At 41.8% G+C, this 143,625-nt stretch overlaps 7 protein-coding genes, 3 non-coding genes and 1 pseudogene across 15 annotated transcripts; 4 read left to right on the forward strand and 7 right to left on the reverse strand.

Moving 5' to 3' along the window:
- The first annotated feature begins 25,174 nt into the window (after positions 1-25,174).
- On the forward strand, positions 25,175-27,579 carry LOC117028801 (lysozyme C, milk isozyme-like). The gene is given in 4 exon segments (XM_033117668.1): positions 25,175-25,313; positions 26,361-26,522; positions 27,086-27,164; positions 27,513-27,579. Coding segments are annotated over 4 exon segments (447 nt in total).
- A 7,553-nt stretch (positions 27,580-35,132) lies between these two features.
- KANSL2 (KAT8 regulatory NSL complex subunit 2) lies at positions 35,133-53,941 on the reverse strand. Of its 3 annotated transcripts, none has more exons than XM_033116221.1 (10): positions 53,860-53,941; positions 53,047-53,305; positions 52,082-52,260; positions 51,480-51,594; positions 46,202-46,365; positions 45,807-45,973; positions 44,720-44,816; positions 40,975-41,126; positions 36,573-36,692; positions 35,133-35,855 (listed from the first exon to the last, which is right to left on the reverse strand). In XM_033116221.1, exons 2-10 carry the CDS (start codon positions 53,295-53,297, stop codon positions 35,724-35,726), a joined length of 1,377 nt encoding a protein of 458 aa, XP_032972112.1. In that variant the 5' UTR covers positions 53,298-53,305; positions 53,860-53,941; the 3' UTR covers positions 35,133-35,723. The 3 variants fall into 3 exon arrangements, with proteins under 3 accessions (XP_032972112.1, XP_032972111.1, XP_032972113.1); XM_033116220.1 differs by having other exon boundaries at positions 40,873-41,126; XM_033116222.1 differs by having other exon boundaries at positions 40,873-41,126; positions 53,047-53,392; positions 53,860-53,921.
- Positions 36,075-36,211, reverse strand: LOC117029487 (small nucleolar RNA SNORA2/SNORA34 family). Its single transcript, XR_004424226.1, has one exon. It is a non-coding gene; the product is annotated as a small nucleolar RNA SNORA2/SNORA34 family (small nucleolar RNA).
- LOC117029486 (small nucleolar RNA SNORA2/SNORA34 family) lies at positions 37,481-37,614 on the reverse strand. Its single transcript, XR_004424225.1, has one exon. It is a non-coding gene; the product is annotated as a small nucleolar RNA SNORA2/SNORA34 family (small nucleolar RNA).
- On the reverse strand, positions 44,493-44,629 carry LOC117029485 (small nucleolar RNA SNORA2/SNORA34 family). Its single transcript, XR_004424224.1, has one exon. It is a non-coding gene; the product is annotated as a small nucleolar RNA SNORA2/SNORA34 family (small nucleolar RNA).
- LOC117028076 (40S ribosomal protein S29-like) lies at positions 51,001-51,382 on the reverse strand. The gene has a single exon (XM_033116223.1). It carries the CDS (start codon positions 51,253-51,255, stop codon positions 51,043-51,045), a length of 213 nt encoding a protein of 70 aa, XP_032972114.1. The 5' UTR covers positions 51,256-51,382; the 3' UTR covers positions 51,001-51,042.
- An 8,583-nt stretch (positions 53,942-62,524) lies between the features above and the next one.
- Positions 62,525-93,727, reverse strand: CCNT1 (cyclin T1). 2 transcript variants are annotated; one of them, XM_033116219.1, is made up of 9 exons: positions 93,363-93,727; positions 89,349-89,430; positions 83,123-83,251; positions 80,992-81,052; positions 78,907-78,969; positions 76,689-76,734; positions 75,556-75,719; positions 75,323-75,393; positions 62,525-64,445 (listed from the first exon to the last, which is right to left on the reverse strand). In XM_033116219.1, the coding sequence occupies exons 1-9, from the start codon at positions 93,515-93,517 to the stop codon at positions 63,039-63,041; spliced, it is 2,178 nt and encodes a 725-aa protein (XP_032972110.1). In that variant the 5' UTR covers positions 93,518-93,727; the 3' UTR covers positions 62,525-63,038. The 2 variants fall into 2 exon arrangements, 1 of the variants encoding a protein (XP_032972110.1); XR_004424063.1 differs by lacking the exon at positions 75,556-75,719 and having other exon boundaries at positions 64,308-64,445.
- LOC117028075 (cytosolic 5'-nucleotidase 3A-like) lies at positions 90,311-91,417 on the forward strand (annotated as a pseudogene).
- A 5,036-nt stretch (positions 93,728-98,763) lies between the features above and the next one.
- Positions 98,764-122,073, forward strand: TEX49 (testis expressed 49). Its single transcript, XM_033116695.1, has 4 exons — positions 98,764-98,883; positions 119,035-119,157; positions 121,283-121,427; positions 121,890-122,073. Exons 1-4 carry the CDS (start codon positions 98,805-98,807, stop codon positions 121,936-121,938), a joined length of 396 nt encoding a protein of 131 aa, XP_032972586.1. The 5' UTR covers positions 98,764-98,804; the 3' UTR covers positions 121,939-122,073.
- Positions 110,442-111,024, forward strand: LOC117028304 (U1 small nuclear ribonucleoprotein C-like). Its single transcript, XM_033116694.1, has one exon. It carries the CDS (start codon positions 110,454-110,456, stop codon positions 110,913-110,915), a length of 462 nt encoding a protein of 153 aa, XP_032972585.1. The 5' UTR covers positions 110,442-110,453; the 3' UTR covers positions 110,916-111,024.
- A 375-nt stretch (positions 122,074-122,448) lies between the features above and the next one.
- On the reverse strand, positions 122,449-142,121 carry ADCY6 (adenylate cyclase 6). 3 transcript variants are annotated; one of them, XM_033116692.1, is made up of 23 exons: positions 139,764-140,435; positions 138,898-138,994; positions 136,881-137,736; positions 133,278-133,427; positions 132,753-132,874; positions 132,549-132,660; positions 132,251-132,378; positions 131,623-131,781; positions 131,406-131,547; positions 131,163-131,291; positions 130,878-130,903; positions 130,497-130,644; positions 130,167-130,264; positions 129,898-129,985; positions 129,627-129,743; positions 129,203-129,361; positions 128,726-128,904; positions 127,804-127,839; positions 127,587-127,716; positions 127,038-127,301; positions 126,017-126,221; positions 125,103-125,227; positions 122,449-124,910 (listed from the first exon to the last, which is right to left on the reverse strand). In XM_033116692.1, the coding sequence occupies exons 3-23, from the start codon at positions 137,733-137,735 to the stop codon at positions 124,785-124,787; spliced, it is 3,498 nt and encodes a 1,165-aa protein (XP_032972583.1). In that variant the 5' UTR covers position 137,736; positions 138,898-138,994; positions 139,764-140,435; the 3' UTR covers positions 122,449-124,784. The 3 variants fall into 3 exon arrangements, with proteins under 3 accessions (XP_032972583.1, XP_032972584.1, XP_032972582.1); XM_033116693.1 differs by lacking the exons at positions 138,898-138,994; positions 139,764-140,435 and adding an exon at positions 142,099-142,121; XM_033116691.1 differs by lacking the exon at positions 138,898-138,994 and having other exon boundaries at positions 139,764-140,434.
- Positions 142,122-143,625: the final 1,504 nt, after the last annotated feature.

Below are 143,625 nucleotides of genomic sequence, written 5' to 3' on the forward strand. Positions count from 1 at the left end.
GACTTTTTATTTTGTTAATTATTTCTTTTGCTGTGCAGAAGCTTTTTAGTTTGATATCAATTCACTTGTTTATTTTTGCTTTGCTTGTGCTTTTGGTGTCATATCCAAAAAATCATTGACAAGATCAAAGTCAAGAAGCTTTTTCCATTTTCTTCTAGGTGTTTTAACATTTCAGGTCTTACATTTACATCCTTAATCTATTTTGAGTTAATACTTGTGACTGGTATAAGATAGGAGTGCAATTCACATTCTTTTGCATACATCTCATTTTCCTAACACATTATTGAAGAGACAATCCTTTTCCCATTGAGTATTCTGATGCTCTTGTCAAAGATTAGTTGACTGTATATGCATAGGTTTATATCTGGGTTCTCTATTCTGTCCCACTTTTCTATGTGTCTGTTTTATGCCAGTACCATACCATTTTGATTACTATAGCTTTGTAATATAGTTTGAATAAGGATGTGTGATGCCTCTAGCTTTGTTCTTTCTCAGGATTGATTGCTTTGGCTATTCAAAGTGTTTTGTTGTTCCATGCAAATCTGAGCATCATTTTTTTCTATTTCTGTGAAAAATGCCATTGGATTATTGATAGAGATTGCATTGAATGTGTAGATAACTTTATGTAGCATGGATATTTTTAACAATATCAATTTTTCCAATACATAAACATGGGATATCTTTCCATTTATTTGTGTCTCCAATTTCTTTCATCAATGTCTTATAATTTTCAGTGTACAGATCTTTCATCTATTTGGTTAAATTAATTCCTAAGTATGGTATTGTTTTTGATGCTATTGTAAATGGGATTGTTTTCTTATTCCTTTTTAGATAATTTGTTGTTAGTGTGTAGAAACACATTGATTTTTGTATGTTGATTTTATCCTGCAACTTTACTGAATTCATTTATTAATTCTAACAACCTTTTGGTGGAGACTTGAAGATTTTCCAAATATACGAGTAAGATTATACCATCTGCAAACAGAGACAATTTTACGTCATTGTTTTCTATTTAAATGCCTTTTTTTTTCCTCTTGCCTAATTGCTCTCACTAGGACTTCCAGTAGTATGTTGAATAAAAGTGGTGAGAGTAGGTACTCTTGTCTTTGTCCCTGATCTTAGAGGAAAAATTTTCAACCTTTCATCATGGAGTATAATATTAGCTATGTTTTGTCATATATGGCCTTTATTATGTGAGGTATGCTCCTTCTATAGGCTATATATTCTTATTGTACTATTCTTCTTTTTCAAAATATGCTGACATATTCCAATTTATTTTTTCACACACAGTTTAATATATTTTATCTAATTTCCACCAAAAACCTGTTAACATTCAAATTAGAATTACATATGATATACATAATGATTTTTAGAAAAGTAATTTTTGTGATATTAAATCATTAATCTCCGGATATATGTATTTTTCTTCGGCTTAGATCTTATTTTACATACTTCAGTTAGACTTTATAGTGCTCTTCATATGGATACCATGCTTTTTTTTAATTAAATGTATTCCTAAGTATATGACATTCTTGTTGTTAATGTGAATGAGATATTTTCCTCCTTCAATTTCTAGCTATTTATAAATAGTGCAGAGAAAAGGCACTTTTTTGTAATTATGTCTTCTGCATGGCCATTTCACAAACTATCTTATAAATTTTAGTATTTTTTTCAGTAATGTTTCACAGTTTCTAAGTATATAATCCTATTATCTCCAAAGTGATGGGTAAGTTCTCTTTTAGTTCTTTGGCTTCTAGCAAAGAGAAACTACCAGGAAAGTTATCTGCCTCTGCCATGGCTGAAGGCATAACATGATTAACAATAACAACAATAATAATGTTCTCTCATGAGAATATGAAGCCATTGGCTTGTTCTCACTCAGGTCTGAAGTCATGTTGACATATCTACATCCAGTCGAGGACAGACTATAGTAGATAATATGGTGCACAGACCAGACTTTCTCCACCCCTTACAAAATGAAAGCACTCATTTCCCCAGCTGCTAAGAGGGCTATCTGCAGATAGCATTAAGCTGAATCCCTCTCTGAAAATTACTCTCAGAGGAAGAGAACCCCTTTTCCTCAAGGGACCACTCTGTAGGGCCATCTCAGCTCCAATTTCCTATGAGGTTGGCTGAGCACTTTGTTGTGACTGAATCACAGGTTCAACTTGTCCTTCTGACCAATACTACTTTCTTCAGCTTCCCATCCCCCCACACACACATACATACACATACACATGTGTTGACTCCAAAAGCATCCTATAACACGCTTTTTGCATACCAATCTCCATCTCAAAATCTGTTTCCTAGGGAATCTGACCTATAACAAAAGATAATAATAACAATGTATAGTTTGTAGGGTTAGATATTCAAAACTAAAATTATTGAAAATAGGAGCATATAAATCAGGCAGTATTTAGAGTACAAGTTTCCTAAGGCCTTCTATTCTATAGGAGAATGGCTATGACATTAATTAACTTTATTTAAAATGTATTAGTAAAATTTTCAGATGTACTAATAAAAGAAGAGAAATTTAATATATAAATTCCAAAAAGAATGAAACAGAATAAGAAAATAAAATACAAGCAAAAAAATTAGAACTAAAATGTCATAGCAGAGTCAAACTAAAAAACAATAATAGAAACGTATATGGAAAATCCCCCCAAATACTTTGAAATTAAAGAACACACTGCTAAATAACCAACTGATCAAAGAAGATATCTTAAGGAAAATTGAAAAATATTTTGAACTAAATAAAAACATTAAAATTCGTAAGATTCAGCTAAAGCAGTGCTTAGAAGATAATTTATGCAGTAAATTCTTATATTAGAAGGAATAAAAGAATCAAATCCGTAATTTAAGTTTCTACATACCTTTGAATTTCTTTGGCATCTTTGTAAAAAAATCAATCAAACATTTATGTGTTCATCTTATACTCTTACTTTGTGTCATATATAACATACCCTATGTCAGTACCACATTATTTCGATTACTATAGCTTGCTAACATCTTTGATTACTCTAGCCCTTTAAAAAGAATATGGGAAATACCCACCCAGTCATTCATGGCAGTTTTGTAAAGAATAAAAAACAAACAGTAATATGTAATACCCTCACTCATGTTAACCTTTATTCTGATCCCTGTGGAAAGGGGGAAGAGTCTGGAAATTCCAGGCTAGGGTCATCAGAGAAGTAAATCAGGAACTATGAAGTTGGAAATGGTGGAGAACAGCACCTGGACCTGAGAACTAACTTCCAAAAGCACAGCTATAGAGGAATGTAAGATAAAACTACCACCTTCCAACTCTATTCAAGAAGAAACTAACCCTTGAAAGTGGATGGGGAGAACAGGTGGGGAGAACAGTGGGTGGGGAAACTTTCTTCAGTGTTTCTTGTAGGGCAGGTCTACTGATAATGAATTCATTCAGTTTTGTTTATCTGGGAAAGTCATAACTTCTTCATTTTTGAAGGACAGTTTTGCTGGATATAGTCTTTCTCCCTCTATCCTTCAAGGTTTCTGCTGAGAATTTTGCTGATAATCTAATAGGCGCTCCCTTATACATGACAAATCACTTTTCTCTTGCTGCTTTCAGAATTCTCTCTTTGTGTGTGACTTCTGACAGGTTGATTATGATGTGTCTTAATGTGGGTCTCTTTAGATTGAACTTAGTTCAAGTTATTTGAACTATTAAAATTGTATGTCTATTTCTATCCTCAGATTTGGGGAGTTTCCAGCCATTATTTCTTCAAACAGGCTCTCTGCCACTTTCTCTCTTTTTCCTCTTCTGTGACTCCCATAATGTATATGTTGTTCTTCATGATGGTGTCCCTTAAGTTCCTTAGGCTATCTTCATTTTTCTTCTTTCTTTTTGCTTTTAATTACTCTGCCTCAGTAATTTCAAAATTCTTGTCTTGAAGTTTGCTCATTCTTTCTTCTGCCTGGTCAAGTCTGTTGTTGAGTCTCTGTAGTGTGTTCTTCCATTCAGTTATTGTGTTATTTCACTTCCAGAATTTATGTTTGGTTCTTTTTCATAATTTCTATCTCTTTGTTGATATTCTTTCTCATTTTGTGCATGCATCATTTTCCTGATTTCATTTAGTTGTCCATCTGTGTTCTCTTTTTATTCACTGAGCATCCTTATGATGGTTATTTTCAATTCTTTGGTAATTCACATATCATCATTTCTTTAGGGTTGGTTTCTGGACATTTAATTTGATCCTTTGAATAGGCCATGTTTTCCTGTTTCTTTGTGTGTTGTGTTATTTCCTGTTGGAACTTCAGCATTTGAAAACTCAGCTAACTCTACCAGTCTTTGCAGTCTGATTTCATACAGGGAGGACTTTTGCTAATCAGCCCAGCTATCTGGAGACCTCTCAAGCCATTATCTGGGGATGCATCTTCTCTGGGTTTGCACATATAATCTCCTATTAAAAAGGTGTGCCAGTTTCTACTCAAGATCTTCTTGTGTCTATCTGCATTACTTCAGTCGCTGTGGTGTTGTAGAAAGTTGTGGTACTGGAGTTCCACCTACTGTCGTTCTGTGGTACTGCAGACTCTGGTGCTAGACCTGGCCACATTGATTGCCTTTGTTCTCAAAAGCCCCCCAACCTGACAGCCCATTCCTGTCAGTACTTAGGTTCAGTCAAGACAGAAATCAGTGCTTTGGCAGCACCCCAAAAAGTCAGAACATTGGATATACATTCCAGTCCTTCCCTTTCCAAGGAAGAAGTCAGACGTTGAGTGTCTGACTTCTCGTTGAGTGTCTGATTTCCTCTCAATCATGTCATGCCATTCCTTGCCGAGGGGAAGGTCTCTGGTGAGTGAATGCCAAAAATTCTCCTGCTGGGCTTCAGTGGGGTTGTCTTCATGCTTGTACAACCTTAAACCAATAAAAAAAATTATATACAAAATAGCCTTCATCACTTTTAGGCCAAAAATATAAATATTTATTTTCTGTTTATCCATGTTTGCAGTCTGCTGGCTTCAAAAGATTAGACTGTTCGTACCCGTTTCCAGGAATACACCTAAACAACATAAGCTTTCAAATCTGAGGTGCTCACTTTCACAAAACCACAACTTGATTTACCCCAACAAAAATCCATCATTCTTCTTCTGATATAAGAAATGGAAACTGTAACCATTTGGAAAGCAGGTTGGTGTCACTGTTCTCAGGCTCAGGACAGCTATCTCCATCTAGTATGGAAGAAGCTGCAGGCTAGTCTAACGGAGTCACCAGCAGGAGAGTTGAAGCAGGATATTTCAGTCACTCACTGAACCTGAGAGTAGCAGGGTCTCCAGTCCCATTGGGTCTTGCCAAATTTTAATGAAGTAAAGAACTAGACTTTCCCTGTTTACATTGTTTCAGATTTGTCATTTTATTGAGTGGTGAAGAGGGCAGCCAGTTAGTAGCTGAAGCAGAAGAAAGAACCTAAAATCCCAAAATCTAACAGGAAGATCTCAATCCAGGAATCTCTTCACTGGTTTCTGGATTTCTCACTAAGGCAGTTGGTTCATATATTATTGTAAATCTTGTCTCTATGCGGGAAGGAGTGTCTGAGCTTTCCTATTCTGCCATCTTGCTGGTGTCCTTTATTGCCTCATTTTTCTCTGCCTAGTGGACACATTTCTCTGTTTCTTTGCATTTCTATTAATTGTTTTATTAGCTTCTGGACATTATGGATGTTCTGTTGTTGTGTCTGAATTTTGTTGTCTTCCTTAAAGGAGTTTCGGCTTTGTAATGGTAAGCAAGATACTTGAGGCTCCATTTAATCTTTTCAAGCCTTTTTTCAAGCTTTGTTAGAGCAGGTCTAGATTAGCCTTTATTCTTGGACAAATTTAATACTGTTCCTAAAGTGTAGCTTTTCTGAGACATCTATTGAAGGCTCCCAGTTTTCAATGAGATTTCTCCACTCTGGTGGACTGGAACTCAAATACCTCCCACTCTGAATGAATTCTAGTAGTTACTCAATTTATAGCACTTAGTAATATTCAGCTAAAGTCTTGTAGGGATCCATATACAGGTTTCTGGAATTCTTTCTCTGCATCCCTCCCACTTGTTCTGTCCCACAAATTCAAACAACGTCTGCCTCCCCAAACTCTGATCTCAGTCTCCTCAACTCAGTAAGATAACCATGCTCTGTCCCTCCTAGATACCAAATCTCAAACATGTGCCAAGGCAAAAAGCTGAAGTGATGGTAGGACTTGCCTTAATTGTGTCCCTTCTTTCAGGGATTACAGTCCTGTACTGTATGTTTTCCAATAGCTCAAAACAGATATTTCATACAGTTTATCCATTATGTAGTTGTTTACATCAGGTGTTGTTTAATATCTGGTACCAGTTACTCCTTCATATGTGGAAGCTGAAGACACTCACCCTCATTTTTAAGTTTCTAAAAGAAAAAAAACTTTGCTACCCTTTAAATTCTAGTTCATATTTCACTCTCTCCATTAATTTCCCCTACCCCCTTCTCTGTCATTTCAAACTGTAGCTCTTTTATGGCAGTTCTTACATTACATATTGTATCATAGTTATCTTCAGGAAGATCTTATGTCTTTACCATCCAATAATACCTAACATGGGGTTCAAAAACACAGATTTGTTGAATTAATGATACCCAAAAATATATTGTCTTATCATCAGTGGAAATATATAAGAAAAGGATAAATGACCCTCCCACTTAGTGGAAGGATAGAATATATAGTCATTTCCCACTTAACAATAGGGACAGGTCTGAGAAACGCATTGTTAGGTAACTTCGTCATTGTGTGAAGATCACAGACCGCACCTATACAAACCTAGATGATGATATCACCTGCTACTGTAATTGTATGCGCTATACTTTTATACAATTTGCAGCACAGTAGGTTTGTTTATATCAGATCAGCATCGCTACAAACACGTGAGTAATGCGTGTGCTGACATTATGATGGCTATAACATCACTAGGTGATAGGAATTTTCAGCTGCATTATAATCTTATGTTACCACCATTGTATATGTGGTCCATCATTAACCAAAACTCATTGTAGTACATGACTGTATAAGAGCTAGGGTCTCTCCCAACTCAAAGTTTCAATGGAAAAATGGTTAGGCAAATTGTGCTACATCTACATAATGAATATTATATGATTATCTTGAATGGAGGGATATATAAAATGCTTATAATAAAATTTAGGTAAAATAGCAGGAGTAAAATTGTATATAATAATTATAACTATAAAAATGCACACAAAAAACCTGAAGGACATATATTTTTAAATAATGGAGTGATTTTAATGAGTATGTGGTATTCACATGTTTTCATGGCCATGATCTAAAAATTAGTCTTGAAAGACAATTGCCCTGGCTATCTGATTACATTCAGGAAGAATGATTTAGGATGATTAGTTATTCCGAAAGCCAAACTATTTTTATTAAATATGCTCCAACATCTTACTAGATTTAACAGCCTTAATGAGTATATTAATTCATTTGGTTATCTGCAAGCGCTTTTGTAACAGGTTTATCCTGCCGGGTTCACCAGGAAGTTTTACTGCTCACAGTGAGAAATTATAATCTGATTATGAGTGTTTTATTGTTAATGACTGAGGCCATTGTTTGATAACATCCACTTCATATTTTTTCCAGGATGAAACTTTGAGAATCAAACAATGACAAGTTAGGGCATATTTTATGTACGTCTGCACACCTGTGTGTCCGTTCCACAATATTTAGGAGGTAGCAAGCATCTGAAGACAGTTTTTATGGGCCAACTTAATCATATGTACAGAAAAGCCCGTTGGAGTTTTCTTCTTTTTCTTAACAGTTTCTATTTACCCTTCTCTTTATTAGCCAAAGGCAAAATTGTGTGGAATGTCAGATTAGAATTCTGATTCCACCAGGTTTTTTTTCTGACTCTGCCACTTAATAACTGTATGAACCTGGAAAATGTATTTGACCTTTCTGTGCTGTAGTTCCTGATGTATATATAAATTGTAGATTATGAAAACAACTACCTCCTAGGATTCTGGTGAGGCTTCAGTGACATAATTTTGTAAAACTCTTGTCAGAGTGCCTGGCACATAACAACTATTCAATAAATGGTCTCTTAGTATCATTATTTTGCTATCTTGGTTTTACCATAACCTCTTCTTGATAGTCTCTCCATTAATTCTTGATGCTTATTTATATCAGTGAGTTAGGATGAGGGATACAAGAAGCTAGTCTTACTCAGATGAAGGTGAATTTTTCCCCAGGCAGGATTTTTGCATTCAAGAAAGCCGGCTCTAGATGAAGGGGCTGTTTGATCAGGGTAATATGGGCCCATCATCGAGATATGAGTAACTGAAAATAGTAAATAGATAACTCTATTAACCAAATTTTATTTTGTTCACTACTATATAGAGAGTCTAGAACAGTGTCTGCCAGGTCATAAATACTCAAAAAATATTTCTTGAATTAATTAAGGTAATGACACTTTTCATACAAAAACATAATCTAATGCCTATGAAACAGTACTAGATCTTTCATTTCTACTTTAAATTCACAGATAATACCTCACAAAAAGAGCTGAAATTAAAACTAACTTTTAAGCACAAGTTGGATATTTTTATTACTAATATCATAAACTCAAGGTAAATAAACACTAGGTTTTCTTTCTACCTAGAAAAAAAACTCGTATTTTTCTCTTTCTCACTTGGCATCTCCCTCAGGCTCTTTACACAACTCCCTCAAAGAAAATATGCTAATTACTTCCTTGCAGATCGTCATTTCCTCATCCAAGTTTTCCACTCTGCCTTTCACCTGTCCAGGTAAAACACTTGTCAATTTCTTCCAGGAAGGACCGTCCCAGTCTGCTACTAGAGAAACCCCTGCCGTGACCCTGTGCTGTCCTCTTCCTGGTCTAGATCTGTTCTCTCCTTTCATATGGAAGGAACTCAGTGCTATATTTCTGCAGCAGATTTCCTTCTTCGCATTTGTCAGTCAGCTGCATTTCACTATCTACCTTCACTATCTTGAAGAGGCCTGACCTGGTATTATGTTTAATCTGTGATGTTAAACTATCAAACTAAACAGAACAAATTATCTACAGAATTATACTACAGTTTTCTCCTGCCTCCTCCCTGCTAAGAGATTAAAGCAGGTCCCCAGCTCTTACCTCATGCCAGAGGAGAAAGACTGCTATTCTATTACTTAGAGGTCTCACTCTAGGTAATCGATCCGTACCAATGCTACAAGGACAAATCACAGTGTACTCCCATTCCACCGTGGGCTTCATTCTGAGCGTTGGATATGTATTCCATAAGCTAATAGTTCCTTTGTGAATTATAAAGTATTAGATAAATATTGGTTTTAATTGTGGCTATTCTTATGTCTTTTCAGTCTTTCCCTACCTCATAAGGAAGAGGTCATTGGATTTGAGTGGAACACCTAGCTGCAGTCCCTGGTGGACCAGAACATTCCCCTGGAACCAAAACATAGATGCAGCTGCTCCAGTTAGCTCCAAGCTCCATCTCCTCCCCAGGGAGGCTCTTCTTCAAGCCCCACAAGGGAAGGAGGTTGTCCTGGTCTAGAAAAAGCAATAGTGACCATAGCAGCACAAATAGAATAGGGACAACAACTTCTGTGGGCACCGTGAAGTGGGGAGAAGCCAGTAATATGGAGCTTCCATAGGAGAGCAGAAAGTCCACAGAGCTGTCATCTGGCAGAAGAATTTAGTCCAGGAGCAAGATGACCAGGACAGTAGGGCTTGACTCCAAGGCCAAAGCAAGTCAGGTCCCCTCTCCACTGACTCTGAGTATCTAGAGTTAATCTGGGCTGACACTAACCTCTGCCTACAGAGAGGACCACCTCTGACCCAACCTAAACAAATTCAGAAGAAAGGTTGCCATATATTTTAAATGTCTTGTGTTTGTTCCAGGAGGTTCCAATGAATGGGGCCCATATTTGCCAACAAACTTCTGGAGGCTCTAGGGAGAAACTTTATTTCCCCCACTCTCATCCTGTCAAGTGAGTTTCACCTTATTTTCATACCTCCAAATCCTGCTATATCCTAACAATAGTTAGCCCCATAAGAATCACCTCTATGAAACCAGCACAAGTAGGTAGGTACGAGTTTTCCATCACCAACCCCTTGGTCCTTGTTCTGCTGACTGAGCCTCTGTGGGCTAACTATAACCCCACTTCATAAGAATTCCTCCAATATTGAAAACAGCTATCATATTCTTCCATTAATTTATCTTTTCCAGATTAAACATTTCCTCATGCTTCATGTGTTCCTCATACTTTACAGTTCCCAAGTCCTAATTCATGATAATCAAAAAAATCTCAATCATTTTCACATAAATGGCTACTAAGTCATGTCTTACTGTATTTTTCCAACTGAAGGTTAAAACTGACATGTAGATATTAAATGTGCCCCTGTTAAGTTTCATTTGTCTTTAGTCTAGAATTCCAAGACATGATTATTTTGAATTGTAATTCTATCAACTATAATATTGGTTTCCCCTCTTTTTTTCATGTCATCTGAAGTTTGATGCATATTTGCTATGTCTACTGGTCACTGTTAAAATAGGTGAAGAAAACAAGATCTACAAAACCTTCTCCTTTTCACTAGATACCTTTCTCCACATTTTCAGAGAGTCATTAATGAATAATTTTGGTATACAGTAGCCAAACTAAGAATATTAACTTTAAGCTCACAGTCATCTTTTCTATGAAGCTTTACTGAAATTAATATGTCCTTTTCTTACTCCTTTCTCCTAATCTATTCAATTATTAATACTATAAATAAAGGACATTATATGAGGTTTCACACTGTAATTAGCATTACAGCGCTCCTGATGATGTTTCCTTATGAGACTTCCAAATGTTCTATACAACATCTGTTTAAAAATTTTACCAGGAACCAAGGTCAAATTCACTGGTTAGCAGGAGCAACAATAACTTTTTGATCGTAAGCATTAATTCAAAGTCCAGACTTGGAAAGTTTTGGGTTGGTTGACTGGTTGATTGGTTTGGTTAGTTTTACCTAGTTTCTTCCCTGGCTCCATCTCTCTGCTAAACCTGGGGTCCTAAGTCTCAATTTAAGTCTCTTCCCTGACTCTTTAAGAAGTCACTGGTATAGAGAAGACAAAATATTTTCAAATACATCTGAATATATTCTATTCACTCTTTGTCTATACCTCTCATGTGACCAAATGTCTATCTGCATACTGTAAGCCCAAAACCAGAGGGAAGGGGAAGGAACACAAAATCCTATGTTCTCACTACAATCTGCTAATGTTGAATGTCATCTTTCTCAGCTTCAAAAATGAGAAAACTATTTATCATGTTGGGCTTTCTGGTTTCTTCCCCCTATCACACACACACACACACACACACACACACACACACACACACTTCTTTGATTTCTATCTCCAATCTTAATCATGGTTCCATCGCAAGCACTGAATTGCAATATTCCAATATCCCCTCAGTTAGGGGAGAACCCAGTGTTTTCTTTTCTCTTTAAGTAATCATTTAAATGCCTCTTTCTCTAGCCCAAGATTAACTGTCAGATGCTGTAATTTTTCTATGGCAATTTCCTATTGGAAAATTATAATAACTAACTCATTTATTTGTTTATTCACTCATTCATTCCACAAGTACTTATCAAGGCCTTCCTGTGTGCTTGGTGTTAGGGTAGTACTGCAATAACTGAAAGAAAGAATCCTGTACCAGGGTAGAAATTGCTAAAGACTCCACAGTTAGGTAAGATAAGTTGAGCTTTTGACCTGTATGGGGAATATATAGCAAGAGAACCAAGAAAAAGAAAGTATTCCCAGCTTCCAATAAACTGCTCAGAGATTAAGCAAAGTTTGAAAATGGCTTTACCAATGGTCACCAGTCCACTTTTCCAAGGGAAAAGAGTGGCTTCCTGGGACAATGGGGTCTGAGTTAATTCAAATCTTTCTATATGGCCTCTTTCATAGAGTTAATAATATATATATTGCTTTTTGGGATTTCCAAGTCTCATTTTCTTAGAAAGGGAAAATAGTCTGAGATGAGTAGCTGCTTCAGGAATGTGCAAGAATTCAAAGTAGACCACCTCCCCAAGAGGTCATGGGTACTTCTCTCACCCTTCCAGAAGAATCCACCAGGTGTGGTTCTCCTGTTGATGACTGGAAGAGCCCTGTGCTGCTCTCTGATACTGACATTTCCATCATGGAAAGGATTTGGGCAAGCACCGTATGATAGTAGATACAGGAGTTTTGGAGTCAAGCAAACTTGGGTCCAAAACATAACTCCACTCCAATGACCTTGAATAACTGACTTAAACTCACTGGGTCTGTTTCTTTTCTATAAACAGGAGACAGGAAGGCCTGTCTCTAGTGCTTGCTGTGCTGAATAAATGAATAAGCGAAGCACAGCATGTGGTCATAATGGGATCTTGGTTAATATGACCTTCCTGTCTTCTCTTGGATCCAGATCTAGAAGAGGAAGCAGTCCAGTAGTAACAGTGAGAACCAGACCCGGGGCTGATCTTAGTGGGCTGTGGGGAGCTGCAACACCTGCGCTTCCTCCCCTTCACCTCTTCCTGGCCATCTATGTGATAACAGTTAGGGGGCAACACTCTCATCGTGCTGCCTGTGGCCTCCAGTTAGACTCTCCACACACCCATGTCCTTCTTCCTCTGCCACTTCTCCCTGCTCGATGTTGACTAGACCTCCAACGTCGTGCCTCCGCTGTTGCAGAGCTTCCTGGAACGGAGGGAAGCCATGTCGCTGGTCAGCTGTCGGCCCAATTCTACGTGTTTGCGTCACTGGCTGCAGCTGAGTGCCTCCTGCTCTCTGCCATGTTTTATAACTGTTACTTAGCCAGCTGCTGCCCCCGTCACTACCCTGCCGTGATGAACACCTGGTTGTGCGGCTACCTAGCCGCTGGAGCCTGGCTCAGTAGCTTCTCCTTCTCCACCTTCACTCTGCCCTTGGCAGGCCCTCTGACCCTCTGCCCTGGCAGCAGGGGGATCCCCACTACTTCTGTGACGTTCCTCCAGCTGTAAGACTGTTCTGTGAGGATGTAGGGGTCATGTCGGGAGCTGGAGTGAGCGTCTCAGGCTTCCTGACACTGGCCCCTTTCCTGCTGATTGTGACCTCCTATGCCTTCATCCTGAGAACTGCGCTGCCAATACCTTCGGCCACAGGGGGCAGAAAGCCTTCTCTCCCCATTCCTCCCACCTCAGTGTGGTCAAGGTGTTTCATGGCATCCTCACTGTGGTCTATGTAGCCCCAACAGACCACATGGTCCCGCTGTTCTGAAAGGCCTTCTCTGTCCTCTACACAGCTCACCGTTATAGCCAAACCCATAGTCTGCAGCCTCAAGAACCAAGAGGTAAAGGGGGACTTTCATAGGCTCTGGGGACAGCTCATCCCAGGACAGCTATTGACTTCTTCCTAGATTCCGGCTTAGCCCCTTCCTCAAAGTCTAAAGGACTCAAGACCACTGCGATGAAAAGATGGAGACTGGGATTGAAAATAGATGTCTAACAAAAGGAAGTAACTTCATTTTTCCAGTTGAAATGGAGGGTGGGGATCAAAAATCTCAAGCCTGGCATAGGGACTAAACACTATAGACATTCCAAAAATATTAGTTGGGAAAAACATGAATTAAGTAATTAATACTGAAAAGAATGTAAGAGGGAGCAGAGCCTAACACCAAGTGGGGAGAACTTGTACATTATTCATCTAAGGTGGCAAGGACTAAGGTTGGCAGAAAGAGAAAGGAGGGTTAGAGATATGGTAATAAGAAGCATTAAGAACTAAGACCTTATGACATGCTTCAAATGAAATCTCAGAAATAGAGAAACAAAATTCTCGGGGCTAAAGTCTGTAAAGTAGCGATGCAGGTAGTGACGGGATGAGAACCATTTCCACTGCATCCTGGCAGCTCCTCCTGGGGACATGAAGGGTCAGTGAGAGGCCAGGAAGGAGCTCTAGTCATGCCTGTAGCCCAGGAGGCCAATGAGGCCCCTGCTCTGGGAGTTCCCATAGTCCTCCTGTCATTGATGTTGGACAGATAAATAGTAGGGGAAAGGAAGAAGGCAACTAAATGAGAAACGAAGGAAATTAAACCCAGTGAGAGGATTCTCAAATTCTGCCTCTATCAGAGAATCTTTGAAGGCTTTTTAAAATGACACAAAACCATTTCTCTCTTTTTTTTTTAATACATCAACATGTTTCTCAAGGTATGGTATGTAGGCTGCCTATATCAGAATGCTCTGGAGTAACTGTTTACAAATGCAGATTTCTAGACTCCTCACCATACCTACAAAATCAGAATCTCCAGATATGGGGCCCAGGACTCTGCATTTAACAAATGCCACAACTGATTTTCAGTGTAGGGAGAGGGCATGGTTTCCAGGGGTGAGAGGAATGATATCAGGAAAACAGAGTAAGAAAAAAATAAAATATAATTACTCATAAATATAAAGAGATGTAACCCTGCATAGTGGAAATAAGACAGTCATACAGAAAGGGCCAGCGAAGGGATCTGGAAAAAAGTAAAAAAGTCTGTAATAGACAACTGTCCCGACTGGGACCATAGAACCAGAAAAAAGAGAAGAAAAGTTCCCTGTCTGGAATGTTGCTCAGGAAATGGTTAGGACCTAGGCTGTATCTGAGTTTTTAAACTGTCTCTATGATGTTTTTTCTTTTCATTAAAGTCAAAAGTGAAATCCTGTGTTGTGTGGGACAGTGTCCTGGACAGAGGACGAGGGTAGAGGGAACAGAAAGCACATCAGGTTCCCAAACCTTCAGGAAGCATGACTCACACCGTGCCCAGAAGACTCTGTTTACTCTCTGTGTGGGGGGCATTGAGAACACAGTCTAAAGATAAGTAGGGAATTGTCCAGGAGGCACTGGAGGTATGGGTCCCAAGCCCTGCACAAGGCATGTGGCTGCCTTTATCATATTTTTGCAAGGGTTTTGAGAAAGCTCCAAGCCCTGCCCCTCACCCCCACCACCACCTGACGCCCATAAGCAGTCCCCTGCCTACTCCCAAAACCAGAAAGTCCAACTTTAAATGTCTTTTTTTTTCATCATTGGTCAAAGGTACATGGTTTTGTAGTCTAGAGGAAAGAAGCAAACTTCTCTATGTTTTGATCCCTGTTCTGCCACATAATAGCTTGGGCAAATTAACCTCTTTGAGTCTCAGATTCCTCATCTGTATAATATGGAAGGAATAAAATGATAATAATAATACTTCAGAAGATTGTTGTAAAAATTAAATGAAAGACATATAATAAATCTATCTCTGTGCTTTGATTGGCTTATGACATATTTTAATAAATATTAGCTCTTCCCTCACCCTACCTCTCCTCAAGGAACATTGGGAGACACTCTGTCCCTTTGGTCACAGCATCACTGAATGCCAGCCCTTTCCTGCAGTGGAACCCTGATTGCATGTAACCACGTGGCACATCTGCTCCTTCCTGTTACCTGGCATTAAAGGACTGAGACAAGCCTGGGAGGGTGGCAGACCATCAGAAAATGGGACCTAAATAGAGGAGAAATCCTGGGGGAAAGAGTCAGAGAAGGAAAGCAAAAGGGAGCAAAGGGAAGAGAGGAAGGGGGACAGGGAACAGGAAAAGAAAAAGGGAAGCAGTGAGATAATGGAACGGAAAAGAAGAAACTAATAAATGGAAGAGATAAGAAAGGAAAGCAGTAGGAGAGGAAAAGAGAAAAGAAAGATTTGGGAAGCCTTTCCCAGATACCTCCACTTAGACCATGTATTTTCCTAGTGAAAAGGAAACTGGCTGGATTTTTAAAGGATTGCATTAAAATTTTTAGGTTATGAAAAGGAGTTCTGTTCAATATTGCTTTGAGATACCCTATAAGCCCATGCTTTGAGATACCCTATATATAGCAAGCACATACCAATAATTGAAAACATGCAAAAAGAGAATATCAAAAAGGCATACAGTAGTTCAAAAGCAAGATAAATATCTCCATGGGCCACAAATGTAAGAAAACTATTAATAAAATGTGAGTAGGGCTGAAGCTGAGGACTTGCAGGATTCCAGGTTTAAGCAGGTACAGGAAGCTATGCGTTCAGCTCCTGCAGGTTAAGAGACTAAAAGTTTTCCAACTTCAGCAAAACTAGAACTAGAGTCACTCTACAAATGAGGGTCTAGGATCCAGGCTTCTTTTTCGTTAAAGAGAAAAAAAAACAAAAACAAAAACTGCTGCCTGCCTTGTGTGAGGCAAAAACTTATACAGAGCATTTCTAGGGAGGCAAGAGAGTGCATAGCTTCAAAATCAGGAATTAAGAGAGGAAGGGAGGGAGGGAAAAAGAGAGAGAGACAAATAGAAAGCTCTCCCATTCAAAATAAGTCTGAGATCAAACATAAAATACTTGGAAAAAACCCTACTCTACGAAAGGTAGCCAAAAAATCAACAGTTGGAAGATAAATTTACAGTAGAAAAAACTGAAACACTGAAAGTCTGGAAATCCTTTAAAATAAATGTTTAAGATCCTTAAAAAGACAGTGAATAAATAATTTACATATAACACAGGGGAGAAAGTCATGAAACATACAGGCAAAATTTAAATGAGCCCACAAAGGAGAGATCCAAGATGGCGGAGTAGACACTGTGCCTGCGTCCTTCCCTGAACACATTAAATTATACATAAATTATAGAACAACCAACCTGGAGAACCATCTAAAGTCTAGCCGAACAGAAGTCCTGTTACTCAAAATATAAAGGAAAAGCCACGTCAACACGAGTACAAGGGGCAGAGACTCAGAACAAGCCCCAAACCTCCCTGTGGCTGTTAAAAATCAGGAGGGATATTTCGGCCGCGGAAGTTCCCCCTGAGGAGCAAGGGACCCCAGCCTCCCACACCAGGCTCCCCAGCCTGGAGTACTGGTGCCGGGAAGAGGAGCCCCCACAACATCTGACTGTGAAATACAGTGGGGATTCTGACCATTCAGGGGGGACAGAAGGCTGCGGAAAACCAAGATGTCCTCTTAAATGGCCCACGCACAGACTCACTCGCTCACAGGCACTCACCTTGGGCTCCGGCAGAGGGACAGTGACTCGGGGGGCCTCAGAGACATACAGGCAAAGACTGAGGTGTATGGCTTCGGGGGAAGGACTAGAGGACAGTTGGCCTTTTTCCAGTGAGGAGTCCTCCTCCCCTGTAGCCAGCAGGCGGGCGCCATCTTTCCTATGTTGAGCCCGCCCCACAGGCCAAACCTGAATCTGATTGGCCTGTGTGCTCCACTGCTCCTCCCTGCTGACTCAGCTGGGACCCCGCTGCACCAACTCATGCACCGCTGGAGGCACTTTCTCTGAGAGCAGCCAGCCCCTCCCCCATCACACTCTTTCTTGGAAAACAATCAGAGTCCATGGGCCCCAGGCAGGCTGTGACTGGCCTCCATGTGCTCTGAGACGTTTACTGAGTCACTCCAGACCCATCACTGGCACCAGAGTCTACATTAACCTGGGGACCACAACTCTTCCCACTTTAGTGATTCCTTGAGACCCTGCCTCATCCAACTCACATACCACATGAGACTATCAGTGGCTGAGCCTTAAGGGAGCTGGCAGGCGGCAGCAGGCCTCCAGGTGTCCTGGTTTTCTTGGAGTTACCTCAGGTCTGGTATTAGTGGCAGCTGTCCTCAGTTCACAGCATGGCCTCTCCCACATGCCTCCAGGTTTAGCACAGGCAACAAACAACCATGGATCACTTATTAGCTCCTACCAGGTAGCCCCCGGCCAGTCACAGGCAGTGGCTGACCTAGGCCCACACCAAAGGCGCTCCCAAGAGGCCCCAGAACCAACATACTTGGAGGTTGGCTTCAGATCATAGCAGAGCACCACCCAATTAGCCCCACAAGTGGCACACACGAAGGGTGGTCTCAACAGGTACCAGAGCCCACTGAGGCAAATCACACTCACTGGTGTAAGCCTCTTGCACAGCAGCCCATAAGCTGTGGATGTGGGCAAACCCCACAGCCAGTCAGCCTGAGGGTCTATCCCACCCCCTGACATGCCAATAGCAATCAAGGCTCAACTATAACAGGAGAGCACAGACAACCCACACAAGGGACACTCCTGGACCCAGCTCAGGTGACGAGGAAGACTGTGCCACTGGGCTCCACAGGACACCTACTACATAAGGCCACCCAGCCACGACTGGGAAACACAGCAAATCTACCTAGGATATAGAAACAAACACAGAAAGGCAGCCAAAATGAGGAAACAAAGAAATGTGTCCCAAATGAAAGACCAGGAGAAACATCCAGAAAAAGAACTAAACAAAATGGAGGCAAGCAACCTACCAGAGACAGTGTTCAAAACAATGGTTATAAGGATGCTCAAGAAAGTTAGGGAGAACTTCAACAAAGAGATTGCAAGCTGGGGCAGCCGGATGGCTCAGGTGGTTAGAATGCAAGCTCTGAACAACAGGGTTGCCAGTTCGATTCCCACATGGGCCAGTGAGCTGCGCCCTTCACAACTAGATTGAAGACAATGAGCTGCAGCTGAGCTGCCAGTGGGGTGGCCAGAGAGCTCAGTTGGTTACAGTGCAGTGTTCATAACACCAGGGTCACTGGTTCGATTCCCACGTGGGCCAGTGAGCTGTGCCCTCCACAACTAGATTGAAAACAACGATTTGACTTGGAGCTGATAGTTCGTGGAAAAACACACTGTTTCCCAATATTCCCCAATTTTAAAAAAAAATCTTTTTTTTTTTTAAAGTGTTGGGGGGGCGGCGAGTGAAGGGGAATAAGAGGTTCAAATTTCCAGGTATAAAACAAATAAGTCATGGGGATGTAATGTACAGCATAGGGAATACAGTCAATAATATTGTGATAGCATGGTACGGTGTCAGATGGGTGCTGGACTTATCATGGTGATCACTTCTTTAGGTATATAAATGTTGAATAATTACTGTGTACCCCTGAAACTAATATAATATTGTATGTTAGCTATATTTTTAATAAAACTCTTTTTTAAAAATCAGATTTTGTAGCAAACAAAGGAACAGAGAAAGTATGGAGGGAACGGAGAGCCAAAGGAAGATGCCTGAGCAAGGATGGATTTGAGGTAAGGAATCCAGAAAGTGGGTTTCCGCATCAAGGACAGTATACACATCCCAGAGTTGTTGGAGATTAATAAGCAGGAGCAGAGAGCTTTGTCTTCTGTGTTTGAGTGGGAAAGAGGTGGAAATATTTCCTTTAACCTCAAAAGGGAGGAGACAACATGGGAGCGGATGAGACGTGACATTGTGACATTGCCCGAGGGAGGAGGAGATAGAGGCAGATGCCCGGGTTATGAACAACTCTCTGACTTCCTTTCCCTCCCCACCCCCCAGCCCAAGGGTACCTGCTCTCTATCCCTTGAGATTCCAAGTGAGTCCTTTTTTCTTGGCTCAACTTCAGACAGTGTTGTTGTTGTTGTTGTTGTTTAGGTATTGAGGTTTTTGCCTAGAACAAATCATTCCCCCAGGAAGTAAAGGAACTCAGAAAGGGTGAGTGACAAAGGACAGCAGACCCCCCATGCTCAGGATATGCCCGTCAGTACTACATGGACTTCTCAGGACCTGAGGATTAAGCTCTTTACACCATCCTCCTACCAGCAGCTCTAGATTCCCTGTGGCATTTCCAGCAAGGTGATCAGTTTTCTAAGAAGACAGAATAATCTTTGTTCCAGGAAGTGGAGTTCTTGACTGATACATTATCTCCCAAAGAGTAATATACCTGGAAGTTGCTCCAAGCCTTAATCCCTGTACATAAAACCAATCACAAAATTAGACTAGCCTAGTTGTAAGGCCAAATAGGACTCAGGGAACAGAGAGCTATAAGTCAGAGCCAAGGCCAGAGACCGGGCAAGGTATAGAAACTGGACGCAAAGATGATGAGAAGTTAGACTTCTAGAGCTATGATGCGGGACAAAAATTGTACCATGAATAAAGGAGGCACTTCAAACAGATACTGGATGGATAACTATCCAACTTTCCTATGGGACAGGCACTAGATTCCCCCAACAGTGTTTTTATCCTAATCCTTTCCCTACCACCTGGCTTTAAGCCCTAGACTTTGAGATGGGTGGAAACACAGAGTGTGATCATGCCTCTGAAAAGTGAGAATAACTTCCTCATATCTCTTAAAGCTAACTAGCTGGTGCTAAGGGCTGAATGTGTCCTCCACAAATTCATATATTGAAATCCTAATCTCAGTGTGAATTTATTTGGAAATGGGGCCTCATGGAGGTCATTAGTGCTTAGGGTGGAGCTCTAGTGATGGGATTAACGCCCTTTCAAGAAGAGATACTGAAGCGCTCCCTCTCCCTCACCCTCTCACTCTCTCTCTCACACACATTAGATGAAGGAGGTGGCCACCTGCAAACCAAGAAGAGGGTCCTCACCAGGAACCCAATTGACTGGCACCGTAACCTGGGACTTCCCAACCTCTAGAACTGTGAGAAATACACCTCTGCTGTTTAAGTCGACAGTATGTTGTTATAGCAGCCCAAACTGACTAAGACAGATGGTGCACAGCACTAACGGGCCTCAGGTATTCCTGAGAAAATTAAAACAATCCATGAAATAATCCTCTAGGATAGCCTGACCACTGCAAAATTTTCTCTGGAACAGAGGTGGGAAGTTACGTGAGAGGGAATGATGAGAGCTTGTATTTGCTGTGTGCCTACTACGTATAGGCACTGTTCTCAGTGTTTTCTACTAACCCATTCAATACACTAATCCTATAAAGTATATACAATTATCTCCGGTTTTAGAAACAATGAAAGTGAGGCATAAAGACAGTGACTTCCACAAGGTCACATATTAACAAATGTCACAGCTCGGACTTAGACACCAAAGTCTGGCTCCAGAGTCTGTGCTTTCCACCGTTGCACTCTAGCCTGTTGCAAACAACAGTGTAACCCCCAGAATAGTAAATCTCACTCTGTGAGACCCGAGGTCCTATTTTAAATTCAAACATTTTATAGTTTCCTCTTTATTTTTCTGAAATGAAATTTGCGGATAACATGCCCTGGCTTCATAATTTCATAAAAGGCAACTTAATGTACCAAATGAAACATAAGAGAGAAATAAAAAAGGAAAATGATTATTATTAAAATCACATGTTTTCATAGAAATGTTTGGATACAACCACACCAGAAGACATAATAAAATAGTTGGATGTTAGACCCTCAAACACAGAGATACAGACATGTCACACTGGCAACTCAAGCATCATGAGCAGCATTACTCCTGATGACAGGATTTTCTGAAATCATAAGTATCCTTGTTAAAGTTCCAAACAAAACCAAATACAATGTCCCCTTGGTTTACACAATAACTGTATTCCCAGAAAATTCAGTGTATGTTCATTCCATGAAAAATATGCTTGTGTTTGTATATGAAATGAAGTTTGGCTTAATTAATTCTTAACAGGCTTTATACCTACATGAATGTCCACCAAAACATTTAAAAGTCAAGCAGGACACAGAAAAAGTCTTTAGAGGATCGTATTGTCCAGCACATTGACATATAGCTAGACCCCACTCCCTAAGTACTAGTAGCTCCCTCTAATCATTATGACAACCAAAAATGTCTCTACACATTCCCCAGTTGCCTCCTAACTTCAGTGAGTCTCCGTCCTTGCCCCATATCTCAAACCTTCATCCCAGATTCATGACCTCTGAGTTGCTAACCTGATTCCTTATTCCACTGAACCTTTATCATCTCCTGATCCCTTCATCATATCCCTTCCCTTATCTCCAATTCTATAAAGATACAATACAATATTTAAACATAACAACAGGAACTAAAGCCAATGAAGCTTTATGAAACGAGAACAGTTTGGTTTCATAAGACAGAGATCTTAAATCAGCCAGAGTATTCCAGGCGGAAGTGGGAAAAAGGGAAGGGAAAGAGAAAGGAGTGGAATGATGGCAGTAAGGGAAGGGACGGAGAGGGAAGAGAAAGGGCCTCCCTCTCTCCATCTCACCAGAACCCCCAGAGTTCCTAGAAGTGACGAGGCCCCACGGACAGAGACCACTCTCTAAGGATATGTCCAAAGGAAGGACAGTGGTAGTTTCAGGATGGATACAGAGCATTCCATCCAACAGCAACAGAATACACATTCTTCTCAAGTGCACATGAAACATTCTCCAGGATAGATCATGTTAGGCCACAAAGCAAGTCATGACAAATTTAAGGAGACTGATATCATATCAAGCATCTTTTCTGACTACAAGATATAAAACAAGAAATCAATACCAAGAAGAAAACTGGAAAAGTCACAAATAGGTAGAGATTAAACAACATGCTCATGAACAAACAATGGGTCAAGGAAGAAATCAAAAAGGGAGTCAAAAAATTAGAAAATTATCAGGAATCATAAAATATTTTGAGACAAAAAAATATTTTGAGGCAAACAAAATTGGAAACACAACATACCAAAACTTATGGAATATAGCAAAAGCAGTTCTTGAAGGAAGTTTTTAGTGCTAAATGACTATATTAAGAAAAAAGAAAAATCTCAAATAAATGATAACTTTACACCTCAAAGGATTAGAAAGAGAAGAATAAACAGAGCCCAAAATTAGTAGAAGAAAGGAAATAACAAAAAAAAAAAATAAAGCATACATAAATAAAATGGAGACTAAAAAGACAATAGAAAAGATCAACTAAACTAAAAGCTGGGTTTTTTTAAAGATAAAATTGACAAACATTTTGCTAGACTTAAAAAGAAGAAAAAGAGCGAAGACTGAAATAAATACAATTATAAATGAAAGAGAAGATATTATACTGACACCAAAGAAATACAAATGACCATGAGAGACTACAATGAATAATTATACACCAGCAAATTCGAAAATGAAGAAGAAATAAATTTCTAGAAACATACCAAACTACCAAGTCTGAATCATGAAAAAATAGAAAATCTGAACATACCAAGTAAGAAGGTTGAATCATTAATCAAAAACTTCCCAACAAAGAAAAGACCAGAACCAGATGTAGTATACCAATTGTTTAAAGATGAGTTGGTGAAACTCTTCCTAAATTGAAAAGAACACTCCCAATCTCTTTTTATGAGGCCAGCATTATCCTGATAACAGAGCCAGATAAGAATACGACAGATAAGAAATCTACAGGCCAATATTCTTAATAAATATAGATGTAAAAATGCTCAACAAATTACTGGCAAGACCAATTAAACAGCACGTTAAAAAGATCATGCACCATGATCAAGTCGGAATTATCCTTGGCGATAAAAGGATGGTTCAAGCTACTAAAACCCATCTTCCTATTATCACAAATTGTGGAATTTCTCCTTATATTTGCTAGCACCCACCTTGTTGGCCATTTAGCTGCACCTTCCCAGAATCATTTCAGATCTTCCTAAAATTTCTTCTACATTGGATTATTTCACTTTCTCCCCCAAAGTTCAAAATTATAAGGAATCATAAAGATTTTGACATATTTCTCACTTAGCTCTAGACCGTATATTTAAGTGTATTGACAATCTAGACTGGAAATGAGCAAGAGATGAAGAAACGCTTGTCAAACAAGAAATGGTGGCTAGAAATCAATACTCGGGGTGGAAGCATGTTGGTAATCTTTTAGGGACATGAAGATCGATGTTGTTGGAAGTACTCTGGAAAGTGACAAAAAGAGTGATCTCCAGACTCAGCCTTCTTTGGTTCAAATTCCAATTCCACCATTTATTTGCGGACCTACAGAAAGTTAATTAACTGCTTAGGAGTTTTAGTTCCTCACCCATAAATGTATACAACATATATAAAAACATACACCAGTTCCTCCTCATAGGTTTGGTATGTGGTTTAAAAAGAGGCAATGTGCTTAATACCTTATCTGACTCACAGTTGGTACTTAATAATTATGATTATGTAGAAGAGAAACTTGTGGCCTGAGCCTGGCAGAGAGAGGCTATGAACAGGTAGACTCTGGCTCAATATATGAAATGTTTTAACACCATACCTGACATTCAGTACATGCCCAATAAATATTGAAGGAATGGGCAAGAAAAATAATGAAGAGACATTTCAGAGAATGGAATGGTGGGTGGGCCTCAGGATGTCATACATTTCCTATCACTGCACCATCTCAACAGATGGGTGATGGTTCATTTTATGTGTAACTTGACTAGGCCATAGGGTGCCCAGATATTTGATTAAACATTATTTCTGGTTGTATCTCTAAGAGTGTTTCTGGGTGAGATTAACATTTGAATTAGTAGACGGAGGAAAGCAGATGGCCTGCCCCAATGTGGTTGGGCCTCATCCAATCCGTTGAAGGCCTGAATAGAATAAAAGGCTGAGTAAGAAAGAATTCTCTCTGTCTGACTGTCTTTGAGCTGGAACATTGGTCTTTAGACTCAGGCTCAGACTGAAACTTACACCATTAGCTCTCCTGGTTCTCAGACTCTGACTTGTACTAGAACTTACACCATTGGCTCTCCTGGGTCTGGACTTCTCAGCCTACATAATTGCAGGAGTCAATTACTTTTAAGAAGTAAATACAAACATATAAATATGTGTATCTGTGATAAATATACATATATGTATCAGTGATCACAGATAGTAGAGAGAATTCAAGTCTAGTTTGGGGTTTAGATCTGATTACTTCTTTTAGATGCAGAGATATTGTGAATTTAGTCTCTCTCACTAGTGGTCTCCTGTTCAACCAGCGATTTACTGATTGCAGACGCCAAAAGAGCCTCACTCTCTCCAAACCCAGTGATGCCCATCATGATCTCCCACTAGACTGAGCGGGAAAATACCTTCAGCCAAGCACAGATAATGAGCCAAAGTTTAGCAGAGCATACAAGGACAATCTGCTTTGGTGGACAGTCCAACAAAAGCACAAGCCTTGAAAATCATACTTCTTTCTCCTACCAACTCCTTTCTCTCCCATTTCTCCCACTCCGTGCATTTGCACAAGTCCAGAAATGCCCCCACCCACTGAGACTTTATTCCTGGTACCGTTCTCGGTTACATACCCTTCCCTGAAGTTCACACTGGCAGGACCAGTTTGGGGAATTAGCCTTGGGCAGCCACGTCCTTCTTCCTGGCACAAACGCCAGCATGACTGCCCATTCAGAGATGCCTGTGGCCAAAGGGTATAAGAGACAACAGTGTCCTGGACATACCAGTCTTGGGTTCCACTAGCTGCGGAAATGAGGTCAATTCTGATCATCCCCATCTTCAGCTGCTTCTTTGCAGCTTCCAATGCCAAAATCTTCTCCAAGTGTGAGCTGGCCCGCAAGCTGAAGGCCCAGGGAATGGATGGCTTCCATGGCTATAGCCTGGCAAGCTGTGAGTATGAACCATCATCGTCCTTTCTGTTTCTGCCCAAAGACGCCCTGTTCCCCAACCCAGAAATCTCTCCCTTTTTATTTCATGATTTCCTCTCTTGTCAGGGCTCTCTCACTCCCCTGCCTGCTCTTCTTGTCTCTGGCGCCTCCGCCCTGTAACTCCTAACTGGTTCTCCTTTTCTCTCTCCACTAGGGATTATCTTACCTGTAACAGATTTTCTTCTGCTTCTCCCCCACATCACCTTCCCACCCAATGGCCTGGGATTTCCTGGGACACACCCAAAGACTAACCTAACCACTTCGTTTTCCTGCCACACCTTTGCTTTCACCTGCATCCTTTTTAGTCCAGGTCTCTGCAACACAATAGGTGCTGCCTCCAACTTACTTCCTCCCTTACTCATTTGTCTGCCAAAAAAATAACCCACATCTACTAAGGCTGTCTCAATACTGTTCTACTAGTGTCACAAGGGAGTTAGATGGGGATGGTGAGAACAGAAGATGAGGCAATGACCAGGGTACAAGGGCTGAGTCACCCATCACATAGGGAAGCGCACACGGAACGATTTCAACTTCCCTTGAGTATCTTCACTTTTCTCCATGCCAAACCTTCTCTTTCTTGTTACTCACAAAGATGGTTTTTCTGGAATTCCTTCCGAGGATTCTCCTCCAACTACCTCTCTACCTCTTCTCTTGTATATACCTTGAGGTAGGGAGCAAAAGTGCAAATACAAGGCAGGAGTTGACTATTTGGCTAGGAGATGAAGCTGGAAAGGTAGACTGGGGAACAGACCGTGACTGGTCGATGGTTGGCCATTCCAACTGCTCTTACTTAACAAATTGTTATTGCACACTCACCATGGGCTAATTATTGCTTAGGCCTGGGAATACACAGGGATTCTAAACGACCTCCAACACTGAGGATCTCATAGTCTTTGCATTTCAGTCTCAGTGGACTTTCATGTCTGGTAGCTCTAGTACAGCACACGTCGTATCTCATTACGGAGCACGCTCCCTTTTGTATCCACACCTCTTGTTCTCTCTGACACAGGGGTCTGCGTGGCTCAGTATGAGAGTAACTTCAACACTCGGGCCTTTAATGGGAAAAATGGCAATGGCAGCAGTGACTATGGGATCTTCCAGCTGAACAACAAGTGGTGATGCAAAGACAACAAGTATCCCTCAGCGAATGCCTGCAAGATCATGTGCAACAGTAAGGACTCTATCCGCTCTCAGGCCTGGGCGGAGTGGGGGGCGGGTAAAATAGGTGCCAAATTGATGCACTACTCCGTAACAGCTGACCCTCGGCATGTGCTGGGGAAGCTGAGTATCCAGAATAAAAGGGCCCTAAGCAGTCCTCACACTAAAGCAAGACTCCCTAGAGGTTCTCCTTCCAAAAAGGATAGAGACACCCGACTCAGACTCACCTCCATAGACATGTTATCCTGTTCCTGGCACACATACCACTGCCTCACCATTCCACACACCCACACACAGCACTCAGGACACACCAAGCAGTTGCCTGAAGACAAAGGCTGTCTCCCTGGTCCATCCGGTCCTGGATGCCCTCTGGAGGGAACAGGGCTTAAAAACAAATTCTAAGCAAAGGCACGAAAACCCAGGCAAAATGAAAGGCAAACCCACGGTATGGGCTCCAGAGACAAAGCGTTCTAAATCACAAGGCTGTTTCCTCTGGGAATTCCCTTCAAAAAATGATTGGTTATTAGAACAGGAAAAGGGATGCTCCCCTCGCCGCTCAACCACTTTTCCTTTCAGAATTTCTGGATGATAGCATCGATGATGACATCCTCTGTGCCAAGAGGGTCGTGAAGGATCCCCGTGGAATGTCTGCATGGTAAGGGGACCGCGAAGGGCACAGATCAGCCCCTCTGCCAGGGGTGGGCCTGGACTGGAGCTCAGATGCTGATGTAAGCAGCCTCTATGCGGCAGGATTTTCCCTGGACTTTGTAGGGAGTCAAGACTGTTCTCAGGATGTGAAATGAGGCAGAATAATATTGCGACATTTTCACCGCAGCTGCACTACCACAGCCACCCACACGTGTCTTAGATGGGCCAGGCTTCCCTACGTGGGCCTCTCCCACAGCGTAAACAGACTCCAGCTGGCAGGCCCTACATTCCCTCTCAACCGAGCCCTTTACAGACTCCTGCCTGCCTCTGATCTGTTTCATTTCTCTATCCTTAGGGTGACGTGGGAAAATCACTGCAAAAACAAGGATTTGTCCAGATACCTGGCTGACTGTCAGCTATGAGACTGTCCTTGAGCACGGCTCCTAGAGAAACTGGCCCAGAAGGCAGGGAAATTCCTCAAGTTTCTTGGGAAGCTCTGAATCTTCCCCCATCTCTGCCTCCAAAATAAAAATTACTCAAATGCAGCTGTCCCAAGTAGCATGTTTAAAGGCTGGGTCATGATAGAGACTTGCTACTTGATATAAACAGTTAGAAATCCAGTTCTGTCCAAGCCCACCACTGAAGATTCACATATCACCTCTGGAAAGATGGTTTAAGGAAACTTTTCACCGGAGAACTTATGGGTTACCCAGTCTGGGCTAAAATTGATAGCTGAACACGGCATTCCTGATGCGGACTCTGATGAAACTCGTTTAGTAGAGGTGGTTAATATCATTCTCCATCACCAAGAAAGGAAGTTCAGGATGAAACAGAAGAAAATTATGGAAGAGACTTGGTTTAGATATGAGGAAGGACAGGATTGGCAGAATGTCAGGATGATTATGTTGGCTAGGGTACATGACTAAGCTGCTACAACAGCGTTCCCAAAATACGGTGCTCTCACAAAATAGTCCAAGATAGGTAGACAAGCTACTTTATCGCGCAGACATTCCGAAACCCAGATTCTTTCCATCATCCTCCACAGCTACTCAAAGTATGGTTCATGGACCAGCAGCATCAGCATCACTTGGGAGCTACAAAGGCAAATTCTTGGACCCACTGCAGACCTACTGAGCCCTTGTTGTAATCTCTGTTTTAACGAGCTCTATAGGTGATCCTTACGCACAGAAACATTTGAGAAGCCCTACCTTGGGGTATTGTCCTCCTCTACCTGGACAAAGCTGGACTGAAGGCACTCTATGCTCCTATTTGCAGGAAGGGGAATAAGTGTGAAGAAACACATATGCAATGTTTTAAGGCCCAGACATAGAAGAGGTACATGTCGCTTACATTTATACTCCAAATATAGAATTTAATCACATGCCATTCCTCGCTGCAAGGGGGCCTGGGAAATGTAGTACCTAGCTAGGCAGCTATGTGTCCTACTACAATATTATTTCCATGGCAAAAGGGGAGAAAAGATTTTAGTGGACAATTAGCAATTTCTACCACAGTAATTAACAAATCACTGAATAAAGTGAATCGTAATCGCATTCCAGTAGTGTAAATGTTTCATTGAACAAGTATGACTCATGGGATATAACCATGTAAGAGTATTTTTGTGTCCTACCATCCCTTTCTATTTATTCTGTGGAGTAGCTTCTCCTGACTTTGGATAAAAACTCAGACAAGTACCATGACTTTTATGGTCACCCCCAGGTAATGAAAGTACAACTGTCCAAGGAATCCTCCTCTCTTCTCTCCAGCTTTTTTCCTGACCTCTCCTACATCTTTTATAGACTAACAATGGAAGATCAACTAAAGATGCAAACATATTCCCACAATCTCCTTTTGTAAATATTTGTGGTCTTGCATTTCACTTTGAAATGTGGCATCTATTGTCTTGACACGTCCGGCTGAAACTAAAACAAAGTTTCCCATTTAACCTCCTGATACAATATCTTTTAACAGTTTACAAAGTACTTTCAGAGACTAGGTCTTATTCCACCACTCTCTATGTGTTACAGAAAGCAAAGCTCTGAAGTGTCACTCCCTGATTGCCACTATCACTGCCTTGCTGCTCCTCCAGCTGCCACCTTCCAGGTAGCTAGCTCTCTGAAGGGGTATCTTCATTCCTGCTGCTGCTCCTATAATTGCTGGCGGGACTCCTTTCCTTATCTGTTTGGCACTACCATAGCGGAGCCCCAGTGGAAGGTATCCAGGTAGGAGAAGAAAGGAATGGAGGGACAGGAGAGTAAAGTAAACAGGAGAGACCAGCTTGTATTCTGGCACCAGTATAACACAGCTCCTTATCAGGGCTAATTCTCCCCCAGTTTTTCTGGAACAAGTTCTCTGTACCTCCACATTCCAGGAAGTAACAAGATAAGCTCTCACAACTATCCAAGAACGCTGTCTCTTCCTGTGGTAGAGTGATTATTCCCAACTCCTATCCCCGTCCTCTGTCATGTGATCTTCCGAGCACTACAGTGGACGGGGTGTATTTCCCCACCACATGGATGTTGAGCTTGGCCATGTAACTTGCTTTGCCAATGGAATGTTAGCAGATGTGACGAAGTAGACACAAAAAATGTGCTTGCATGGTTTTGTTTGGCCTCTGGTGCTCCTGACTGCCAGAAGAGAGCATGCCCCAGGTATCTGCTACTCCCCCCACCCCACCTGGGCTCCAGAATGGAACACGTGGAACAGGTTTGAACCCAGCCCAAATCCTGGCTCCTAGAGTCGCCCTCTCCCTTCACTCCACTAACAATCCACCAGACCCAGGGGCAAGAAAAATAAATGCTGTTGTAAGCCACTGCGTTTTGGGGTGGTTTGTGACACAGCAAAATAAAACCTGGCTAATACTTTTCCTTCCTACTGTAATTTCTCAGAGTTGTCCCTTTCACTCTCCACCACAAACCCTACCTCCACGTTGATTATTAGCAAGACTAAAGACTCAAATTCTGTACAAATTCTGTACCCTTGATGGATTTACAATATATTTAGTTAAAATGTTTACTGAGCTCTTACTTTGTGATTAGTTGCCCGGGAAAGGGATTTAGATGGGCCTACCCTTTGTCATAGTACAATCCCAGGGAGGCAATCTAAAGACCCCACCCAGCATAATCCAATCAGTAACTAATACAAGTGGACCTTTAATAAACATCAAATGTAGCTTTTCTCTCTCCACATAAAACCAATGAGTGGATAATATTTTTTGTAAATACTAGTTCTGCATTTATGAGATAAAAAAGTTAATTTTTTTTTCCTTTGGAGCACTTCTTTGGACAGAACTTTGGATGCAGGATATTTTTATTCACCCCTGAAAATGCAACGTTGTTCTTTTTAATCCTTTTTAAATCAACTGAAGAGCCCAGGCAATGCAAAGAAAAACAAAACCCAAAGACTCACCCTGCTAGATATCAAGACATATTATAGGTACAGTCTATAGAAGTTAAGCTAATGTGGTATTGGTGTAAAGATAGGCAAACAGATTAGTGGGGCAGAATGGTAACTGTCACAAATATGGTCAATAGGACAAAGATAGCACTGTATTGCTGTAGGGAGATATTTTCAATAAATGGTGGCGAATCAACTGGCTATGCATATGGCTGCTTTTGTTATCCTTTATTCATCCCAGAGCTCTCGGTGGTATTGGAAGAGCAAGGAACAGACACACATCTATGATTAACCAGGTACGAAGTTTTAATAAACAAAAATTTAAAAACAGAAAGCAGGACACTGAAGTAGCTTACCTCAGAGCTGCTGAATCAAATAAAACATCTGTCCTAAAAATTAAAGTTGAGCTCCTTTTTTTTTGAAGGAAGAGTTGTGATAGTGATCAACTGGATGTGGGAGAAGAAGAGAGGGATAATGGCTAGGCTTCCAGTTTGGTCACTGGGTGGATGATACGCCATTCACTAAGCTGTGAAACAGAGATAGAATGTGTTGGAACCAAGCAGACTGGGTGTGAGAAAAGTTAGATACGCTCCTCAAATCCAACCATCCATGGGGGCTCAACAGTGAGGCCAGGTGGTACTGCCTGATGATACCAGGATGGTAACAGTCCTAGTGACCCGGCTGTAAAACCAGGGTGGCCAATTATTGCAGGCTGTGGGATGTAGGCAGCTGAGCCACTTGGGGACCCCAAAGGATTAAGAAAATGAAAGAAATTCACAAAATATTGTCACTACTAGAGGAAACTTTGAGCTAGATATCAAAGAAAACTGAGACTATGAGCTCTTGCCCATTACATTCTCTCTGGTTGCTGGAATCCGAAGGCATCAACCTCTCTTTACCCCAGCCACATACCGGTCACAAGTCTCCCTGAGAGAAAGAAAATCCTGTTTGCAATGACATGGATGGATCTTTGAGGGCATTATGCGAAGTGAAGTGAGTTAGAGAAAGACAAATACTGTATAATCTCACGTAGACACAGAATCTAAAAAAATACTAAACTCATAGAAAGAGAACAGATTGGTGGATGTCAGGGTGAAGGTAATCAAAAGGTGCAAACTTCCAGTTATATATTAGTAAGTTCTGGGGATATCATGTCCAGCTAAATTTAATAGGGTAGCAGGAGAGCCAGAGGGGTTCCTTAAAAGGAGGCCCTTATCATCTGCAGCCTAAGAGGAGACACAGCTGAGGAGCAGGCTAAGGACTTAGTAAGAGTTGAACTTCAAAGAAGCTTAAATGCTCAGCCAAGGTTATACTGTTCCACTAAGGTCCAGGGCCCGACTGGAAAAACCTAGGACCATAGAATACGGGATGAAGACACCTAGGTAGACGCCCCTGAGAATACTGGCTCTGCAAACTTCCCTGAACCCTCAGTTTGCAGAGATGACCCTCACACCCTAGCAAGAGCTGGCACTCCTCCCATGTAGGAAGACACTATGCACTGTAGTGAGTCCCTCATTACTTCCCCAGTTACTTGGGTGACTATATACTGGGAAAAGGGAAATACTCAGTCCTTTCAAGACATAGGTCTGACACTGATACCCAGAAACTGCAAGTCATCATGGTCCTACATCACACTGGGGGCCCTTCCACCAGCTCACTGAAGTTGGGCGCTGGGCCCACCGACCAGCCAGAGGGTAAAAATACCCAGCTTGAGCCCGTTATGGCACTACTCCTCGACTCCATCAGCTGTCTTCTTGGTAGTAGGTAGAATGTATTGGGCCCCTTCCATCATAGAAGAGCGAGCAGTACATCCTCACAGGGCTATGTATTTCAGGTATAGGTTTCACCTTTCCTGCTCACAGAACCCTAGCCAGAATCACAGGCATGAAATTTCACACACATGGCACCTGACATGGAATTCACTGCAGAGCAAAGGAGTGACCCACTGGTCGTATCACATACTGCAGCATCCAGAAGCGTTGGCCTCAGGGGTCCCTGGAACAGCCTATTGAAAATACAATCGAAACACCAGCTTGGAGGAAATACTTTACAACGAAGGGTGCAATCCTTCAGGATACAATACATACCCTAAATCAGAGATCTCTATGTAAAGTGCTACATTCCACTGGGAAGAATAAATGGGTTCTGGACAAAGGGATGGAAGCAGAGTAGCCCTATTTATCATACCCAGTGAGCCACTGGGTTATTCCCACACTTTAGGCTCTGTAAGGTCCTGCTCCCAAAGAGGGGTGCACTCTTTGCCAGGAGATATAGCAAAGATCCAGTGGAGCTGTAAGTTACAGCAGGCACCAGGCCACTTGAAACTGTTGAAGAACTAGCAGGAAAGTAGCACCCCACTTTTGCAGGAAAATTGATCAGCAGGAGGAAGTAGAGCTTCTTTTATACAATAGGATTAGGCAAAACCCAGGTCATCTACTTGGGTGCTACATTGTTTTCTGTTGCTGCCATAACCAATTACCACAAACTTAGTGGTTTCAAGAAACATAAATGAGTTATCTTACAGTTCTATAGGTTAGAAGCCCAGAACAGGTGTCTCCAGGCTAAAATCAAGGTATTGGCGGGTTGCATTCCTTTCTATAGGCTCTAGGGGCGTCCGTTTCCTACTCATTCAGGTGTTGGCAAAATTCAAGTCTCCTGCAGTATAGAACTGAGGTCTGATTGTTTGCAGGCTGTCAGCTGGGGGCCATTATTCAGCAACTAGATACCTCTCCCTGGTCCCTGTACAAGGTCCCCCCACCTCTCAGAACCACCAGAATCCTTCTCACACTGTCATTTGTCTCTGATCACAGCTGGGAAAGGTTCTCCACTTTTAAGGACTTGTGATTCGATTGGGCCCATCAAAATAATCCAGGATCCTTTCCCCATCGAAAGCCCTTAATCTTAACCATGCCTATAGTCCCTTTTGCCATGTTCACAGGTAACATAAGGTAACATGTTCACAGGACCCAGGGATTAGGATATGGACATTTTGGGAGATGCTTTTCCTACCACAGGTGCAGCTTGGTACTCCACCACCCAACTGCAACTGGACACGTGCAGCAACCCTGACCTGAGAAGCGTGATCACCAAAGGCTCAAGACTCCTCGGGAGTGTTCAGTTCACACCACCAGGTAAGCTACCAAGACCCACCAGCGTTGACAGCCAAGGATGACGGGAATTTAGAATGTTTAGTGGAGGGAGCTGACAAACTGTACCCCCAAGCCAAATTGCAATAGTTGTTATTCATCCCCCTAACCTTCTTCCTAAGAGGCCCCTCAGGAATTGTGAACATGCACCACCCAAAGCTCCTTTCAAGAGAATCTACTGTAGTTAACAGCCTCCAGCTCCCCCACCTTTTGATCTACAAGGTGTCAGAGGCCACCCTTCCCTTAGACTGCTACCCTTAGGGGGCTACGACTGAACATAGAAGGGGTACTAGGCCATTTCTTCGAACAGGGAACCTTTGCTAATCAGCCAGCAGACTTTCTCATAGTGTAGCCGGAGGTTCTTCCTACCAAAGCTTCATGTTTTTCCTGTGCCTAATAGAAGCCAGGACTTTGGAGGAGTGGCAGCTGTATGTGGCCTTCTCAACTCAGCACTGCTGCTGGGTTTGCAAAGTGGCCATCGAAATTTCTGGGGTGCTAAGAATGCAGATTCCCTGGCCTCCACTTCCTGCCCCCTCCATCCAAAAAAGTGCTCTTGGGCCTGTTAATTCACAAATTACCTTGAGTGATGGGTGGACGCTAGTGGTTTGTAGATCACTTTTTAAAACAGGAAGAGCATATTCTAATTTCTAATCCTGTTGCAGGAGCAGACATGTTCTTGTTTGTTATGCTTGCCTTGTGTATAAAGTATAAAAAGTACTAAACAAGAAAACAGTGGGAACCACAAACTGAAAAAGAGAAGAGTGTACTACTGAAGATCTCAGGAATTCATCTGAGGGACCTCCTGAGTTACTTCTGACCATTCTCTGGATGTAGATATTTAAACTAAAGCCAAGGTGATGGTGTAACTACATAAATGCCTCTGTTCCTCAGCTCAATTCCTAACAGAAGGTAATCTTTTGGCCTCCTTGTCATAAGCATTATAGAAACGGACAACTTCGAGCATAGGTAACTTAACCCTAAGTGAACTTCTATTTTAACCGTACCTTTAGATTCATCATCAAAATCATCCTGACGATTTCTGCCTCTCGCTGTGATCCAGCATCAGGCTCATTATATCTCTGGGAGATATAAATAGTATACATCATTACTAGCCCTAAAGTATTTTAAAATGATAATCAGACAATGTGAGATAGAAATGGGAGTGGAAGTAGGGAGCACAGAGGAGAGTGAAAAGGAAGATATTTGGAACGGTAGGCTTTAATAAGGAAGTCCCTCCCCTTTCCTTTTACTTCTTACAGGTTTTTATCGTATCCTGCAAACCAAAACCAAAGTCAGTCACTGAAAATGTATTCACCTCTTGGGATGGAAGTCTATCTGTCCTGTTTTCCCTTTCCCATCAGAGACAGCTCCCTAAGTACCCCCTCCCCCCAAAAAATATGTACTTTCAAATACAAACAAAACATGCATTTAAGTGATGGTTTTATATATTCGAACATTTTAACATTTAATAGAAACTATATATAACAACTTCTTGTGGTATCTTACATTAAGACAGTCACTACAGAAATGTACATAGGTTAGAAGCCAGAGGAATGCTGTGGGCTATTCACTGGGAGGAGGTGGTTCATTATCACCTAATTAGGTGAGAGGTGAGAACAGGTTAAAAGGCAGCCTGTTAGACAGCGGGAATGAGTCACTGGGTCCATCACTATCCCAAGGGTACACAGCTCCCACCTAAACACCTATGTAGATTTGTCCCAAGACGTGGGAAATCCCCCTACAAAGATGTCTCCTCTTAGGCACAAAGTCCCAAATATTTGCTCAATCACAGCAGCAGATTCACCTCTGTCTCTCTTCCTTGCCCAGAGTGGGAAGACACCCACAACTTTTAGACACTTGGTCTCTTCCCCCAAAATTTGGTGTATGTTTGACTACAGCATTCAGTAACCCAGAAGAAGAACAAACGGGTCTGGGTTGTCCTTTAGTGAGAGATGGTCAGAAGTACTTGTTTAAAGAACAGGAAATTCAAATCCTCCAAAGTCAAATGGTTCCCCCCAAAACTATCAACTGATAGAAGTGGGTTCTGGCTTCCCATTTGCAGTAGCCATTCCACTCGGAGGCAATGCTGCAGAGCCTTTCTCAGAATTTCGAGATCCCTGTGATCTGCATCCATCTCCGGCCATCTGCATCTGGCCCTGTTAAAAGAAAGTCGCTTTGGTTACAAATTCATTTGTTGTGGTCTGAAGCATGAATCTGACTTATCAATGCCATGTATCATAGCAACAAGAACAAGAGAGCAAAAATAAAACAACTCTGGGCAGTGGCTCTTCCCCATACTTAACTGTCCCTGATCCTGAAATCAGAAGTCATTACTTGCAGCTTTCCTAACTCTCCCAATGGGAAGGAGAGCTATGGGTTGTTTCTTCCAAATGAAATAGCCATTCTCTGCTGAGGTTCCAGAACAACCAATAGATCACAGGAAGATGGTCCTTTGGGCCTCTGCTTGAAACCAACAACCATAGTGTACTTGCTGGTCTTCAGTCAGGGCCATGGGTATCCCACCCAAGGCGCAAAGAAAGATGCCAAATCACTTTACTTATCCTTGCTTTATGAGGAAAACAATTCCAGAGTTGAACACTCCTTTAAAAGGAACAATTTACCTAGATTCTTTGTCTCGATCTTTTCTAGTTAACTAAATAAATGTGTGTCCTGCTCTCTGAGCTATGAGAACCAGGGGACATTAAGTATTCTAAGAGCCCATCTGGAGACTGCCATCTGGGGGGACCTTTATAGTCTGGTGATGACAACCCCGCTCCCTGGGAGCACATGCTAGTGGAGCCATCAAGGAACCCGCCGCCGCCTGGCTGGGGTCACTAGTGAGGGAAGCCTGGCTGCGATTGTTCTTCACTTGCCAAAATATCCACTGTGCCTTCAGCAATGTCTTTGACTGAATGATCTTCAAGGGTCAGTGAAGGATCAAAAAGCAAGGGTGAAGGAGGGCACTGTGTACCATCTCCCACGACATCCAAGTCCTAGGAAAAGAAAAGAGAAAAGCCTATCAGCAGTACCAAAGAAACGAATTAGCTAAACCTAGTACAGTTTTCAGCAAACCTCAAAGCAATTCACCCCTTACCCACCTTGAACCAAAAAACTAAAAGATTTTCCCATAATGTCCAACAAATGGGATAAGATCTAAAAGCACTAAGATATTTTTTTTGCTGCTGAGTATAAAACACGGACCACTACAGTAGTTTTCAAAAGTGTATTTTTTAAATAGGAAAATACCAGGGGGTCAGGGGAGAGGGGAAGTACGAGTTGTAGTTTAGTGGGTACAGAGTCTCTCTGGGCTGTTTGCAAAGTTCTGGAAATGGACAGTGGTCATGGTTGCACAATATGTGAATGTACTTAATACCACTGAATTGTACACTTAAAAGTAGTTAAAACAGTAAATTTTATGTTAAAAGTACTTTACCACAATATTTATTTTTTTAGAAAGCATATTCTAAGACTAACTGTAATCAATACCTAAGTTCACCAGTGGTGAATCTACTATGAACAAATCAGCCTAACTTCAAATTAAAATATTGCCTTAAAAGATGGACAGTGTGACACTGCTTGATTAATGTCCTAACAGGCACAAAGCAAGCCAGGGAGCAAGACAAGGAGAAGGAGAGAGGAAAGAAAGACAGACAGAAACCTCAAAGTTCCTCTTCATGGGTACAAAATACTATTTTGGTTAAGGCCGTATTCCCACAAAGTAAGTCCCTGATGCTTAAACTTCACATGGTCCAAATGCTCAGCTAAAAAAATACTGTCTACAGACTGTTTCTTCCAATTGAATTGGCCATTCCCACTGGGGTCCTGAATAGCCAACAGAACACAGGATGGCATTGCTCTTGGCTCCTGTTTGAAACCAATAGCTACAACAAACCACTGGTCTTGATTCAGGGCCTACAGCATTACAAAGGTTCAGACAATGTGTCAAACTGACTTTCATGCCACCAGTTTCTGAGAGTCTACTGTTAAACTCTCCCGCCTAAGAGTGAAAATTACCCAAGGGTTTATAGTCCCCTATGCCCAATCCACTTTATAGAGGCTCTATGTTTCTAGTAATCTAGCCTCATGAGAGGCTTACTTAGTTCTATGCTTTTGAATAAGAGTAAGAGTTTGAAATCCTTTCCCTTCCTTGGGTGTGCTAATCACCAAAAGCGAGAATCACATCTTTACAATTAAGGTAAAAAAAAGAATATACATCAAGAACATACTGAATTTAAAGCTGCTCAATTTAAGCAGAAACAGAGGGAAAAGGATACAGTCGGCTACATTCATTTCAGATGTGTTAGAAACTTCTGTAATATCCACAGAAACCAGTGTTCTCACACCGTTAAGACAGTGAACTATTTTCTCCAATTATTTTACTACGCACAATTATTATATAAATAATTAACTTGGAATTTAAAATAACCCATTTAAGTGGTGAGGCAAGTTTTCCAAGTCTCATGATGATAATGGTATGGAAATGTTTTCAAAGGAAAATAGATACTGAAAAGGCTTTTCTCACATATTCAGTGTTGTCTGTTTACAAGAATTAAAATTGGGGAAAGGAACCTAAAATAAGAGAGGAAAAAACAATCAGCAGAAATGCCTACCAACCAGCAGGAATGCTTAGAGACACAAGCATCAAGACACTGAGAATCCACTTTTGTTCTGATCTCAAAAAGAGCTCAAACACCATAAACACAAAAAAGAGCAATGTCAAAGTAACAGGATTAAGGTATTAGGTTGTTACTTGCCAGACATCCCTGGATCGAAGCACAGAAAACAGGCAAGTGTAATATCCAGAATGAAAAGCTGAATTTTCACCCATGTTAATATTCAATACCTAGCCCTCCCATGAATCAAGTTACAAGAAGTTATTAACAAGTTATAGAAATGATATCTAAAGCAGAACATAGGTAAAAAGATTGCTTGGTGAAATTCATAAAAATCAAGAAATCATTTTTTCCCAGCAAAATTTTATACTGATAAATATATCCAGAATTTGTGGGAGGGCAAAAATTGTCTTCTAAAACTGAATTTTGTTTCAACATTTTCTGGAGAATTCTTACTTCTTAAGGTTAAGAATAAAATAGTATTTTTTTAATGACCAATGTGGTTTATCGAAAGTACATTAATATGAGTACATTAACATAATAGATGATCAATTACAAATAGGTAACTGTTTATCATTTTTACCTCTAACAAAGGTACATCTTAAAAACCCACTGGATTCTCAAAAATAAGGTTACTTCTCAGACATTCTTTAAGAAATCCATGCCACATATAAGGATTAACAGATTTGATGATGTATTTCAAAGTATTTAAATTGAAATTCCTTAAATGACAGTTTTTGCCTTGAGACCACATTTTACAATCTTTAATATTTTATGTAAATATTTTAAGTAAAAAGAGCAAACAAGTATATAATCTTCAAACATATTAGGACAGTCACATTTTCTTAAATCTAGATTATCAAAGATTTGAGAAAGAAAACATTTAAAACAAAGCAAAAACAGGTAAAAGAGGAAAAAGCAAAATGGTCAAAACATAAATGTCCCTAGGAATTAACAATCAAATGACATAAACATTAATAACCTAGTATATAATATATATGTACTAGTTTCTATATTCATACATTAACATTTGAAGAGAATTTGGTGATACAGTGGTTATTAGGTTATTTTTTAGACCCTATAAAGCTCCTCATGTTACTAAGTTTAAAAAAGTAAAAGCATTTCTCTGGGTTTTCTTCACATGTAAAATGAAGGAAGTAGACAAAAATCTGTCCCTATCAATTTACAGCTATCTATTCATTTACTCTCTTCAATATAATCTCACTGGAAAAATCTGGGAAACACTGGAACATATAATTTCTAAGGTCACCTGTATTTTTTTTTTTAACTTTTATTTTAAGTGTGTTTTTCTAGGACCCATCAGCTCCAAGTCAAGCAGTTGTTTCAATCTAGTTGTGGAGGGCGTAGCTAACAGTGGCCCATGTAGGGATCGAACCGGCAACCTTGTTGTAAGAGCACCACGCTCTAACCAACTGAGCTAACCGGCCGCCCCTCTAAGGTCACTTTTTAATTCTCATACTCTATGAATCTGTGTGAAATAAAATTTTTAAAAAGCAATAATAATCAGGATTATAACAAAAACTATAGTATTATAAATGAATAAAAACCAGAAGTTTAATATACCTATAGACTGTATATAACCCCCAAAAAAGGGGAGAAATTATGGGGAAAAATTGCAATCAATTTATTCTTAATGCCACTTTTTCTTTTTCAGATATTAACCCTGCTCTAATATATCTTTTTAGTGAGCAATATCCTTGAGGCCACCCAAATCTTACTTCCACCCCTAGCAAACAATCTTGCAACCTATATTGAATTTTCCATTTAGATCTGTCACCTTAAACATGTCACGGTTATATACAAAATACCTTTATTATGAAATTCAGATTTTTTTTTCAAAATAATGAAGATCTTTATCCAGAAGGCTAAAGATTAAGTAAAGTGCCAACAAGAGATGGACTGTCAATTGATCCCTAAAGTCAAACAGTAGATAGTACTAATTAGGGAAACAAAATGTGAGCTGGGTTTATGGGCTGGGGCCAATTGAGGGACAAGCTGGAAAAGGTAGAGTAGCATATATACTTAGAAGACTGTAAAAGTAAGTACTCAGGGAGATCACTGTTGTTCTAGTCCGTTCACAAAATATGTGATAACATATCAAAAATGAAAAACAGTAACCACAGGTAAGTTCAGACTCATTTCTTGGCAGACTCATTAATCTGAAAACGAAAACCCTGACTACAGAGCCGAAACGCAAGTTTACACCGTCAAGAGTAGACATCAGAACTCACTTGTATGACTAAGATTCTAGTGAATCATTCACCTTACGGATGGGTACCATATTTCCTGGCTACATCAAATCCAACCATATCTTGACTTTCCAACTTCAATTAGTTTATAGTTTCCCTTATTCCCTCAGAAAAACTTCTGCCAATTTAAACTGTCTCTAAATGAATAGCTAACATACAAATACAACCATACATATAGAATTTCAAACACTTTATCAACTCTCCTAATCACAAAAGACGAACCTATTCTCACCATTAATAAATAAGGCCTTGCCTCACGGGCCAACCAGAGCAGAGCTTCTCTAACTTACATCACTGAACTCCAGAGGTAAACTCTCAGTGGGCTGAAGCTCAGCAGCACTCAAGTACAGATCCATGGGGCCGGCTCCCAGATCGTCTGGCACAGACAGTACCTGCTCGGGCTTATACATCTGAGGAGGCAACTGGAAATGCAGTGGGCAGCAGGGATCCTCAGAGAGGTTTACAGGAACTGCTTTGTTGCAGGGCACCTCTTCAGACCCCTGGCAGCATTTGAAGAGAACCTGATTCGTGTCCTGACAAATATCTGTAGAAAAATGGTCAAGGAAAATAAAATGCATCTGTGGGAGGTACAAAATAGAGGTGTCTGCCATGTAAAACCCAAAGTCTGGACTACACAAGGTAAATGGTTACATTTGATACAGAACCAAATGCAGTCAGCAACTTTTAAAGTTACTTCTCAAAATTAAGTGTCATTTACTAGCATCTAATTCTAGCTCTACCAGTAATTTAAAACTAGTTCTCAACCTCCGTTTCAAGATCCTAGTCATTGAAACTAGAGACATTAATCTTGTTCTCCCTTATAGGGTCAAACACAAAACCCTTGAAAACACAGTGCTAAGCCAACAGCAATAACAATCCTAGGAATCTGCACCTATTCAGAAGAAACATGTCATGACAAATGCAATAGATTCTTCTATTCAAATGCAGTGGCTTCTACCAACCCCTTCCAAGAGTCGAGACATGTTATATCTGCTCCACTAAGCAGTATGGCAAAAAGTTTGCAAAAACTTTTTAAACCTTTTTAAAACTTTTTAAACATTCCAAAATGTTGACATGATAAATTTCTTTAAAGCAGCAGGGGACTAGGAAAAATGGAAGCCCTTAGTAATAGTAACTAGTTATCATATCCTGAAAGTAAAAATACATTCCCATGCCCCTTTTTTAGATGGGTGCAGGGTGAGGGGTGTTAGTGTAGGGGGGTCCTGTTATGATCCCCAAAAGGGAAAAGGATAATTTTGCTTATGAGGGCCCATGGAAAGAAAGTACTCCAGGAGCTCTAACAACTTTCATTAAGGCTAGAAGCAGAAAAGGGCTATTATTTCCAATTGGTAAAGAAGCTCTATAGGATGAATAGAAATTGAAATGATTAGATAAAATAACATTCTAGTTCAAGTTACTCTATGAAATACATTTTACATTAAGTATTACCATTTCTTGAAATCCTAGCTATATGGTTATTTTCCTATTATTTCAAATTTGGGCCTATTTTTAAATTAAAAAAAGCATAATTTTCTATAAACTGTATCCAGGATTATGAAATTATGGGTAACTTTTATCCTCAAAATTTTAAGGTAATTTTTAAAAACTAAAAAAAATCTAATGTACATTGTAATTTTTAAACCAAACAAAAACTCTTGAATAAAGCCATTTCTTTCAATTCATTCTTAGAAATTGCTAAACTTTAAGGCAGGGTTTCACAACCGTGGCATTAACAGCATGGGCTGTCCTGTGTATTGTAGGATATTTAGCAGCATTGCTGGCCTCTACCCACTAGATGTCAGTAGCACCCCAACCAAGTTATGACAAGCAAAAATGTCTCCACATTGCCCAATGGGGGACAAAATGGCCCCCAGCTGAGAACCACTACTCTGAAAGAACATCAACTATTAATAGTACAAAGTAAATAAATATTCATTGGATAATCAAATGAACAAACATGAATCTAATGGGAACAGATTTGCAGTCTCTATGTGCTTAAGAAACCCAATCTTCTTGAAATTATTAGTAGTTAAAATGTGAATCCATTAAATGTTTTAATCAAAACTTTTTTCATGGAATTCAAAGGACTTTCCCAAGTCTTACTTAATACCACATATCCTGGAAAAACCCTCCCCACCCCATCCTCCTCCACCCCCTTTCCTTTCAGATGGGGACAACAAAGACAGAGAAGGGAATGGTTGACCTACAACTAGAGTGTGGGTGCTTCACTTTCAGTCCAGTGCTGTCTCCATTAGACCAGAGTAAAGAGTTAACAGGTCACCAATGGCAGTCGCATCTTGCTCTGAAATAAGGACTTAAGGAAGGGTAAGTGACTTAGGCAACTATGGAGTGGAAAGGAAAAGAGCATAAAAGAAAAAAATACTTCCCTTCTCTTTTCAAATACATTTCATTTTCAACTTTGATTTTTAAAATATTAATATTCTAATAAATTGAGTATGGTACTATAAAGAAAAGTCTAAAATACTCCTTAATACCTGTAAATTGGGTTTTTTGCCTTATAAAGTATTTCAAGCTCACTGAAGAAAACCTGAGAAATACAAAGCAGTGGAACAAAAGGCATTCACAACCCCACCGTCCCAAAAGTCAATTTCTATTACATTCCCTCCCAATATTTAGTTCCATGTACTTAAAATATACTCTACAGAATTCCATATCCTATTTTTGTTACTATCAAACATTTTCCTACGTCATTCATAAACTTTGTTAAATATGTTTAATGCCTGAACATACTCCGTATCATGTTGTACCACAATTTTCCTCCCTATTCCCCATCTCTGAAAATTTTAAGGCTGTCTCCAGTTGGAGAAACTTTATGTAAAAATACTGGTCTGCATTTGATTATCTCCTTAAAATAAATTCCCAGAGATGACATTATGACATCAAAAGAATATAAATATTGTCAAACTGCTTTCTAAAAAGCCTGTACCATTTTATATTCCCACTGGCAGCGTTTAAAAGGGTGCGTTTTCACCACATCAACGCCAACCTTTGAAATTCATTCTCAGTCATTAAATATCATACATCAAATTTATAGATTAAAAAAATTTGTTTTGTTTATTTCATTTATTTATAGTAATGATAAGCACTATTCAACTATCAGCCACTTCTACTTTAAATCTATCCATATATATAGCCTTTGCCCAATTATGTTTTAAGCATTTACCTTTAGTTTTCAGTTACTTTGCACAAGCATTTTATACATTAAGGACAGTAATCCTTTAGCAGACACTTGTTGCAATAATTAATAAGTTGGTAAAATATTTAATAAACAGAATAGAAAAAATCAAGTCTTCCTTTCAAAAGACCAAGAGAAGGTTCTCCTTCTCTTCCTATTTAAAAAAAACAGAAACAAATAAAAACATTTTATTTTCCAAATGTTTTATCTCTTGCCAGGCGAATGGCAAATCCAGCAAGATTTATTCCTTTCATATCATGAAGATCATTGTATTTAACAAATATTTTACAGTGAAAGTAACTTTCTCAATCAATGTTCATAATAAAGATATACTTTCACAATCTAATAAATAGCTCAAAAAGTTTTGTAGCTCAATAGTAAATGTAGTCCCATAGCAGAATCAAAAGGTGCTAGATTGTTGAAAGACAAATTAATTGGGGGGAAATCATCCCATTTTTGGAAACAGTTAAGTTTCCAATTTGAATGAGTACAAGTCAGAGCCTTAACCATATAAAAGGATAATACTCAAAGGAAGCCCACAGTTCAGAATTATCCTATTGTTATTGGTAGAAAATCGACAGTCTTTTTGTAATAATTAGATTTAACAGTATTACAACTCTAATGACCAAGTTAAATTGGGGATCTCTGTATTTTGGGATCCCAGTATTAACTGACTACTAATAAATATTAGCCCACATCTATCACCAAGGTCTCAGATGTTTCTTTCTAATGAATTGACCATTACATTTTCTAAATTCTGAAATGGCCAACAGACCATAGAAAGACATTTCTTTAGGCTCCTGCTTGAAACCAACAGCTTCAGCAAACTGCTGGCCTTGATTCAGGGCCAAAGGAAAATAAAGACCTTCTATTAAATAAACTATCAGAAATTCCCACTAGCCTTCAGTCTAGCTAGCAAACTGAACAGAGTAAAAAGATACGGGTAAGGCAGTGTCTGGTCATTGGGAGAGACTGATTAGAACAACGAACATCATCCACAAAAGCCAAGCACCTCTGACTGGAACGAGTGGTATGTGCCTAAAATGGAAAAAACAGATAAAACAAAAAAATACAATCAATTATCTATGAGAATAATTATAACATGTAAGAAAAGCGCATCTTTAAAAGCTGTAAAATTCAACATTCAAATTTATCCACCAATACTACAGAGTGCCAAAAAAATGTACACACATTTTAAGAAACAAAAACTGTATAAAAATTATAATACTCAATATGTACCGATAACAAAAGATTAATACAAGTCACATTTGACTTCTGCAATTATAAGAGGTGCTCAAGTGGCTACCATCAGTGTCCAGACACTTCCGATTACGGCGAATTACTGCTTGAGCAACGTTGACCCAAGTGTCCACCTGTGTACATTTTTTTGGCACCCCCAGTATAAAAAAGGAAAAAATAAATTAAAAATCTCATGCCCAAATAGAGTTAACCTTAATTTGAAATTCACTCTCCGTATTATACAAGTGTAATATAGCCTAATGGTTTTCAAACTATTTTATCTTTTAGCAGAACCCTTTGCAAAATTGTAATCTTATGTGGAGCCTCAACAAATAAAAGATAAAAATGCAATTACTCTTATTGAAGCAGAGACCAAGGACTTCAGAAACAAATTTAAGAATGATCACTTAACTGTGCTTCCTATCAACCTTACTACCCAACATTCATTGCTCCTATTATTCTACCTATTTTCCCACTTTCTACAACCTGTCCCTATTTCTGAAGAATTTCTGAACCAAAGAACTGAGAAATCTATGGCAACCCCTGAATTTGCAGATGAGAATAGCGGCCCAGAGAAGTTATCAGTGCAGGCACAGAACTGGTCAGAGGAGAGGGACCTGAGACTAGAACCCGTATCTCCAGACTTCCAGGTAGGTGCTCTTTTCAATATACTGTACATCCAATAAGTCAGAGGTCAGAGCCAAGACCGTGCACAGCAGTGTTTTGACAATTACCCTAACCTTGTAAATAAAGCAAACGTGTATACCTAGAGGTATACACACAAATTACCTGCTGGGCGGCACCATCTGTGGCCAGCATTCTGCGTTCCTTCAGCTGCCTGTGCAGTAAGGCTTCCACTCCATAGCGCTGACGATACCGCCGAAGACATTTTAGACGCTTTAGGTTCTCTCGTTCTTTGGCCAAAAGTCCCTCTGGGCCAGTCAGGAGACTACTACCTGGAGAGTCACAACAGTCAAGATGTTAGCTGCCAAGAAACCAATCAAGGACACGTCTCCTAATTAACAAGAAGTAAACAGAAAAGTCATTGGCAATGAGACAGGCAGTTTCAAAAGCAAATTCTCCTCCACTCCAGATACCCAGACACAGATAAATCTAACTACTGCCAACATGTGGGTTCACATGTTAAACCTACAATACCTTGTTGGAACTGGCATAAAACTTGCCTAGAGCTTCATGTTCCACTTTGCGATTATGTAAGTAACGTCGCTTCTTCTCTTTGAGCAGATGCTGAAGTCGTTTAAACTGATCAATGTACAAAGACTGTAAACGAATTAGTTTCTCACGCATAATCAGGGCCACTTCTTCAGCTGTGTAGACACCAGCATGTCTGGAATAACACAGAATTCAGCAAAGCATAAGAAAGCACAATAAAACCCAAGCGTAAAAGGAGAAAAGGGTAGAGATTACACTTAAGTTTGTTATTTAATAAGCAGTGACTGCTGAGACAATCGCTTTGTTAACAGGACTCTTTTCACACATTTTACCACTCAAGTTCTGTTACTAAAAAGAAAGAAAAAGCAAATCTCCAAGAATGGACATTAATTTATGATCTCACAATTTGAGGAAGGGAAGATGTTTCATTATTTTTCCCAGTTATTTGCATTATGTTTAAAAAGTGAAGCTATAGAACATACAAAATTTTTATTAATCTACATTTTTATTCCATCTAATAATACAAAAAAATCACTTACCAGTCAGGACAACTTAAAAACATTTGATATAGTAGTATGTATCTTAATATATTTTAATTAAAATACAAAAGATAAACAATTACAACTTCTAATTTAAACATACACTACTGTATTAGAGTTTACATGAGCCCTCAAACACTGGTCACAATGGCTAGTCACTGTCCGCAGCTTCTTTTCTTGATAATAGTCTCAAAATAGAGTACCCTGGGTTAACCCTGATTGCTAAAGATCAACGATCTGTATCATTTATTAAATTCTGCTGCCAATAAACAGAACTTTTAACAAAGTTATTCTAGTGATTAATGAGGTCACATAAGCAAATGAGTTAAAAGGCAGTTTAACCAGACTATTTCCTGCTTCTGATTTAACTCAAAATTAAAAGATAAACTGCAAATTTAAAAGATTTTTAGTTCCCTTTGTCTTGTATAATTATTATATATACAAGAAGGGCAAGCTAAATATATACCGACTTGATATTCTCGTATTTTGACTTAGTAAAAATTACTTCCCTTAAAAGGCAATACACATAAATTAATCAAACTAATTTTAAATCCAAAAATTAGGCTTTCTTAAAAAATTAGCTGTTAAAAGAAAAGTACCTCACACAATAAAAAAAAATAAATTAGCTATTAAGAAGTCACTGAATAAATAAAATTAACTTTACGACTGAAAGCACGTAATCTCAGCCACTGCTTTTTCTTAAATATAAATAAGAACCAATTACTACCTGTGTATAAAAGAAGTAGAACTACAAAATACTCTGAAGTAAAAATAAGTGAACAGAAATTAAGAACCAAAAAGTGAAGAATCAATTCAGCAAATTACAGAAATAACAAAATCCAAGACTATCAGGAAATGTGGATAGGTTTTAAAAATACCTAATGTTTAAACAAGGTGACTAGCTTATGTCCTCAGGAAAATGGGCTGTATCCGCAACCCTGAAATACTGAGGCCTTAATCTAAGTATCAAGTTTATTAAAATGAAATTAATTTCACTGTACCCTATCAGAAGAGATTTAACCAACAGTTTGGGAACTAGAATTTATAAATGGGAAGACACTACAATTAGAATTTCTACAAATCATTTTGGGTAGGGGTGAGAGCACCTTGACTACTGTGAGTGCCTAGTTAATGTGACAAATGGGTCATTTATTTATAGAAGGATGTTCTAGACAGTCACCATTAGTTGACTAACTCCCCTTGTGATATGCGCAAATACAAGTCAAAAGTTTTATTGTTACAATTCATCTTCAAGAGTGTCAACTTATATTCCATTAAATAGTCTTACTAAAAAGTATTCTCTCAAATTTCTTTATTTTGATAACAATGAAGACTCAATAATCTGAAATGACCATTACCAAAACAAGTTCTGGATGCTTGCTGAAGTCATAGGACAAAACTTATTTTTTAAAAAGATTTAACAGTTAACTGTGAAAGATTTAACAGTTACTCTTAAGCTAAAATTTCACCTGTTGGACTAAGCTAAAATTTCACCTGTTGGACGTTGCTATAAACAAGCCTTTAAAGATTACTTTTTACAAAGCATTTAAGTAAATGGTTACTTTGAGGGAAATCACATATATACTGGGGGTGCCAAAAAAAAGTATCTAAGTGGGCAGGCCGGTGGCTCAGGCGGTCGGTTGGAGCTCTATGCTCCTAACTCCCAAGGCTGCCGGTTCGATTCCCACATGGGCCAGTGGGCTCTCAACGACAAGGTTGCCGGTTCAACACAAGTCCCGCAAGGGATGGTGGGCAGCGCCCCCTGCAACTAAGATTGAACATGGCACCTTGAGCTGAGCTGCTGCTGAGCTCCTGGATGGCTCAGTTGGTTGGAGTGTGTCCTCTCAACCACAAGGCTGCTGGTTCAACTCCCGCAAGGGATGGTGGGCTGCGCCCCCTGCAACTAGCAACAGCAACTGGACCTGGAGCTGAGCTGCGCCCTCCACAACTAAGACTGAAAGGAAGGACAACAACTTGACTTGGAAAAAAGTCCTGGAAGTACACACTGTTCCCCAATAAAGTCCTGTTCCCCTTCCCCAATAAAATCTTTAAAACAAAACGAAACAAAAAAATGTATATAAGTGGACACTGCTCAACGCTGCTCAAGCAGTAGTTCGCCGTAATCAGAAGTACCTGGAGCTGATGGTAACCACTGTGAGCACCACTTGGGCCAGTAATGTAACTGGCCCAAGGTCAGCTCGTTTGGTATCACTGAAGGGAAATGCAGGTAGCACAGCATAATTGCAGATGTCAAACGTGACTTGTATTCATCTTTTGTTACTGGTACATATTGAGTATTACAATTTTAATACAGTTTTCCTTTCTTAAAACATGTATACTTTTTTGGCACCCTCTGTATATCTACAAGGCAGAACAAACTATGCCAAAAGTAATTCCTAGGATAAAATCCCTAATGCCATTACTGCAAATACAAAAAGTACCCTTTCTGAAACAAGCAAGTGAACATATATGCTATCAATTATTGATTCAAAAGTGGGCCTAGTAATAACAAACACTTGCACCAAAGATGAAAATTTTTAAAGAATTTCATTAAACACTTGTATTAAAATATAACAAGATAGTAATATGTAACTGTGTTAATAAATTGAATATTGGGGCTGGCCTAGTGGCTCAGGTGGTTGGAGCGCTGTGCGCCTAACGCCGAGATTGCCGGTTCGATTCCCACATGGACCAGTGAGCTGCGTCCTCTACAGCTATGACTGTGAACAAACGGCTCTCCCTGGAGCTCGGCTGCTGTGAGCAGCCGGAGGTCGGCGTGAGCTGCCATGGGCTACCGTGTGCTGCCAGGAGCAGCCGGTGTGGCCAGCATGAGTGGCTGGTGACCGACTGCCTCAGCCGGCGGGTAGCGCAAGACTCAGAACACCAGCATGGGTCAGTGAGCTGTGCCCTACACAACTAGACTGAGAAACAACGGCTTGAACCGGGGGAGGGGGGAAATGGTTAAAATTGTGAAGTTTATGTTATGTGTATTTAAAACAATAAACACAATAAATTAAATATTAGCAGACATTTAACGTCTATTTACATTTCTAAAAATACATATATTTCAGTGGGTCAAAAATTTTCTTGGATAATCCCACCAAGATAATTAAGGAAAGCCTTATATTTCATTGCCTAATACTTGTACGTATTTGAGGTTTTATTTTCCCTTTTGAATGTTCCTTTTAGGAGAAACTGACATCAAGTACCAAGTCCTTTTAGCATTTATACTTCTCATAATATTAACTGGTATTTTGATTTACATAGCAGTCTCTTGTAAATTATAAATTAGCATGAATGTGTCCCCTAGTGACTGATCTGCTCTAGATTACTAATGACGAAATCAAGTTTCTGAACCTTCAAACCTGAGTGTTTACCACACTTCAATGAAGTCATTCTGTAACTCTACAGAGTATACACCTTTTCAAAGCAGCAAGGTTAGCATTTCTAGAAGCACAATGAAAAATAAAAAATATATATGCTTAGTACAAAGTTACTACTAAGAGAACATTCCTTTTCAAACTACTTAGAGCCTTTCCAAACAAGTACTTCCTGAATAGGTGACTACACTGAAATTACTTGAGAGAAATAGATGAAATGATTCTACTCAGAAAACGTAACCCTAAGTGACGTCTTATAAACCTCAGAATCCAAGATAACGAAGAAAACACTATTCTAACTTAAGTTCAACACAGTCTAGTACAGAAATTCATTACCCCCTCCTACTATTTATAGTACTTCTTAAACTGTGAGTAGGAAGTGTTAAGAGACAGAAATCAGAGCGGGGGGAGGTGGGGGCAAACTAAACTAAACCTGAACCATGAGACTTCAGAGTGGCAATGTTTTTATGTTTCTACAATTCCTAAGGTGATCGATCGCAGGTTAAGTGAAGAGCAGAACCTTAGTGGAATATAATTACGCTGATTACTCACTTCCTGGTTTCTAAATGTTTCTCTTTCTTAGGCATGAAATTAGGAAAAAAGGAAACGCTGGAATACTTTTTTATTTTTCTTAAGAAAAAAAAACACTTTAAAATGTAACTTTGCAAAAAAAGTAATTATTCAAATACAATCACTGTTATTCTTGTGGTTTAAGCCAAGAACCCATTCACATCAATTTTCTCTTCTCTAACTGATCCAACCCACCTCCACTCCTACGTCCAAGAAATTTCCTATTTTCTCCCCTATACTTTCTCAAGTGCATAAGTTATTTTTCCCCCCCATAATCAAAGCCTTTTTATTTTATGTACAAAGAGCTGACACTGTTTCTGCTATAAGGTAGTTAGCTTGCATGATTCACTCATGGAAGTTCACTTAGTCCAACTTAATGAAGCCTATATCCTTCGCGTACTGACGGAAACATTGGCGACACATATTGAGGCCGTATTTCCGGATCAGCCCGTGCCGGTTTGAGCAGACGTGGCAAGAACGAGAACCCTGGCCGAATTTTCTTGGATGGCTCCAGTAGAGCTGCTGGTGACCCATCTTGCTCCCTCGGGCGCAACGAGGTAAAAAGGTCAAGTGCATAATTTAACGTCCAAAAATTTTCTGAAATTAAAGACTTCTAAAAGAGAATCAAATCCTGCTTTGAAGCAAGAGTGATGAACCACGGCACTTTAGTTTACAGCTATTTTTGCTCACAAATAGCTATCTTCAACCCTCCTAGGTTATTAATCTACCAACAGTATGCAATACATTCCATATAGTAACTACATAAAATATTTAAAAGCTTATGTGGAGTTACAACTTACTTTAGGGGATCTTCTTGATCACTGTCTATGCTATCAGCTTCACTGTCAGGGTCACCTCTCCATGTCTGATCCACAGTAATGGGTTCCTGCTCCCCATCACTCCAGCTGTCTTCATCTAAGGCAAGGAAGGGAGAGTAGCCATTAAGACTTCCCATTTCTGTAACTCCACCACACAAAACTATATTACTTAACATATCAAACCAAATTAAAATAACGTAGTATAAAGATACTGGCAAATAAAAATGGCTTAAAAAAATACAACCCAGGTAAGATTACTTTTAACATAAATGAATCAACCATGCCTTCAAAAGGTCAGAAAGTCCAACTCAAAATTATTTTTGGTTCCTGAAATTACCTTACCTAGCAAAGATGAAAAATATATAAACAGCAATGAAGAAAACAGTCATAAACTCAGGAAAGTAAATCTAAGCACACACTACTTAAAACTGAAAAGAATTCGTGAACAACATAGCAATCCTGGAATGAATTAACGATGATATTGTATTATCAAGTGCCATATATGTTCAAGGCACTGTGCTCAACCAAAATAAATTCTGTTAACTTTCTCCCTCCTTTTTCATTCTAGGGGAGAAGATCCTTACCCAGAATTCGGCTGGCTTCACTGCGACTACTTTCTGGAGTCTGAGACCCCAGCTCTGTCTTAGCATATGAGCTCAGCTGGCACAAGAGTGTTTCACCCACAGGGCCTGGACCAGTCTTCTTCATTTGAGCATGAAGTGCCAGGGCATTCCTACGGGCGTGTTCAGCACAGAAGGACACCCTAAGGAGACAAAATATTAACACTGTATACTCAGGTTCCTTCTTGAAAGAATTCAGTGCTTTCCATAGTTGCAGATCTTTAGATCATTTTTAGGAAATTAAAATAATCATTATCTTCATTTATACATTAAAAAGGCCAGTGAGGCAGAGTAATTTCACTGGCCCATGGTCAGCTCATTTAGTATTACTAAAGAGAAATGCAGGTGGCATAATCTAGTACACTATCCATCAAACAAAACATTCCCACTATAAAAATGCTGACATCATTTCACAAGAAATCTGATCCACTTTTGTCTTTCAAAACTGATTTTGGAAGGCAATTCTACATTTTACTTCAGTATTAATACACTAGTTAATAAGATGTGGAACACAATTTTAAAACCAAAAGGTGTATGCAGAATTATCTATCAAAATTATGCTTCTGCATGGATATTTTTGCTTACATAATGAAAGCTACGAAGCCTTTCCCAGAAAAATACACATAAATACAATTTTGCGTATTATTTAACAAGGTTCAGGCCCAGCCAAAAGAGTCATGGATCCCAGGATTAAGAATAACCCTTTATTTTACAGATAAGTGAAAAGATCCAACGAGATGAACTGAGTGGCCCAACTGTAAGTGGTCTCCTTCCGGTCTCCACCTTTTTATTTGCCAACGATATAGTCATAAACCCAATTTAACAAGCACGTGAGCTAAAAACTCGGTAGCTGTGCCCATACCCACATCATACTCCATCCAGCTCTCACTTTAAAAGTACAAACAACAAAATTATCTACATATATTTACCCATCTTTCTTCTCCGGCTTTGGGGCAGCACTGGGACATCTTTTCCCATTCTTCGTCGATATATAACTACACTGCTTGAAGGGTGCATTCTTATCTTCAAGAATATGTTTAATGCAAAATTCCTGCCCGTCCAGACGAGGTTGCGAGCATGGGCGATGAGTAAATGAACAAGAGAGGGGCTCCTGAGACCTGGGCACTGGGGTAATCCTCCCCCGATTGGTCGGCAAGACGTGGATCCGAATCCTGTTCATACCAAAACCTGCAGGATCACACACAAGACCAAAAAAGCCCTTACCCTTTCCAAAAATTCATCCTCCACAATATGCGGGCAGCCCGCGGGTAGTTTCTAAAAAACAGAAGTAATGCTCCGTAACTACCCTCAGCCAGGTCTCCCCAGGCATTAGTGAATTTTCCTCCCCTCCACTTCTCCCTCCACGCCCGCACCCACCCCGACAACCACCACGTTAAAAGTATCTCAGGGACTCGCACAGCCCGCAGCTCTAGCGGGAAGCACCAGCGCCCGCCCCACGCGGAGGCAGCAGCGCCGCAGGGCCCCGCCTCCGCCTCCCAGTACACGGCCTTTGTCCCGGCCCGCCTCAAAGCTTAGGGCTGAGCCCTGCCTGTCCTCGGCTGCCCGTACAAGCGCCATTTTGTCCTAAGACTCCGGGCACCGGAGAATCTGGGTCTTGGGAGCCTATAGGAGGAAAGCAACCCCGATGCTAATCGAAGCAGAGGAGCAGCTCGGAAGGGGCAAAAGGGACGAAACAGCAGCCTAACTGCAAAAATGAAGAGCAAGCACCGCCGCCATCTTACCTTCGCGGCCACTCCGCACCACTCTGGCCGCGTCACCCGCTTCTAACTCGGCCCCGCTCCTTTCCGGGCTCCCAACCGCTGATTGGCTACCGCGCCTACGGCGGTGTGCCACCATTGGCCGAAGCCTGCTACCTATCAGGTTGGGGAGGGCGGGATTATGAGAAATGTGAGGCTGGGGTAGGCGAGACGACATGTCTGTCAGCAACTAGGGGAGAGTGAGGCGGAGCCAGCGCGGGCGGCGGGATTCCCTCGCGGCTGCTGCCGTATTTCCAACTCAGCGTCAGCGCGTCTGGTTTTCAGGCCTCTTTTGGGGTACTCTGTGGTCTTTGGCTGCTGCTACTTCAGCACCCCTATACAACCGGTAAAAAAAAAAAAAATCACACATCTGACTCTTACTGTTTATACAGGAAAAGCCCTTAGTTTTCTTTTGTGAGCAATTCATTTACTGAAACATTTTCTGAGTGTTTAAATCTGGGAAATTACATATATAAACATTTAATTTTCAGAGCAACCCTAACAGGTGGAGGCTATTATCTCTATAACCACGTTAAGATAACTGAGGAACAGAATGGGCCCATATCTAGTATATGGGGAGACAGGCAAACTTGAACCCAGCCCTCATTTTGTATCCCTTTTTGTCTCTCATATAGTAAAAAGAGGATTGGACTGGAAATAAGGAAATACGAGTTGTGGTTTAGGCTATGATTCTCTAAAATTCTCTACAATTCCATGCTAAATAATGCAGGTATATAAAAATGGCACACAATCCCAATTCTTTCCTTTAAGGATTTTTTTTTAAGTTTAAAGTATCTCTTTTTTTCATTTCCACCAGTTCTCTTGTAGAAATGAACCAACACTTTCTCCCCATAACCCTCTGGATCTTTTTTGCGTCCCAACCTGCCCAAGAACCCTTATCTGCTGTCAGTTTCATTTACGTAAGAGATTTCTCCATTATCAATGAGGTGAGCATGATTCACAGTGGAGGTGAGCATAGAGAATCCACACACACTCAAGAACAGCCCTCAGTTTAGGCACAAGGAATGATTAAAACAAAAACTGGAGGAGGGGGAGACAGGTGAGATGCTGTTCCCAGAAATTAGGGTAGCCCTAGAAGGCCCTCTCCGAAAATCTATTCATTCAACAAATATTTATTGAGCACATACATTAAGTGCCAGACACTGGGGATACAGAGAGAACAAGAAAGATAACCTGCTCTTTTAGAGTAAACATTCTAGAGCAGTTTGGGATTATGGATGCAATACAAACCTAATAGCAACTATGACTTACATACATAAGCAAATGGCAGGCACAATCCCAATTTTGTCCTTTAAGGATTTTTAAGGATTTAATAATTTACCCAATTAGCCTAGGGTAAAATTGGTCTCCTTATACAAAGAAGGCATTTGTTATAAATACCCCATAACTCAAAACTGTTTTATGAGGCAGTCACATTACAGAAAATCTGGGAATCAGAATCTGCAACCAATTATGGTAATATCAAAAAGGAATATTAAAACTACTATAGGAAATAATGTAAAGAGGCATTAAGGACTAGATAGGGATGTAACAAAGACTTTCCAAGACTTGTTTAATTAGAGAGTCTACTGAAGATCTTAATTGAAACCACGATCCTCCTGCTAAGCCCAAAGGAGACAAAAAATTGCTATTTAGAACCCCTTCCTTCTAAACTGGGGAAGAGGCAGATATTACTAAAGGGTCAAGATATTGGCAAATTCTTTGTGCTGTTTAACAAAGTAGATGTCTGTTTTTAATCCACTGAACGAACACTTTGCTAGCTATGGACAGTTTAAAGTGGACCCGAGGGTGTTTGCAAATAGAGGTTGGGAAAAGTGAATTCTTGAAGGAAAGGGAATTTTTTAAAATTTTGAGTTTTGGGGGCTAATCCTAGAGAAAGGTGAGAGATTGAGAATAATGAATGCCAAACTCCTGCTCCTTCTGCAGTCCTCCTCATCTCAATATAACTCCATCCTTCCAGTTAGTCAGGCCAAATACTGGGAGTCATCCTTCACTTTTTTCTTCCAACCTTATAGCAGCTCCTACTGGCTCCAACTTCAATATACTGTGTTTCCCCGAAAATAAGACCTAGCCGGACAATCAGCTCTAATGCGTCTTTTGGAGCAAAAATTACTATTATATAAAACCGAGTCTTATAGTAAAATGAGACTGGGTCTTAATTTTTGCTCCAAAAGACGCATTAGAGCTGATTGTCCGGCTAGGTCTTATTTTCGGGGAAACACGGTAGGTAACTTTTCATTACCTTCAGCACCTCCAACCTGTTCCAAGCCACTCTTATCTCTCACCTTTATTATTGTGAGTCTCCTTACCCTTGACCCCTACAATCCATTTTCAACACAGAAGCCCAAATAAACATTTTAAAACGTAGGCTAGATTATGTCACTTTTCTGCTCAAAAGTTTTCAGTGGTGCTCCATTTCACTGTCTTTATAATGGTTTACAAGACCTTAGTGTATCTAGACTTTTATTGCCCCGCTAACCACATATCCTACTACTCTCCCTCCTCACTAGCTACACTGGCCTTTTTCCTACGTTCTTACCTCAGAACCTTTGCACTTGTTTCCTGGAATGATCTTACCCCAACTATTCCCATGGCTTGCTCTCTCACCTTTTTCAGGTCTTTGCTGAACTGTAATTTCATGAGACCTTCCTCTTTTGCTGTCTTATTTCCAATTTCAACAATCCTACTTACCTGCACACACATACAAACTCCCTATCCCTCTTTCCCTGCTTTACATTCTCCAAAGTATTTATTATCTAACATACTGTTTTGTCTCCGCTGCAACTAAATGTAAGTTCGACGAGGGCAGGATGCTTGTTTATGCCATATTCCCATCAGTAATCAGTACATAGTATTTGGTACTATTTTCTGGTGCAGGAATAAATGAAAAGCAGGGCAGTGCCTGAAACTATTTTAGAAAAGGTGTATCTAGTGCAGCATGTTCTCTATCGATTTCCTTTTGTTCAGCATCATTTTGCTATAACGTTGAGAAAAAAGAATCGCTTCCCGGCTGTGGCCACTGTGTAGTTTGCATGTTCTCTCCAGGTTTGCGTGGGTTTCCTCCTGGACTACAGCTTCCTTCCACATCCTAAAGATGTGCAGGGAGGTGAATTGGCTTGTCTAAATTGTCCCAGTCTGAGTTGAGTGTGGGTGTATGAGATGCATCCTACAATAGAGAGGGGCATTCTGTCCAGGGTGGGTTGGAAAAGCAAAAGGTTGGAAAATTATCTTACTTTTTAAAATTAATCTTTCTTAAATGTATGCATAATAGGTCACAAGTATTTCAATGTTTAATATTAGAAGTGTTTGGGGTCCTTATTATAAGTTTGATTTTTTTTTTAATCAGAAATATGCCACAGGAACTTACCTCTTCAATTAGCCTACGGTAAAATTAGTCTCCTTATCTGTCACTTCACTTAAAGTCAGTTTCCAAGAACCTACTGATGATGTTATTTAAGTTTCAAGTGTACAATTAAATAATACATCTTCTGTGTATTGCACTGTGTGTTCACCACCCAAAGTCGAATCTTCCGTCACCATATATTTGATGGAGTATTTGAGCATAAAAATTCTTTCCCTTTAAATGTGTAATTTACAAGATTGGCTGTGTGCATAATTTTATTATGTCCCAGGAAAAGGGTAAGTATTCACTATTTTTCCAGGCACCAACAAGAATGCTATTCATTTTTTCCTTCCCAATGCACTCCTAGTCTATACCAACATTTTGGATTTTTCAAAGAAACCAACTATACAGTCATGAATCATGTTAACAGTGCTTGCTAGATAAGCAGTACATTTTGCTATCATCTGTTCAGCTATGTATTTTTTGTGTACCAGTTACTCTTCCACATATCTATGCAACAATGTTCAATGAGGGTTCCTCCCCGGCCCCCAACTACATCATGCTTTATATTATCAGGTGCAATGTGATGACCAAATCTTAGGTCTTTCCAATGGTCTCAATTCCCCCAGGATCTTGTGCAGTAAGAAAATACATACTCCTATCAAAACTAAAACAAAACTATAATCATATCAATAAAATGACAGTTAAAAACTAATTTGGGGGGAGCGGACAGGTGGCTCAGTTGAACAGGAGCTCTGGGCAATGGGGCTGCCGGTTCGATTCCCACATGGGCCAGTGAGCTGCACCCTCCGCAACTACAATGAAGTCAATGAGCTGCCGCTCAGCTCCCGGGTGGCCAGATGGCTCAGCTGGTTGGAGCGTGGGCTCTCAACCACAAGGTTGCCGGTTCAACTCCCGCAAGGGATGGTGGGCTGTGTCCCCTGCAACTAGCAACGGCAACTAGACCTGAAGCTGATCTGCGCCCTCCACAACTAAGATTGAAAGGACAACAGCTTGATTTGGAAAAGTCCTGGAAGTACACACTGTTCCCCAATAAAGTCCTGTTCCCCTTCCCCAAATAAAAAAAATATATATATATTTAAAAAAGAAAAAAACTAATTTGAAGTCTCAGTACACATAAACAACAATCAGATGAATGTTTTATCATTAACATTTATTGATGGGATGGATAAATACAGATTGAGAAACATACTTGACAGCAAGATATCAAACTGATAGCCAGACTATAAAATGTATACAACATCCTTTAAATTTTTTAAAAAATTTTTTGAATTTTTTACAAAGAGCCCTTACTGTAATGGTCACTTATATCCTATCATTCACATAACAGCAGTAGAGATACCAGGGGTGGCATCCAGAACTAAGATGCCCCAAGGAGGACAGAGGCAACAGCAGAATAATATGCTGAGAAAGGACTCTAAAGAGCAATACAAAGAAAACGGACAAAAGTATTAGTATCACCACAAAACTGTACCTGAGTGACATAGATTGGTAAAGTGTTTTACATTTTTTTTTTTCGTTCTTTGCTCTTTGGTCTGATAAAAACAACGGAGAATTTTAGGTGTGGAGTAAGGTAAGGGAAAGGTCAGTTTCAAATGCAGAAACCTAGGTTAACACTCACGAAGTTAGGCTGCTGCGTGCTTTTCTTTGGGTGTTTAACCCAGCCAGCACCTCCATCTTGTAAGCAATTCCAATGTGATCAACCACTAATCGGTTAGGTCCTCAGCTTTCCACTGAAGACTTCCTGAACACCTGATGGAGACATACTTGCTCTGGCTACAATTAGCATGCTGTCAAGCATCCCTCTCCACACTGAACATGGCAACAGAAAACCCAAGAGTCTTTCTGTTCTTTTCATTCAACCATGAATACACACTCATAAAGGGGAAGAGTAGACACTGCTTTTTATAAACATTCTTTTTCTTTCCCTCCCTTTTCCAATGCCAAGTTCATATTAAAAACGTTAGAAACATTAAAATGGGTCTCTCACTAAAAAATAATTCTCATTCTAGACCATTCTGTCAGGCAGGATTACAGTACCATGCTTGTTTCAAACTCACATCCACAGAGGGATAAAATGATAAAATTAAACTTGCAAGTGTGATACCACATGAACATTTCTTAAACCATCAGGAGCAAACACTGAGTTAAAAGCTGGGTGTTAACAAGCAGCAATACTAGAAACGTGGGGAGGTATCAAAGTCACTGAAAGCTTATTGGGACTGCAGAGGGCTTATTTCACACCATGTGAAGGGTTGCATAGACAGCTTAAATTCTCCCAAACCCAAGAGAATTAATAGTTGTATTCCAACTTCAAGATGTTCTAGAATCTCCACTTTCCTAGCATTAGTTTCAAAATAACTCATCAACAAAAGAATAATCCTTTAAAAAAAAGTGATCATTTCCCAAGTTCCCACAGTTCCTAGGTTTCTGTGGGAAACACAGATGTTTAAAATCCAACCATACTGGGATAGGACCCCTCTAACTGCCTTTGTCCAGAAGCAAGGTACAGGGGTATGCATCTTCAATATGTGGAATTAGGTAGCAGAGGCTTAAGGAAATCCAGCACTAATGTTACCATGATTTTATTTCTGTATCCCAAGCCATTGCTGTTTCCAACTGGAGATTTAGAGATTTTTCTATCAACACTGGTGAAGCCAAAAATACAGAACTATGACAAAGAATACATTAAATCAAAACACAAAATCATTGGGGGAAAAAAAAGAAGCAAGCTGAGGGTCTCATTGGAAACACACTGATTCATGAGTGAGAAGACTAAACTAATTCCTACATATTTTCTAAACCCAAAAAGCATAACTGATACTTCAGAACACCAATTTAGCTTTAGACTAATGCTTCACTAGAGTTCAGCTAAGAGCAACACAAGTATCTGATTAAAAGCCCTAAGGACAATCCACAGGTTTTGTTTTTGCCAACAAGAGATTCAAGCAAAGTTTAGGAATGAGATTTACAGAACTTGAGGCTCCAGGCCTGCTTACCAACTTATCCTTGATACTCTAGGTTAAAAGGAGAAAGAAGAGCCATGTTTACCTGACTAACTTTGGATGTATAAATCCCATTTCTCACCCTTTGAAGGTGTGAGGGTAGAGAAGACACAGAGTTTAGAAACCACACAACCCTCTGAAGCCAAGGTTTACAGGAATCTGGACAATATGCATGCTAGTTGACAGGCACATCTGCTAACCCAAAGACAATGCAGCAGCTTCATGCAGAGCAAATAAGGAGTTCATAAAAAATGCACGGATCTAAAAGCAGACACTGTAGATACCTTAAAACAGTAGCACGAGGCATTAATATAAAAATTTCTCTAAATTGACCTATATCAGCAATGATCTACTAGGGCAAAGGCCAGAATACATAGTATAAAGCAGCCTTTAGGCTCTATAAGCATTTTTTCCAGTTCACTCCTGACAAGTTCTAAGGAACTAACTAGACTGCTATGGAGAAAACTGCTAATTAGGCCAGTGGATATGTATGTCTGTGTGCTGAAGGAGTGCATGTAATTAGAAAATGTGACGTGATACGAAAAATTAAAAGCTGGAAAAGATATTTTCATAATCAAAATCAGTGATCCTCAATTCCACAAAGATACAGATGCAAGCTAACTAACCTCTGGGAAGGTCAGGAAGGAAAGCCGACTCCACCAAACAAAATCTAAACAAATAGAAAGCCTGTATTTCCCAAAGACACCACACACCTACCAATTACCTAGCACAATACAGAAACTATCAAGGAGAAAGAGGAAAATGTCATCTATAAAAGTGAGGTGACATTCCAAGTCAAAGATAATGCTAGCTTATAGGTCAGCAGAGAGCTCCTTTTGCATAGCCACAGCAGGTACTCCAGACAGTTCAAATAAGCAAAGATGCATATTTACCTTCAGTTAGGGTTTACTGTACAAACTCCTTCCTGTATTAAGTCAGTGCATCATCAGTGCCAACTGCTTCAGTGTTCTCCCCACCTGTGCCCGGGAAACAGCAGCACGTGTACAACCCCCGATTCCCTACGACCTCCAACGAAAAACATTTCAATTTGTCCACAAAGAATATTTGGTGTGAAGGAAGCTGCATTAAAAACAAGACAAATTCAAATTGCATCATTTTTTTTCATAGTAAAAAATGCCATGAAGACCGGAGAATATCACATCAAATGATCTGTGGGGAGGTAGCATTTTCATTGACACAACTTGGCTTGAATTCTTCCAGCCCCTTAAAAGATTTCTTTCCTCGACAAAAACGTTCACTCCTAAAATCTGGGATAATTGAGTACCCAGAAGAACAGGACACCTGATCCATTTTTTTTAAAGGATTCTTAAGAAATCTCTGTGAAAAACCTCTGCCTAGAATCTAAAGCAACCAAACATGGACAATCTAAACGTAAGTTATCCGTGGGCTAGGCTTGCTCACCCTCATGGATGTCAGATTCACAAGCTCCAACCTCAAGCCACAGAGGCTGCAAAAACTGAGGAGGCAGCTGTTTGCCTTCAGACGTACGGACCAAAAGCAAGTCTCACATGTATAATGTAATTGAAAATACAATGTCCTAAGAATGCCCGATCACAATGTCACTGTCTTCAGGATCCTCTGGCTCCATGGCTGCTCCCAGAACAATTCTCACACGGTCCGGGCTTTCGTCGGCAGGATATATAGCACATGCCCCTTCCCATCAGAGACCCTGAGACTGCTCTCACGTGAACACTTGTCCAAAGCCCACCTTGAAAAAGACACATCCAATTCTGTAGGGCAGGAGCTAGCCTTGCTCTCCAACCCTCTTCCTCAACCCCACCTTTGTTCTGCATCAAAGGGGGGGGGAAAAGGAAGTTTTTATAATGGAGTCCAGAGTCAGGCTATTGGCTGCGCTTGCCCAAAGTAGAATTTAGAAGGCTACCACTTAATTACACCATAAAGAAAGGGGAAAATACCATGTCAAATGCATACCTCTTCCTTCCTTCATGTTCTAAAGGCCACACCATGTTCTCTCTAGTAGACTGTTGGGAAGTGAACGGTGAGGGACAAGGAGGGAAAGATACAACATGATTTTTAAACACACGCACTTAAAAACATACATACTCACACTTTCATACACACTTAAAGGTCTCAACACTTCAAGTGGCCGAAGCCTATCTCAGATCTCATGGCCAAAAGCCTACCCTCCCATCGCCCTACACACCCCCCACCCTCCAATCCCACCCCCCAGGACTCATTGCTATGTATCTCATACACACAGCAAAATCCCTATCCCTTTCCCAATTATATATAAAAAAAAACTAAAGAGATAACTTACTTTCTTTAAATTATTTTTTTAAGTCTCTTAAAAGATTTTGACGTTTAAATACTTCCTCTCTTCTGATATATTAAACATTGAAAGGATCCACAACTGTTTGATAAAACAAACCCTCCATATTTCAGTCCTGGCAAGAAGAGGGAAGATATCAACTCTAATCAACCTAATTAGGAGGTGGAGAGGCCAAGAATAAAGAAAGTATTCTTAATCTTTCACAGCTTCATCACATTCTCACCTCTCTAATACCAGTAAAAACTATAATAAAATAGTTACATTTCTGAGGCAGCAGATATAATAACCAAGGCCATCCACCATCCTCCCACCTATGTCTCAATGTTAATTTATTCCCTAGTCCAAGAAGGGAGACATATTTCATTAGGGAAGTAATTTTCTTAGTCCAGAATCAGTAGTTTAAAAAAAAAAACAAAAAAAACGTGTTTTTAAAGAAGATCTTTCTCCTCCTCTTCTCTTTTATTCACTTAGGAAGGGGCGGAAGTGGTGGAGGAGGTTCTGAAGGTAGAGGTGGTAGCCGGGGTTTGTCTGTATTGCCAGATCTGGAGGACATTCCACCAGCCCGTGGATTTAGATATTCACCATAAGAATGAACAAATTCAAATGCAGGAGGCTGAGTGGGTTGAACACCCTGGGCATTGAGAAGGGAGTGAAGCATATTCACAGTATCTTGATAGTCTATTGTCTGGGTTGTATTGTGACCATTGGCCCCAGCAGGGCCTTTATCCAGTTTCATATGAGGAACTCGAGATTTACAGCTGGGCTGTGAAAAATGAAGGCTACTTGTGTCTGAGCTATGCCCAGGCAACTGGGCCATTGAAGGAAGAGGAGGGAAGGAGAAATTTATGGAAGAGGATTTAGTACTCTTGGCAATCTTGGCTGGATGATCAAACATTGCCCCTCCAGTATCTTCAGGGGGACCCCTTTTACGAGTAGAACTGGAAGAGGAGAACGAACTAGTCAAGCTGTAAGCTTTGTGTGCTAAAGCGCTTGTCTGGCTACTCTGTTTTATATCACCTGGACGTTTGTTCCCAGTACCAGCTGGAAGCTGTGAGTGAGAATGCTTGTGTGAGTGGTGATTATGATGATGGTGATGATTAGATGGGTGAGTCTTGTGCTTTTCTTTGTGCTCTCGACTTTTTGAGACACTGTCATCTATAGAATTGTGCTTGTCAGGTGCAGCATGGACTTTAATGCGCATTTTTATCTCATCTGGTTTTGAAGAGGCAGCTTTATCTCCACTTGCCACTGGGATTCTCATTTTGAGAGCTGTTTTGTCAGGCTTTTCCAGAAAAGGCCGCTCTGGGTTTTCTGAACCCTCTATGGGCATTTTCAGAATGACCGAAGAATGGCTATCATGTTGAGACAGGAGATTCTGGGCAGCATATGCATACTGTGACTTCACATTGGCCTCCATGTTCTCCAGTTGTCTCTTCTGGGCAGCCAACTCTTCTGCATGCTTTGCACGGTACTCTTTAAGCGATACTTTAGCTGATGGCACACTCTTACTAGTCTGCTTCTGGGAAATAACTGCATTTGAACCATCCTGTTGCAAGAAATGATCAACTCCTGTAAGTGCTATATTCTCACTAGTCCGATGACCCTGAGAAGGTTCTCTTTTAAAAGGAGGTTGGGAGGACAGCCAACGCTCGCCCTGTAACATCTCCACACTGCTTAAGTTGCTGGATGACTCTTCAGTAGCTGGAAGGGAATGCACTGCACTTGTGGTAGAAGAAGTTGACATGCTCATTAAACCTGCAATAGTTGTGTCTGAAGAGCTCTGGGAAATCATATTGAGGATTGTCTGCTCCGAAGTATTTGCATCTGCTCCCCGGTCACCGCCTTTTGTTTTCTGGGCAGCTTGGCATGCCTAGAATGAAGCAAATAGTATCTCTTCACTTCAGGTAATTTATCAAATGGAAAAAACAATGAAATGAATACACTGTGCTTTCTGTGACACTGCATAGCCCATAAGCAGGAGGCTACTCTAACATGAGACTGTTAATTATTACCATCAGGAGACATAAGATTTTAAAACCTTCAGCCAAGAGTCACGCAAACAGGATCTCAAGGTATCTGCACTTCCATGTTCACTGCAGCTATTCACATAACCAAGATATGAAAGCAATTCAAGTGTCCATCTACCAATGAATGGATAATGAAAATGTGATATACACATACAATGAAATATTATTTAGCCTTAAAAAAAAAAAAAGAGAAGGGTTCCGGGATGATTGCAGAATAGGAAGCACCAGGAATCTGTCTCCCTACCTAAACGACAACTACACTGGCAGAATCTGCCTGATGTAACTATTTGGGAAATCTGGTGTCTCTTGAAGACTTACAACTTCCAGGGTAAGGCTTGGACAGTAAATTGGGGTTAATTTTCATCAATTTCAGTTCTCAGCACAGCAGAAACTATCCATCGCCCACCTCAGCCATGTAGCAGGTAGCTGTGCACCTATTTCTGGAGTGGCTTGCACAGAACTTTAAGGAAGCCAGGGTGGGCAAAGGGACTCTATCCTCCAAATATTGGGGATCTGTGCTATGATCACTGATTGTTTCTTCTGATTACAGAGGTATATACCAAATGGCAGGCAGGCACTATTGTTGTACCTCCCTCCATTGTTGCAAATCCCTCCTCCTCTGGCCAAAACAACTTCCAGGAGATTTAAAAGGCCAACACTCCTCCTTCCCCCATTATTTTTTTGCTTTTTCCCCTTTTGGGATCCAGATATTAAAGAGTAGGACATTTAAAAACAATGCCATATACAGTACAGGGAAAGTTAGAAAGTGACCATGCACGTCCAGGGAAAGGCTCAGAAAAGACCTTAAGTTTACACCTCAAGCTGATCCTCAGCACAACGATGCTCTACAAAATCAAACCTCCTCCCAAAATTGACAAAAACGATAGGAAGGAAAAAAAAAAGCAAACCATGGGGGAGGGAGAAAATCTGATTTCCAGCGTTATCACATTATTAGATTCAAATGTCCAATGTTCGACAAAAAAATCAAAAGAAATAGAAAAAAACAGGAAAGTATGGCCCATTCAAAAGAAAAAAAACTAAATCAACAGCAACTGCCCCTGAAAAAGACCTGATGGCAGATCTACCAGACAAAGACTTTAAGATAACTCCCGTAAAGATACTCAAAGAATTAAAGGAAAATGTGGAGAAAGTCAGAAAAACAGTGTGAACAAAATGGAAATATTAATAAAGAGGTATAAAACCTAAAAAGAAACCAGAAAAAAATCCTAGAGCTGAAAAGTACAATAACTGATAATGAAAAATACACTAGAGGTATTCAAAGGCAGTTTCAAATCAGCAAACCTGAAGGTAGAACAATGCAAATTATCGAGTCTAAGGAATAGAAAGAAGTAAGATTTAAGCAAGTGAACAGAGACTAAAGGACCTGTGATACACCATCAGGTGGACCAACATATGCAATCATAGAAGTTTCAGAAGAAGAAAAGAGAAAGGGCACAGAGAATTTTTGAAGAAACAGTGGTTGAAAACTTTCCAAATTTATCAAAGACATAAGATAAACATCCAAGCTCAACAAACTTCAACTAAGAACTCAGACTCACACTGAGACACATTATAATCAAACGTTCAGAAGCCATAGACAGAAAATACTGAAAGCAACAAAGAGAGAAGCAAATCATCATATACAAGATCACAACATTTCTCATCAGATACTTCGGAGGCCAGAAGAGAGGGAGGGGGCTGATACATTCCAAGCGCTAAAAGAAAAACCTGTCAACCAAGAATCCTATATCCAGCAAAAATATCCTTCAAGAAAGTGAGGGAGAAATTGAGACATTTCCAGATTGAACAAAGCTGAGGTAGCTCGTGACCACTAAATCGGCCATACATGAAATTCTCAAGGGAGTCCTCCAAGGTGAAAAGAGACTAGACAGTAACTTGAAGCCATATGGAGAAAAAAAGATCTCAATAAAGGTAAAAACATGGGCAATTATAAAAGCTAGTATTATTGTAACAATGGTTTTGTAACTGCACTTATTGTTTTCTACATGATTTAAGAGACTTAACAAATTTTAAGGGAAAAAAAACAATCATTAGTGTAAAATCTAGTATTGCTGTTAACTTTGATTTATAAGAGCCTAGTGGATTTAAGAGATTATTAGTTTATGTTTTGGGGCATACAATTTCTAAAGATATAATTTTGTCACATCAATAACCAAAAGGGGTAGGGGTGCAGCTATAAAGGAATTTGTGTGTAATTGAAGCTAAACTGGTATAAATTCAAATTAGAGTTATAACTTTAGTATGTTAAATGCAATCCCCATGGCAACCACAAAGAACATAGCTATATAGAATACACAAAAAAGGAAATGAGAAAGGAATTTTTTTAATTTCACTATAAAATAAAAAATTAACCAAACACAAGACAGTCATGCAGAAAATGAAGGACAAAAAAAGCTCTAAGGCATATAAAAAGCAAATAGCTTAATAACAGAAGTCTCTCCTTATCTGTAATTACTTTAAGTGTAACTGGATTAAATTCTTAATGAAAAGATAGAGATTGGAAGACTAGATAAAAACACCTGATCCAACTATATGCTGTCTACAAGCACTGAGATCCAAAGACCCAAACAGGTTGAAAAGTGATAGAATGAAAACAGATATACCAGGCAAAGAGTAACGAAAAGATAGCAGGGTAGCTATACTCTATCAGACAAAATAGACTTTAAATCAAAAAACATTCCAAGAAACAAAGAACATTCTATATAGTTTTTAAAAGGCTTAATACAGCAATAAGATATAACAATTACAAACATTTACACACCTAAGAAAAAGAAAAAAAAACATTTACACACCTAATGACAAGTCTTCAAAACATATGAAGCAAAACCTAACAAAATTTAAGGGAAAATTGACAGTTTTACAGTAATAGTTGGAGACATCAATACCCCACTCACAATAATGGATAAGCAATCAGACAAGACAGGAAATAAAGGACTTCACAAAGAAATCACCTAAATCTAAGACATATAAAGAACATTCTATCCAAAACAGCAGCATACACATTCTTCTCAAGTGTATTTGGAAGATTTTCCAGGATAGACCATAATATTGGCCACAAACTAAGTCTCAATAGATTTTAAAACATAGATATACAAAGCATCTTTTCTGACCATAAAGTTAGAAATCAATAACAGAAGGAAAATTGACAAAATTGTAGAAATCAACACTTTTAAACAACCAATGGATCAAAGGAGAAATCAAAAGGGAAATTAGAAAATACTTAGAAATGAATGAAAATGACAACATAATATATCAAAACTCATGGAATGCAGCAAAAGCAGTGCTGAGGGAGAAGTTTATAGCTATAAATACTTACATTAAAAAAAAAAAAATGACACCAAAATCAGACAAAGACACTACAAAAAAAGAAAATTACAGAATAATGTCACTGATGAACACAGATGCAAAATTTCTCAACAAAATATTAGCAAACCAAATTCAACAATACATTTAAAAGATCATACAGTATAATCAAGTGGGATTGATTCCAGGAGTGCAAGGATGATCAATATCTGCAAATCAATCAACGTAATACATATTACCAAAACAAAGAATAAAAATTATGTAATCATCTCAATAAAAGCAGAAAAGCATTTGACAAAATACAACAATCATTTATGACAAAGAGTGTCAACAAAGTGAGAATAGAGGGAACTTATTTCAATATAATAAAGGCCACATATGACAAACCTACAGCTAACATCATACTCAACAGTGAAAAGCTACAAGCTTTTCCCCTAAGATCAGGAACAAAACAAGGACGCCTCTTACAACTTTTATTCAACATAGTATTGAAAGTCCTTACTATAGCAATCAGAAAAGAAAAAAGGCAACGCATCCAAATTGGAAAGGAAGAAGCAAAATTGTCACTATTTATAGATAACATGCTACTATATATTAAAAAAAACCTACTCATCTACTAAAAAACTATTAGAACTAATGAATTCAGTAAAGTTACTGAATAAAAAAATTTGTAGTTTATTAAATTCAGTGGCATGTCTATACAATAACAAATTATCAAAAGAGCAATTAAGAAAACAATCCCATTTACAACTGCATAAAATAAAATAAAAAATACCTAGGAATAAATTTAACCAAGAAGGCGAAAGACCTGCTGTACTCTGAAAAGTGTAAGACACTGATGAAAAGAACTGAAGATGACTAAAATAAATGAAAAGATATACCATGCTCATAGATTGGAAGAATTAATGTTTTTAAAATGTCCATATTACCCAAAACAATCTACAAATTCAGTGCAATCCCTATCAAAATACCAACGGCATTTTTCACAGAACTAGAAAAAGTAATCCTAAAATTTATATGGAACCACAAAAGACCCTGAATTAGCCAAAACAATCTTGAAAGAGAAGACAAAGCTGGAGGTATTACGATCCAATTTCAAAGTATACTACAAAATTACATAATCAAAACAGTATGGTACCAGCACAAAACAGACATAGTTAAATGGAATGAAATACCCTGTTTCCCTGAAAATAAGACCTAACCAGACAATCAGCTCTAATGCATCTTTTGGAGCAAAAATTAATATAAGAACCAGTCTATTGCATTATGTTATATTATTATTATATTATATGAGACCGGGTCTTATGTTATAGTAAAATAAGACCGAGTCTTATATTAATTTTTGCTCCAAAAGACGAATTAAGGTGATTGTCCAGCTAGGTCTTATTTTCGGGGGAAACACAGTAGAAAGCCCAGAAATTAACCCCCACTCATATGGTTAATTAATCTATGACAAATGAGGCAGAAATATATATACTGAGGAAAAGACAGTCTCTTCAATAAATGGTGTTGGGAAAACGGGACAGATACATGCAAAAAAAAATGAAACTAGATGACTTTCTTGTACCGTATACAAAAATAACTCAAAATGGACTAAAGATTTAAATGTAAGACCTGAAACCATAAAACTCCCAGAAGAAAACACAGGCATTAAATTCTTGATATCGGCCTTAGAAATATTTTTTTTGATAGGTCTCCTCAGGTAAGGGCAACAAAGCAAACATAAACAAATGGGACTACAACAAATGGGACTGATGTAAAAAGCTTTTGCATACCAAGGAAACCATTAACAAAGTGAAATGACAACCTACTGAATGGAAAAGATATTTACAAATGATATATCTGATAAGGAGTTAATATCCAAAATATATAAAGAAATCATACAACTGAACATCCAAAAAAACCCATAAACAATCCAATTAAAGAATGTGCAGAGAACCTGAATAGACACTTCTCCGAAAAAGATACACACATGGGCAAAGACATGAAAAGATGCTCAACATCACTAAGCACCAGGGAAATGCAAATCAAAGCCACAATGAGGTATCACCTCACATCTGTCAGAATAATCATTATCAAAAAGGCAACAAATAACAAGTGTTGGTGAGGATGTGGAAAAAAGGAATTCTCCTGCACTGTTAGTGGGAATGTAAACTGATGCAGCCAGTATGAAAAGCAATATGGAGGTTGCTCAAAAAATTAAAAATAGAACTAACATACAACTAGCAATTCCACTTCTGGGCATTTAGACGAAGAAAATGAAAACACTAATTGGAAAAAACACATGCACCCCTATGTTCATTGCAGCATTATTTACAATAGCCAAGATATGGAAGCAGCCCAGGTATCCCCTGATAGATGCATGAATAAAGAAAATGTGGTATGTATGGAATATTCCTCAGCCATAAAAAAAAAAAAAAATGAAATCTTGCCAATTGCAACAACATAGACAGACTTAGAGAGTATTATACTAAGTAAAATAAGAGAAAGACAAATACTATATGATTTCACTTATATGTGGAATCTAGAAAAAACAAAACAGAAACACTCATAGACACAGAGAACAAACTTATGGTTGCCAGAGGGGAGGCGCATGGGGAAAGAATGAAAAATGCGAAGGGGAATAAGAGGTACACACTTCTGGTTATAAAATAAGTAAGTCACAGGGGTATAATGTACAGCATAGGGAAAATAGTCAATAATATAATAAATTTGTATAGTGACCACACTTACTGTGATATTGTAAGGTATATAAATATCAAATCACTTGTTGCACACCTGAAACTAACATAATATTATGTCGACTATATTAAACTATAAAAATAGTTTTAAAAAAAAGAAAAAAAACAACAAGAAAGAGCTTAAAATAACTAACTTTGCAACTCAAGGAACTAGAAGAACAAACTAAACCCAAGCTAGCAGAAGAAGGAAATAATAAAGATAAGAGCAGAGATAAATAAAGAATAGAAAAATCAATGAAACCAAAAGGTGGTTCTTTGAAAAAGAAAAAGATCAACAAAACTGACTAACCTTTAGCTAGATGGACTAAGAAAAAAGAGAGAAGGCTCAAACTACTAAAATCAGAAATAAAAGTAGAGCTATTGCTACCGATTCTACAGAAATAAGAAGGATTATAAGAGTACTATGAACAACTGTATGCCAACAAATTGGATAACCTAGATGAACTGGACAAATTCCTAGAAACACAAAACATACCAAAACTAAATCATAGAGAAATACAAATATAAATACCTATAACTAGTCAGGAGATTGAATCAACAATCAAAAAATCTCCCCAAAAATCCTTCACTGGTTAATTCTATAAAACATTTAAAGACTATCAAACCTTTTCAAACTTTCCCAAAATTTTGAAGAGAAGGGAAAACGTCCCAACTTATTTGCTGAGGCCAGCATTACCTTCATTACCAAAGCCAGACAGAGACACTACAAGAAAATAAATCTATAGACAAATATCCCTTATGACCATTGACGTAAAAATCCTCAACAAAATAACAAATTGAATTCAACAGCATGTTAAAAAGATAATACACCACAAGCAAGTGGGATTTATTCCTGGTGGAATGCAAGGATGGTTCAATATATGAAAATCAACCCATATAATATGCCACATAAACAGGATGAAGGAAAAACACGATCATCTCAATTGATACAGAAAAAGTATCTGACAAATTTCAACTCATTTCCATGATAAAAATAATCAGTGAACTACAAACATAAGCAAACTAACTCAACATAATAAAAGCCATTATGAAAAACCCACAGGGAACATACTCGATGAAAGACTGAAAGCTTTCTCTGTGACCAGGAACAGGGTAAAGATGCCCGCTCTCACTATTTCTATTCAACATAGTACTAGAAGTTCTCGTCAGAGCAATTAGACAAGAAGAAGAAGTAAAAAGCATCCAAATTTGAAAAGAAGTAAAATCATCTATTTGCAGATGATATGATCTGATAATAGAAAACTCACAAGACTCCACCAAAAAAAAGTTAGAATAAAAGAATTCAGCATACTACCGTGTTCCCCCGAAAATAAGAACTAGCCGGACAATCAGCTCTAATGCATCTTCTGGAGCAAAAATTAACATAAGACCCGATCTTATTTTACTGTAGGACCGGGTCTTTAATATATAATATAATATAAAATAATATAATACCGGATCTTACATTAATTTTTGCTCCAAAAGACACATTAGAGATGATTGTTCAGTGAGGTCTTATTTTCGGAGAAACATGGTAGCAGGATACAAAGTCAACACACAAATTCAGTGGCATTTCTATACACAAACAATGAATAATCTGAAAAGCAAATTATGAAAACAATTCATAATTTACAGTAGCATGAAAAACAATCGAATACTTAGGAATTAACCAAGGATGTGAAAGACATGTACAATGAAAACTGGAAAACACTACCAAAAGAAATTAAATAAGACAGTCTCATAAATGGAAACTTATTCTATGTTCTGGACTCAAAGACTTACTATTGGTAAAATGTGAATACTACCCAAAGCAATCTATAGATTCAATGCAATCCTGATTAAAATCCCAATGACGTTTTTTGCAAAAATTGAAAAACCCATCCTAAAATTCATATGGAATTTCAACGGATCCCAAATAGCCAAAACAATCTTGAAAACGAACAAAACTGGGCTCACACTTCCTGATTTTAAAACTTACTACAAATCTACAGTAATCAAAAGAGTGTGGTATTGGCCTAAAGATAGACATACAGATGAATGGAATAGAGAGCCCAGAAATAAACCCTCACATATATGGTCAGATGATTTTTGACAAAGGTGTCAAGACCATTCAGTGGGGAAAGCACAGTCTTTTCCAACAAACGGTGTTGGAAAAACTGGATATCCACACACAAAAGAATGAAGTTGGACCCTCACCTACCACATACAAAAATTAACTCAAAGTGAATAAGGGACCTAAATGAAAGACCTAAAACAATGTAACTCTTAAAAGAAAACATAGAACAGCTTCACAACATTGGATTTGGCAGTGATTTCTTGGATATGACACCAAAGGCACAGTTAACAACAACAAAAAGATAATTTGGACTCCATGAAAATTTTAAAATTTTGTGCATCCAAAAATTCTATCCAGAGTAAAAAAGGCAACCCACAGAATAGGAGAAAATATTTACAAATCATATAACTGATTAAGAGATTAATATCCAGAATATACAGCGAACTCAACAACAAAAACAACCCGATTTAAAAATGGGCAAAGGACTTGAGTAGGCATTTCTCCAAAGAAGATACACAAATGGGCAATAAGCACATGAAAAGACGCTCAACATCACTGGGAATATGCAAATCAAAACTACAATGGGATACTACCTCATAGCAACTAGGACGGCTACTATCAAAAAACCCAAGTTTTGACAAGGATGTAAAGAAATTGGAACTCTTGTGCACTGTTGGTGGGAATGAAAAATGGTATAGCCACTATGGAAAACAGTGTATGGTTCCTCAATAAATTAAAAATAGAACTACCATATGATGCAGTAATTCCACTTCTGGATATATACCCAAAAGAATCAAAAACAGGGTCTTGAAGAGGTGAGGTATTTGTACACCCATGTTGATAGCAGTATTATTCATAATAGCTAAAACTTGAAAGCAACCCAAGTGTCCGTTGATGGGAGAACAAACAAAATGTGGTACATACATACAATGGAATATTATTCAACCTTTAATTGGAACAAAATTCTACAATATGCTACAAGATGGATGAAAGTTAAGGACATTATGCTAATTGAAATAAGCCAGTCACTAAAACACAAATACTGTATGATTCCACTTATGTGAGGTTTGTAGAAGAGTCAAAATCATAAAGACAGAAAGTATAATGTTACCAGGGGCTGGGATCAGAGGAAATGGCGAGTTATTGTTTAATGGGTATAGTTTCAGTTTTACAAAATGAAAAGAGTTATGGGGAGAGATGGTAAATGATGGTTGCACAATATGAATGTACGAGTATTTGATACTACTGAACTGTATACTCAAAAAATGGTTAAGGTGGCAAATTTTATCTTATTTGCATTTTACCACATTAGAAAAAAAAGAAGGAAATCCTGCCATTTGCAACAACACAGATGAACCTGGAGGACCTTTGGCTAAGTGGAATAAGCCAGACACAGAAATGACAAATACTGCATGATCTCACTTACTGAGTAATCTAAAATAGTCAAACGTGCAGAGGCAGAGAGTAGAATAGTGGTTGCCAGGGTATGGGGAGAGGGGAAACAAGGAAGTATTAGTCAAAGGGTACAAAGTTTCGGTTATATAAGATGAGTAAGTCCTCTCTGGGTACAGCACAGTGCCCATAGTGAACAACACAATCTTGTATACTTAATCGCTTCTTGGCCTTTTGGTTAAGATTAAGTGTAGTACTGTACACTTAAACATTTGCCTAAGTGTTCTAGCACCAAAAAAAAAAAAAAAAAAGTCACAGCAATCTATACCAATGCTATTAAGGCAATAAAAAAATGAGGTTGTGCATACCTAAAATTCATTCCTGAACATCTATGCCTTATGACTGCTTATGATTCCAGTTAGTCCAAAAGTAAATTCTAGAAATTTTGATGAGGTTTTAAATGAAATTAAATGAGGACCTATGTGCTCTCAAGTCTCCTTTGAACCCTAGGCAAACTCATTTTCTGCAGCTCACTCAACTCAGGAAAATAAAATCAAGCTTATTTTCTGGATTTCTGAGAAATGCGGGAATGTTTTAAATAAACTGTCTATATGACACTGGGGAAAAATATGAATAATTCCATTATTCATACGTAAGACTTTGAAAAATATCTGAAATACAACTTTAGACCTCAATCTGTATAAAAACAAAATTCTAAAATCCATTTCAAAAGCAGGTAATGTCAAAGATAAAAATCATGGTATCAGCTCTAACTTAATAACTCTGTGTCTTTCCTCTACGAGAAGCCAACACTCTGTGACTCAAAGAAACCATACTTTTTTCCCTCACAGTCTCCACACAGAAAACATTCAACCAATGTTGCTGACCAAATGACTGTATCACAGGAGTTGCAAAACACAAAAATCTTGCTATCACCCACAGCCATTGACTCTAGGCCAGTATCCAAGCTAAGACGTTGAAGTCATGATTATTGCGTAACCACACAAAGGGAAATTCCAAACCTAGGGTACATAACCAGTTCTGGTATATTCACTGGTGCAGTCAAAAGAAGAAAATGGTTTGTTCCACATGCTAACAGCAATATTTTTTTTTTTTTTATAAACAACATGCATTTATTACTCAGAGTTCTAGTGGTTGGGAAGTCCACGATCATGATACTGGCAGATTTAGTCTGGTGGCAGCCACTTTTAAAAGCAATAACTCTTACCCTCCAATTCCGAATTCGTTTAAGCCTGTTGGGGGTTTTCTCCAGGATCTGTAGAAATTCATGTGTCAGTTCTGCAAATGAAATAGAACATTTAAGAAAAACTCAGAGAGGCAGAAGGAATGAAACAAGAATAACCTCAACTAACTATTTTCATCTGAATCAAGTCACCTTTGGCCAGATATGTGACAGATCAAGATCAAGTGCTTTTCAAGGACCCTTACTCTAAAACTTACCATCTAAAAGTTCCAGGGTCACAGTGGCGTCAACATACTCCCACCAGTGCTTCCCATCAGTTGAGACTGGGATCTCCCAATTGGACCACTTGCAAGCCAGATGAATGCAGACACAGGCCACCACAGGAGGTGTGTACTGCAGGCTAAATGTGGTCAAATGCAGGCTGACACCAGAGGGAAGGAAACAAGAGAGTGTCATGAGCTCTCAATTCTGAACCCAAAGTTAAAACTCTCCATTATTTAAAAAAAAAATTAAAAAACACTGGAGAGCAAGAAGGGCAAGAAATATCCAGTGCTCTGATCCAGCACTCAACATGATTTTCCATTAACCCACCTGCTCAGATAATACCATTTATAAATTTTTGACTATACATCACTCAATCCACATAACTGACAAAGGAACAAAAAAATAAATTTAAAAATATTTTGTCTCTTGCAAATCTTAAGTCTGGCCTATTTAAAATAAAGAAGAGACAATCACTCTCTCACATGTGAATGTACCTGATTGATGGTTTATTTTAAAATTCCTCCTATCAGGCTATAAAATGAACGTCTTAGCCCTGACAGTCATTAGGAAGTATCTTTGGTTTCTATGAACAAGATTGGAGATAAGAATGAGCAAGTCATTTGGTAATACAATTTATGTATTAATAATTTTTTCTTTAAAAAGGGAAGAAGAAAGAAAAAGTATTACAACTCTTTACACATATATGTGACTATTTATCTGGGAGTGGGGCAAGAAAACAAGTCTTTTAAAATACCCTAATTATTGCAGAGTCCACCAATCAGATTGTCACTGTCAATGAATTCCAAGATTACCAACTTTCAGAACTAAAAGCTAACTAACACATGCAGAATTAAGTAGGCTATCAGTCAGTCATAAATAATTATATCACCTTAGCAAATTAAAAAAGCACCATGGAAATTTAAGATACAAATGAAAATTGTGCATAAAAATCAACATGTACCGGAGAATTGTCCATATAACACACTGTATCAAAGATCCATGCCTGGGCCATTGAGTTCTAGTTACTACCTGACATCTTTCCATATGCCCCTCAAAAAGTGACAATCCCAACCCAAGTTAAAGTCCTACCCCAAAAATACAAAGGAAAAAATATTAAAATATAAACCTGTTGGTTGCCATGAAGTAAGAAGTCTGTGCTAAGTCCTTGCTTGCTGGAAAAAAAAAAAAAAAAAAAAAAGTGGTGAGGGTAGAGGGAAAAAGTTATCAGTTCCATTTAATCTCAACAATTATTTAGTAAGCATTTAATATTTGCAAGGTAGAGAATATCGTGGTGAATGAAGCAGACATGGTCCCTAACCAACAGAAGTTTACATTCTGCCAAAGACAGATTAGCAATTTTTAATCACATTATTAGTAATTATGCTGCTTCCAGACCTAGGACTCAAGCTTTACTCTGTACACCAGGAATCTGACACTTGTTTAAAATTCAATTCCTGGGCATCCTCCCTAGAGTTTGACTCACTATGTTTGGAGAAGCACACAAGCATGTTTAACACTAACCCAGAGATTCTGATATAAGGGTTCACTGAAAAATACTAAATTGGGGGATGAACTAATTTGGAGGCAAGATCAGAATCCAGAAGACCTTGACATGTTTGGAAAAGTGATTTGTGCTTAAAAAAAAAGTTTTAAATTAAGTAACCTGTAATCTAATCTCAAAATCATCAAATAACAAAAATAAATTACGAGAAAAATAAAAATTCCTTCTTTAAAAGAAACTGCTCCGGATGACAAAGCAAATTTTAATCTTCCTTAAATATCAGCATCTATCCATCTCTGTTTAACCCTATCCTTGCTCAATAAAAACCTTTTGATGCTTTCAAAATATAAAGAACTCAGGCAAAACTTTCAGAATTTTCAGGTAAAACACACATAACAAAACAAGGCCAATTATCAGTGTGGTCTAAAAAGGCACTGAAACGCACGATGGTTGTGTAGATCTTCTTGATACTACTATTTAAACTAAATGAGAGGAACTAAGTTTCATGCAATTACAGCTACTAAAGTTAATTTAAAATAAAAAAGAAAGTTCTGCCAAGGGATTGTCAAGCATGGAAATACTAAGTTCAAACAAATTCTACATGATCCTCTGGGTGGCCGTTAAGAATATCTAGGGTGCGCTGGCCCGGTGGCTCAGGTGGTTGGAGCACGTGCTCCTAACACCGAGGTCGCCAGTTCGATTCCCACATGGGCCAGTGAGCTACGCCGTCTACAGCTAAGATTGTGAACAACTCTCCGTGGAGCTGGGCTGCTGTGAGCAGTCATGAGCAGCAGGAGATTGGCGTGAGCTGCCATGAGCTGCTGTGAGCGGCCGACCAACATCCGCCGACCAACTGCCTAGGCAGGAGGAGCTCAAGGCTCCTAACACCAGCATGGGACAGGGAGCTGTGTCCTACACAAACAACTGGACTGAGAAACAACAGCTTGAACCGGAGTGGGGTCGGGGGGAGGCGGAAGAAGCAGTAAAAAAAAAAAAAATCTAGGACAATCAACCCTACAGTCAAAGACTGCCAATTCCCCAGACATCCTTAAAATTGCTTTTAGTTATTCATGATTTGGTGACTTTTTTTTTAATTCATTTATTCGTTCTAATTTGTGTGTGTGTGTGTGTGTGTGTGTGTGTGTGTGTTTGTATGTGTGTAAAATCCTTAGACTTTTCTTTTTTCCCCCCTCTTCTGCCTCTCTCCCCCCCAACTCCGGTTCAAGCCGTTGTTTCTCAGTCTAGTTGTGTAGGACACAGCTCCCTGGCCCATGCTGGTGTCATGAGCCTTGCCACCACCCCCCAGGCAGTCAGTCGCCAGTCATCCGTCGGTCACTCACAACAGCTGTCACCAGCTGCCGGCCGCTCATGGTGGCACACGGTAGCCCATGGCAGCACACAGCAGCCCACAGCAGCACACGCCAAGCTCCCGCTGCTCCCGGCAGCCCAGCTCCAGGGAGAGCTGCTGTTCACAATCTTACTGTAGAGGATGCGGCTCACTGGCCCACCTGGGAATTGAACTGGCGACCTCGGTGTTAGAAGCATGGTGCTCCAACCACCTGAGCCACCAGGCGGGCCCGATTTGGGGACTTTTCAAAATCTGCCGCCAGCTTTGACAAACATCCTCAAGAGGCTAATTCTCTTTAAAAAGAGATCACCTATTTTTAAGAACTTGACAGAAAAATCCCAAGTCAGAATCATTCATTTTTATTTAAGCCAGTTAGGCCTTTCAATTTAACTTTTGGTCAAAGCAGCTGTGTTACATGTTTGTCCACAGCAATCGGAGCCTCTAAAAGAAATGGTAAACAATTTAAGAGCACAGTCTCAAGTTGGGATTCCTTACCTCGAACAAGTTGAGTGCACTTTACCACATGTGTATGTGGGTGATCAATTGTTAGCTCAAAGCCTAAAAAAAAGTAACTGGTTAAAAAGCTAAAGTACTTGAGACATTTTATACATATTTTATCTGAGTCATCATTAAAGGCCTCCCTTGTTTTCCTGTCCCGAACCTGTTGTTCAGAGGCTGAGTGACACAAAGTATGCAGCATGCTTTTCTCTAAGACACATTATCTCAAAGCTATTTACAATATTTTGAGGTATAAGATACCACTAAGATAATAAAGCTAATGCAATCTCAAGGCCCCTGAGGAACCAATACCCTCTAAAACACAAAACATGTTTTAGTGGACAATAGAATATATGGTTGGAAGGAGCAGTTACTCAAGTGATGACTATCTTGCAAAGCTTAACCTTAAGGAAACATTTTAAAACCTATTCTTCTTACCTTTTGTTCCTTTTCATTATCTTAATTACAATAGGTACTGATCATTTTATCCAACCCCAAATGATCTTTACCAAAATTACTTAAGGAGGATCAGTGTGTCTATACAAATTTTTTGAGTTTCTCTTTTTGCCTATGTAAATAAAATTTTCTAGATAAAGTAAAGAAATTCAATTGAGAAATTGACATAGTGTAAATTCTAAAAGGATAACTGATTCTTGCAAATTAGATCTTACTGGTTTCCACATTAAAACATTAATAAAAATTTATTCCACCAGAAAAATACCATTGTCCACTAAAACATGGTTACATTAAAGACAATGTATTTAAAGTAAAAAAATTAATTAGCAGAAATTAACTTCAGAGATAAACTTTGAAGAACTAATTGCATGTGTGTGTGTGTGTATATATATATATATACATATGTATACATATATATGCAATAAAATACAGCTGTACCAGTAATTTTCCAACACAGCTCATGAAATCCTCCCCTACCTAAAGAGAAAAATGATTGCCAAAAAAAAAAGAAAAAAAATCTTAATTTTCCATATCTGCTAAGCTTTTAAAGACAGTCTCTCTGATAAAAATAATAGATAATAACTGATCATCCAAGTTGCCCACGAACCATTACATAGCAGGTCCTCAAGTAACTTCATTCAACATCATTTCACTATAACGTTGATGAAACAAAAAAAACTGATTCTCGGGGGGGGGGGGGGGCCACTGTCAGTGTGGAGCTTGCACATTCTTCCCATGTCTGCATGGGTTTTCTCCAAGTACTCAGGTTTCCTCCCATGTCCCAGAGATGTGCACATTAGGTGAATCAGCTTGTCTAAATTGTCCCAGTCTAAGCAAGTGTGAGTGTGTGTGATGTACCCTGAGATGGAAGGGCGTCCTGTCAGGGTGGATTCTGGCCTTGCACCCTGAGCTGCTGGAACAGCTTTCCTGCCACCCGCAACCCTAAGCTGAAATACATGGGTTGAAAAATAATTATCTCGTTTTTATTATTCTTTCTTAAATGTATGTATAGTTCACATTCATTTCAATGTTTAACATTAGAAGTGTTTTAGGGCTTTATTTACAAGTTTGGTGATGTTTTTGTGACCAGAAATATGCCATAGGAACTTAACTCTTGTTTATATCAATTAGCCCATGGTAAAATTAAGTTTGCTACATATTGTTTCACGTAAAGCCAGAGTGTCCAAGGGCCCACTGACGATGTTAAGTGAGCACTTACTGTAGCTTGAATTCCTCCACCTCCACTCTGCTGTTCTGAACTCTGATTACCAGTTTAAAAACAAGTGCTGTAATCTAAATACAATGACAGATTATAAAAATCCACTGAAGAAAAAGTTCTTAAAATAGTTTCTGCCATTAGTTAATAGAAAGTTAAAAACTGCCAAACCTTAAAAAGCAAATCATGAATCCTAGAATGAAAAAAAAAAAACCAGCAACTGCTATTTCAAAGGTCAGCTGTGCCTTTATTCTTTCTTTGTTATAGGCCAGGGTAAAACTGAGCTTTACAACCTCTAGAATTTGCAAAACCTTTCCAAGAGATTTTCCTCCTGTTTATTATTTTGCAAATTTTAAAATCATATCATATTACACATATTTCTTTAATGTTTTAAAGGAAAATAAACTTACCTAAAGTCTGCAGAATTATGCTTTCTAATATCACCAGATCTTGAACTTGTTGCAGGTAAGCCTGTAGGTGAGAAGACACATAAGGCACAATATGTAAAGTGTAAACAATTCTAACAACCAATCCCAGGGAAACCAAAGCCACAAAAGGCAGAGGTGGAGTAGGAACTGACATTAATCTTTATCACTATTCAGTATATATTCTGCTTTTAAAATAAAAATGGTGGTATACTGAGAGAGAACACTTTATTCAAAAATGGCTACAGAAAAAAGCACCAGAGATTTGGTTCATTTTCAGACTGACATTTTAAGTTTTAAAGTTCATTTGATGTAGACACATGAAAATAAAAATACGTCTTTTTCAACATTATCAAAATACATTTGCAGAGCCTCCCTATGTAGAGGCAATGTAGGCAATCTCAAACTTCTGACTCCTGTTAACCTTCCCCTGTGGCGTAATGCTAGGTTTCTAAAAATTCATAAAAGAGTTCAAACGAAAAGGGAACAAATAAATTCTCTCAGATTTGTACCTGCTAATATTGTAGCCACTATCCACACACGGCTATTGAGCACTTAAAATGTAGCTGGTCTACACTGAAATGCACTATGAGTGTAGAATACACACCGGATTTTGAAGACGAAGTTAATATAACAATGATAATGTAAACTGCCTCATTAATAATATTTTAATATTGATTATATGCTAAAAATAACAATATGATTAAAGAAAATAAATAAAATGTTAAATTTTTACTTTTTAAAATAAATATTTCAAATACAGTTTAATGAAAGTTAAAAATTTTTTAATTACACATAACTACCCTTATACTGCCATTGGACACACTGCTCTAGAATTCTAGGAGAATGAGACTTTGGCCAGGAATTAAGAGACTTATGTTAACTTTTCACTTAACTTCATAATCTTTAATAAGCCCAATAAGGACTTAAACTACGCTAATTCTCTGTTCCATATACTGAAGGAACAATGTTCCCCTAATCACTTCACAAGGAACAGAAACTCAAGTGAGAAGTTACATAAATATACTTTAGAGAAGAAAAAATAAGTGGGGATTACTTTTTTGTTTTATTTTGTTAAAATTATTTTATTTGGTCAATTCTATAGACCAATGGCATTTAGTAGTCACTCTCAAACCTAAATAAAAGTCCAGAGCAATAACTCTTCAGTAAGAGCTACTGTGTAGCCCAGAGAAAATGAAGGAAGTCAAGACACTGCTATGCAAAACATTTAATTCACATAATTAGGGCCTATTATCAACACAAAAAGTACACCCCCCAAAAAAAACCCACTTTCTCCAAAATGATCAACAGAACACACAATTCCATTTATCTACTTGATAAAGGATGACTAATGCATCCGCGGTAAGAGACTTAAATAACCTAGTAACAGAAATCCCTGATTTTTCTCCAATTACAAATGTCAGACCTCTCTATTGCTCACAACTCACCACGCCCCAGTCACTGACTTCTAAAGTAGGAGAGAGTTTCCTGCCTAAGAAAGTCAAGGACGGATGGAAGAGAAAAAAAAGCTGTATGTATATGCACAGAATAAAGGTCTGGAAGAATATAGTATGCTGGAACTGTTACCAGCAGTATCTGCCTAGGAGGAGATGGGGAGATGATTTCACTTTTACTTTAAATGATTCTTAAGTGTTTGGATTCTTTTATAATGAACATATAAAACTTTTGTGATTTCTTAGAAGGTTCTCTTGAAACAGAGAATGATTAAAATATATATACATGTACATGATGAAATACTATCTCGACAATTAAAGCAAGTGGGGAATTAATAAACTAGGAAATATTTGGGATATAGTAAGTGGAAAACTACAAAATATATACATGTATAGCTATTCATAGAAAAGAAGCTGGAAATAATAATGGTTCACTTATATATCTGTGGTCCAAATTATCTTTGTTTTTCTGCATTTCCCAATTTTACTGCAATGAATACAATTTACTTTTGCCATAAAATTTCTACGATGTTTTTGTAAAGGGAAAAAACAAACACGAAAAGGTTTCTTTAACAGCCTCCATTCGGATTTCAATAAATCAGTTACAAAAGTTATCAGCAAAATAAATTAAGAGAAACAGACATGTGTAATTAATCCCATACCTCACTCCTAGTATCAGGAAGTGATTCCTGTGGATGGAGACAAGCATGTGCTACCTTGATGACGTGTTCCAATTTTTTGGGCTGCTCCTCTACTTTAGCTGCTAGAAATAAGGCCGCTGGAGCCACAGACTGGATGGAGAGAAAATAAATCGTATTTATTATTTGTGTATTTCTAGATCAAGGTAGATCTAACTTGGGTAAGTCTCAAACCAAGTTCTTTGCTTACCTCAACTTCTTCACCACCTTTTGTTTACGATATTCCCCTACTTAAAATGTCCTGTCCTCTCGTATCCATTAATCCACACCCTCTTCCAAAAACCATCATTTAACAAACTCTCATTAGAAGCTACCTATTCAAGAAGCCACTAGATGTAAATAGACAGCTTTCTACTTAAAATGAAATTCTTTGCTAAGTTTGTATCAAAATCTATATATTTTTTTAAAAGGAATAAACTGAAATGTCCAGAAAAGGCAAATCCATAGAGACAAAAGAAAGTAGATTCGTGGTTGCCAGGGACTAGGAGGAAAGGGGAATGGGAGTGACTGCTCAAGTGAGAGGAGTTTCTTTCTGGGGTGATATAAATGTTCTCGAATTAGAGTGGCACAAATCTGTGAATATACTAAAAACCAGTAAACTGTAGATTTTAAAAGGAGGAATTTTATTGTGTAAGAATTATCTCAATTATATATGGGAGGCATAAATCTTAAAAAAAAAAAAGGAATGCAAAGTATAGTAGTATCTTCAAGAGGTTGTACGTGGAAAGCACTTACAGGGGGAAAAATTCAAGCCAATACACAAGTAGACATCAAACTCAGACATTAAACCACATAACAGATTAGAGCAATATGACATAAATGTAGCCTGGTGATCTGGGGAACCTCAGGAAGTAGAATTTCTCTTGACATTTCAATGATCAAAAATGGCAATGGCAGGAGCTAGAATTCACTAGGAGTCAAAGAAATGCAATAAATCATTTTACAGAATTTTAATTTCTATTTCACTTTACTGAGGAGTACATTCTAATACGTTGTTATCTTTGGGGGATACGTTCCAAGATCCCCATGGGATGCCTGAAATTTCAAATGGTATTGAATCCTATATAGATTATGTTTTTTTCCTATACATACATACCGATATCTATGATAGGCATAACAGTAACAAATAATAAAATAGAAGTATAATGTACCCTAATAAAAGTTATGTGAATGTGGTGTGTGTATGTGTGTGTGTCTCTCCCTAATAACTGATCTGATAACCGAGATGACTACTAAGTGATTAACAGGCGGGTAGCATATACAGACAGCATGGAGACGCTGGACAAAGGGATGATTCACATTCCGAGCTGGATGGAGCAGGACTGCAAAAAATTTCAGCATGTTACTCAGAACACTGTGCAATTTAAAACTTATGCATTGTTTACTTCAGGAATTTTCCATTTAACATTTTGGACCACGGTTGACCACAGGCAACTGAAACCACTGAAAGCAAAAGAGCAGATAAGGAGGAACTACTGTACTTATTTGTATCCTTGCTATTCTGTTATACTTTGCTGCAACAGATTTTTCTCCACAATTCATAGGAACAATTCTCTTCCTTCATATTTGTTGCAGATGTATGTGGGGCTTACTATGGTATATATACACACTTCTAGAGTTTAAGATAGGAAAGAACCAGAGGAAAATGGGCATGAACAAAGGTGTGGAGGAATCAGGGCATGAAGGACATTTTGAACACTAAACTGAGTTGGTTAAGTGACATAGATAATGGGATGTGGAGCACAAAAGATTTTTTTTTAACTTTTATTTATTTTAAGTGTGCTTTTCCAGAACCCGTCAGCTCCAAGTAGTTGTTTCTATATAGTTGTGGGGGACGCAGCTCAGAGGCCCATGTGGGGATATAACGGACAAACTTCTTGTTAAGAGCACCACGCTCTAACCAATTGAGCTAAGCGGCCACCCACACAAAAGATTTTTAACAAATGACACTAAAGATTTTCAAAAACTATGTAGAGTTTAATAAATATTTACAAAGCTTAATCCGGTGGTAGGTAGGACTGAGAGGAGGAAAGGGTAGGATATACTAAAAGTTATGTTTCAAAAAACAATCCAGGCATTGGAAATAGGTTTAGAGTAGGCACTAGCAGTAGAAATAAAGAAAAAAAGAAACATAGGGTATCACTTGAAAAACTAATAGAGAGTTCACCAAATATATGTATATGTATTTGCACACAGAGAGAAAAATTCTAATGGGATATACTCCAAAATGTTAACAGGATTATCTCTGAACACTGGGTTATAGGGAAATCATCATTTTCTCTTTTATTCTGTCTTCTTTTAATTTTATGACAATGTTTATAGAGAGAGAAAAAAAACAGTAACATAAAATTAATAGAACTTTATAAATGATTGGAGAAAGGAGAAAAGGACAATTCAAAGACAACACTAAGATTTCTTAAGCCTCCAAATTTGCCTTCGAGGGGCTAAAAATATATTTGAAAAGAGCTAACTAATACGTGGAATACAAACAATGGCTAACAAGGCAATATAATATCTCAGTAAAAGATTGAAAAAGGATAAATGACAAGCCAATTTTTGTGCAAATCAACCATATACAAATACTCATTGTTCCTCGTGGAATCACTTTCCAAGCTGGCTTATCAAAGCATTCTCCCATCAAAGGTAATTTCTCAGAGGAATTCTTATATCAGGTATGAGTATAAGATTTTCTCCATTTTAAAAGAACAATAATAATGCCAGCTAATATTTATTGTTTGCTACGTGCAGGCACTTTGTAATTAGTTCATTTAAATCCTATTAACTAGTCTATGATGTAGACACTATTACTGACTCCAACGAGATGAGAAAAGTGAGGTCTATGGTAACTTGCCCAAAGCCATACTGCTAGTGAGTAGCGCACAAAGGATCCAAATCTAGACATGTCTGACTCCTGAGCCCATCCTCTTAACCAATAAGTTTGACCTCTTAAGAGTCAACTAATGAGAGTAAAATACACCCCAATTTGTCAGTTATTGAAATACCACACCTGTATTTAAAAATATTTAAATATAGCATAAACACACATACATGAAGTTGCTTACCACTACTTTTATACTCCCCCACTTGGAAACATTTTTAAAAACTGTACATACAGAAAAATCAGGATTTGAGATTGAATTTCTTCTCAAAAAGAGTAACCACAATGCCTGAATTTAAGTGAATAAACCAGTGATTTAATCATATCCACTAAAGAAACAAAATTTATTTCAATCAAAAGACAAGTTATCGGGGCTGGCCTGGTGGCTCAGGCAGTTGGAGCTCCGTGCTCCTAACGCCGAAGGCTGCCGGTTCGATTCCCACATGGGCCAGTGGGCTCTCAACCACAAGGTTGCCAGTTCAATTCCTTGAGTCCTGCAAGGGATGGTGGGCTGCGCCCCCTGCAACTACAACAGCAACTAGACCTGGAGCTGAGCTGCGCCTTCCACAACTAAGACTGAAAGGACAACAACTTGACTTGGAAAAAATCCTGGAAGTACACGCTGTTCCCCAATAAAGTCCTGTTCCCTTTCCCCAATAAAATCTTTAAAAAAAAAAAAAAAAAAGACAAGTTATCTACCTTCCAGGGTCTTGGAAATACACTACTATATCTTGATCTGAGTGGTGGTTACATATATAACGCAAAAAAAGTAAGCAAGTTGCACTCTTCAGATTTTGTGCTTTACTGACTGTATGTTACACCTCAATTAAAAAAATTTAAAAAAAAAAAAAAGGCAAGAGTTCTGGGCTCCAAAACACTATCAATGAAGAGATACAACAAAATGAGAGAAGTATTCACAACACATGACATACAGCTCTAATATATAAAGCACTCATATAAATAAGAAAATCGGAACAATGAAACAGGCAAAGTGAATCAACAGTGAATTTTTAAGTTAATTCTTCAGTTTCATAAGAACAGTGACCAATAGGCATAAGCAGCTCAACTCCACTAATTAAAGAAATGTAAGTTATAAAAATAATTTAGGACTCCCTCTATCTTGCTCACCACTGTATCCCTAGTGCTTCACAGGTGGTTATGATAGAACTTAGTATTTCCTGAAGTAACAAATACTTGTTAGCAAGAATGCAGAGGAAAGGACCTTCTCCTACAGTGCTGGAAACAATGCATACTGATGTAATCTTTCAAGAGAGCAAACTGACACAACAAAAAATTTTTAAATGCATGCCCTTGGACACAGCAATTCCACCTACAGGAATTGATACTGAAATAGTCCTGTAAGTGCACTACCTATGTACCAGACTATCTTATGTAACATTATTTATAATAAACTAGAAGCAACCCAAATATCCACCAGTTAGTGATCTGGTGAAATAATGTTAACAACACAAAGAAATACTATATGGTCATTTAAAATAATGAGAAACCAATATGAAAAGATGTCCAGTATATACTGTTAAGTGATAAAGGCAAATTGTGTATGAGTAGTATAGTAAGAAGTGATTTTTATAGAAATACACAAATACTAGCACAAACATAGAAAAATGTCTGAGACACTACATGCCAAAACATTTCTTAATGGTTACCTCTGGAGGGTGGGATTACACTCTACGTTATGCATTTCTATATTGTTTTAATTTTTACCATGAGCATGTATTACCTTTGCAATAAAAGAAAACACAGAAAATGCATGAGAGCTTGACAGGACTTATCATGCCACGACAATGTGTTAAGTCCTCTCGATTTGAATTTGTATTCATCACAGCTAAACACAAAATTAATATACTAAAGGGGTGATATCTTTGATCTGTTAATTCCAGAATGTGCCTAAAATCAATTCTCTAGAGGATCTACAACCCAAATTAAAAGTCACTGGATTGGAAAAGGTCACAACATCCCAAAGAATCTCTTTATATTGGATAATTACCAGATCATTCCTTCAACAAGTTTACTAAAAATGCTTTGGAGAATACACAGGAAAGTGAATCTCTGTCCTTGCTAATAAGCTTAATGCATGGGAAATAAGGAGGTATAATTCAAAAAGCAAAGTAGGGGAAAAGAGAGAGAGAGAGAGAGAGAGAGAGAGAGAGAGAGAGACAGACACAGACAGAAAAGCATGCACAAATTGATGTGAGCTGTGTTTCACCCTGGATTTCAAATACTTATCATTAATAAAAGGGAAGAAATGTAGAAAACTTTCAGAATTGGCAAAACAGCTCTAGACTTCCTCTCCAAATTTTTTTATCCACTACCTTCTATTCTAGAGCTATCAGACAGCCTCATTAAATGATTCTCTCTCCCTCTGATGGCAAGTGCTCCTTGCCATCAGAGGTAGAGCATGGCTGAAGGCGGGGAGGCTAAGGGTAGAAGAAAGCCAAGCTGGCTGGATAATCAGCAAAAATTGGGAACACTTAATCCACAAATTCGAAAGGTTTCCTGTGCAATTACTCCCAATACTGAGTCCAATATCTTTTACAAGAGCAATATCTAGCTTCACAGATTCTCTTCCTATGGCATTAAAAAAAAAAAGCTCAAAATCCATCATCCTAAATCTGAAACACTTTTCCTCAAAACATAACCTTAAAAAAAAAAAATTTAACTCACAAATCCACATGAAGTGTTCATCAAGTTGAGTCCTATTATCTTGTGAGTGTATTAAACAAACATAGTCTTACCTGCAACTAGGATATCACTATGCACGCTCTTCCAAGTCATTTACAATAATGTTAAATAGGACCATTTCAGGGAGCAAAACTAAAAATAGCACTATTCACAACTCTGTCCAGAAAAAGAAAATCCCTTTAGTACTATTATTTTCTTTTTCCTGTCTTAAAAGTCATACCCAGTTATCACATAATGTACCTTCCCCCTCCAACCTGTCATTGATTGGTATTGTATCAAAGGGTTTTAGATAAATCTAATTACATCAACTTGTTTTCCTCTGATCATATTATGCGACTCTCCCATCCCAAAAGGTTAAGTTTACATGTTCAATCATCTATTTCTTTATTAAAGAATCCACCTACTCTAAGGATGACTACACTTAACCAGACCCTTCCTAGGAAAATTGGAAGGCTGGATTCAGAACAGCAGTGTGACACGTAACGAAAGTGATCAACCTTAAATTCTAAACTTCAAATTCCAGTTCAGCAGCAAAGATCAACCACAGAAGAAATATGAAGTTGGAATCAATCACAAAAGGATTATACCATATAAAAAAATTATACTTACATTTCGATGGAACTGTGTAAAAGACTGAATCATGTAGAATCGATGCATGTATACAATCGCAGTGTTGATAGTCAATTGTGAGCTACAATGCTCAAGTTAAGGCCCCAAAACAGACAGAAAATACAATTCCCAAAACTACAACCTCTATATCCTCCCAAAAGAACCCTGCAGCTGGGCAGAGTAGATGCTGCTCAATGAAAATCATTCTTACCTCCCCACCGAATTAACTACCAATGGCACTTATTAGCATGCCTTAAATGTAACAGGTATTCACTATACATTTCCTGAATAAAACAAGCAAGCTTCTCAGCATGTGTGGATCAAGAAGGAATATAAACAAAACTATATATGACCTAAACCTGTCACTTGCCTACTGAAAATCCTGCAACACTGACCCATTATTAACGCTCAGGATAACTCTTCACCTGACTTACAACACTCTCCCTGACCTGGACACAATGTCTCCACTATCTCCTCACCTTCTAAGCTCCAGCAACCGAGCCTCCTCAGATTGTGATCCCTGGGACCAGAAACACTCTGGAATGATTTGACATCCATTCACTGAGAAGAAAAACTTTTCAATGCCTTACTTCTAACGACCTCAGGGGACAATGTGGGGTATACAGAGATGAGGCAGTCCCATGATGGCAACAACCTTAATGACAACACGCATATAAAAAGGAAAGGGCTAAGATGTGCTGAAACAGAATTTCAAACAAAAAGTTTAATTCAGTACTGACCGGATGCTTACAAAACAAATAGAATACTGGCAATAAAGAGAACACCTCTTTTGAAGTGAACACTTTAAGACGCAAATGTTACAGCCAGCAACACATTTAAATAGAAGCTGCACCCAAGGATAATTTTTCATTTCCAGAGTGAAAAGAACCTTGAAACTATGTAGCTTTCTCTGCTACAAAATGAGTGTATTTTCTGACAAAAATGCTTGAATTGACCTGCTTTTTCAGCCTGGGACGCGTTATGACGCCCCGTTCACATACTGGCGACCATGGTAGCTAGTGCCAGTGTGTGCGGCCTGGTGGCAGCGGTGGTGCTGGCCCAGTACATATTCACCTTCAAGACAAGGCAGAAGACCAAGATCATCGAGATGCCTATATCCAAGCCCACATCGCCAGATATGGCTGTTGTTCTAGGACAAATTCATGGACAGAAGAACTCAAGAATGTCTTAAGGAAGATTGGATAACCAAGAAATGACTAAGACTCTGCTGTACATGTGAAAATGGTGCCAGAATTCCAGAAAAGTACTCATACAGTTCGCATCAAGAACCCTACAGGAGTGTAAGAAATTACCTGTGGTCTTTACCAAAGGAGGAGCTGTCAAACTTCAAATAACAGACTTTGACTTGACACCAAGAATTTCCTACAAAGGGAAAAGATATCTAACATGTCATGTCATTGACAACTGTACGCTGGTTTCAGACGAATGTCGAAAAAAGTTACCGCAACTCAAGGAAAAATATTACGCTATTGAAATTGATCTGTTCTTACCATAGAAGAGTAGTACCCTTATATGGTAGAATGGTACATTAAATCACATGGTTTGCTTGTCAAACAGGTTTTACCAAACCCTGAAGAAGTTATGGCAGAATCTGATGCTATGCTCAAGAATGATATGAGAATTTCTCTGATAAGCTCCAACACAGTATCCCTGTGTTCATTACTTTTGGCTGGTATCAGTGATGCACTAGATTATCTGTCAAGCTGATGTTTACTATCCAAATGTCTAAGTAGCGTCCAACTTTGTGGATTTTGATGACAATGGGTTGCCCAAAGGATTTACAGAACTAATTCATGTATTTAGCAAACATGATGGTACCTTGAAGAACACAGAACATTCCAGTCAACTAAAAGACAACAGTAACATAATTCTGCTTGGGAGACTCCCAAGGAGACTTAAGAATGGCAAACTTGAACACATTCTGAAAATTGGGTATTTAAATGGCAGAGCGGATGACCTTTTAGAAAATTAGATGGACTCACGACATTATTCTAGTAAAAGATGCATCACTGGAGGTGGCCAACTCTAACTTACAGAAGATTCTGTAAACAGGTCTTCACGACCTGTCCTCTGGGGTGCAACTGATGCAAGAGTTGCTCATCTGTTCACCTTGGTGAAAAACTTTTATTTATAATGTTCTTGCTCTTGAAGTTTTTCCTGTACATTACTGAAGTATTTTCAGACATGTTGAATCCATGAACTTCTTGCTCCTTTTTCTCCACCTCTCTAAACACACCATATTTTTTATCACTAAAAAAAGAATCTTAAAGTCAAAAATTGAAAACAACTTCCTACGTTTCCAGAGTGTATTCTGTAGTTTAATGTTATCATTAAGTTTTTGAGGAGTCTTTTTATACTAGGAAAGTTTGTTGAAGTTTAAAAATAATGTTTATGAAATGGTGAAATAATGTGCATGATTTTAAGTATTGCTATTATTGTAATTTGGGTGAATTATGCTGATGGTATCACCATCTACTGAAATTGTATTACGTTGGTTATTTTGTTTTGGGAAAATTGATAGTTACCAGAAAAATACTGACACTTGGTGTTTGAAAAAACTGTTGGTAACCACGTCATTAATCATTATAAAATATTCTCTATTCCAGCACTGATAATAAACATGAAATGAAGAACAAAAACAAAAAATGCTCGGAGGGGGAAGAATCACCAAATTATGAGGTGTGATCAAAAGATACAGCGAATGTTTAAATTAAAAAAATGTACTACAGTAAAAGACACATTGCCATGAATCCCCCTCAAAACACTCCCCCTCACTTTGAACACACTTATCCCATTGTTCTTGCCACTTTCTGAAGCAGTTCTGGAAGTCCTCTTTCGTGGGTGTCTTTATTTCATCCTCCATTATGACAATGCTCCATGTCACACATCACTTATGGTATGGCAATTTCTGTCAAATAAAAACATTATGGTGTGTCTTCATCCATCTTATTCACTGAATCTGGCACCGTGTGACTTCTGGCTCTTCCCCAAAGTCAAAATGACCATGAAAAAAAACAAAAAACATTTTAAATCGACTCAGGACATCGAGGCAGCCACGACAGTGCAACTACAGACACTCAGGAAAGAGGACTTTCAGAACTGTAAATGGCAAGAACGATGGGATAAGTGTCCAAAGCGAGGGAGAGTATTTTGAGGGCGATTAATGGCAATGTGTCTTTTACTGTAATACATTTTTTTTAAACATTCACCATATTTTTTTATCACACCTCCTACCTCACCTTTGAAATGAGAAAAACGAATACATTAGCATTCTGAGTATTTTAAAAACCCAGTATTTTGCAACAGTTTTTCAAACCAGTAGATCTGTAGGCCTACATCCCTAAAATCTAAACTGACATTCCTCCTTCCTCTGAAAGTCTGTAAACCTCTAACAGTAGCTACTACTTGAACTTGAGTGCCAAGCAGTGTGTTGGGCATAGAAATTAAACTCAAGAGGTATCACTTAAAGATGAGAAAACCAAGAATTCGACAGGTTTCTTAAACAGTAAGTGGGAAGAACGGATTTTGAACCAAAGCTGGACATTAATTCTAGGCCACCCTTCGTAAGACCTTCAGATACTGAATTTCTCAAAACTCTTTGCACACGCTAAGTTCAAGAGGCAACTATCAACGATGAAACCTCCAGCAGACACCTAGGGCATCAGAGAAAAGCAGAATTTCAAAGTCACCAGCACAGGAGATCAGAGCACACTGAAAACGGTCTAAGAAGGGCCAGTTAAAACACAAAGCCTGGAAGGATACGAATTCCCGGAAAGGCTGGTGGCCCCGGTGAGCGAGCGGGAAATTAACTCCGCCTCGCCACCCTCGCGCGGACACTGTGAACTTCAGCCCGCCCCATCGTAGGCTCTCTCACCTAGACATCTAGCCCCTGCCCCCCCTCTTCCCCCTACCATCCTTAACAGAACCTGAGTCCTGGAGGCGAGGGCAAAGCGGGACTGACTCCAAAGCCAAAGGCCTAGGCCGCAAGGATACACGTAAAGACGTTGCCCCATGTCCTGAAGCAGATTGGCCGCCTGCTGACGATAAGAAAGCTCTTTATCTGCGTCTAGACCAAAACGACGGGATGGGCTATTTTCCAGCTGTTCTCGAGTAAAATACCACCGTTTGTTCTTCCTCTCTTCCTCCATAGTGCTTCAACCAGAAAGCAGCGGCGGAGGCTGCAAGCACTTTCCAGCGTCACTTAAGCGGCGACACACATCCGCTGTGCGGCGGCAACTGCGCCGTGACGAACTTCCGCTAAAGGTGGACGGCTAGGTTGTGACATGCTTCCGCCGAGGGGTATAGTTGAAGGGTCTACTTCCGGAAGGAACCTCGCGACAGCTTGTAGTCGAGTAAACAGCCAGTCAGCGACCAGGAAAGACCTTGGGTCGAGGACGCAGGCGCCAGTCATGTGACCCTTGGGAGGCAGGGTGAGGTTGGAAGTTCTCGTTCAAAACCACGTCTCCTCTCGCGTGAACTGGGTTGAGCGTTCGCGCCTTGGGTTAGTGGGTGAGGCAATGTTGGTGGCGGCTTGAGGCGCCCGCCCACGCGCCGCGCCGCGGCTCCTCCGAGAATTTCGTTTTTGGCGGAGGGGGCGATCTAAAATGGGGCAGCGGAGAACTTGACAGGAGAAAATAGGTGAGACTCAAAAACTGAAAAAAGTAATCAAAGAGAGGGGCCCTATCGTGTAGCGTAATGTAAAGCAACTAGAAGGCTCTCACATTGTTGGTAGTCAGGTAAATGACGCATATGAAAAGCCGGTATGTAGCTAAAGCCTGGAGAGCATTTTTGGCTTCGCCACAGTGGTCCAATGAAGGAATAAAATGAAATGAATAGTATTAACTTAGTGCTTACCGTGTTCCAGGCGCAATACTGGCTCTTAAACATACGATCGCATTTAATCGGCGCAACCTCAAGAGGTAGTAATGTTTTAATCCCTGTTTGCGAACGGGTGAGCTAAAACCGCTCCTTCGGTGTGGAAAGCTTGCACACCACGCTGCACCATCATGCACACGCACAATTTTGTAAGTTCCTGTCCTCTGTCAGGATGTAGCGCAGTCCCAACGCTTGATGGCTGTGTGATCCTGCGCAAGACTTCTCTGTGCCTCTTGTACAATGTAAATGATAATAGTACCTATGTCTTAGATTGTGGGAAGGATTTTAAATGATTTGAGTTAAAAGTATATCATAGTAACTTGCACATAGAAAACATTTAGTAGATGTTATAGTAGTTACTACATTATATTAATGTTGAGAACAAGGACAGTGCCTCCTTCATTTTTGTATCCTTGGCACCTGCCTAGTACAGGCCTGGCCCTACTAATTAATAAATGTGAAATGCTCAAAATACCCTACAATAAAGAAATTGAGGCTCAGAGAAATTAAGTAGTTTGCCCTACATGCACAGCTTATAAGTGTAGATTTTAAAAACAAGTCTAATTTTATTCTTTCTAGTCCAGCAAACTATATTCTTTTCTGGAACACTCAATTTACCTTGATTAAATATGGGTCATAGAATCATTTGTTTTTTTATAATACGTTGAGTGTCATCATTTCTAGATATGGGTGCCTCCACACAGTAAGTTTGATTATAATTCATTCTCAGAAGCATTTCCTTCCATTTCAGGCCCTCCTCTGCCATATACTGCCTACAGATAGCCTAAGCTCCATTTTAGTCTAGAAAAATTGAGATTCAGGAAGGTGTAAATTACTCACATCAAGTTATAACATTAAAAAAAAGTATGACTTCAAACTTCTTCCATCAGACTTTTTTCTTTTAATAAACATTTTTTACAGTTATGTAGTCATGTGTGTTATCTTTTAAAAGCCAAAATTATTTCTCCTAGATCCGCTCTTGCCTGTCTCCCTGACCTGTGTTTGGTTCTCCACGTAATCTCTTGGATTGATAACTGCATTTTGAATTTGCTATCCAAGCTCAGTCTGCCAGTCTTCCAAGAAAAAGTTGTCGCGTCTGTAAGGCTTCAGGCACTGCATCTGCAAACCATTGGCTTGTTACCCTGCCATACAGAAGAGGAGGACCTGTGTAAATCAGAGAAAGGAAAGGTTCTTTGAAGATGAAATTATTTGAAAGTAGTGATAACAGCAGTGATAAAATAATTGCTAAACATGAGTTTTTGAGTCAGGGCTGGATTCAAATCCCATCTATTTTTCTTTAACCATCTTAACCATTTATAAGTGTACAATTCAGTAGTATCAACTATATTCACAGTATTATGCAACAGGTCTTTACAACTTTTTCATTTTACAAAACAAACTGTGTGCCCACTGAACAAGTCCCCATTTCCCCCTCCCCCAGCCCTGACAACCCCATTCCACTTTCTGTTCCCACAAGTTAGACTACTTTAGATACTTCATATAAGTGGAATCATGCAGTATTTGTCTTTCTTTGACCAGCTTATTTCACTTAGTATAATATCCTCAAAATTCCCAGATATTCTTTTTTTTTTTTTATAATTTCATAAACAGGTTACAGTATTTTTTTTTTTTTATTAGTTTCAGGTGCGCTCCCAGATATTCTTTTAACTAGCTGTGTGACCTTAAATGTCATGTCTGCGTCCTGACAGAACACCCATCTGGCACATAGTAGGTGTTCAGTACATGTTTATTGTCAATGCTAACCTTCTGGCACATTGCCTTAAGGAACAGTTGACAAAACCTTAAACCAGAGGAATTTTTTTGTTGTTAGTTTATATAGGACTCCATTTTCTGTAAATCACACCTATAAAGCTATTCTTCCTATTCCCTAGACTAATCTAATACAAGGTTATACTATATTTCATGGTTTGATCTTATTTTGTGTGTCATATTTCAGTCATGTTAAACGTTACCATTTACTACTGTTAAAACAATTTCTCCCTACATTCCTATAGTCTCCAAATTAAAATACGAAAAAAGATGGTGTGCTATTCCTAACTATCCCCAACTCCACATTCAGTGATGTCATGTTGATATCTTGAAATTGACCATGGTGTGTGTGTTTTTGCCAAACTCAAATCAAGAACCAACCTATGATTGCATTTGACAAACGAGTATAGCTTTGACTGTTGGTTGACATTTTCTTTTGCATTAATAAGATGAAAGTAAAACAATGAGACTTATATTGGAACTTATTTAAGAGTGACTTGAGCAACATCTTTGCTGAATTGGATAATAGTTTTTGAACACTGGAAGAATATTTCAATCTTTTGTGCCATTGATAATGTAATGGCTACACACCATACACTTTTAAGCTTAATCTACATAATTAACTTCTCTATCACTTCCTTAATTCTAGACAATCAATAAAACAAGTCAAGCCTTTGTCTATAGCATTTGCCAGTTTCTATAGTACTATCTCCCAAACCAATTTCAAGCTACCAATGCGACTGTCACTGATCATGAAATTGAGAAGAGATGAACACACCATCACATACTATTTCCTCCATACAGATACAATTGACAGGGACTTCTGGTTTCCAGTTTGACATGTAAACAGGTTGGAAGTCATCACTCCTGTTCTCACAACCAAGGGAAAAAAAGCTGAACAAACTGAAAATCAACAACCCTTCCTAGATTCATCAGAGAATTGAGGTGACAGGGCAAACTGCTACCACAAAAACCGGAGCAACAGGCAGAACAGAATCATGGCTTACTGGGGAGCAAAAAATACTGGAACCAGCCCTTGATAGGGATACTTAAAGGGCAATAAACTAATCGCTAGAAACTGAAATTGGACTAGACTGAGAGATTAAAAACACTTCTGGGGACCTAGACTTAAGAGGTCCCCCACATTTTTGTGAGTTTTACCTGCAGGAGCACCACAGGTCTTACTATAAAGATTAAAGAAAAATCTCAACCTTCTGGCAGGTAAAGGGGAAAGGTAGCCATTGTAAAATAAACCCAGAGCATTCAGTTCTCAACAAAGGCCTGCCCTCAAGGAAAACTAAAAGCCTAACCAGTGTGAGAAAAAAACAACCAACTCCAGCTGCGAACTTTGTTTAACCTAAGGGGGGAAAAAAGACAAATATTTGTGAAGGTCACACAGTCCAGGGAAACAAGCTCACTGAAAGACACAGACCTAATAGGATTGCAGAACACTTTCCCCCATTTTACCATCACATCAGTAGGCCTATGTAATAATGGGATTACATCTGAAAGAACTGCAAGCTCAGAGTATTTAAGAAGGAATTTCTAGAGAAACCCAAAGATAAGGACATCAGAGGAAATTTTAGTCTCTGACACCTACAGCTATAGCAAACTAGAAACAGCCTAACTCCCAGCCAGATAAAGATAAACCTCAGTTGCTTTTACCTAGTATATCATGTCTGACTTTCTAAAAAAAATTTACAAAGCATGCTAAAAGGCAAAAAATACAGTCTAAAGAAACAAAGCAAGCATCAGAACCAGACTCACATGTGGCAGAAGTTTTAGAATTATCAAACTGGGAATTTAAAATAACTGATATGCTAAGGACTCTAATGGGAAAAGTACACAACATGCAAGAACAGATGAGTAATGTAAGCAGAGAAATGACAACTAAGAATCAAAACAAAATGCTAGAAATAAAAAACTAACAAGAATGCCTATGATGGGCTTTACCAGTAAACTGGGCACAACCCAGGAAAGAATCAGTGAATTTAAAAATGGGCCAATAGAAACTTCCCAAACTGAAAAGCAAAGAGAAAAAAATGAGAAAAACAGACAATGTCCAGATACAAAAGATGTAAAGAACCTCATGAGCATAGATAATAGTAAAATGTAATAAAATAATTAGGAAGAGAAAAGGTTTTAGTATTTATTACCTTTATTTTTAATATAATGTATTCAACTGTAATTTTAGATAATTTAATTTTTAATAATGGCTTGTTTAACATCCAGCTCACAAAACTGCTGAAAATTTAGCAAGTGGCTCTCGAAAGTAAGAACTGGCTCAGCCCACAACTGCTTGAAATAAAGACTCGTTCAAAGTACCATATTAAGATTTAAATACTGTTTGCTAAGGTTCCATTATATGCTGAACACTGCTGAAGAGATTTACACACATTACCTCATTAATTCTCATAACTATGAAATAGATACCATCGCCACTTTTTTAAATAAAAAAACAGGCTTACTCTACCCAATCAGGCACCCAGACTATGGCAAAACTAAGATTTGAGCCCAGGTCAGTGCTCTTTCTACTCACTGTCTTCTGAAACTTAGAGTATAAAAGACAAGGGCAAGAAAAAGAGTAACTGGCACTTAATTCCTCCATTTTCCTGACGTTATTTAGCCCACTCCCACTCCATCTCTGCCATGAACCCATAAACGCTGTGCCTCCTTAGACAAAGGAAGTGTCAGTCATAGTAATTCTTCAGAACATCACCATGGTTACCAAACGCCACAGTCCAGTGCTCCAGCCTGGACATTCCAGGAGAGGACAGAAAAGGAGCTGAGATGGCCTTCTTCAACCTGTATCTATTGGGATATCAAAATTCCTTTCGACACAAGAAAAGAGACACAACTGAAGAAGCAAGTAAGAGTAATATAGAGTCAAGGGTTAGAAGGGCCACTTCTTAGCCATTTCTTTTCTACTTTGGGTTAGAGATTTATCCCCCAAGATTAACAATTAAAAGTATGGAGTAGGCAGAGTATCCATTCAGGTTCCCTCTCTTATCATTTAATATCCTTATTAAGATACCCAGTTTGTTCAATCAAATAAATGTATTCATTTGCTCACTTAACCAGCATTTGTTAAGTACCAACGATGTGCCAGGCTTTTTGTTGATGACTTGGGTTACAAAGATAGATAGGATAAGGCCTCTACCATAAAATGGCTAACTACCAGCTGAAGTATGCAAACAAAAAATTTGCAATATAGTGTATGGTTAAATTAAATATGGAATGCTATGCAACCAAAAAGGAAATACCTGAAACTATCAGATTTGAAATGAGAATAGGAGGATCCTTTAGAGACGACCTCACACATGAAATGCTCCCAGAACTGAGTGTTAAAGGATGATTGGAGTTTGCCAAGTAGATAAGAAAGTAATATAGCACAAAGGAATAGAAACTTGAGAGAGAGCCATATTAAGTGAACTCCCAAGTCCTTGAGTACAAATAAATGGTCAAGTAGATGGGTGCTGGAAAGCAGTCCTTGAATACTCGTGCTAGGCAGGGGCCAAGAAATTGAAGAATGCTGTTAGCTATGCTAAGCATTTTAACTTTATAGGGAGCCATTGAAGGATTTTTAGTTGGCGGTGTGTAATTATCAGGTCTGTCTTACATCCACAATGCCTAGCAGTACCTCACACAAAATCCAGGTTTCATAAATGTTTGGGGGATGAATAAGTAAATGATATTGAATGACTAAACAAAACAAGAACTTAGGGGAGGCGTTGTAGGATATGTGACAATTGATTAAAGTCTTAAAAAAATGAACTGTTTGAAAGCACAGAAATGGAGGAGAAAGGGTATTCTGGGCAGAATGAAGAATACATGTAAAGGAAATTAAGCATAGACAGGTACTAAAGCAAAAGTTATATTGGGGTGAGAGATGGGGGTGAGAAATGGGGTGGGAGAGAAAGCATACAGCACAAAGCTAAGACTGAAAGACTGTGTAGGCCTCCATTGGGCACTCTCTGTCCTCTTTGTAATTCCATCAAAGAAGTTCTGTTTTACATATCCAGCTTCCAAGTAAGACCTGTACAAAGGGTCCGACTGATGGACCCTAGGAATCCCTGAATAGCCTACAACAGCCCTTCCCACTTGGCCTCACTCATCTGGGTTCCAGCATTGTGCCATGAGGCCGCTATTGTCTCCAAATAAGGAACTCTTCACCCTCTCTCAGAGAAACACACTTGGCCTAACCCACAAATTTCCCTTGTTCCATCCAGGCCAGACCTCTCCTGGCTGCTCCAACCCTGCCTGCCCCTACTAAATGGGACTTCTCACCGTAAGAGAACTAAGCATCAAACCTGCTATTTTCCTGCCCAGTTAGTCACTTAAACACTGGGGGACAAGATTTGGTACCAGTCCAAAGAGCCTTGGGTCTCATTTCTGATTAATTTCTCTGTAGGCTAGGTAAAAGGAAAGACTTCACTTTATAAAAACTGGAGTCCCCTGTGGGATGACAGGGAAGTATCCTGATATCATCTGCTTACCCAAGTTGCTTTCATTCCAGTGGCAGAGTATCAAAGGCAGGAGGCTGGGCCAAACTGTTGGCCTAAAATAAGGTTAGAGGAAAGACTAAACATCAAATTTGCCACCCCTAATACCCTGCTTGCTTCCCCTACCCCTTTCCATTTTACACCCTCTGGTTACCTCTCAGGATTTGGACAGAGCAGGTCCACTTACTAAATTCTAATTAATCCCTAATTCTGTTGGCTCAAGCACTTAATAGCAACTATTTATTTAGTATGTACTATATTCAAGGCATTGTGCTGAGCACTTTACATGCATGATTCCACTTTACATGCATGATTCCACTTTACATGCATGATTCCACTTAATTCTCTCAACATTCCTGTGAGGTGGGTATTACTAGTCCCTTTTTACCAATCAGGAGATAGGCTCAAAGAGGTGAACTTATTTACCCAAAGTCATAGTGACAGAACCAGAATTTGATTCCAAATTGTCAAACACCTATGCCTGTGCTCATTTTTAAGCAGTTACTTATGGGGACAAATGACACAGGTCTTCTGCTGTGAGCAGGCCACTATACAAATGATTGCCTTTCTAGGAAAACCTATTAACCTCTAAATCCTGAAGTTCAAATGTCGGGTGGGCTTTACACAGAGTTATTCAATTCACTGTTCCCCAATAGGTGGTTTTCAAGATGGCCAGGCACCCACCATTCACTGGTGCTGAATGGTAACTTTTTGCTCAGCTAATGGCTAGAATTGTTGACTTGGGGACTCCTTTATGAAGTTGACACCTTGTAACCTTCTCCCATAATCCCTGGGCAACTTCCCAAGAGAGTTACAACACTGTACAACTTCACAGCAGTGTTCTGCAAGCACAGAAAAGAGTAACTGGGTAGGTGCCTTGTGATCTGTTTTTCCTCTCTCATACACACAGGCACGTGCATTACAGAATCATCATTGTGTGGTCCAACTGTTATATGCAGATACCAAAACAATAGGATTTATCTTCTCTCCTTAAAACTCAAACTTTGCTAGAGTTATTGGTTAAAACTCAATGCCAAGAGTTCAACCATATCTTATTTCTTCGAATAAAACTAGGAAGTTTCATTTCTGGGACAAGAGTTTAAGCAACTAGTTGCCACTGATCCCATCTTTCCGGGAGGCAATTTGAAGTAAAAAATTTGGCTATTGGACCCTGGAGTGTGGCTCACCTAATCAATACCCACAAACTCCTAACCACCAACTGGGGATCCCCAGTATAAACCTGACACTAGACATCAGGCCAGCAAGCTTGGATCAATTAATAACTGTTATATAATGAAAGTTGAATGTAATCACAGTAGAATCTCTCTTATCAGACAAATAGCTGGTTAGTTAATTTAAAGGAAGATTAAATTATAAATTGGGGAATCAAGAAAAGATACATACCTTATATGTTTCAGTTTCACTTAACATGTACATGTATAATGGTATATTCACCAATTTTTTTGATATACAGGTGTGCCAATTCCGTTTCTTTGAAAATGTGTCTACTGATGATTTTTTCCCCTCGATGCATCAAATAAGCAAATTTTTGTATGATTTTTCTCAAATCTTTTTAGTTATCTCCCTCACGTCTAATCAATAGGAATATTTAAAAGTTATCTTTCTACTTCTTTTTCAAACTAATATTAAATGTAAAGGATCGTGTCCAAAAGGCATATAATGAAAAATAAGTGTCCTGCTCCAGTCCTCTCACCTCCAACTCTCCAGAGACAATCATTTTCAACTATTTTAGTTGTTTCACTTGGTACTCACCTTCATACTTCTAAAGAAAATGTTTATATACATGTATTGATTTATCCATTTTCAGTTGTTATAGATTGCCTTCTTTTATGACAGTTGAGAATATAGCTTTCTTATGCCATACCCTGCACTTCCCCTCTCCCAGCCTAGTTTTTCAGGTATAGTTCTATCAGTTTTAGGTTTGTGGTAGGCGAAATTCTAAGAATGGCCCTCAATGAATCTTGCCCTCTTATAATCCCCTCCCCTCTGAGTGTGGGTGGAACTTCTGATGAACACTATGATGCATAGCACTCTAATGATTGTTACCTTATTTAGAGAAAGGGAGATTGTCCAAGTAAGCCTAATTTAACCACACAAGCCCTTTAAAAGCAGAGTGTTTTCTCCAACTAGTGGCAAAAGAGGAATTCAGAGATGAGAAGCATGAGCGGGATTTGATGCATCATTGCTGGCTTTGAAGAACAAGGGGGCCACTTGCCAAGGAATGTGGGTGGCATGTAGGAGCTGGGAGTAGCCTGGCTGACAGCCAGCAAGGCTTCAGTCCTATAACCACAAGAAACTGAATTCTGCCAACAAACTGAATGAGCCTGAAAATGCACTCTTCTGTAGAACCTCCATGTAAGACCCCAGCCCAGCCAACATCCTGATTTCAGCTTTGTGAGACTAAGCAGAGAACCCAGTCAAGCCTGCCCAGACTGCTGACTTACAGAATTATAAGATAATAAATGGATATTGTTATAAGCCACCAAATTTGTGGTCATTCAGCAATAGAACACTAATACAAGTTTAAATCAGTAGTCTTGCAGTCTTACAGATATGCAAAAATTGTTCACTACTACGCCAAATAATTTCACTGTGATAACTTTTCCTTTCTTGTTCAACTTTTTCTTTATCCCTAGAGTTAAGACTCACCACCATTTTTTCATTTACCTCGTTCTCCATGTAACTATTGTTATTTTTTTCCCCAAAGATACTTCAACAATTCTGTCAAATGCCCAGTGGATAATGTTTTTCCAATCACTCAAAACACAACAGATAATCTATCAACTCTACTTTTTTCCAAACCCACTCTAGTCTGGACTGTTCACTCTCTAAGCCTGATACTAGCTCTTGTCCTGGAACTTGCTTTTGCCTCTCTCCAAGGTTTTATTCCCTGTTTCCTGGAACTCATGTTTTCTTTCTTGGTTTACTCCCTCACTTTCCTGGAATATATCCTCAAATAGCTTTCTAAGAATGTGTAGGAAGTATATTTTTTGAGTCCAGAATGGTTTTATTTTACCCTCACACTTGTTTGTCAGTTTTCCGGATATGGAACTCTAGGTTGAAAATCATTTTCTGAGAATTTTGAAGGTACGTCTTTATTGGCTTCTGGCTTCCAGTTAGATTCCTTTGTGTAAGATTTATTTCACTCTGGAAGCTTTTTATTTTTTCTTCCCCTCCCCCCCCCCACTCTGGAAGCTTTTAATTTTCTTTTTGTTCCCTAGTGTTCTGAAATTTCATAATGATGGAACTTGCTATAGGTCTTTTTTCATTCATTGTGGTAGAAAATCCATGAGCTTTTTCAATCTGGAAATTTGTACCCTTCATTTCTGAGGAAATTTATTTTATTAGCTCTTTATTAATTTAATTTATTCTCTATTTTCTCTCTTCTCTCTTTTTTTTTTGGAACTTCCATTTGTCAGCTATAAAACCTCCTGAAATGTTCCTCTAACTTATTCATCTTTCTCTATATTTTCTTTGGGTTTTTAAATTTTCACTTTTTGGGAGATTCTTCAATTTTATCTTCCAACCTTCTGTGTTGATTATCTATTGCTGTGTAACAAATTACCCTAAAACACAGAGGCTTAAAACGACAAACATTTATTACCTCACAGTTTCTATGAATCGGATTCCAGGAGCAGTTTCGCGAGGTGGTTCTGGCTCAGGACTTCTCCTGTGGTTGCAGGCGGCATGCCAGCAAGGGCTGCAGTCATCCGGTGGCTGAAGGCCTCGGTTCCCCTCTAGCTGTTGACACAACACTTCAGTTTCTTACCACATGGGCCTTTCCATAAGGTGCCAGAGTGTTCTCACCTGGCGCTGACTTTCCTCAAAGCAAGTGATCTGAGAAAGAGAGAAGGAAGCCACAGTGCCTTTTTATGACCTAGTCTCAAAAGTAACTGTCACTTCTACTTTATTTGTTAGAAAAGAGTTACTAAATCCAGCACACACACAAGGGGAGGGAAATAAGCCCTACTTCTTGGAAGGAATAGCAAAGAAGTTGTGGACATATGTGAAAACCACCACACCTTTATATCAGAACATTTTATTTTGGTTACTGTATTTTTAATTTCCAATGCCATTTTTGGTCCTCTGCTTTCCTTTTCCATATTTTCTCTCTTTTTTTGTGTGTGTGGATATTATACTTTAAGTTCTGTTCTGTCCCCTACATTAGCTGTCTCCTCAGGGCCCTTTTTCCTCTGAGTTTATTTTGGTCTCTATTTTTCTCATTGATGATTAGCATTAAATAACTGGTGATCACTGGGTCTCCGTTATAACTTAAGAGGGAGCAACGAAAAAGCTGACTAGAAGCCTGTTGGGGGAGTTACCCACTGTAAGCTTCACTGGGAAGTAATTATACAATTCTTCCCTGGAGAAATTGTAGAGATCTGGATCTGGATCTCTACAATTTCTCCAGGGAAGAATTGTATAATTACTTCTCTGGGGGTTGGCTATATGCTTGTCTACTAGCATACTGGGACCAGGACAGGAGAAAGGGGGTATCAAGAGTCTCACCTTTGAGGACCTTGATAATCATCAGACTTTTAGTCCTGCACCATATGCCAGCCTTCTCAGTGAATCCTGTCCAGGAATGTGGGGCCTTTTGGATTCAGTTCCTCCAAAGAAGCCTCTCTTCTCCAGTTTCATTGCGATATAGTGGACGTATAACATTGTGTAAGTTTAAGGTGTAAAGCGTGTTGATTTCATACAATTACACTATACTGCAAACTGATTACAGCCATAGCCTTAGCTAATACCTCTACCACATCACATAATTACCATTTCTTTTTTGTGGTAAGAACATTTAAGATCCATTCTCTTAGCACCTTTCAAGTATATTATGCGGTATTATTGATTATAATCATTAGATCTCCAGCAATTATTCATCTTATAGCTGGATGTTTGTACCCTTTGGCCAACATCTTCCCATTCTCCCCAACTCCCAGCCCCTGGCAACCACCGTTCTACTTTCTGTTTATATGAGTTCAGCTTTTTTAGATTCCACTTATAAGTGGGATCATACAGAATTGTCTTACTCTGCCTTAATTTTTCTCACTTAGCATAATGCCCTCAAGGTCCATCCATGTTGTTGCAAATGGCAAGATTTCCTTCTTTATCATGGCCGAATAATATCCCACTGTGTATGTGTGTATACATATACCACATCTTCTTTGTCTATTCATCCATGACAGACAATTAGGTTTCCATATCTTAGTGATTGTGAATAATGCTGCAATGAACATGTGAGTGAAGATATCTCTTTGAGATCCTGTTTTCATTTCCTTTTGATGGATACCCAGAAGCGGGACTTCTGGACAGAGAAATCTTTCATCTCCTTGTTGGGACAGGGTGGTTTGCCTGGTTGTGCCACATGCTCCGTAGACAATTTTCAGTGACCACCTTCCTATTCTCAGACCTATTCTTTACTCCCACCTTCTGTGGTACCTGTGACATTCTAAGCTTCTCAGGTCAATTAACTCAATTCTAGATGTATCCTCCACTTCAGAAACTTAAATTAGAACTTTTCCATTTTGATAGGTTACCACCCCTCTATCCACTTCCCACTTTCCAAAAGATATTTCCACTGAAATATATCTGCTGTTGCATCCTTGCTCTTTTTGCCCTTAGTTAATGCTACTATTCCACCATTGTTATTTTGATGTCATTTAGCAAATTTAGGGAATTTGTTTAGGAAATAAGTTTATATGATCAATTAATTATTTTAAAAACTTTTCTGGTAATATAATTGTAAAATTATAGAAAAGTTGTAAGACTAGTACAAAGATATTCCCTATACGCTCTACCCAAATTAGTCAATTATTGATATTTGGCCACATTTGCTTTCCTTCTGTCTGTCTCTCTCTCTCTCTCTCTCTCTCTGTGTCTCTATCTCTGTCTCTCTCTATATATATTTTTTCTCAACTACTTGAGAATAAATTGCTTCTTATTATATCCGATTATATTTTAGTTTGTATTTCCTAAGAATAAGAACATTTCCTTAGATAACAACCCACAATATAGGTATCAAACTCAGCACATTTTAACACCAATACAATAGTTATCTAATTAGCTATAGTCTATATTCCAGTTTTGTTAATTGTCCCATTAATGTCCTTTACAGCAAAAATTTTCCTTCCAGGATGCAATTAAAGATCAAGCATCGTTTTTACGTAGCATGCCTCTTTAGTCACTTTTAATCTGGAACAATTCCTCTGCCTTCCTTTGTGTTTTATGACACTGACATCTTAATAGTATGGGCAAGACATTTTGTAGAATCTTCCTTAATTTGGATTTGTCTGAGGTTTCTCATGTTTAGATTAGGTTTAAATATTTTTGTAAGAAATAAGCAATATTATGTCTTCAGTACATCACATCAGGAGGCTCATGACGACATTTTATCCAATTATTGGTGATATTAACTTTGAGCATTTGATGAAGGTGGCGTTTGCCAGTCTTCTCCACTGTCAAGTTACTGTTTTTGTTTTGTAATTAGTAATAATTTCCAGGAAAATACTTTGAAAAAATGTAAATACGCTATTCTTCTTATACCCACTAGTTTTAGCATCTATTGATGGGTCTGCATGAATCAGTTATTTCTATAATAGTTGCAAAATGGTGACTTTCTAACATCCATTTTTAACTTAAAGTTTACAGTAATTTTTAAAGATTTATTGAAATTTTCCATAATATTTAACTGAGTTTTTATAAAAATCACTGTTCTTTTTTTGTGTTTTTAACACATATTCCATTAGTTTAAATATTATTTCATTAAAGTACAAAATTGCATTCAAAAAGTAAAACCAGCATAAATTATTTGGAGAAGAAAAACAACTGGCTCTTGGTAAGCATATGATTCAACTTGCGCAAGCAGAAGTATGCAGGTATGCTACAGAGTAGCTCTCCACTGCAACTGGAGTATTGCAGGCATCTGTTAATATTTCACAGCAAATGGAGAACATGAATCAATCCAGCAAACCTATTAAATGGAGCTTCTGTAGGAGAGTTTCTACTGCAAATAATATTGAGCTATTCATATTTAATGTTCTAAAATACATCAAGAAACTAGAGCATCTTAAAGAATTATTAATAAAAACTTAGATATACTTGCCCTTGACCAAGCTGGAGATTCCTGAATGTTTGCCAAATTTAATATGTGAATTAGGATGCAGGAGAGGGATAAATGTGAGATCACTTTCTAGACGCAATTTAGACTCTCATAATGCCTTGTGCTGAAATATCACCCAAGGATAATGGTACCTGGCAGAAATTGAAAAGATATCCTAAAAGTCATATGGAAATGTACAGGACCCAGAATAACCAAAGCAATCTTGAAGAATAACATTGTTGAAAGACACACTTCCCAATTTCAAATCTTCTACAAAGTACAGTAATCAAGATAGTATGCTACTGGTTATAGATCAATGGAATAGAATTGAGAATCCAAAAATAAATTCTTACATCTATGGTCAATTAATTTTCAACAAGAGTACCAAGACAATTCAATGGGAAAAGAACAGTCTTTTCAACAAATAGTACTGCATAAACTGGATATTGACATGCAAAAGAATGAAACTGGACCTCACCTTACACCATATACAAAAATTAACTCAAAATCATAGACATAAATGTAAGAGCTAAAACTTTAAAACTCTTAGAAGAAAAAATGTAATAACTTTGGATTAGGCAATGGTTTCTAAGATATGACACAAAAAGCATAAGCAACAGACTGAAAGCTAGATGGATTTCATCAAAATTAAAAAAGTTTTTTTAATGTTTAGATTATAAAACAGATTTAAAATAAATATGTATAAACTCTTATTAAATCAATAATCATAAGAGAAAATTAAAGTTGTTAAACAGTTGCATGAAACAAGGCTGTGGGCCCAGATAATTTTGATAGGAAATTTTTTCAAAAACTTCAGACACAGATAATTCCACTCTTAAAACCACAGAAAACAATGAAAATAATTGATTAATTTTATAAAACTTACACAAAACTGATAAAATGACAAAACAATACAGAATATAGTACAAAAGAGGAACCTACAGACCAATGTAAATATAAATGGACAAATCCTACCAGCAGGTCAGATTTAAGAATATATTAAAGACAATCATCTACCATCAAGTACGTTTATTCCAGGAATACAATGATGACAATATTAGGGAATAGATTAATAAAATATATCACATCTATATGTCAAATTAAAAAGATACATACATGGGCAGCCGGTTGGCTCAGTGGTTAGAGCGCAGTGCTCATAACACCAAGGTCGCCAGTTCAATTCCCACATGGACCAGTGAGCTGCGCCCTGCACAGCTAGATTGAAAACAATGACTTGACATGGAGCTGATGGGTCCTGGAAAAACACACTGTTCTCCAATATTCCCCAATAAGGAAAAAACAAAAAGATACATACAGCTCTCTCACTAGAAATTGAAAAGGCATTTGATAGTTTTAAAAAAACACTTTGTAAAATAAAAGGATATTCCTTACCATAATAAAGACCTCCCATCTCATATCATACACAAAAATAAATTCCAGATGGATTAAAAAGCTAAGCATATAAAACAAAACTACAGAAATATTAGAGGAAAATATAGAATATTTTTACAATCAGGGTGGCTTTGGATAACTTTCCCTAAAGAACATAAAGCCCAGAAGTCTAATAGAAAAGATTGACAATGTTTACTAAGTGAAAAATTATAAATTGTATATCAGAAGACATCATAAAGTTAAAAGGCAAGATACTGAGAGAAAATATTTGCCACATATAGATGTGTGTATGTGTTTAAACACACACATATACAGAGGGTGCCAAAAATTGTATACACATTTTAAGAAAGAAAAACTGTATTAAAATTGTACTACAATGAATGACGCTGGCATTCATTTGATTAACGCCATCTTTTGAGCAAATGTCATACAACACATTGCTACCGTAATTCAACTTCTAAAAGTAATATGTAGATAACATCTCTTAAAATGTGTACATTTTTTGCACCCTCTGTATATATTCATATGTATAATTCATATATATAATCAGAATATATAAAAAGCTCCTAAATAAGACACTAATCCAGACTCCCCTCCTCATCCAATATCAGATGTTTATTTATTGGGAACCGATTGTGACAGGCACAGAGTTAGACACTGGAAATACAACAGTGATTAACAGAAAATAAATAAACAAGATATTCACAGATTGCATTGTAATAAGTGCTGGGAAGGAAATAAGGGGGCAAGACAATAAATCAGAAGTTACAAATTGCTGGCCAGAGGGCTAGATACAGCCTGCAGAGTGCTTTTTTAAAATTTTGGGCCAATATTTAAAAATCAGAATATTTTTTATGTAACACCCACACTTTTGACTTCTCTTTAAAAATTAGAACTGACCACACTGGCCCTAAATACCCAGAGGACCACAAACAGCCAGAACAAAGTAGCAGTTGCCTCTTTAGGAGGGACAGCTTTCTTACTCAGTTTGCTTTACTCATTATCATCTTCCTGGCTCTTATTGGCAACTGAGTTTGCCGATCACCATGATGGAGAGCAACTTGGGAAGGCCCACTTTAGACAGAGTGATCAAAGAGGTAATATTTGAGCAACACCCTGAAGAATGAGAACAAGCCAGCCATGTGTCGCACTGAGGCAAGAGCTTCACCTTCATAAGAGCAAATTTCAAAATCTAGAAGCAGTTCAAGGCCAAAACTATAGCGAATCACCTCTACCTCCCCTTTTGATCACAGGCTGCTTCCGCTGCATCCCAACCAGAAGCCTATAATTCATCTCCCACTTGTGACAAGCCATTTAATTGTGCACACCCAAAATATCTATGTACTCTGCCCATCATCTGTGACCTCATAACAAAAAGAACCTTAAAACAGGCGGAATCGAGTGGCTAACGTCTTGCGCAGCAACATGCCTAAGTTTTATTGTGACTACTGCGATACATATCTCACTCATGACTCTCCATCTGTGAGAAAGACACACTGCAGTGGTAGGAAACACAAAGAGAATGTGAAAGACTACTATCAGAAATGGATGGAAGAGCAGGCTCAGAGTCTGATTGACAAAACAACCGCAGCATTTCAGCAAGGAAAGATACCTCCTACTCCACTCTCTGCTCCTCCTCCTGCGGGGGCAATGATCCCACCTCCCCCCAGCCTCCGTATGATGCCAGCACCCCACATGGGGGGCCCTCCCATGATGCCAATGATGGGCCCGCCTCCTCCTGGGATGATGCCTGTGGGACCTGCTCCTGGAATGAGGCCGCCCATGGGAGGCCACATGCCAATGATGCCAGGGCCCCCCATGATGAGACCTCCCGCCCGTCCCATGATGGTACCCACCCGGCCAGGAATGACTCGACCAGACAGATAAGGGAAGAGGGGAGCCTCTTTCTAACAGTTCTATATAACTTGTTCTATTTCGCCAGGAGATCATGGTGCTGGGACTCTGGGTGTTTCCAAACAGCATGACAAGGAATACTCACCCCCCTTTCCTATCAAAGAGAATAGTTTTGGAGGGTGTAGTGGGACAGGGAAAGCAATTTTCATTTGTATTGTGAAATGTGAAAATAAAATTGTCAACTTTTAGTTAAAAAAAAAAGAACCTTAAAACAATATGTCTGATTCTACCTTTTCCACAAAGACATTCAGGCAACTTGGTTACCCTCTGCCAAGTTTGTCTTCAACCACGTCATTCAGACTTCCACCTGAAAATTCCATTCAACAGGAATGAGGAACATAATGGGGAATTTGTCTCCTACCTTTTTATTACTTCAGAACTGGTTTGGGAAATTCACAAGGAAGGTGGGAAGATTATGGATAAAAGACAGCATTCTATTTGGCTCCTAGCAAGCCACATCCACCTTGCTTACCCCAGTCTTCCTAATCCCAATTTCTATATTTATTAATTCAAGGAACCCACAGTTCCTGACTCTATGTTCACCCTTAGTTCCACAGCCCAAATGATCTTGCAAGACTCTTATTTGTAATCCATGCTTATCTTCAGAATGATGCTTGGTCCCGTTCTCTTTCTGGCTGGTTTCACCTTGTTAACACATTCACTCAAGTGATTTGACCCTTTTCTGTCTACAGCACTGGCACTTCCACCTGTTCTCCATGCTCACATCAAGCACACTCTTACCTGGCCCCTCAGCTAAAGCTTTACCAGCAACCATAAAATGAACCCGTTAATATTAACACTTTTCATTATTAACACTCTTACTATAATGATATGTTTAAGTCATTTACAATTTTTCTTTGAAGGAAGATAAGGGTTTTTTTTCTTCTTCTAGTAGGTGTGAGTGTATTAACATTCGATTCAAAAAAGCCCACTCAAGCTTTCCTTATTATAGTCATAATGAAAACTCACAGAGGTGAGTCAGCACATGTAACCAAATATTCTGCCATTCCCGCCTCCTTCCTTTCTTTTTCCCCTGATAAAGAACCAAAATAGAAAAACCAAAATAGGAGAACTGGGGTGTAGGGAGCGTACTCTCTCTGGTCTATGCTCGACTTCAGAAACTCAGTTTTATCAGGTACCCAAAGTTGTTCGGATTCAGGGGCTAAATCACACTAAGCAAATGCAGAATGCCTCAGTTTCCTCACCTGTCAATGGAGATAATAATGCCTTTCTTATCAATGTGTTGTGGAGATTAAATAAAGTAATGTATGTAATACACCTATAAGCTAGCACATAAAACTGTACAACAGATGATTGGAGGAAAAGTTATAAACCATAATATATAAGTTACTATTTACATGTGGAATATATACCTTTCCTATGACTGGAATATCTTTGTCCAATTCTCAAGACAACTTTCCAGGATAAACCTGGAAAGCAATATTTTTAACCATAAGATTCCTTGAGAAGCAAACTATGCTGGCTGGCTTCAAAGGATATTTCATCCAGGCCCTGAAGAGCCTGGTGACTACAGCTGCCCACAGAAGAGCACCCGTGACCAGCGCTCAGAACTCTCATGTCCACCGATGAGTAGATTTGCTGCCCATCCCAGATTCACCCTTCCAGATCTAACATGGGTGGCCCCTGCAGGTTCAGCCCAGCTTCCAGAGTTTGTTCACCTTATGCCCTGGTCTCTTGAGTACCTAAGCTTTCCCTTCTCTATCCTGCCCAGGGGAGCATGGCTCTCTATCTGTCCTTTCTTTTGCTGAATCTCTCACCACCTGCTTTGAACCCTGCTTTCCCATCTACTCTCAGCTTCTTACCTGGACACTTCCCTTGCTCCAGGAGTGTTTTAGTGCTGATTTCAGACAAATTCCTGCTTATCTGGCCCTTTCCTGAGACAACTCCCTCACCTGGTTATATGAAAACCTCAGGTCAAACCAGACTGCATCATAATGCTCAGGACCTTGCTCACTGACAGGAGTTTCAGAGGGGAATTTGGAGGGGAGGGGGCAGGAAAGATTGTGCTTGTTCTTGTCTTAAGACAAGTGACTGCCAGATTCTCCAGCAACTGCCCTCTAGCCACAGACACAATGACCTCCAAGCTCTGCACATCCAAAGGGTCTCATGCCATCTCCCTCCACTGCTGCCTTTATTATTCCTCTTCCCAGAGGCATTCACTAACTAGCCCTCAGAGTTATTCTCACTTCCACACTGCAAATGAATCTCTTCAAAGAAAAAGTCTCAAGTCTTTATACAAAGTGAGCACATCTTACGTTCATTATCGTTTTCTGGATCATGTTAGAGGATGTAATAGATGGTTTTCCCCACCCTGGCTGGAATGTCCTCTGCCTGATCACTAGGTGTCCCAACCTCTCTGAGCTGCCTGTTGACGGTGACTCACTCACCTGTTAGAAGACAGCCAGGAATGCCATCCTTAGGCTCCAGCAGAGGGCACTGTGGTCCTGGCTTTTCAAACAGGAGCAGGAATTCAGCCAAGCATGAATTGGCCAAAGCCTCTGAGACTCTATGCCTTTCCAAATGGATAGAACTACTGTAGTTATAAAAATGTATCTTAGAAACCCATATGTCGTATAGATACTACGGACCACCGTCCCCCAGGCACCTAAAACTAGAGGGGAGAAGGTACTTAAGCTACTCATAGCTACAATCCTCCAAAGCCTAGGGAAAGGGCACCTCCAAAGTGGGGTGACTGTACTGCAGCAGACAGGCCATTTTTCCCACAGGGCTCAGCCTCTCCCCACTGGTCTTCCCCGCTGGGACTGGTCCAATCCATTGCACAGGGCCCACCAGGTTCCAGTCCTCTCTGCTCCCCCGATGCTGGCCTAGGAAATGACATCCCACATTTCAGTGGAACTCAGGGAGACAGGATTCTTCTGCCTGTAGATTACGGTAAAGATATCATGTCCCCCACCCAACTCAAGTCTGATCTAGAGTGAGCAGACACACTTGACAGAAGCCCCATTGAGCTGTAACAAGGGAGCCCATCAAGAGGCTAGTCCAGGGCCAGCCCGGTGGCTCTTGGTGGTTAGAGCTCCATGCTCCTAACTGCGAAGCCTGCAGGTTCAATTCCCACATGGGCCACTGGGCTCTCAGCCACAAGGTTGCCAGTTCAATTCCTCGACTCCCACAAGGGATGGTGGGCTGCGCCCCCTGCAACTAGCAACAGCAACTGGACCTGGAGCTGAGCTGCGCCCTCCACAACTAAGATTGAAAGGACAACAACTTGACTTGGAAAAAAGTCCTGGAAGTACACACTGTTCCCCAATAAAGTCCTGTTCCCCTTCCCCAATAAAATCTTTAAAAAAAAAAAAAATAGAGGCTAGTCCATGTTTTCTCTTAGTCTTTGGTCTCTCCTGGATGTTCTGATTAGATTATTTCAAGAGCCAGTCTGGTGTGATGGTTAACAGCATAGGCTCTGGAGCCAAACTGCTTGGGTTAAACTCATGTCTGCCACATGCTAGTTATGTGACATTGGGAAAATTACTAAATTTCTCTGGGTCTCTGTTTCCCCATATTTAAAATAAGATAATCATAGTACCTACCTTTCATAGTTGTGCCAAGCTCATCCACTAAGTATTAGCTCTTTTCACTGTAGTTATCTCCAGAAGATCCATGAAGTCCATTCCACGTCCTCCGTTATCTCATGCCCCATCTGCTTTCCCTGTGTTCAGGGTCCTGAACAAGTGCACCACTTTGAGGAAGAACTGTTTGGAATGGAGGTGAAGAAACTCCCCCAAATGTGAAATGTGCCCTGAGGATTGGGCTCATGCACCTGTCCACTTCCTCCCAAAGCTCTGGCAATTTCTTTGTATCAAGGAAGGCAATAAGTGCAAGACAGCCTTCCAAACACATGTCAGCCAATTTCAATCCATCTTAAGGCCCCAGCCAATCAAAAGGGATCAATGCCCAGCATTGGGTATGACCTCCTAGACAGGAGTCATTTTTTTATGTATGATATCACAACATTTCTCTAAGCTGATCTTGTATGATTTTCTTGTCAAGGTGGTATTACTCTGCTAGCAGTGACACCAAGTTCAAGACAACTGCAAATAACTTGTGTTAGGTATCATCACCACTATGTACTAAGCATCTGGAACAGGCAGGCAAGTACCCTAACCTGGCAGTCAGAATTCTGGGAGCCACTGAAGCATATGCATTCTAAAAATTCTTCAACCTGAAAATATTGTGGCCTATCAGCCCCAGTTCCAACTAAGACACAATGGGCAAATTTGGGATGACGTAGCGGCCCTGGGAAGACTATAATATCGAGAAATCTGCAACATTAATTTGAATAAGTTTAAGATCCACCTAAGTACTTTTGCACCATCCCAGATGTTCTTCACGGTCCATTCAAAGCATTAAATGGAACTATGGCAACTCCCAATTTATGGCCCAATTCTAGAAGAAGCTGTCCAGGGCACTTCATATCTATTTACCCCCTAAAACCAGATGGAGCATGGTATTAACTGGGCAAATGAAGAACCTCTGTTGTACCATCCAGCAACAAAACAATGGATTCTACTCCTTTGCCACAGCTCATTACATCCCTCTACCCAAAACATGCCCTTCCACAGAGGCTGTGGCATGATTCTTACCTACTTCCTCACCACCCATCACTTCAGGTAGCTTTCAAACCAGAAAGTTTGGGAAAGCTATGGTTACCAAAAATGTCTTCCAGCTTGCCAAAAACTGATGTAAGGAGTATGCTAACCGGTGCTTGATTCAGGAGGAAGCCTCCTAGTGGGTGATACTGTCCAGCCACCTCCAAGCAAACAGCAACCATCCATATGGGAAGCTAGGAACCTGCTACTTAGAAACTGTGAAAATAGAGAAGATCGTCTGGCTGTACCCTTAAGGACAATCAGTCTGAGCCTCACGACCAGATAACGAGCTCCCACTGTCACCTGCACTCAGACCAATAATTCTTCACAATCCAGATCCCACTGCCCACTAGGAATATGCGTCTGCTTTCTCCTCGGTCTACATCTACTTGACCACGAACGCTCTGCCACCCCCTATTTGCCCAAAGTCAAACAACTGAACTCAAATGACCCTGCCTCCAGGAACTAGCCGATCTCATTGCTGCAACCTGTGCTGAAGTACAGATCAGCCCCCTTGCTCCAGCCAGGCTTCCAGAACTCTATACTCTGTTGCCTCTCCAAGTCCTCAACTGTCTGGAGAGGGAAAGGATTCAAAGAGTGCCTCCTCACATGGCAGGGTCACTATCTCAGAGAATATTAAAGAAGATTTCCATTGGAGTGCAAAATGGAGGGAGGAGGGACAGAGATGGTGAATGAGTGGGACCCAGCCAGGAAGAAAGGGAAAAGCTGGAGCTGAGGAAGAACTCCAGAAAAGAAGTGGCAGCTTCACCCTCCATCAGAGGTGAGGCAGTGATCACAACCATTTCCAGAGAGAACAGCCAACTTTCATCTAGTTCCTGACCGCTCAGGATTTGGTGATACAAGCCAAATCCTATTTAAGCAGAATATGAATTGCTTTAAAGAATATTGGTGGGATTACACCAAACAAAAAAGCCTCTGCATAGCAAATGAACAACAAAATGAAAAGACAACCTACAGATGGGAGAAAATATTTGCAAGCCATGTATTTGATAAAGGGTTAATGTTCAAAATGTATAAGAAGACCTCTTATAACTCAATAGCAAAAAAAAAATTTTTTTTGATTAAAAAATAGGCGAAGGAACTGGAAGACATTTCTCCAAAGAAAACACACAAATGGCCAACAGACATATGAAAAGATGCTCAACAGCACTAATCACCAGGGAAATGCAAATTCAAACCACAAGGAGACATCGCCTCACACGTTAAAGTGGCTATTATCAAAAACAAAACAAAACAAAGCAAAACATAACAAGGGTTGGTTGGTGAAGATGTGGAGAAAAGGGAACTCTTGTACACTGTCGGTGGGAATGTAAATTGGTGCAGCCACTATGGAAAACGGTATGGAAGTGTCTCCAAACATTAAAAACAGAACTTCCTTATGATCCAGCAATTCCATTTCTGTGTATATACTCAAAGGAATTGAAATCAGTATCTCAAATTGATATCTGTACTTCCATGTGCATTGCAGCATCATTCTCAATAACCAAGATACAGAAGCAACATGAACAACCATGACACCATGACTGGATAAAGAAAATGTGGTATATGTATACAGTGGAACATTATTCAGCTTTAAAAAAAAAAAAAGGAAATCCTACCATTTGCAACATGAACCTGAAGACATTATGCTACGTGAAATAAGCCAGACACAGAAAGACAAATACTACATGATACCACTTATATGAGGAACCAAATATAACCAAACTCATAGAAGCAGAGAATAGAATGCCGGTGGCCGGAGGCTTGGCGGGAGGGGGTAACAGGGAGGTATTAGTCAAAAGGTACAGGTTTCAGATGAATAAGTCCTGGGGATCTACCGTACAGCGTCGAGCCTATAGTTAATACTGTATTATATACTTATAGATTTATAGATTTGCTAAGAGGTTAAATCTTATGTTAAATGTTCTTATCACAAAATAACTAATAGTAACAATAAATAAAGAGGATGGGGTGAAATCTTTGGAAGGGATGGCTATGTTTATGGCATAGATTATGGTGATGGTTTCACAGGTGTGTACTTATCTCCAAACTCATTAAGTTGTATAGTATATTAAATATGTACAACTTTTTATATGTTAGTTATACAATAGTTTTGAAAACTATTGGGAAGCACATAAAAGCTGTAGAGAGAACAGAGAACCAAGCTTGGTGGACAGTAACCAGAAACAATGTTCAGAACCATGCCACAGACCTGGCTGGCATGCAACATGCGCTGCTGTGGTGGGCAGTGCTCGCACCAAGACGCTGGGCCCGGGGTGCTGCTACCAGAAACAAGTGCATCTTCACTGCTGCAACTTCCCATCAGCAGAAAAAGGCTTTACATGTCCCTGCTTCTTTGCAACCTCATCTTTGACTCAAAATCTGGAGCCGATGTATTGATTGGCATACCCAAAACTCTTTGCCCATGGCCTGGCTGCAAGAGAGGCTGAGTATCTTGGTCTGTTTGGGCTGCCAGAACAAATACCACAGACTGGGAGGCTTATAAACAACAGAGACGTATTTCTCACAGTTCTGGAGGCTGAAACCCAAGATCAGGATGCCAGCATGGTTAGGTGAGGGCCCTCCACCAGGTCACAGATTTCTCTTTATGGCAGAAGGGGCAAGGGAGCTCTCTCAGGCTTCTTTTGTACGGGCACTAATCCCATTCATGAGGGCTTTGCCCTCATGACCTAATCACCTCCCAAAGTCCCCACCTCCAAACACCATCACCTTGGTCATTAAGTTTTCAGCATGAATTTTGGGGAGGACACAAACATTCCGACCACAGCACTGGGTAAGGAAGATCTGCCTTAGCCTAGTGATTTATAGGTTTTGCCTCAGAGGGGATTCCCAAACGCTCATAAGAATACTAGGTCTACACTGTACTGCTTAGCTCCACCCACCCGACCCTACCTTAGCCCCATCCCGACTCTCCGCACTTTACCTAGCATAATCAGGCTCCAAATCAATAGCAAGCTCTGAGACCTCTCTAATGCGTCTAACACTTGCTATCTTGCTGCCTGAAACGCTCTCCCTGGTACTACCATGTCCCACAAACTCCTTCTCATCCTCCAAGACTTAGCTCAAACGTAACTTCCCCTATTAGACCAATTAATGCTCTGCAAATGTGCCAATCCCAGGAAAGGAGTGTCCATCCATATAAGGAGCCTTTTCCACCTGCACTCATCCTATCTGTCAATATCTTGATTCCAGTAGGCCACACAAAATCCAGGAGTCAGGGAGGAGCAAGAGAGTGGTGAAGGACATCTCATCCTCACTGGGTTCTCCCTCCCGCCCTCTGTCATGGGCATTGTGATCTGACCCCTGAGATCCCAAGAATCGAGAATCAGATGTGAGTGGCTAAGAGAGATCCCTGTCACGTTCTTGGTTAGCATGGAGAATAGAGACTCAGAGAATCAAACAGCCCCATTTGCCAAGTACTTAGAGAAAGTCCGCTCTCGTTTCAGACCAGAAGGAACTGGTGCCCACTAGGCTTCCCCCGATTACCTTAGAAGATGGGAATTATTCCGTGCACCAGAATAGCCATCAAAGGTACCATGAAGCTGTACGGAAGGTGTTGTTAAAGACATGTAAGTATCCTGGAGTGGGCACCTTGCTAGGGGCAAAGTAGATATGTCTGAGTTCCTAAAGAACGGCTGGGATGAGGTGGGGCATGGTTATAGGGCAGGAAATAAAAGCCAAGAAGGGACTGAGAAGATAAGGGACAAAGTGGACCTGGGTGGTGGAGTGAACAAGATAAAATAAAAATTGAATCAGACATGGAAGCAGAAGATTAGGTTTGAGTCCTAGTTCTGCCTCTTTTAAATGTCTCACATAGAGTGGTCACTTACCTTTATTAACCTGCTTTCTCATTAATTACAAAACAAAACAAGAAACAGAAAATGCCTGCTTTACCAATCTTACAGAATTGCTGTGAGGATCAAACCAAAAATGAGACAATTTAGGAAAATACTTGTGTATTATTCTGTGCTATGCGTGTGAGGAGTTATGGTAAGACTGAGCACTAGCTTTGGAATTTGAACTGAGGTTAAACTCCAAACAAGTTGTGTGACCTTGGGCAAGTTCCTTTAACCATTTAACTTCTCTGGACCATCTAAAAATGGAAATAATACTCTAGCATTGTGCAAAAGTTAGAGAAACTTTAAAAAGTATCTAGGACAAACTATGAATACATGCGATAACTTGTAGGAATTTCCAGGGAATAATGCTATACAAAGAAAGCCAATCCCAAAAAGATCACATTCTGTATGATGCCATTTATATAACATTCTTTTTTTTCTTTTTCTTTAATTTATTGGGGTGACAATTGTTAGTAAAATTATATAGATTTCAGGTGCACAATTCTGTATTACATCATCTATAAATCCCATTGTGTGTTCACCACCCAGAGTCAGTTCTCCTTCCATCACCATATATTTGATTACATAACATTCTTAAAATGACAAAATTATACAGAACAGATTGATTACCAAGGGCAGGCCGGGGGCTCAGGGTATGGGTATAAAAGGGCAACTCCAGCATCCTGTAGTGATGGAACTGTTCTATAAGAACCTGTTAATAACATGGCTATAATGGTTGTAACATGGAACTGTAGTTTTGTAAGGTGTTACCATTGGGGATACATGGGTGAAGGGTACACAGAACCTCTGTGTATCATTTCTTACGACTGTACGTGAATCTATAGTTATCACAAAATTAAAGTTTAATTAAAAAAAACTACGATGCTTTCAGAAATTAAAGACATAAGCATGAAGGAGTATCTAAGAGTTATTTCTAATAGCAAAGCTTTTAAAAGATTGTCAATTAATAGGAAAATAAGTCAAAATGTAACGTCTACTCAATGATATATTATGGATTTTTTTTTAAATAATGATTACAAAGACTATATAACCAGACTATTAGGATATAACTCTAAGTTTTCAAAATATACAAGTTTTATACACTGGTGTAATTAGATTCATCCAAATAGATTTATCCAAATAAAGAGTGAAAATACAAAGAAAAAAACACATCTAAACAGGTCTGACATTATTTCAAAATTTTAAGCACACCTAATACATTTAGAACATGATTGGCATTTGATAAATGATATCTATTAGCAGTATGTAAACTTGAGCTGATAGCATTGCTAAATTTCAGAGATTTACCTGGTATGAACAAAGGAAGGAACTACTTCAGAAAGGAGGGAAGAGAATGAGGATGGTTAAGCCCCAGGGGCGGGGGAGGAAATGAACGTGTGGACCCATCTTGTATATTTCCCCAGTGGGTTGACCACTTGTTTTTCCACTGTTCTAGCACTTGGGGAAAGCTCTCTTAGAGATGGGCTTAGTAGCCTTAGGAGGAAGAGCCAAGACTGATTCAACTGACCATGAAGGGTGTGAAATGCTGGAATCCGGAAATAAAGCTGGGTGTGGTGACCAAATTCCTAGGAATTCCCAGCACCTGGTCAGGCCCAGTTGCTACCGTGTTTCCCTGAAAATAAAACGGGGTCTTATATTAATTTTTGCTCCAAAAGACGCATTAGGGCTTATGTTCAGGGGATATCATCCTGAAAAAATCATGCTAGGGCTTATTTTCCGGTTAGGTCTTATTTTCCGGGAAACTCGGTAGGTTGGGCTTGTGCTGCCCTGAGGCACAAAAGGGAGCAGAGAACTCAAAGAAATTGGCTAACCTGCCCTTCCCCAAACCATTCAGTCCCCAATCAGGTCTTCAGAGTCCCCTTGACTGAAGCTCAGAACGTCAGCTTCTGGAGGTCCCACGATCCAGGAGTGCGCCCAGAGGAAACCATGCCATGGATCCGCAGCCCTCGCCACTGCCTCATTAAAAGCCCGATGACCAGGTTAGGCTGGGAGGAGTGAGGTGGGGAGACCAAGGGAAGTACTCCCCCACCCCCCTCCCTTAAACCCTCAGAGACCATTTCACTCTACTCAGAATTAGGGAATGGAAGAGGTGGTTTTGGTCTTACCAGGGAAAGCTGGCCCCAGAATCTGGGCAGTGGTGGCATCAAAGGAGTTAAAGATTTGTGTGTGTTTGTGTTTCGCCTTATGGACGTGACTTCTGAGCAGCACAAGAGTTGCCAGCATTCCTGTGGGAGTCCTGTGCTCCCTCCATCGCTGCCTCCCCACCCCTCCAGCCACCATCCATTGGCAGCAGGCCTACTTGCCATCACTACCCCTGCCCATTCTTCCCTGCGGCAGTCTTGGGAGCTTTGTTTAAGGGCCCCCCCACCACTACCCCCTACCCCCACCCCCCCATACACATTCCAGCCTGGCCTGGCTGAATCTGAGACCCTCTTTTCCAGGTTTATGGATCACTCTATTCTCAATGATAGAAACTTCAGTCTGTATTGAACAGGATGTTTGCAGAATGACAAGAGGGGCTGTGGAAGGAGGGCAAAGGAGGGGAAGAGGAAGGAGGCATCCTGGTTCTGACGGCTGACCAATGGGAGGAGGGCATCAAGAAAGCAAAGTAAACAGATTGGACTAGAAGTCACTTGTATGCACTGAAAGGAGGGGGAGGGAAATCGTCCCAATGCCCAGATTCCTATGAGATCAGGTGGGTGAGCGAGTCTCGAAAGAGCCAGAACTTGGTGTTTGGTTTGGGAGGGGCCAGGACACTGGAATAACCATCACAGTAGGTCCTGCCTTCATCTGAGGAAGGGGTTTGAGTAACATATCTGGAAAGACACACTGGTCCTCATGGTGCTGAACGGCCCAGAGTAGTCATGCTGTCTGAAGACAGTGCAGCTTCCCCTTGACAGGGAGAAAACCAGGGGAAGCCCTCTGCCCACAGACGAGAGGTCTACAGAGCCTGCGGCGTGGGCAGGAGTCTGCCTCCTACACCAACCCAGGTCCCAGAACAGCTGCAGAGAACAGGGAATTTTACAAAGAGTTTGATTTTTATTGATATTTAAATATATTAAATATTTCACTGAAATACATGGTACATCACCCTGCCCCCCTCCCACAGTGGTTACATTATAAAACCGAAGTCCATGGCCCTCCCATCCACTGACTCCCCCACCAACTGGTGAGGAAGGGGGCAATGGAAGCCCAGGCGAAGGGCATGGCTGGCACTGTGGTATGGGGAGCCAAGGTCTGGACAGGCCCTTCCCACCTGGCAAAAAGCAGAGACAGGTCACCCAAGAATGAGGTCTTCTCACTCTGGTTTCCTTATACCCTCACCTCCAACCCCATGGCTCCAAGCAGTCCCTTCCTATCCAGGGATATGGCTGGGGGAAGGGAAGCTGATTTTCTGTCTGGACCAATTAGTCTTTTCCCCTCCTCCTGCCTTGGCTAATGAAGTGCCTAACGGCCTATTTGGTTGATGCATGAAGATCCTGCAAGGCAGGCAGTTTGAGCCAGGAGCTAGAGTCAGAGGGCACGAGGAAGAGCAAGAGTGCCACTTGCCCCTTCTACTCCCAAATCCAGCAATTCCGGGACGCTCTCTCCTTTGCCTTTCTAATCACCTCCAAGACAAAGCAATCTTCAAGCAAAATTCAAGCTAATGCCTCTGATTTAATTAGGTACAGATGGAGAAACCAAGGCACCAACTAATACAAGCCAGAGGCAAGGAGGTTGCAGGGAAAGGGATAAAAGGAAGGCAGGGTTAGGAAGGGAATGTAGAGTCCAGCCTCCTAACCCTCCTGCAAACCCTTGCAGGCTTCACAGGGATTGGGGAGCCAGGAACATGCTAGACTCAGGCTTAAGGCTGGGGCAGGCCAAGTTTCGGGTTCCCCTGCCCCATCCCCTAGTACCAGTATCTGGGTCCTCAGAGGGATCCCATGCCACCCCAGTCCCAAAGCATACCATGTTCCAGGACACCAGCTGGGGAACCCAGGAAATTCCTGAGCATCTGCCCACCAAACCCCAGGCAGTTCGGTCTTGGTCCCTGCCCCAGGCAAGGACATTCATGCTGCACACATGGCCCCCAAATGGCACTTAGGGATTTGGCACAAAAAGGACTCCTCTCCCCAGAACGCCCCCTTCTCCTGCTACCACACCCCACCTCCCTCCTGTGCAAACTGGGCATCTCTCTCCATCCCTCGGAACTGGAAAGCCTGCCTTATTCCCAGAAGACAGAGGCGCACAGGAGAGAGGCAGCCCGGGGTGGATAGCTGAGCAGCAGGAGCCCACGGACACACACAGCTCTGGAAAACAGACACGCACACAAAGACAGACACGCATGCACATTACACAGACACACAGGCCCTCCCCAGTGCCCAAGGCCTGAGAGGACAGGTTTGGATCAGGGATATCTTCCTTCATGCCCTGGCCCTTTTCCAATTTGGCAACAGAAGGGGTGGAGATGCTGTATGCCCCCTCGCCAGCTGACAGCAAGAGAGCCCTGGAGCAGAGTGCCCTGGTCCCGACTGTTGGCCCCACCCCACTCCCGGGCCAGCGACTCTCTTTGGCATGTGCAGGTGAACTTCCAGCTCCTGATCGGACAACCCCACACAAATGCTTGCTCTCCGGCTGGGCATTTTCACAGTACCAGTGAGGCCACACACCTCTTTTCCTGGAGCTTTGCAGGAACTGGGGCTAAATCTGAGCTGACAGAAGTCCCTTTGTTCCCCTTTGGGGACAGATCTTGGGACTAGGATTTGGCAAATGGAAACATTCCCCTGAAATGTGGACAAAGCCAGGTCCCAGAGCGTCTCCCTCCTCTATCTGCCCAGTGCCTACGAGGGAGACCTGGCTCAGGAAGAGGGGTCCCCAGGACCGTGCTGGGCTGCAGGCATAGGAAAGGCAAGCATGGAATAGGCACTCCTCATGCCTGCCCAGTCTTTGTACAAAATATTCCCAGAAAAAAGGGAAGAAGGGCCCAGCCCTGAGCCTGTTGCCCAGACAGGGAAAGGGTAGGCATGGCAAGCTGCCATTTTCATCTCTCAGGCAGGAGGGCTCCCACTGCCTCTGCCGCTGCCCCCTCCCCTGTTCCCAAAAGCTGGAAGAAAGGAGAGGGAACAGGTCTGTCCCAATTTAAAAAGAGAGTCACTTGCAAAATCCTCTTGGTATCCCCTCGTTCTCCAGCCTGAGGGCAGACGAGCATGGTCCAAGCCCAGCCTGCTGGGATGTTCCTTTTTGTGGTCAGCAGGGTCTGGAGGCTCAGGGCCCAGTGCCGCAGCTCCATCCAGGGAGTGCAGAGTCCACTCAAATGCCCACCTTGGTCCCTTCAGCTGAATTGTAGCTGGGCCCTGCTAACTGCTGGGGCCCCCATTGAGGAAGTAGGTGGTCATCTCCCCCTTGCCCTTCACCTTGACCACCCCTCGACACTCCAGCTGGTAGCCCTTGGCAGCTAGAACCTGGTACAGGTCCGTGGTCACCTGGGGAGTGGGAGGGGAGACTGCTTAGCCTGGAATCCTTCCAGTGATATTTGCAGAGGCCCAGGGGTCCCCTCATCACTCCAGCTGCCCTCCCCCAATCCCCACCCCATCAACCACAGCACACCGCCACCCTCCCCCTGTCCTAGTGAGTGCAGAGAGGGACCTCCCAGGCTCTGCTCACATTCCCCTTACCTGGATTCGGTCAGGGACCCCCGTGCTGTCCATACGGCTAGAGACATTCACTGTGTTCCCCCAGATGTCATACTGTGGCTTCCGAGCCCCAATGACACCTGCCACGACTGGGCCCATGTTGAGTCCTGGTGGGGGGGGGAGGAGCAGCAAGACACTGAGACAAGCGGCTGTTCCAAGGTCAGCCCAGGGAGGCATCCCGCCTTTAGAAGGACCCACAGAAGAAACTGGCAAACAGACAAGTGTCCTGGGTGTAAAGAATGGAAGATCTGGGCCTGTCAGCAGAGAAGCTCCCCTGACTCAAGACAGCTATACTGTAACAGAACGTACACCGTGCCGAGCACGCCGATACGCATTTCCATTAGTATTTCATCCTCTCAACAGCCCGAAAAGGTAGGTATCATTATCCCCATTTTACAGATAAGGCAAGTGAAGCTTATGAAGTTAGGGGACTCGCTAACTAAGTAAGTGGAACATCCAGAATTCAAACCAGTCTGACTCCAGAACCCATGTTATTAACCACTCCCATCCTCAGTCCATCTGAGAGGAAGTGCCTTTTATCAGCCTGGCCACAGACAAGGGCACAGGTACTGGAGTTTACATAAACCTGGTTCTGAATCTCAGCTCAGCCACTTACTTACTAGTTATTTGACCCTGGACGAGTCATTTAATCTCTCTGAGAGTCAGTCTCTTTATCCGTGAGGACTAAAAGGTGCTCACAAACGTCTGAGACAGTGCCTAGCATAGCTGGCCCTCAATGAATGATCTGGCTTTCGTATAAGACAACACAGGAGGAGAGAGAAAAGGAAACCCCACATGAGTCCTGCTGGAGGAAGTGTGATGCCATCCTGCTCCCTCAACTTCCCCCAGAAACAGACAACGCTGGGAAAAGCCGCCAGGCAGCCAGGCCCTCTCACCGATCTTCATCTGGAAGTTGTTGAAGGAGTGCTCATTGATGTGCTCCATCTGCTCCATGAGCCGCATGGCGTAGTCCGCGAGGGCGGTGATGTGGGAGCGGCCCACCTGATCGTAGGTGCTGGCGTTCAGCCCGGAGGCAGCCATGTAGGTGCTACCAATCGTCTTGATCTTCTCCAGCTGCCGGAACCGCTCCTCACTGATGATCTGGAAACACCGGGAGACCCGGAGACCCGGCTGTCAAGGCAAAGAGGCCAAACCCAGCCTTGCCCCAGTGCTCATTCCTTGCGGTGACTTGGCCCCCGCCCCCTGCCCCCGCCCCGTTGCAACAGCTCCCCCCCTTTTAGTGAGAGAGCCCTGCTTCCAGCTGCTGCTCTCAATGCAAGACCGAAGAGCCAGGAAAACAGGTCTCCCTCACCAGGCAGCGGTCAGAACCCAGGCCAGGGCTTGAGCAGAGCTTCTGGTCAATGCGATAGCTCACTCGCAGAACACAGAACCCAGAACCGCAGAAAGAATATCGGGCACCAATTATTCCAACCCTCACCTTTTGGGAAAGTCCCAAAAGGGGACTTTGTGAGGAAGTGCCTCTGCTCCAGAACAGTGAACACCCTATTCCTGTCCTGGGTCTTCAGGATACTTCCTCACACTTTGCTTCCGTTTCCTCTATTCAGGGGACCATCTTGCGGACTTGGCCTCCTGGGGCTCTGTCCACAGACTACTGCCTTTTTCTTCTATGACATCCACCTGGTACCTATCCTGTTCCTCCAGTTCCTCTTGTCCCCCTTCGCTCCCCAACAGTGATGACCCTGCCCCACTGGGCTCACCGCCTTGCTGCCTCTAACAGCTTCATGGGTCCCTATTCTGCCTCCACTGGACCTACCCTTACCCCTGCCCCTGACATCTCTGGGTCCCATTAAACCTCCCTCCCTTCTCCCAGTACCTCCCACCCCCTCCAATCCTGGTCTTCTCAGCCACTCTCTGTTCTCCCTTCTCTCTGCCAGCACTAGCCGAGTGGACCAGTACCTCATCAAAGTCCGCAATGATCTCATTGAGCAGCCGCAGGCACTCGACACCCTCATTGTTTGCCTCCAGCTCCACATAGAACTCAGAGAAATTGGCAATGGAGGCAAACATGACAGCCACACACTCGCACGACTGGTAGTAGAGCTCATCGTTCCGGCGCTCCCGGGCCAGGAAGTGGGCGGCCACATCCTTGGGCAGAATGTTATGCAGCAGCCGCCGGTTGTATGCCTGGAGCTCCTCCATTTCCTCCTTCTCCCCTGTTGCCTGTGGACACCACACCCATCACCCATTGCCCAACATTCACAAGGGGTGGGTGCCGCGGCCAACACCTGGAGATGGGCATCAGAGGGAACCACGTGGAAGAAGAAAGGCATGGACAGATGAGGCCTAAAGAACAGGCAGAGGGGTAAAGGGGGCAGGGACAGGGGATGGACACAGAGAAGGCATGGAGCCAGGGCAGGCATGAAGACTGGCTAGCTAACCAGAATGGATTTCTGGCTTGGCCTGGGCTCTGCCCCCAAAATCCTCCCCTTCCCTGCCCCCCGTCACCTGCAGTTTCCAGAGGAAGTCCAAGCGGGCAGTCGATTCCACCTGCTGCGCGTGCAGATACAGTGCCAGTGCAAACACCAGCAGAATCACGGGGGTCATATATTTGAGTGCCACCCTCCCTGGAGCTGGGCTGAGGGTAAGCAGAGGCACGCTCAGTGTCTGAAGGAGCCATCTGGCGGCCCTACCCTTCCTTCACTGCCTCAGATCCCTCACTCACCAGTCCAGCCCATCATAGGTCGTATTGGAAGAAGCCCTGGCAGGAAGACACGAAAGACAAAGTCAAGTTCTCCTGGGTTGCTGAGTGGGGGCATGGAAGGGGAGATAGAAACGGCCCTTACTGAGCACATACCACACATCAGACATTAGGCCAGCGCTTTTGCTTATATTAACGCATTAAAAGCAGAAATGTCACTCCTGACTCCTCTACTTACCAGCTATGTGACCTGGAGCAAGTTGTGTAACTCTCCAAGCCTCAGTTTCCTCATTAATACAAGAGGGATCGGATCTAAATACTGCATGCGAAGGCACAGCACAGTGCCTGGCACGTGGCAAGCTATTACTATCTTCACAACTACCCTGTCCTACCGGTGGCATTGTCATTTTACAGATGGAGGAATTGAGGCTCAGAGACGTTAACTCACCTGTCCAAGGTCACATAGCTAATGAGTGGCAGAGTAGGGATTCAAACCTAGTAGACTCCAGAGGTTCTTTTCAACTACACCAAGCTATGGCCACATATCCCAAGGGGTGGGATTTACAGAGGAAAAGCCAGTGTGGTTTCCAAGGCAAAGCCCTCAAGCAGGAGTCAGAAGTTTTGGTTCCTAGCCAGGGCTCTGCCACCAAGCAGCTGTGTGAAACTACGAGAGTAGATATGAAAGCACCATGCAAATTTGAGAGGGAATTTTTGTTTTTACTGTCTAGCCTAAAGGACACAGGAATTTCCCAGGACTGGGGTTTCCCTGGGGTGACCATTTGGGGTCAGATGCTGGGAGCTCCTCCACTGCCTCCTTCTCCCCCACCCCACAAGCGAGGGATGAGTGGTGATATACCAAGGGTCCAAGAGGCCTGGGCACCAGAGAGGCGCACAGTGTCCCAGCAGGGCCGGGGACGCTTCTGGGGGATAACAGGGATAAACTCACAAGCCATGGACGCCAAGCAGCAGGTCATAGTTGTCAAAGATGGTGGCTGGGGGACCCAGCAAAAGCAGCACCAAATAGATGAGCCCCAGGACCAAGATCATGGCCAACTTCCCGATGCTGTTGATGTGCAGGAAGACAGAGCTGGCCAACAGACTCAGCAGCACGTTCCCGACAAAGTACTGGGGGCAATGGCAGAGGCAGTGTTGGGGGAAGGCAGAGGCCAAGGCACCCCCATGCAGAGAGAGCCCTGCACCCCCCTGCCTCCCCTAAGCTCCCCTACACCACCTCACACCTGAACCTCCTACACCCTCAACAGCCAGCCCCACAGCGCACCAGGGCCCCTGGCTGCTCCTAGCGTTGTCGACTCTGGTGAGATCCCGGGTCCCCAGTGCCCATCACCAGGCCTGGCACAGAGGGATCAGTAACTGGTGTTGCTCAGGACCCCTGCCCCGCCCCACCTAAGCACTGCTTGGACACCTCAGGGAAGCTGCAGGTGGGTGCGGTGCCCTCACACAGGGGAGAATCCAGGCCCAGAGAGTAATTGAGCAGCTGCAAGTGGCATGCGGTGATGTCAGTAGGTGTTAAATTCAGCATCCGGGCTGCACACGTCCGTATGGGGGTGTGGTTACAGGTGAACTGCAAAAGTGGGGGGAAGTCTATCAGGGTAAACAAGGAGGGGAGGGGTTACAAGGGCCATGCCCAGGTGCCTTATACCCCAGGGGCCCAAGTTGTCACTGAGGGATGACCAGAGGTGGGAAGAGCAAGGAAGAGAGAGGACTCAGTTGATCTCACCCCCTCCTCTGGGAGAATGGGCTCCCTGAGGACAGGAAATGTGTCTTATTCATCACTGTACCCCAGCACCCATAGCAGTGCTTGGCACACAGGAGGGGTGAACCTTTACCATGTTGGCGATGGCAGACGTGAACACAAGCAGGACCGAAAAGATGCCCACCGCGGTGCTGTGTGCCCGAGAGCGCACGATGCTGCGTGACAGACGTCGCAGGGCCTTCGGGAACAGCTGCAGACAGGCCAGAGATGCGTGTCGGAGGCCATGTCAGCCAGGGTGTCAGGCCACCCGGGGAGGGCCCGATGGGAGAGGCTCCTCCGCCTCCTGTGTGCCCGCCCTGGCCCAGCCTGCCCTCCAGCACCAGCCCAGGAAGGCCCCTACGCACAGAGCCGCAGGAGTACACGGCACAGGTCAGCACGGTGGTCAGCAGCAGCAGGAAGATCACAGCATAGATGGCAAGCATCAGCGTGGAGCTGGGGCGGAAGAGGGCCCAGGAAAACATTACTCTGGAAGACATGGGTGTCCTTGCCCCACTCCCCAGGACGGGTGGGCGGGGCGCAGGCTCCAGGGAACGTGGGCCCGAGTGGGAGGTTAGGGAGTTCTGGGAAGTGCTGGAGGGAAGCAAGTCCACGTGAGGAGGGGCAGGGCTCTCACTGTGGGAAGATGAGGAGCTGGATGAAGCAGATGAAGCAGAAGACCAACAGGGCACAGGCCACGTAGGCTCCGAAGCGGGGGTCCACTTTCCGTGAGTACTGAGGAAGAGGAGGATGAGTGGGTGCCGGCTCTGCCCTGGGGAGGCAGCGCACTACCAAGGGCCTCGAGGGGGAGCAGCAGTGGCCCGATTGATAGGAATCCCCACTGTGCCCTGTGGTCACCCCCCCAATCCCCAAAACCCTCTCCTGGTCCCTCACCGGGGCTCAGACTTCCTTGCCTGGATCCTCCCTCCTCCCCCAGCCCGCGTTCATCTGCCCGTGTCCCCCAAACCTTCTTTTCAAGATCCTCTCTCTGGAAGGTGAGCAGGAACCTGCGCACGTGGTCCTTGCGCAGCTGATCGATGCTGCGGGCGTCGATGGCACGGCCCAGGAACTCGTCTACCTCATCCTCGGGGTTCAGGGCATCTTGTGCACCCCGGCTGAGGGCAGGGGACATGGCCTCACCAGGTGCACGAGCACAGCCATGTGAGAGGCAATGAGCAGGGAAGGGCATGGACAGCAGCGAGGGCAGGGGGTGTGAGCGGGGCTGCGGCACCTGCTCCCACACGACACAAAGATCCAGGACAGAGGGGGACCTCCACTCCCCCAACCCTGTCCCAGGTGCAGTGCCTTCTCCTCCTCCTCCTCCTCCCTCCTCAGTAGCCTGACTTACTTGTCTTTGCTGGAATCATCAATGCCCTGGAGAAAGGGACAGAGTGTGCGAGTGAGGTGAAGGTCATCTGCCCTGCTTCCCTGTCCCCAACACTGTGCTGAGTGTTCCCCTATCCACGTCGGGGGGCTTGGGACCCCTGGGATGAAATCATCCCTCCTACTCCCAATAAGAGAAATCATCCATCGAGATGGCAGCCACAACAAGGTAGGCGGAAGAGGGCGGGGAGACAGAGTGTGGAGGGAGAGGAGAATGTGAGGCCCAGGTCCTGGTGCTATGGGCCCTCACCATCTGGCGGAAAGCCTTGGAGTCCTTGGTCCGGGAGAAGGCACGGTCGGGCACCCAGCGTGGCATCAGCCCTTCCATGGAGTTGGCCCGCGTCCGCTGCAGCTTGGCCAGCATGGCCTTCTCCTCTTTCTATGCGGGCAGCACAGGGACAGGCTCAGGAAAGGGGCCCAGAGAAGGCCTCTGCCTGCGCCCCCGTTTGTCCTTCTCCCCACCTGTCCGTCCCTGGACCCGCCCTGGCCTGACCCGTTTCTGGCTGGCGCCCAGGATGAGGAAGGTCTCAATGTGCTGCTCCTTGAGGTAGGCGTTGCGCTCCCCACCACGGCCAGGCTCCACCTCATAGTCCCCATTCAGGTACTGCAGCGTGGCTCGGGTGATGTGTATGCGGCTGCGCCAGGACAGGAGGGTGAGTCCTGGGCCTTCCCACCTGCTCCCATCCTCACCACAGGGACCACACACTCACCCGGCCCGGCCTCCTGCCTCCATGTGGTTGGCCAGAGTCACGTCATTGGACCATACATCGAACTGCCATTTCCGCAGGCCAAGGACACCGCAGTGCACGCGCCCGCTGTGGATGCCTACGCGCATGTTCACGTTCACACCCGTCACCTCACGCACCAGCCTGGGAGGAGGCAGCTCTGGCTCAGCTCCTGGCAGGATCTGCCCCACTTCCAGCCCAGAGCCCAGGCCTTTTGCTCCCCTCAGAGCCACACGGGCAAGGGCAGACCCAGGTGCAGCAGCACACTGGCTGGACACGGGCAGAAGACCGCATGGGGCTCAAGGACAAATGTTTGAGAACTGTGGAACTGAGCTACGAGAGGAAGAATCACTGTCCGCTTCATTGCGGGCCTGCTCCGCTGGTATTCTCTCTAGCCCTTACCCCCTCACCCTGGCTCTCCCTACCCTATCCCACTGGCTGGAGTCTAAGGTGCACAGGGGTCTTTATACAGCCTAAACAAAGATCGATCCCTCTCCCCAGTGATGGATCTCAAAGATAGAGACTGAGGAAAAACGCTAAGGGACGTATCAAAGGGGAGCAGCAGGGTGAGGGCCCCTCAGTTCCAGGAAGGCTGGGAGTGGGCTCTGCTTACGAGATGGCCTCGATCATGTCCACCCCCATCTCCACACAGCAATGCGCATGGTCTGCCCTGGCCTCCGGCAACCCCGACACACAGTAGTAACAGTCCCCTAAGATCTTGATCCTCAGGCAGTGATTCTCCTAAAGGGGAAAGAGTTGGGGGAGAGTCACCCTTACTCTCTTGCCCACCCCGTCTGCTGGCCCACCACCCTCACTGCAGACACCATCTGCCCCCACACCCCCACCTGCCACCAGTGAGGCTGTGCTCTCATCACAGTGGGTCCTGCCCCCCCAAGCCCCAGAACCCTCACCGCAGCCAGCTTGTCAAACCGGGCAAAGAGCTCGTTCAGGGTCATAACCAGCTCCTGTGCAGTGCACTGGGATGCCAGGCTGGTGAAACCTTCAATGTCCGCAAACAAGATGCTGTGGATGACGGAAGAAGATGGAACGGCCACATGGCCCTCCCAGACTCCCAGATATCGCCCCCCTTCCTGGCATCCTCCCACCCACCCTACCTGACATTGTCATGCTTCTGGATGTAGATCTTGTGGAACATCATGTCTTCTTTCTTTGTGTTGATGTCTTCTTTCATCTCCATGGCAACATGCTGGGGCAACACGGACAGCAGCAGCCGCTCCTAGACCAGTGTGGTTTCTGGTTTCAACAGGGCACCGCTACCTTCTTGACCTCACATATTAAACCCTCCTGTTCCCTCCACATCCCCAGAGCCCTCTCAGTCTTCTCTAGAGACCTGAGCTTCCCTCTGGACCATGGCCTGAGCCTCCCCCATTTATAGCCCGCAGCAGATGGACCTCCCAGCCCTCTCTGACCACATCCCATTCAATCACCCCTCAGATGTGCTCTCGTCTACTCCCTCCCACCCTTGGACAGGTCAGGAACCCCAGTGTCACAGGGCGGCTGATATACAATCAGGGAACCATTCACACTTATTCCATGGGGTCCTACGAGACAGCAGATCCAACCTTCAAGTTATTTGGGGGGAGGAGGGGGAAGGCCTCAGTCAGCAAGTGCAGCCCCACCTGCTGCCGATTCTCATGCTGTAGGTGCAGCCGGGCCTGGATGTAACCGCGAGTCTCCTGAAAGGCCTGGCGCTGAGACACCTCAGCTGGGTAGTGTGTGCAGATGCCAATGACGTTGGTGCAGAGGAAGAGCAGCACGTTGGCACCGAGCTGCAGGAGAGGGCAGGGGAGTGACCACCCAGCCACACGCAGGCGACAAGCTAGGCTCCTGCGCCCTGTCTGTCCCCACGCTGTCCCCACCCCTACAGTGCTTCTCCCCAATTCCCCACAGGACTCCAGCTCCCTTCCTGGATCACTCCACGGCTAGAAATGAGATCTTTTCACAGCTCCTGGGAGCAGCACTAACCAGGGTCAGTTAAGTCATGGGCCTGAGCCCCGTGCACTGTGATTTCCTGTCAACAAACACCCCAAACAGAAGACAAATGCTGCTGCTTCTGCATGTGGTTCTCCTTACAGGACAATGCCCCCGAGACCTGAGCTTTACATCCTCCTGTGAGGGCCAGGACAAGTCACCTCATTTCCCTGGGCCTGTTTGCTCATCTAGAACCTGAAAAGGGAGAACGAGATCTCTAAGGTCCCTCCCTACCCTGATATAACAATAATTACTGTTATTATTACTGGAGATAATTTGTTTGCTACCTAGGTGTCTTCTCTACAGTACAAGTGTATTTCTTACAACTCTGTGAAATACGTTAACACTGTCTCATTTTAAAGGTGCGGGACTCAGGCCCAGAGAAGCTAAGTAACTTGCTCAAGACCACACCGCTGGTAGTGACTGGTGTGGTACTTGCGTCCAGGACAGTCTGACTTCAAAGCCTGTGTCCTAACCCTACTGCACAGCACATTCCAGGCGTCAAAGGGTCCTACTCCCTGCACTCGCCCAGGCTCTGGAGGCCCCTCCTCAGAGCCCAAGCTTGGGAATTCATCAGTTCTACAGACACAAAGAACCTTTCCTAACTGGGAGACTGCTACCACGACTGGCCACCCCCAACTCTTGGCCCAGCCAGGCCCCACACCCTAGGATCCTGTTCCCAGGATGTTCAGCCCTCAATCATCATCAGGAGCACTGACTGGAGAGCAAGTCTGCGGAAAGCCGGCCTCCATGTTTCTGGAAATTCAGGGGTTAACCTGGCACTGTGGCTCCACCCCAGAGTTGGCTAGGGCAGGGCTCTGGTTTTAGGAGAAGGGAGGGAAAGAGCACCAACTGGAAGTCAGGAGTTCTGGGCTCTGCCTGGAACCAGAAGTAGTCCTGCACACTTGGGCAGGTCACTTAATCTCTGGGACCTCAGTTCTACTTTTTTGGGGTAAGATGGAGGGGTGAGTCCAGCTAATCCCTACGCCATTTCCAGCTCTGAGCCTCTAGAATTGGCCTCCCAGTCTCCCTTCCCAGTCCAGCTTACAAGGCCCCCCTCCCAGCAGCAGGGGTGAAGAGGGGGGCATACTATCTCCCTCAGGGATTTCTAAGAATAGCCCCCAGTGGGGGAGAAGGAAAGGAGGGGTAAACCAGGCAACTTCCCTTCCTGGCCCCAGGAGCCCAAGAGGAAAATGTGAGTCATGGTAGAGGGAAGGGGAAGGGGGACGAGAGACTGAAATAGATCTGCACACAGACCCCCATCAGACTATGAGAAAATGGTGCCAGGACCCTGTAGGAGACGGGGGGGAAACTCCCAGTGTGTCTGAATGAATGGGTCAGAGGAGACTGAAGGCTCCTTCTCGTGAGCGTGAGCAGGGCCAGAACTGGGAAGGGGCTGCCCAGGGATCCTACAAAGGACGCCAGAGCCCCACCCCGTTCAGAACCCATAGGGCAGCTGGGCACAGGGAATGATCCTCAGCTCAGAGGAGGGGTATGGGACTGGCACAGGGGCAGGGGCAACGTTCTCCACTGGCCCCAAGAATGTACCTGCCGGGACCCACTGGGTGAGACTGCAGCCAAGTGCCCCTGGGGAGGTGGGAGGCTGGCATAGTCCTGGCCTCCGTAGGGCTGTGCCTCCCCAGTCAGGCTCTGGGCCTGGCTCTGGGAATCATGCCAGCTGAGTGCAGGGAAGAGTCACTCACCCACCCCTAGCCAGCCAGAGAGGAGGAAAGGAAAGGGAGACACCACCTCCAAGCTCCTTCTTCCCCAGGAGGGCAGTCCAAGTTCAAAGCCCATCAGGATAGCTACCCTGAAGGCAAGTAGGGGGCTAGCAGGGACAGAAGGACCCTGGTCCTTTAAGAAGTCGGGCAGTGCCCTGCAGGCACATGTTCCACACACAGAAGAGCTATAAAGTTACTTTTAAAAAGGTACTTTCTGTTCCGGGAGCACAGGGAGCACAAGCTAGGCGGGGAAGGGCATCAGGCCAGAGCGCACCGGCTTCTCCCCTGGCTTCTCACCCTGGACGCCCCAGGCAACTTCCTCTTTGTGGGTGGGGCCAGGTGGGCTACAGGCTACAAGCCCAAGGCAAGGCAGAGGCTGGCTCCCTCAAACCTTAAGCAAGACAGAGGACAGCATCCTCTAAATCAGGGTGCCCACTGCGGGATCATGAGGTGTGCTGGTTGGGGGGCTGTGCTCGCAGCAGCCCCTGAAGGATCAGCTAGTCAAGACACCCTGGTCTCTGCTCCCTGACCAGGGGGATGACGTGAGACGGCAGGCTCTACAAGCTCGTGTCTCTCTGAACGGGCCTTCTCAGATGCCCCTTCACTGGGTACCACCCACCCGCACTTCCCTGCCCCAGGTGAGAAGCTGCCCTCTCGGTTCTACTCACGCTGGGAGAGGGCTGGGCCCTAACACCAACATCAGGAGGTACATATTTTTACCCCAGTTTTATAGACTGGGAAACTAAGGCTAGGAGAGGCAAGGTTAGTTGTCTAGCATCTCAGAGAAGAACGCAGCCCGTTGAATGACCCGGTCCTCCTTCGGCCAAGCCTTTATTTCTCACTCAACACCATACTGTAAAGCCCCACCTCACACCCACTCAGAACTCAAGGCAGCAGCCAGCAGGGGCAGAAACACTGAAAGCAGGGCTGCCTGACCCCTGGTGCCCAGTGGGAGAGAGCGGGATGAGATCAGACCCTAACACTCCTCTCTGCTCCAGTCCAACCTCATTCAAACCACTCCCAGCCCAGGAGAGACCTGACCCCAGTTATCTATCACCTTCCAGGCCTTGATCCAGGAGAGAGGCAACTCCTCCCTTGCTGACCCCATCTAAAACCTGCTTGATCCCTCCAGATCACTACAGATAACTTTTCAAAGATGGCGTGAGGGCCTGGGTCTCAGGTGTCACCTTGGGGCAGACATGCCAAGGCCTGCACTAGCCTACACTGCCTTCCGGGCATGTATTATGTCTCTACAGGCTACACTACAATGTCAAGGGCCTCAGGCCAAAGAGCTGTACACTGTGGCCCATGGTGACAGAGCACAGGCTTAAATCCTGGAGAACCTCCCTCCCCTCAACAGTGCCCTCTACCCCAGACCCCAAATGGAGGCCATTCCTGACACTGGGCCGCCCATTCCTTGCCCCTCCTCCCAGGGATAGCCAGACATCCCTGTACCCAGGATTCCCCCATGAGTCACCCACCCTTCATTCCCAGCCTGGTGGCCCCACGCCTCCCTCCCTGACCACCCACCTGCTTCCAGAGGAAAGCATCGCCGCGGTTGAGTTGCCAAGCCAAGATCAAATGCAGAGTGGAGAGGCCCAGGCCGCTGAAGACCGCCGCCCGCATGCGGATGGGTAGAAGCGTGTAGGTGATGTAGACAAAGAATACGGGGCACCAGAGGCCTACAGAGGGGCTGTGGGGGTTGGCTGCCAGGGCGCCCCCGACCTGCACAGCCGCCAGGATGCCCAGCACCACGTAGCTCACCACCCACATGGAGTCCTGGCGGAAGCTGTGTCGGTTACACACCACCATGAGCACCACGAAGAGGATGGCGGCACAGGCCAGCAGAGCCACGTAGGCAGGCTGAGGGTGCGCAGGCGCGGCGTGGAAGGCCAGCAGCACAGCGGTGAGCAGCACGAGCACAGCCATCAGCAGCGTCAGGCTGCTCTGGTTCATCTGGAAGAAGTATCGCTGGTACAGGCGCTCCAGCTTGGCGGAGCGGAACTGCTTCGACTGGAACACCTGCACCAGACGGCGCCAGCAGGATCGCCCGCTCCTGGGTGCCACTCCGGGTGCCACCTCAGCCGCCCCAGCTGCCGTTGTCTCAGCATCCTCGAAGCCCAGTGCCACGGCCCGCAGCCCCAGCTCTGCGCCCTTGCCTGGGCCGCCCCTCCGGATGAAGGCCTCATCCTGCCAGGGGCATCGAGGTGGGGCTGCAGGGGTGGGGCTGGGTGGCTGCGCATCCTGGAGGCAGCTCATATAGCGCGGTGCACAGAAACCACTGGTCCGAGTCCCGTGACGCAGGCGTTTCTGCCCATTACATTCACCCCAGGCTGTTTTCCGTTCATCCACTTTCGGGACCAGGAGGCCACTAAACCATGACATGCTGCCAGGAGGAAAGGAATGAGATGGTATGAATACCTCCTCGCGGCCTGCCACCTCCAGTAGCTATCCTTAACTGAGCACTCCCCATTGCCAAGCTCCAGACACATCATCCTCATAAAACACGGCTGAGAAGATGATGGTATCCCCATTCACCAGTATGGAAACTGAGACAGCGGGAGGTGAGGTAACTTGCCCAAGATCAAGCAGCCACATAAGTGTGAGAACCGAGATTCTAACCCAGATCCAATCTGACTCCAAAGCAGTACACTGAAACATTCACCTCTTCCCTAAAAGGCACTGATTTCTGGATGGTTACAAATTCGAGTGCCTGTGTCAATGAGCAAAAACACCACTAATTCAGGAGAGTTCACGCCCTGCACACAGGGGCAAGCACCACCCCACACCACTAGATTGTTGCCCCGGGAGTCCCAGTGGAGCCTGATCTGATTTTTCAACAGAAGCTGGAAAAAAAAAAAAAAAGTAGATTTTAATGAAACATCTCCTGATTTTTAAATGTTGGCAAGTAATTCACATTTTTCAATACTGCAAGCCAAATAAATCAAGTCTACGGAATGGATTCAGACTGCAAGCTGCCAGTCGGTGACCTCTGTACAAAAGGGAAATCTTTCCACATCATTCCCCATCACGGTCACACACTTTGCACACTTCACCAAGCTAAATTCAACCTCTCCCTCAGGTCACAGCTGACATGGAACTTCCTCAGGAAAGACGTCCCGGCTAAGTTTGGTCCCATGTACCCTCTATACATTTCCTCCGTGGTACTTATCACAATTATAATTAAATCGTCCCTTGTTTAACGTGTGCCTCTGCTCCTCTAACTATACATTTTGTGAGGGTGGGGATTATATCTACTGGGGATGCCAAAAAAATGTGTACACATGACTTGTATTCATCTTTTGTTATCGGTATATATTGAGTATTAGAATTTTTATACAGTTTTTTTCCTTTCTTAAAACGTGTATACATTTTTCTAGCACCCTCTGTATTTTGCTCTGCGCTTTTATCCTCAGCACCAAGTACTGAACTTGGCTCATAGTAGGGACTCAATAAATTTATGTTGAAAAGGTAGAAAGCTCAAGGACTTTGGTATAGAGCAGCTAACATGAAATAATAACATAATGATAATCTTATGATTCTTCACCTTTCTCACTGCACTCGGTCCTCTCAGCCTCTTTGCTGGCCCCCAGGACGCTGTGTACAGGCCAGCCTAAAACCTTGCTGCTTGCTGTTCCCTTTGCCTGGAACGAGAGGTCCTCCAGGTCAAAGCTCAAATGTCCCCTTATCGTGAGTTTTCCCTGACCACTCTATTAAAATAGCAACCCCCTTTCCTGGAGCTCCTATCTCTCTCTCCAGCTTTATGCTTTCTTTTTCTCCACAGCTCTTATCAGCAACTGCCATTCTATATATTTTTCTTATTTGTTCATTGTCTGTCTCTCCTAACTGGAATGTCAACTTCACGAGGGCAAGGATTTTGGCCTGTATTGCTCATTGTTGTATCTGCAACACTCCTAGAGTCTAAATAAATGTTTACTGAGTGGACAGATGGATGGATAATACTCCTATGCACGTTCTCTGTGCTTTACACTTTTCAAGGTCCTTTTACATGCCTAATTCCATCTGATCTTCACCAAAACTCTGTGAAGCTGCTCCTATGGCCATTTGGGGCACAGGACAAATTGGACAGAAAGAAAGAAAAAAAAAGAACAGAGGTCCACTACAGGTTTACATAGCTATCCCAAGTTATAGAAATCAGGAGTAAGCGAATCAGCCCCAGAGCTCAGGTCTCCTGGAGGGAATGTATCTTGAACTGGGTGGGAGGACTCCATTGTAATACCCTCAAAAGGTCTCCTAGCTGAGCTCAGCTCCAGAGAAGGTGAGGATGAGAGCACTGTCATCCCTGGATGCCTGTGTCTACACCAGGGCCACACTCCTCCATGCTCACAGGGCACCCTGAGGGGCTCCTTGTACTTAAACCGCAGAGCTAACAGCACTCACATTTGTACTCACCAGGGGACAAGAGGACAGTACCCAGCGCTTGCCGCAGGTGGCCACAGGACCAGCTGCTCCAGCCAGACAAGCAGTACTCCCAGCCGATCCCCAGGTGCCCACGAAGCAGAAGGTAGATTGCGATCGCTCTGCACAGCAGACACCCCCCACCCCTGGTTCACCCTCTCCCACGTTCTCTTGGCATCCCTTCTCCTATATTCCACAGAGCAGGGCGCTCTTCAGCCCCTTAACATCACCAACAGCACCATCTGGAGGGACAGATCAGAAACCCAAGACTTTTAGTCAGACCAGCATTTTGCAAAAGGTCACCAAAGAAAGCCTGGCTCTTCAAAATACTTCATTAGAAGCACGATCTTTGGAGAGAGACCAGGTTTCCAACCATATTGTGATTATTCGCTAGCCTCATGGCCTTGGACAAGTTATTTAACCTCCCTGTATCAGTTTCTTCATCTGTAAAATGGGAATAGTAGCCATCGTGAGGAAAGAATCTAACAGTACCGGTCACATAGTACACAGTAAAATAGTTCTTCTCCCCACTCTACACCACTTTAAATCCAAAACTCTGCCAGTGTCCAAGAGATGGAAAGACAGGAAAGGCATGAATAACAAGAGGCATCACCCCAGCTAGTCAGCTGCCTGGTTCTATCGGTCCCTGCGTCCTTGGCTGTCAGTCCCCAGAGCTGCTGGAGACAGAGCCCAGAGTGAGATTTCCCACCCCACCCCATGACATTTGCCTCAGCCTCCTCCCACTCATCAGTCCCCTGACCTGTTCTTCCCCCATCACCAGCACCACTGGCCCAGACCTCTGTTCCCAAAGGACCTGTGTCTGGCCATGTTCCCAGCCCCCGGGAAGCACATCCTATCATCTGGCTCATACTCACAGAGGAAGGGGCAGACACTGTACAGGGGAACGCATGACCCTCCCCAGAACACTCTGACTCCCACAAGGGGATCGTTTCAGAGCTCTATAATTGTCCAACCAACTGCAACCATCCCACCCTGGGCTCCACTCCAGGCACTGCCCATCTTGGAGAACTCATCCCATGCCAGGCAGGGAACAGGGGAGGGCACTGTTCAAAGCCACAAAACTTCCCTATATGGTCCCCCAACCCTCCTTGTCCAGGAACCCATCACTATGAACCACAACTCCCTCTTTCCCAGAGCCGGTCTCCTGAGCCTGTGCCTCGGACCTCCTTCTCCCTGGGCTCCCAATTGCTTTGCTCTCTACAGATCTGCTGCTCCAGGTACCACAGGCTCCCAACAGCAAGAGCCATGTCCATTCAGCCTGGCAGACCAAGACCCAGTGTCTCCCCGACCTCAAGTCCCTCCCAAATCCTGATCCTCCAGCCTGACACCCAGAGTCTGAAGCAGGCCAAGGCCCAGCCCCAAGAATGGCTCTGCCCGCTGCTTTGCCCCAACCCTCTTCCTAGCCACCTCCCGGCCATCCTTTCTCCAGGGCCACTCTGCCCCTGCCCTCCTTGGCAAAAGGAGGCTCCAGGGGATTTAAATGGATTTCAGAAAGTTCAAGGCAGAAGGCACTGCCCAAGCAGGGCCCTTCAGTGCCAGCACCTCCCACCGTGCTGGTACGTGGGCCTCAATTTCAGGCCTTTCCAGATGTAGAGGAGCCTCCCCAGGGCCTGTATCTGGAAGTCCAGAGGCACGACCTCTCTTCCCCAGCCTTTGGTCTCCTTAAAGAAGGCTCCCACCTCCACCCCCAACCACACAAGCCCCACCAGGCTGCTCCACCTCGCAGGGGACTCCGGTAAGCAGAAGGTATGGGGCAAGAGTCCCACCTCCTGATTCCACCTCTAGCTTTGCAGTCAGGCCCCAGAATCGGTTCTGAGTCAAGTCTTTTCCCCGGGCCCACCCTGCAGCAGCCCTAACACCATCCCTTTCATTCCCAAGGTCTAGAGGGAAAGGAGGGGGAATCCTGCAGTCACAGGCATCCCTCCCTCCACCTAGGCTGCTTCCCCCTCCCCGAAATACAATCACTCTACCCCAGACTTGGAGGCTCGCCCCACGGCCCCACAGCAAAAACCTCAGGACAGCGCCTCCCCCAGTGCACGCCTTTCCCAGAGGTCGAAGCCAGTGGGGAATTTGCTCCGGGAGGAGGAAGAGACTCGTGCGGCCGGGAATAAGGGCCAGGAGCCTTGAGACCCCCATCACCTCCCCGACTGCCCTCGGCCAGTCCCCAGGGCTTCCCCCAAACACTCTCGAGATTCCCCATCTCTGCTTCCTCGCCCCCCAAAGAAACTCTCGGAACCCGGCGGGAGACCTCCAGCCGCACGGAGCACCGGGCGCCCGCTTCCCTCCCCCACTCCCGGGTGCGTCTCACCTGCCGGCCAGGGTCGGCGCCGCCCCCAGGCCCCCGCCCCGCCGCCCCCGCGGGCTCCGGCCGGCCGGCCGGCAGTCCCGCGGTCCTGCTCCGTGCCCGCGCGTCCCGGCCGTCCCTCCCGCCGTCCGCCGCTGGCCCGGCCCGCGCTCCCTCCCTGCTGTCCAGCGCAGCCGCCCTCTACCCCGGATCCAGAAGTCCCCTCCCCGCCAGCTCCCGGACTCCCCGCCTTAAAGGCACAAGCTCCTTTTGTCTGGGCACCCCTCCTCCTCCCCAGACTCCGGGCAGGGCGGCCCACTCCCCTTGCGAGGAACAGGGTAAGGGTGGGGGAGACTAAAGAAGGGGACCCTTCCCTCCGCGCGCCCCCTGCTCTCCTCCGGCCGCTCCCTCCCCCAGTCCTGGGAAAACAAGCGGCCACTGTTCAGGGATCAAGACCCCGGGGGGAGGGGGCCGTCCAGCCGGCTCCCAGTTCCCTCCACCCCCGGGCCGCAGCCTCCAGCCTTCTCCTCCCACCCTCACTCCTGGGGTCTTGCAGCGCTCCCGCAAACCCACCCTCGCGCAGCGGTTACCCCCAGCCCCGCACACGGTTGGTCGGCTTCCTTCCTGTCTGGGACCCCTGGGGCCGAACCCCGCGCCCACTCCTCACCCCTCCCTTCTCCCTCCCCCAACCCCCGCCCTGCCTGCCACTGTCCTGCTCCCTCCCGCGGGAACTCAGCTTAATAATTAATTAAGATTTCATTCCACAAGGCGCCAGGTGTGTGCGGCCTGCTTCCCCGCGCACCACTTTTTTCCTCCTCCCCCAACTGTCTGGGGCACCGGCCGCTAAGCGACCTCCTGCACCCAGAGCCCAGAAGGGGAACTGAAAAAGTGGCTCTCTTCAGGCTGCCCGCAGCCCCATTCTCTCTGGGGATCCCCTCCCCCGCACCTGCCAACCTGCACAATCCCTCCCTCAGCACCTTTTACCTAAAGGGTTGTGCTTCCCTGCTGTGGTGGGGGTTGGGGGGAGGGTGCATCGCTAGGCACACGAAATGAGAAACTGGGACTTTTATTTATTTCCACGTTTTCAAGCACGGAGCAGCAGCCAAAGTTACCAGGGTGATGGGGAAATCACGTGGAAGCTGCTTTAACACTTTGAGGGTTAGAAAGATGGTGTAGCCAGAAAAGGGGAGAGGGTTAATTCCGAGGATATAGGTGAGTCTGATGTTAGCAAAAGTGCCATTCCTTCAGAGCTGGGAAGAGGGCAGCTTACTTGGTATCCCGTGGAGGCCAGCTCCTGGGTCCCTCAACCAGACCTGTAGCTCCTCCTCTCTTGGCAGCCCCTTCCCCACCCGAAGTCCAACCTGACGACCTAGATATCTGTCGGGAATTGCTCGTTCCTCAGACCCAGTCCTCACTGGGGTTCCTAAGCCCAAGACGGAGCTTGAGGGAAGGAAGGGAGGGGAAGAACTAGGAAAATCTGTTTCTATCACTTACGAGGTGTATGTAATTGCACACTATGTATCTTGGGTAAACCATCACTTATTCTCTTGG

The sequence above is a fragment of the Rhinolophus ferrumequinum genome, chromosome 10 (genome assembly GCF_004115265.2).
Source record: "Rhinolophus ferrumequinum isolate MPI-CBG mRhiFer1 chromosome 10, mRhiFer1_v1.p, whole genome shotgun sequence".
Lineage (NCBI taxonomy): Eukaryota > Metazoa > Chordata > Mammalia > Chiroptera > Rhinolophidae > Rhinolophus > Rhinolophus ferrumequinum.

What these genes read in the sequence shown, in the direction of transcription:
- LOC117028304 (XM_033116694.1), top strand. Translation starts at nt 110,454, where the DNA reads ATGCCTAAGTTTTATTGTGACTACTGCGATACATATCTCACTCATGAC.
- LOC117028076 (XM_033116223.1), bottom strand. Translation starts at nt 51,255, where the DNA reads ATGCACTTGACCTTTTTACCTCGTTGCGCCCGAGGGAGCAAGATGGGT.
- CCNT1 (XM_033116219.1), bottom strand. Translation starts at nt 93,517, where the DNA reads ATGGAGGAAGAGAGGAAGAACAAACGGTGGTATTTTACTCGAGAACAG. An exon ending in TTACACAGTTCCATCGAAAT is followed by an intron (nt 83,252 to 89,348) that starts GTAAGTATAATT and finishes CTCTCCATCCAG; the next exon opens with TCTGTGGCTCCAGCGGCCTT. An exon ending in GTGCACTCAACTTGTTCGAG is followed by an intron (nt 76,735 to 78,906) that starts GTAAGGAATCCC and finishes TTTTTTTTCCAG; the next exon opens with CAAGCAAGGACTTAGCACAG.
- TEX49 (XM_033116695.1), top strand. Translation starts at nt 98,805, where the DNA reads ATGGCCTTCTTCAACCTGTATCTATTGGGATATCAAAATTCCTTTCGA. An exon ending in AGACACAACTGAAGAAGCAA is followed by an intron (nt 98,884 to 119,034) that starts GTAAGAGTAATA and finishes CTCTCGTTTCAG; the next exon opens with ACCAGAAGGAACTGGTGCCC. An exon ending in GAAGGTGTTGTTAAAGACAT is followed by an intron (nt 119,158 to 121,282) that starts GTAAGTATCCTG and finishes CAAACCATTCAG; the next exon opens with TCCCCAATCAGGTCTTCAGA.
- KANSL2 (XM_033116220.1), bottom strand. Translation starts at nt 53,297, where the DNA reads ATGAACAGGATTCGGATCCACGTCTTGCCGACCAATCGGGGGAGGATT. An exon ending in TGAAGCCAGCCGAATTCTGG is followed by an intron (nt 51,595 to 52,081) that starts GTAAGGATCTTC and finishes TCCTTGCCTTAG; the next exon opens with ATGAAGACAGCTGGAGTGAT. An exon ending in GACCAGACACTGCCTTACCC is followed by an intron (nt 41,127 to 44,719) that starts GTATCTTTTTAC and finishes ATTTTTCTACAG; the next exon opens with ATATTTGTCAGGACACGAAT.
- ADCY6 (XM_033116693.1), bottom strand. Translation starts at nt 137,735, where the DNA reads ATGTCATGGTTTAGTGGCCTCCTGGTCCCGAAAGTGGATGAACGGAAA. An exon ending in AGCATGAGAATCGGCAGCAG is followed by an intron (nt 132,875 to 133,277) that starts GTGGGGCTGCAC and finishes ACACTGGTCTAG; the next exon opens with GAGCGGCTGCTGCTGTCCGT. An exon ending in CCGTGTACTCCTGCGGCTCT is followed by an intron (nt 129,744 to 129,897) that starts GTGCGTAGGGGC and finishes GCCTGTCTGCAG; the next exon opens with CTGTTCCCGAAGGCCCTGCG.